This window comes from Momordica charantia (genome assembly GCF_013281855.1).
Source record: "Momordica charantia cultivar OHB3-1 chromosome 8 unlocalized genomic scaffold, Mcharantia_2.0 BLBB01000008.1, whole genome shotgun sequence".
NCBI lineage: Eukaryota > Viridiplantae > Streptophyta > Magnoliopsida > Cucurbitales > Cucurbitaceae > Momordica > Momordica charantia.
Genome location: NW_028275166.1, coordinates 3,938,423 through 4,073,573, shown reverse-complemented (window position 1 = coordinate 4,073,573; position 135,151 = coordinate 3,938,423). Strand labels below are relative to the sequence as shown.

At 34.3% G+C, this 135,151-nt stretch overlaps 23 protein-coding genes and 2 long non-coding RNA genes across 50 annotated transcripts; 10 read left to right on the top strand and 15 right to left on the bottom strand.

Moving 5' to 3' along the window:
- Positions 1-1,050: 1,050 nt before the first annotated feature.
- LOC111004934 (beta-fructofuranosidase, insoluble isoenzyme CWINV3) lies at positions 1,051-4,360 on the top strand. 2 transcript variants are annotated; one of them, XM_022276222.2, is made up of 6 exons: positions 1,051-1,273; positions 2,130-3,001; positions 3,260-3,418; positions 3,498-3,736; positions 3,832-3,922; positions 4,014-4,360. In XM_022276222.2, exons 1-6 carry the CDS (start codon positions 1,096-1,098, stop codon positions 4,203-4,205), a joined length of 1,731 nt encoding a protein of 576 aa, XP_022131914.1. In that variant the 5' UTR covers positions 1,051-1,095; the 3' UTR covers positions 4,206-4,360. The 2 variants fall into 2 exon arrangements, with proteins under 2 accessions (XP_022131914.1, XP_087983699.1); XM_088127573.1 differs by lacking the exon at positions 1,051-1,273 and adding an exon at positions 1,440-1,457.
- Positions 4,361-4,827: 467 nt separating this feature from the next.
- On the top strand, positions 4,828-7,648 carry PM-ANT (Mitochondrial substrate carrier family protein). Its single transcript, XM_022276223.2, has 2 exons — positions 4,828-5,638; positions 6,723-7,648. Exons 1-2 carry the CDS (start codon positions 5,291-5,293, stop codon positions 7,350-7,352), a joined length of 978 nt encoding a protein of 325 aa, XP_022131915.2. The 5' UTR covers positions 4,828-5,290; the 3' UTR covers positions 7,353-7,648.
- A 932-nt stretch (positions 7,649-8,580) lies between these two features.
- LOC111004965 (glutaredoxin-C6) lies at positions 8,581-9,466 on the bottom strand. Its single transcript, XM_022276292.2, has 2 exons — positions 9,057-9,466; positions 8,581-8,851 (listed from the first exon to the last, which is right to left on the bottom strand). The coding sequence occupies exons 1-2, from the start codon at positions 9,426-9,428 to the stop codon at positions 8,831-8,833; spliced, it is 393 nt and encodes a 130-aa protein (XP_022131984.2). The 5' UTR covers positions 9,429-9,466; the 3' UTR covers positions 8,581-8,830.
- A 9,147-nt stretch (positions 9,467-18,613) lies between these two features.
- On the top strand, positions 18,614-23,959 carry LOC111005120 (heat shock factor protein HSF30). 4 transcript variants are annotated; one of them, XM_022276511.2, is made up of 5 exons: positions 18,614-19,067; positions 19,301-20,399; positions 20,874-22,446; positions 22,553-23,658; positions 23,728-23,959. In XM_022276511.2, exons 1-2 carry the CDS (start codon positions 18,753-18,755, stop codon positions 20,102-20,104), a joined length of 1,119 nt encoding a protein of 372 aa, XP_022132203.1. In that variant the 5' UTR covers positions 18,614-18,752; the 3' UTR covers positions 20,105-20,399; positions 20,874-22,446; positions 22,553-23,658; positions 23,728-23,959. The 4 variants fall into 4 exon arrangements, with proteins under 4 accessions (XP_022132203.1, XP_022132202.1, XP_087984342.1 ...); XM_022276510.2 differs by having other exon boundaries at positions 19,301-20,487; XM_088128216.1 differs by having other exon boundaries at positions 19,301-22,446; positions 23,733-23,959.
- On the bottom strand, positions 20,790-23,298 carry EDA39 (calmodulin-binding family protein). Its single transcript, XM_022276509.2, has 8 exons — positions 22,958-23,298; positions 22,759-22,873; positions 22,618-22,683; positions 22,225-22,313; positions 22,049-22,136; positions 21,743-21,973; positions 21,515-21,616; positions 20,790-21,404 (listed from the first exon to the last, which is right to left on the bottom strand). The coding sequence occupies exons 1-8, from the start codon at positions 23,296-23,298 to the stop codon at positions 20,973-20,975; spliced, it is 1,464 nt and encodes a 487-aa protein (XP_022132201.1). The 3' UTR covers positions 20,790-20,972.
- A 1,101-nt stretch (positions 23,960-25,060) lies between the features above and the next one.
- Positions 25,061-29,044, bottom strand: LOC111004899 (Mitochondrial substrate carrier family protein). 2 transcript variants are annotated; one of them, XM_022276155.2, is made up of 8 exons: positions 28,851-29,044; positions 28,047-28,554; positions 27,430-27,515; positions 27,134-27,341; positions 26,698-26,830; positions 26,328-26,512; positions 25,680-25,808; positions 25,061-25,350 (listed from the first exon to the last, which is right to left on the bottom strand). In XM_022276155.2, the coding sequence occupies exons 2-8, from the start codon at positions 28,236-28,238 to the stop codon at positions 25,246-25,248; spliced, it is 1,038 nt and encodes a 345-aa protein (XP_022131847.1). In that variant the 5' UTR covers positions 28,239-28,554; positions 28,851-29,044; the 3' UTR covers positions 25,061-25,245. The 2 variants fall into 2 exon arrangements, with proteins under 2 accessions (XP_022131847.1, XP_022131848.1); XM_022276156.2 differs by having other exon boundaries at positions 28,047-28,500.
- Positions 25,285-26,169, top strand: LOC148209397 (uncharacterized). Its single transcript, XR_015793217.1, has 2 exons — positions 25,285-25,425; positions 25,625-26,169. It is a non-coding gene; the product is annotated as an uncharacterized LOC148209397 (long non-coding RNA).
- A 4,088-nt stretch (positions 29,045-33,132) lies between the features above and the next one.
- On the bottom strand, positions 33,133-33,986 carry LOC148209396 (uncharacterized). The gene has a single exon (XM_088127449.1). It carries the CDS (start codon positions 33,739-33,741, stop codon positions 33,400-33,402), a length of 342 nt encoding a protein of 113 aa, XP_087983575.1. The 5' UTR covers positions 33,742-33,986; the 3' UTR covers positions 33,133-33,399.
- A 154-nt stretch (positions 33,987-34,140) lies between these two features.
- Positions 34,141-38,748, bottom strand: LOC111004966 (eukaryotic initiation factor 4A-15). 3 transcript variants are annotated; one of them, XM_088127448.1, is made up of 6 exons: positions 38,543-38,748; positions 37,360-37,429; positions 36,698-36,804; positions 36,074-36,504; positions 35,193-35,848; positions 34,141-34,396 (listed from the first exon to the last, which is right to left on the bottom strand). In XM_088127448.1, exons 2-5 carry the CDS (start codon positions 37,425-37,427, stop codon positions 35,213-35,215), a joined length of 1,242 nt encoding a protein of 413 aa, XP_087983574.1. In that variant the 5' UTR covers positions 37,428-37,429; positions 38,543-38,748; the 3' UTR covers positions 34,141-34,396; positions 35,193-35,212. The 3 variants fall into 3 exon arrangements, with proteins under 3 accessions (XP_087983574.1, XP_022131986.1, XP_022131985.1); XM_022276294.2 differs by lacking the exon at positions 34,141-34,396 and adding an exon at positions 37,670-37,849 and having other exon boundaries at positions 34,784-35,848; XM_022276293.2 differs by lacking the exon at positions 34,141-34,396 and having other exon boundaries at positions 34,784-35,848.
- Positions 38,749-43,384: 4,636 nt separating this feature from the next.
- On the bottom strand, positions 43,385-44,323 carry LOC111005088 (uncharacterized). The gene has a single exon (XM_022276465.2). It carries the CDS (start codon positions 44,138-44,140, stop codon positions 43,583-43,585), a length of 558 nt encoding a protein of 185 aa, XP_022132157.1. The 5' UTR covers positions 44,141-44,323; the 3' UTR covers positions 43,385-43,582.
- Positions 44,324-45,015: 692 nt separating this feature from the next.
- Positions 45,016-49,593, bottom strand: LOC111005084 (U-box domain-containing protein 51). 3 transcript variants are annotated; one of them, XM_022276458.2, is made up of 9 exons: positions 49,022-49,593; positions 48,821-48,903; positions 48,344-48,465; positions 48,041-48,253; positions 47,632-47,935; positions 47,428-47,529; positions 46,779-47,207; positions 45,826-46,599; positions 45,016-45,645 (listed from the first exon to the last, which is right to left on the bottom strand). In XM_022276458.2, exons 1-9 carry the CDS (start codon positions 49,188-49,190, stop codon positions 45,589-45,591), a joined length of 2,253 nt encoding a protein of 750 aa, XP_022132150.1. In that variant the 5' UTR covers positions 49,191-49,593; the 3' UTR covers positions 45,016-45,588. The 3 variants fall into 3 exon arrangements, with proteins under 3 accessions (XP_022132150.1, XP_022132151.1, XP_022132152.1); XM_022276459.2 differs by having other exon boundaries at positions 45,016-45,624; positions 49,022-49,591; XM_022276460.2 differs by having other exon boundaries at positions 49,018-49,190.
- A 4,840-nt stretch (positions 49,594-54,433) lies between these two features.
- LOC111004709 (protein phosphatase 2C 50) lies at positions 54,434-59,203 on the top strand. Of its 4 annotated transcripts, none has more exons than XM_022275862.2 (5): positions 54,434-54,586; positions 55,152-56,476; positions 56,610-56,927; positions 57,049-57,154; positions 58,483-59,203. In XM_022275862.2, the coding sequence occupies exons 2-5, from the start codon at positions 55,571-55,573 to the stop codon at positions 58,815-58,817; spliced, it is 1,665 nt and encodes a 554-aa protein (XP_022131554.1). In that variant the 5' UTR covers positions 54,434-54,586; positions 55,152-55,570; the 3' UTR covers positions 58,818-59,203. The 4 variants fall into 4 exon arrangements, with proteins under 4 accessions (XP_022131554.1, XP_022131553.1, XP_022131555.1 ...); XM_022275861.2 differs by lacking the exon at positions 54,434-54,586 and adding an exon at positions 54,608-54,764; XM_022275863.2 differs by lacking the exon at positions 54,434-54,586 and adding an exon at positions 54,786-54,961.
- A 1,097-nt stretch (positions 59,204-60,300) lies between these two features.
- On the top strand, positions 60,301-62,310 carry LOC111004711 (protein phosphatase). 6 transcript variants are annotated; one of them, XR_002600639.2, is made up of 5 exons: positions 60,301-60,547; positions 60,653-60,737; positions 60,840-60,947; positions 61,598-61,650; positions 61,859-62,051. XR_002600639.2 is itself a non-coding variant. In XM_088128196.1 (4 exons), exons 1-3 carry the CDS (start codon positions 60,459-60,461, stop codon positions 60,921-60,923), a joined length of 258 nt encoding a protein of 85 aa, XP_087984322.1. In that variant the 5' UTR covers positions 60,301-60,458; the 3' UTR covers positions 60,924-60,947; positions 62,155-62,310. The 6 variants fall into 6 exon arrangements, 5 of the variants coding, with proteins under 5 accessions (XP_087984322.1, XP_022131559.1, XP_022131557.1 ...); XM_088128196.1 differs by lacking the exons at positions 61,598-61,650; positions 61,859-62,051 and adding an exon at positions 62,155-62,310; XM_022275867.2 differs by lacking the exon at positions 61,598-61,650.
- A 1,639-nt stretch (positions 62,311-63,949) lies between these two features.
- Positions 63,950-68,264, top strand: LOC111004842 (protein PLASTID MOVEMENT IMPAIRED 1-RELATED 1). Of its 2 annotated transcripts, none has more exons than XM_022276063.2 (3): positions 63,950-64,289; positions 64,544-66,893; positions 66,994-68,264. In XM_022276063.2, the coding sequence occupies exons 2-3, from the start codon at positions 64,621-64,623 to the stop codon at positions 68,105-68,107; spliced, it is 3,387 nt and encodes a 1,128-aa protein (XP_022131755.1). In that variant the 5' UTR covers positions 63,950-64,289; positions 64,544-64,620; the 3' UTR covers positions 68,108-68,264. The 2 variants fall into 2 exon arrangements, with proteins under 2 accessions (XP_022131755.1, XP_022131754.1); XM_022276062.2 differs by having other exon boundaries at positions 63,951-64,266.
- A 126-nt stretch (positions 68,265-68,390) lies between these two features.
- On the bottom strand, positions 68,391-69,676 carry WRKY50 (WRKY DNA-binding protein 50). The gene is made up of 3 exons (XM_022276064.2): positions 69,299-69,676; positions 68,869-69,001; positions 68,391-68,734 (listed from the first exon to the last, which is right to left on the bottom strand). The coding sequence occupies exons 1-3, from the start codon at positions 69,510-69,512 to the stop codon at positions 68,614-68,616; spliced, it is 468 nt and encodes a 155-aa protein (XP_022131756.1). The 5' UTR covers positions 69,513-69,676; the 3' UTR covers positions 68,391-68,613.
- Positions 69,677-73,871: 4,195 nt separating this feature from the next.
- LOC111004967 (17.9 kDa class II heat shock protein-like) lies at positions 73,872-74,780 on the bottom strand. The gene has a single exon (XM_022276295.2). It carries the CDS (start codon positions 74,478-74,480, stop codon positions 74,013-74,015), a length of 468 nt encoding a protein of 155 aa, XP_022131987.2. The 5' UTR covers positions 74,481-74,780; the 3' UTR covers positions 73,872-74,012.
- A 1,017-nt stretch (positions 74,781-75,797) lies between these two features.
- LOC111004773 (uncharacterized) lies at positions 75,798-78,023 on the bottom strand. The gene is made up of 2 exons (XM_022275953.2): positions 77,520-78,023; positions 75,798-76,487 (listed from the first exon to the last, which is right to left on the bottom strand). Exons 1-2 carry the CDS (start codon positions 78,021-78,023, stop codon positions 75,798-75,800), a joined length of 1,194 nt encoding a protein of 397 aa, XP_022131645.2.
- A 2,484-nt stretch (positions 78,024-80,507) lies between these two features.
- Positions 80,508-82,590, bottom strand: LOC111005030 (uncharacterized). Its single transcript, XM_022276376.2, has 2 exons — positions 81,951-82,590; positions 80,508-81,098 (listed from the first exon to the last, which is right to left on the bottom strand). The coding sequence occupies exons 1-2, from the start codon at positions 82,521-82,523 to the stop codon at positions 80,580-80,582; spliced, it is 1,092 nt and encodes a 363-aa protein (XP_022132068.1). The 5' UTR covers positions 82,524-82,590; the 3' UTR covers positions 80,508-80,579.
- An 8,705-nt stretch (positions 82,591-91,295) lies between these two features.
- LOC111004974 (uncharacterized) lies at positions 91,296-93,459 on the top strand. The gene is made up of 2 exons (XM_022276308.2): positions 91,296-91,991; positions 92,481-93,459. Exons 1-2 carry the CDS (start codon positions 91,410-91,412, stop codon positions 93,264-93,266), a joined length of 1,368 nt encoding a protein of 455 aa, XP_022132000.2. The 5' UTR covers positions 91,296-91,409; the 3' UTR covers positions 93,267-93,459.
- A 36-nt stretch (positions 93,460-93,495) lies between these two features.
- Positions 93,496-96,570, bottom strand: LOC111004973 (ribonuclease MRP protein subunit POP4). Of its 2 annotated transcripts, none has more exons than XM_088128071.1 (8): positions 96,345-96,570; positions 96,004-96,201; positions 95,767-95,847; positions 95,330-95,577; positions 94,996-95,064; positions 94,771-94,829; positions 93,960-94,061; positions 93,496-93,796 (listed from the first exon to the last, which is right to left on the bottom strand). In XM_088128071.1, the coding sequence occupies exons 2-8, from the start codon at positions 96,175-96,177 to the stop codon at positions 93,696-93,698; spliced, it is 834 nt and encodes a 277-aa protein (XP_087984197.1). In that variant the 5' UTR covers positions 96,178-96,201; positions 96,345-96,570; the 3' UTR covers positions 93,496-93,695. The 2 variants fall into 2 exon arrangements, with proteins under 2 accessions (XP_087984197.1, XP_022131995.1); XM_022276303.2 differs by having other exon boundaries at positions 95,767-95,843; positions 95,943-96,201; positions 96,345-96,568.
- A 2,106-nt stretch (positions 96,571-98,676) lies between these two features.
- On the top strand, positions 98,677-107,367 carry LOC111004818 (uncharacterized). Of its 6 annotated transcripts, none has more exons than XR_015792793.1 (9): positions 98,678-99,041; positions 99,136-99,199; positions 99,702-99,838; positions 103,937-104,019; positions 104,438-104,507; positions 105,319-105,414; positions 106,550-106,625; positions 106,746-106,811; positions 106,934-107,367. It is a non-coding gene; the product is annotated as an uncharacterized LOC111004818 (long non-coding RNA). The 6 variants fall into 6 exon arrangements; XR_002600646.2 differs by having other exon boundaries at positions 98,679-99,041; positions 106,746-107,003; positions 107,123-107,367; XR_002600652.2 differs by having other exon boundaries at positions 98,677-99,041; positions 103,937-103,991; positions 106,746-107,367.
- A 5,160-nt stretch (positions 107,368-112,527) lies between these two features.
- LOC111005012 (uncharacterized) lies at positions 112,528-113,464 on the bottom strand. Its single transcript, XM_088127441.1, has one exon. It carries the CDS (start codon positions 113,237-113,239, stop codon positions 112,679-112,681), a length of 561 nt encoding a protein of 186 aa, XP_087983567.1. The 5' UTR covers positions 113,240-113,464; the 3' UTR covers positions 112,528-112,678.
- A 687-nt stretch (positions 113,465-114,151) lies between these two features.
- LOC111004680 (uncharacterized) lies at positions 114,152-116,188 on the top strand. The gene is given in 3 exon segments (XM_022275802.2): positions 114,152-114,444; positions 114,446-114,889; positions 115,322-116,188. Coding segments are annotated over 3 exon segments (1,314 nt in total). The 5' UTR covers positions 114,152-114,306; the 3' UTR covers positions 116,054-116,188.
- Positions 116,189-116,498: 310 nt separating this feature from the next.
- On the bottom strand, positions 116,499-120,443 carry LOC111004878 (PHD finger protein ALFIN-LIKE 5). 2 transcript variants are annotated; one of them, XM_022276117.2, is made up of 6 exons: positions 120,285-120,443; positions 120,002-120,164; positions 119,859-119,891; positions 119,234-119,462; positions 117,326-117,458; positions 116,499-117,069 (listed from the first exon to the last, which is right to left on the bottom strand). In XM_022276117.2, the coding sequence occupies exons 2-6, from the start codon at positions 120,096-120,098 to the stop codon at positions 116,800-116,802; spliced, it is 762 nt and encodes a 253-aa protein (XP_022131809.1). In that variant the 5' UTR covers positions 120,099-120,164; positions 120,285-120,443; the 3' UTR covers positions 116,499-116,799. The 2 variants fall into 2 exon arrangements, with proteins under 2 accessions (XP_022131809.1, XP_087983559.1); XM_088127433.1 differs by having other exon boundaries at positions 117,386-117,458; positions 120,002-120,434.
- An 889-nt stretch (positions 120,444-121,332) lies between these two features.
- LOC111004772 (RWP-RK domain protein) lies at positions 121,333-123,701 on the bottom strand. The gene is made up of 6 exons (XM_088128203.1): positions 123,191-123,701; positions 122,776-122,893; positions 122,486-122,673; positions 121,863-121,948; positions 121,602-121,751; positions 121,333-121,527 (listed from the first exon to the last, which is right to left on the bottom strand). Exons 1-6 carry the CDS (start codon positions 123,606-123,608, stop codon positions 121,387-121,389), a joined length of 1,101 nt encoding a protein of 366 aa, XP_087984329.1. The 5' UTR covers positions 123,609-123,701; the 3' UTR covers positions 121,333-121,386.
- Positions 123,702-135,151: the final 11,450 nt, after the last annotated feature.

Below are 135,151 nucleotides of genomic sequence, written 5' to 3'. Positions count from 1 at the left end.
TTGGTTTGTGTTTGGCTCGTGCTATTGGGGCTTCAACCTAACAATTATCTCTGTCTCGTGATAATTACAAAAATCATCACTTTCCCATAGTTATTGCGAGACGTCTTAGTTGATATGTCACTCATCCAACCATATAATCTAAACTATATCTTCACCTTTTTATTTATATATGTTGGACTAAGACTTTGTCAGGATCAACTTTCCTTTTGTCTTATCACAAATGGTTAAGATCATATAACTAGTCAAGTTGAATTTCCCGATTCATTATTTATTGTTTTGAATTTTCATATTAATGTTTGTGTTAAAAAAGGTTTTTAAAGTGATGTGAAATTATTTTGAGATTTTTGTTACAAAAGAGTCACTTTGATGATATTTTTATGACAATTCACATAAGTTGGGTGAGGTGTTGTGAACAATTTTGCCTCTTCTATATATGCATTAGTTTGGCAAAAACACTTTGTTTAATTGCATTGCTTTTCACATCAAAGTAACTAACTTAGCATCTTGCTTTGTCCCATATACTTCCAATAGATTTTAAATAAGTTAAAAACTTAATTTATTATATTTTTCTTTTCCAACTAAAGAAATTTAAAAAAATAAATAAATCTTTTGTGAAACGAATTTTAAAAAATAGTAATACAAACACCAGAGTTAGAGCGAGTTACACAAATTAAAATCAACTTAAATATAGTTCAACCTATCTATGATTGCAAACTTTATTTTAATAAAATATAAAATTATATAAGTAAAAACCATATTCTATTTCTTTTTTAAAAAATTTGGCAACTCTCTTTTATTTTCTATAATTCATGCTTGGTTTACTACTCATTTTATTGGTTTGTTATCTGATTATAAAAAATATTTTTAAAATTTAAATACTAAAAAATGTAGGTCCATGATTTGCTTTAGTTTTTTTAAGAAGTAAAAAAAAAAAAAAGCTTAATTTAAAGAAACAAAAAATATTAAGAATTAAACCACATTAAAATGGACCTAACTTATGATAAATTGAAGTTATATATATATATACATAACTAATGGATGTTTGGATTCAATACATTTGAAAAAATATTTGGTCATTCTCTTTGATTTCATGAAATGCCAACAAAATGGTTGAAAATGGGCAAATTTGACTTTGTTGGTTTATGCCTTGTTTTTCTCCTAAGCAATGGAATTGGATTTGTGGTCTCTCATGGCCAAACCAATGAACTTCATATTCCACAACAAGCTCTAAGGACATCTTACCACTTTCAACCCCCAAAAAATTGGATGAATGGTAACACAAAATTTTCCTATTTCTTTGTTTTTCAATTTCCATTTCATATCATCATCTAACCCTTTATTTTGTTTTCCTTTGGCTCAAAATTTACCATTTTGATCACTAAACCATCGATGTGTATTGTCTCGTGCAGATCCAAATGGTAAACAACTCACAACCGAGCTTTCTAGAAGTCTTTAAAGTAATGATTTGAACTTTATCCTTTGTTTAAAAAATATTCCTATTCTTTCAAAAGTTTTAATAGTATCCTTGATCTTTCATAAAGGTTTCAAAAAAACATCATTTGAGCAAGCATCCGTTGATAAAATGTGAAAGAATGTTTTTTTAGTACAACAATTGTGAGGATGGGGGATCAAGCCTCCGACCTTGAGAGAGGAAGGAATTAGGTCTCTTAACCAGTGAGCTAAGTTCATGTTGATGAAATGTGAAAGAAGTTATTGGGTAGACAATAGATGAACAAACAATAAGACTTTTTAGGACAAAACTGAGACGTTAGTTGTCACGTCGTTTAGATTTTGTATTTAAAATATTAGCAGATGTTTGCTAGCTAAAAGATTATTTTTGAAACTTTTGAAGCCATAAAGTATTTTTGAAATAAATGGCAAAGTTCATAGATATTTTTTACAATTTAGTATATTATAAATGAACGGAAGAGAGAAGATTCGAACCTACAACTTATATTGAAAAATACTAATGTCTAATTATTTGAACTATGCTCACATCAGCGCCCGTAGTCGAGATCTTTGGAATGTCACTTGATAAAGGAGTTGAAATCTTGAAACCAACTACACAAATTCCCCAAATTATTTGCTGAAAATGGTATTTTTGTTTCTATTCTTGTTCTTGTTCAAAGGGCCAATGTACTACAAGGGAGTGTACCACCTGTTTCATCAGTACAACCCAAATGGAGCAGTCTTCAATCAAAAAATGGTGTGGGCTCATTCAATTTCACTCGATTTAATCAATTGGGTTCATCTCAATCCTGCTCTAGAGCCCACCCATCCCTTCGATATCAACGGTTGCTGGTCTGGCTCTGCCTCCTTCCTCCCCGGCAACAAGCCCGTAATTCTCTACACTGGAATTGATTCCAGTTTCAACCAGGTTCAGAACCTAGCAATCCCCGCCAATTTCTCAGACCCCTTTCTCGAAAAGTGGACTAAATTCCCCAATAATCCCATCATTTCTCCGCCCGATCACGTCCTGGGAGATAGATTCAGAGACCCAACAACGGCTTGGCGTGGCCCAGATGGAGGGTGGAGGGTCGCCATTGGAGGCCAGACGAGCGATGGAGGAGGAGCGGCGATGCTTTACAGAAGCGAGGACTTCATTCGTTGGAATCTGCTCAGGTTTCCTCTTTATTCTTCTCCAGATTCTGGAACTTGGGAGTGCCCTGATTTTTTCCCTGTGCTGCTTAATGGAACGAATGGGGTTGATTTTTCAAGTGGGTTTGGGATTGGTGTTAAGCATGTGATGAAGGCTAGCTTTAACTCTCATGATTATTATACATTGGGAAGTTATGCCCCTGAGGAAGAGAAGTTCACTCCTGATTCTGGTTCTGATTTTGGCTTTAGAGGAACCAACTTAGGGTTGAGATATGATTATGGGAAGTTTTATGCTTCCAAGACATTCTATGACAGCTCCCAGAAGAGGAGGATTTTGTGGGGTTGGGTTAATGAATCTGATAGCAGAGAAGATGATATCAAGAAGGGATGGTCTGGACTGCAGGTAAAACTTAAACCTTATGATCCATTTTCATGTTTTGAGATTATGGAAGTGGGGACTTTTCACACTGAAGAATGAACTGGATGAATTAGATTGAATCTTGTTGGTTAAACTATAAAATTGTCCCAAAATTTTCAAGTTTTTGTCTGTCTCTCAACTTTCAAATTTGTGCTAGATCCGACAGTCAAATGTTCATAGGCTTTTTAGACACAACACTAGAATTTAAACTAAAATCTTATTACTTAAAACTTCAAAATGCAGGCGGTTCCTCGGAAGATTTGGCTATCTAAAACTGGAAGGCAGTTGATACAGTGGCCAGTTGAGGAAATTAAGGCTTTACGCAGAAACCATTTTAGCTTGAATCATAAAGAACTTATAGGAAGATCAACAATGAAAGTTCCTGGTGGCTCGGCCTCACAGGTGAGATTATGCGCAGGTGCAACTACTGTGTATTATTGAGATTTTATAGACTTTGACTTTATGATCAATTGGTTTCAAGGTCGATGCAGAGGTTTCGTTTGAATTTCCGTACTTAGAGGAGGCCGAGAGAATGGACACAAGATGGGTTGATCCCCAATTGCTGTGTAGTGAAAGAAATGCATCAGTTAACGGGAGAGTTGGGCCCTTTGGTTTGTTGGTTTTGGCCTCCAATGACTTGTCTGAACAAACTGCAGTATTCTTTCATATTCTCAAAGCTCATAAAAGATATGTAGTGCTGATGTGCAGTGATCAAAGCAGGTCAAATCCATGCCACAAACTTTCTATTTTCAAGCATTTCGAAGGTGTTTTTCGCATCATTAACTCAATTGAATTCCTTGTTTTCGAACCGACAGGTCGTCTTTCAGAAACAGGGTAGATAAAACCACTTATGGGTCATTCGTAGACATAGATCCACGCCACGAAAAGATATCATTGAGAACGCTGGTACTACCGATTGGCGATTAGTTCATGCTATTCGTTTTGTCCATCGAGTTTGCTCTTTCTTTTGTTGATCTTTTGGCCCCAAACTTTGCAGGTAGACCATTCCGTTGTCGAGAGCTTTGCAGGGGAAGGAAAAACTTGCATCACTTCCCGAGTATATCCAACTTTGGCTGTCGATAAAGACGCCCGTTTATATGCATTCAACAATGGAACTCAAAGTGTAGTGATTTCCAGTTTGAATGTTTGGAACATGTCAAAGGCTCAAATCAATGAGAACCAGCCCTGAAGAAGAAGCTCTATGCCTCAAATTTCATTGCTTTTGTTAGTTTCTTGTTTGCAAAATAAATGAGTTTGTTGTAATCTTTTGTATCTGAAAAATTCACTCTTATTATTTTGCTTATTTGAGAGTAGGGTTCAATTGCCATTTTATTTTTCCTTCAAGTATCCATTTTCTTTTGCTATTTATTGGTTATACTGTATTCAACGGTATAAAATTACAACATAACCGAAACTTAAGTTTTGAAATAAAATTTTAGTAGATAAGACATCAATTACCTTCTTCGAAAATTAAGTCTTCCGCCACCTTCCCTCACATTTATCGTACTAAAAAAAACATCAAACTTCATCAAGTCTTCCGCCACCTTCCCTCACATTTATTGTACTAAAAAAACATCAAACTTCATCGAAGTTTATATTTTTATAAACTTTTTAGGCTAATATATGAAATGGTCCTAATCTTAAAATCAAAGTTTATATTTTTATGAAATTGTATTTAGTTTTTCTTTTCTTAAATACAAAGAAAAGGCAAAATGTAGTCAGCCACATTATCCATTTGTTTTGCAAACAAAACACGTTATTTATGAAGGCGTCTAATTGTACCCGAAGAGATGATTTGGATTTGGTGTATTTATTTTGATTTTTGAGAGGAAAACTGATGGGTTTGAGAAAAGAATTACGTAGAGATGAATACGATGATAATCGTTATGATAAGGACGATCAAAATCAGCCCTTTTTGCGTCCACCCTCAACCTGATCGGAACCAATCAGGGCCGTTGCTTCGACTGACCATCCCCTCATCAAAGTTCAGCCTTCATTTTAAATACCCTTTTTCGGGAATCGTAGTTCTTCTTGTTGTTCTTCTTCTTCTAGTTCTGCCAAACCGAAGGGGCCTGCAAGAAAACGAGGGAAAAATCTCTTTGAAGTTCCAAGATTTGAGAATAAACGAAAGATTGACCAACGAATTGAGTTCTCTTACTGGGTAGCTTTTTCTTTTTCCACTTCTCTTTGTTCCTTTGGTATCAAATATCAGAAAGAAGCCATAAAGTGGACAATCTTTCTTCCTGGGTTCGTAAAGATCGTGGGTTTTGAGGAATGCGTATAGAAGATGCTGATGATCATGAAATTGGGGATTCAAGATCAATCCCGATATCGCCGCGAGCACACCAATGGCTGACGAATTTCCATCGTGATTTGTTGGCGGGAGCCGTCATGGGCGGCCTCGTACACACAATCGTTGCCCCAATTGAGAGGGCGAAGCTTCTGTTACAGACCCAAGAGAGCAATCTGGCCATTGTTGGAGTTGGGCGAAGAAGATTCAAGGGTATGTTTGATTGTATCTTTCGCACGGTTAGGGAAGAAGGCATTCTTTCGCTGTGGAGAGGCAATGGAAGCAGTGTTATTCGTTATTATCCCTCAGTTGCCCTAAATTTTTCTCTCAAGGTACTACCATTACCAAATTCTTGTTCTGAAAATATTTTAGGAATGGAGTTTCTTGGTTCATCTTGTTTCTCTTGAAAATATTCTGTTCATTCGCTGATTGTGTTCTTCCTTTGAAACCATGTAGTTTTCTGTTCTAGTTTTCTGATTTCTTTAGATTACCTGAAGGATCTCTCTTGATTGCTTGGCAAATGTGAAGGGGAACTAATTGGTTCATTGGCAAACCATCTTTTCTTTTGTCATCAAACTTGCTTTGCTTTGTCCTTTTCTTTTTGAAAGAGTTTTATATGCAAAAAGTCTTCAAAGAGTGGGATTATTTAATGGCTGGCCTGCCCTTTTCTTTTTTCTTTGCTGATAAGATTAACAAGAAGCCTGATGCCAACGGTTATGTGTTGAGCCAAAAACAAAACCTACTTTTAGTTGAGGGGATGCTGCAATTTTCATGGCTGAAGTGGGAATAATGAATCAGTACAAACTAGAAGTTATGAACTAGAGAAACTTTGAGGATAGCAAAGACAAATGTTAATGAATTATCGAATTGTAGTCATGTCCGGTTTCTCCCCGAGTTCTGATGATGATAGGAGATGGAAAATCAGGAGGCTGATGATAGTGCATTAATGTGCTTGTTCTATGCCATAAGTTATCAGTGTTTGAAGAGAGAAAATGAGGTAGAAATGGAGAAGAGAATAGGCATATACTTCTTTCATTGTTATTTAACTGAGACATATCTTGAAGTTTTAGCTGTAACCTGCTTTGATATAAATTGTGCGGTGTGGCAAAACGAGCGAATATATAAAGATTGTGATTGAGGTGTTCTTCTGCATTCCACTTCTAAAACTGACATCTCTTGTACGTTCATTATCTATTTTATAGTACAAGCGTTTTTCGTTGGCCTTCTGTATTTTTGTGTAAGAAGCCTTTCTTATTTGTATTTCGCTCATTCGACATTCATTTTTTTCATTTTAGTTTTCTTTGGTTGATATCGATCCACCCTGTATCTAAAATATCAAGTACACCTTGGCTGTGGCTCTTTTTGTCAATTCTTGGAGTGAGTTTATGGTGTCTGAACATTGTTTTCCGTGTACAGGATTTGTATAGAGACTTGTTGAGGAATGGCTTCGGAGATGGACATTTTCTTTCTGGTCCACCGTCCAATTTTATTGCTGGGGCTGCTGCTGGTTGTTCAACACTGATTTTGATATACCCTCTCGATATCGCTCACACTCGTCTTGCTGCTGACATTGGAAGAACTGATGTCCGTCAGTTTCGAGGTATCTATCATTTCCTTGCTACCATACGCGAAAAGGATGGTATTCGAGGGATTTACAGGGGCCTTCCAGCCTCGCTACAAGGAATGGTCGTGCACCGAGGTCTTTATTTCGGTGGTTTTGACACAATGAAAGAGATTTTGGCAGCACAGTCTAAATCAGAGTTGGTGCTATGGAAGCGCTGGGGAGTGGCTCAAGTGGTCACGACCTCAGCCGGGTTGTTGTCATATCCATTCGATACGGTTAGGAGACGGATGATGATGCAATCTGGGTTAGATAAGCCAATGTACACTAGCACCCTGGAGTGCTGGAAGAAGATTTATAGGATGGAGGGGGTTAGCTCTTTCTACCGAGGGGCGGTTTCGAACATGTTTAGGAGTACTGGTGCAGCTGCGATACTAGTTTTGTACGACGAGGTGAAGAAGTTCATGAAATGGGGTGGATTGTAGAAGAAAACTGTTTGTTTGACATTGATGACAACTTTGTAGACATTAGAAATTAGCATGAACTGGAAAACAAAAAACTGCAACCAGAAAAATTCGTAGAGAGTGAGTGCAGAAATGAGCTTGATCTCGATCTCGAGCTCGATATCGTTACTGTAAAATGTTCTAAACCATTCATTCGCCTCGTTCGCTCTCGAGGCCATCACTCAAACATCAATTTTTTTTGTTATATGTCAAAAGAATAACAACATCAGCCACAGAAAACAACAATAAAAGAACAGATTCTGTTATGGAAAGAAAAATTCCCTGGTGTCCTGTTTCTTTCTTTCTGTCAACTTCTTTTTTCCTTTCCAGAGCTTCTTTAGCCTTTATTCTTCATTTCTTCATTCTTCTCCCTTTCCTTTGTAACCAGAAAAGCAGTAAAGTTACAGTTTTTACTGTGCTTAAAAAATCAAAATCATCTTACCAAAAATTTTCACTGTACAGAAGTGTAAACTGAGAGATTAAATTAATCTGGTTATGCTGAAAAGATTTGGACTGGGTTTTATATTTACTTTATTGTGCATCCTCTAAACATCGTTTTCGAACTTTTCTTTGGTCCTTCAATATTTAGGTTGTCTTTTGCAGCAATCTTCTTTTATTTAATTAATTAATTAATTATTATTTCTTTTAACCAGAATCTTAGTCAACATTTAAAAACATAAAATGGATTCCGAAAAGCTACTTTTATTCTTTGAGTTTTTAAAATATGGCTGTGAATTTTAAAAAGGGTGTTTCGGTAAATTTTGGTATTTTTATATTTTTATAATAATAGCTTCTTTTATGTTATAGTTTGTTTTATATTTTCAATTTATCCTCTATTATTATTGTTTTTAAAATTCATAATCAACTGGTATAAGTATAATATAATTTTCTTAATCTAAAATGAACCCTAGAGATATCATTTACTTAATTCATTATGACTTTGTTTGAATATTCTCAAATAGTCTATAAATTTGTAGTTTTTTCATACAAATTTTCCTCTCTTCTTTGCAAAATTGATAACACAAGTATGGTTTTTTTTCTCTCTCTCTTTTTAGTACAACAATTTGAAAATATGGGAGATCGAATCTCCGACTTCCAGAAAGGGAGTACATGTCAATTATCACACACGAATATGTTTGAATCGATTTCCTTGTTTTCTAATATTCCATTTTTTTCTCGCACAATTTTTGTAATTTATTTTAAAAAGATATTATTAGAATAGACTTCATAATTTCATATATTTCTTTTCTTTTTTTTAATAATTATTTTATTACACGATACAAAGTTTTAAAAGAAAACGCTCGATTTTCATTTTTGGAGGACACCCACACGTTCTTCAGTGGCGACGAGAGAATTAGCCAATAATTACAAAACTACCCCCACCAGCACCAGTCCACAGTCCACAGCGGCATCCATCCTCTGTCCGGCACCTGCATGACCACCAATCCTGATTTCCCCTTTCAACACTCCACGTGTCCGACCTGCACCGCGAGTATCAAAAAAATCATACTCGCAACCCAAAATTCAGGATCTTATATTATAACTTATAAGTTATAATTTATAACCGTTTCATTTTTTTTAGTATACTTTGTAAGCCTATTATGAATGAATAAACCCTAATTTGATCTGAAATTGATGAAAATTTGTAATTGCAATTGTAATTGGGGGCTAGGGCTAGGGCAATACCGAGAGAGCTCCGACTTGGATGAGCTTGGGAACGAGATGGCCGCTGAGGTGGAGGGCGACGAGGGTCTCCAAGCCGCCGAAGCAGGCGCCGCCGATGAAGAGCGCCGGCGCGGAGGAGGAAGGGACGGCGGCCATCTCGTGGTGGTGGTCGAGCTGGATGACGGTGGGATGGACGCCGATGGTGGCCAGGAGAGTCTTCATGACGTGGCACATGCTGCAGGCGGTGCGGCTGAAGATGATCACCGGATGCTCCGCTATCAGCCGCCGGATCCGCACCGCCGTGGATTCCTCCACGTCGATCGACCGGGACGAAGACGACGTCGCACAGAGAGCCAATTCCGAGGATACGGCGCCATTTGTGCAGCGCTCCATGGCCGGAGAATTTAGAGGGGAGAGAGAGAGAGAGAGAGAGCTGAATTCTAAATTTGCGAAGGGGCAAGCCAGTTCTTATAAATCATTTCTTTTGAGTCGGGGAGTGGGTCGCTTACGTCATCGATTATTTTCCAGTATCAAATTTGGGTATCTTGGACCCAATCAATCAAAAGAATATTAACCGGTGAGCATTTATTTCTGGAGTGACTACTCTAGAGTAATATAAAAAAAAAAAAAAAAAAAGGGATATACTTTTTATTTTAAAAACAATTATCAAATTTTTAACGGTGGATAACTCACACACACTTTATTATTGGTGTTTTTTTTTATGACAAAAATTATTCTATACATATATTTTAAGTGTCAATGTTTACCAATAAAATTTGAAGGGTAAATCATAAGTCTGAAGTTTATAGTTTCTGTTCAAGGCGAATTTTGGAGTGTCCCTCCTACGGATGCTTTCGTCAAATAACAAAATGAGTATGCAATTAGAAAATTCGATGTAGGTGTGGTGTTGCGCCTAATACACTCTGATGATAAGTTATAATCGAAGAAAGAAAATAGGATAGACACCTTAGGATTTTAGTAATAGATTTTTCACATTCCTCGTTAAGGTAGAGATCTTTCTCTTTTATAAGCACGGATGGCCGACCACGGTTGAAGTGGCAAGGGTGCACCGAGCTGTACAAGACCCTGACGTAGGAGGTGTACGCTCCTGGCAATGAGAGGCCTGCAACCTGCAGCATCCTCATCGCTCTCATCATATAACGACGCACTCGCTTACATACGCAGTGTACGGTGATAACTGTTTGTGGTCCCACACCTCATTGTCACTCTGAGAATCCGACACATGTCCGGCTCGAATTTACCCTCAACAGTTTTAAAACTCCCAATTTAGTTCTTATGAATTGAGTTCTTGTAATTGTTTAATTTATAGTGAAAAAAATACTTTTTAATTTCATTGTACTATTTTCAAAAATTTATTACACGTTTGTTCATCAATTGAACTATCCATATAAAAACTTGGTGCCTGATAGGGTTCTTTTAATTAAATAAATTCTTAATTTACTCGATGCCTTTTCTTTTGAGAATATACTCTTTATTTAAATATTAGTGATCACACGTGACTTTATATATCAATTATCAATTAGTAAATTATACAGTCTAGAAAATGGGAGACAGAGTAGAGAAAATATGGGGAAAAAATTCATCTCCATTTCCACTGTTTACTCCAAGTTGGTCTTCCATAGATAAAATCTGACATGTTTCAGGGATAAATTAAGGAGAAATTTTATTTACTGTATAGTTAGTGATTCGATTTTACTTTTATCTAAATTTAGAAAAAAATATATCAATATCGATACCTTATCAAAATTAAACAAAAAATTATCCATAACATTCGTGATAAATCTAAAAAAAAGTTCAAACTGATTAATGCAATCATGCTCACACTAACATAAGATTTTTATAACTATAAATATCAAATTAAAACTAAATACTCAACTGTCAAACAAACTACATACATGGATCTTGGAACGCCCTCCAAAACCTAAGCTTTTAGACTATGACCTTAAGAAATATAAAAAAGTAACATTCATTGAAAGAGACCGGTGATTGATGAGGGTAAGATGAACGCACCTACGACATTGGGTCCACGTGGAGACTGAAAAGGGGAGAAATTTTTTTTACTATGAAAATATCATATCATCATTTAACTCACTACTTGTCACATTAGTACTTAATTAAAAATTATGCAGGTAAACAGTAATTCAATAGTACATGATATTTTTTCGTGGGAAGAAATTGCATTTTAACTTCGGATGAAAGTTTACGAGAAAAATTCTAAGTACTATCATCATAGATAAAATGATAGATAATGAATATAACCAATACCTATATTTTTATAGTACTAGAAATTTTTTCAGAGAAGATAAGTTGAGGTGGCGGTAGGGGAGAGGTGGGTGGAGGTGGGGCCGGGACCCACGTAATGGGGGTGAAGAAAGCACCACTTTCCTCGTCATCGTCACAATAAGGAGACGACACGTCGCCCACACTCTGGTGTTTGCCATCTTTTTTCCCGCACGGTGACGACGGAGAGGATGGACCAGTGATAGGATTCCACGTCATTTCCAGTTCCGTGATGGGTCCACCTCAGAATTGGGTACGTGGCCGATGCCGCCGCGTACGGCGTCTGTCTGCCACACCATTAATAATTGATAACTATATGGAAATTTTTTCATTATTCTGTCTCCCTTATATTTAGTTATGTTCTCAATTATTAATATGTCAAAACAAAAAAAAAATTGCCAATAATTTAAAGTGATATTTAACCGTGATTTGATTGAATATTTTCGTACACTATGTCGTACACATTTAATTGGTAAAAAAAAAAATTTACCCACATCAATAAATTAAATTGATCTCTTTTCTTTGGATCTCCAATATGGTTAAGAAGATAAAAAGATGAGATAATATTTTCTTTCCTTTTTTCTTTTAATTTATCTAAACCTTTTGGTGTTGGGTACGTAATGACATCAATCATTAATAGATAAAGAAATAGAGACTTTGAAATATACCGAAGAAAAAAAATTTCAAGGGATTCGGGTTTTAGGTTAAAAATTAAAATTTTCATATTATCTATAACTCACTGAGGGTGTATTTAAAAGTGATTTTGAAAAGAGATATTTAAGTATAATTGATTTTCTAAAATCACCATTCAAGTGTTAAAAATCAATTTAAAGTGATTGTAGAGTGCGTTTGGTAATAATGGTAGAAATTAGTGATTTAAAAAAAAGATTTTACTGTAATTGATTTTCCAAAATCAACATATAATTGATACTTTAAAATCAATTTAGAGTGATTTTAAGTTTTCTAAAAATTAATTTTCTAATTTGTCAAACATAATAATGAAAATTAAAATGATTTTGCCAAACATGATCTTGACCATGCCAAAATTACTTCTAAACACATCCTAAGGAAAATGGGCACAACGATAACTAATTTTGGCTAAAAAAAGTATTTAAACTTATTTAAATAAATGAACATCTATCCCTTCAATAAAAAAAAAAAAGATGAACCATTTATTTTTTAGAACTAATAATATACTTGAGTTGAAAATTTTGAACTTACAAGTTTTGGAAGAAGATATATAACACTTTAACCATTAAGTTTAATTAGATTGATTTTTTTTTACTTAAGACATTGAACTTATAAGCTTAAATTGCAAAGCATCTTTGTTCATCTCATATTTTACACGAACTCTAAATTTTGAAATATCTACTTCAAATTTTTATATTTATTTGTACAAATTATATCAACACGGTCCTTGAATAAAATTTAAACTTATTTAAGAGGGTATTTTTAATGTGCATCAGTCATATCAATTATATAACTTATTTATTAGGTCTCTAAGAATAAAGTGTATCTAAAGTTTTAAATATCGATGTCGAGGTAAATGTCAGGTCTCACTTTCATGGAAATATAAAAATGTCGATGTCGATGGATATTTCTGTAAAAGTTATAGAAATTTAAGAATTGTAAAAAATATTTAAATTAACAAATAAACATTTTCATATTTCTAAATAAGTTAAAAAATAATTAATATTAATATTATGTATATATTGGTGGTATTTTGTTGATATTTTTCATATTTTGTCGATTTTTTTATAATATGATAGAAATGTCGATTTATCCCTCATGTGGATGTCGAATCTATAAAAACATGGACATGTTAATGGAAATATCGACGTGTCGACGGATGTTTAGAATCATGAGTGTATCACTGACAACTAATATATTTAATATGAAGTATATCTATCACACTTAATACAAATGATTTTTTATTATTTGAGTCCAGTATATAAAAATGATTACTTCATATTAAGTGCATCGCTAATAAATATTATTTAGATTGAAGATTTTAGTTTAAATAACATTGTAGATTTGTTATTGATATATAAACTATTTCAATTCATTTAAGGTATATAACTGTGATACAATTGATGTGCCTAGCTCATAGGAAGTATATCACTTATATAACTAATGTTAGGTATATTAATCAATCAAATATAAAATATATCACCGATATAATTGATATACTTAATATAAAGTATATCAGTCACACTAAATATATGAGTGATTACTTCATATTATTATATCATCGATAAATCTACTTTTAATTGAAGATTTTGATTTAAATAACATTGCAAGTCTCTTATTAATATATTAAGTATGTTAATGATATCATTTTAAATATATATGTTATACCAAATGTAGTAGTGTCATCGATATAATTGATGTATCTAATATGAAGTAAGTCACACTAAATATATAAGTGATATACTTCATTTTTAGGCAATATAACTTATATACTTAATATGAAGTATCACTGGTATACTTCATATTAAATATATCAGAGATTCTCATTTTAAAAAACCATCTGACATTTTAGTGTATAACTGCCATCTTTTTTTTTTTATTATTAATTTTGCTATATTTGTTGGCCAAATCATGAGTTGTTTTATATTTTATAATTTCTAAAGTTAGTTTTAATTTACAAAATTTATAATGATTTAGGAAAACCTTTTAGTTAGGGATGTTATTTTTTCATCTCCACGGGACCCGTCTAAATGGAAGAGGAAATCTCCATTTAAATCTCACGGGGGATGGATGAAAAATTTTCCTCACCACCTAAATGGGGACGGAGACGGAGAATATGTTCCCCATCCCCATCCCCATTCCTTGCCCTGCATCGTTTGTTTTAAATATTTATATATACATATACACATTAAAATAATTATATTATTCTCTTTAAATATATATGTAAAAAAATGATGTATTGTTCCCTACCCACTCATCTAATATATATATTTGAGAGAATTAGACCTTATAAATTAAACAACTAAATAGATTTTCTTTAAGAAAAAAAATATTTATTGACACATAATTTAAAACATAAAAAAAGAAATAGGGAAAATCCCTAGCGGAGAACCTGATCCCCATGAACTCCCCGCGGGGAATCCCCACCCCTGAAATTTCGCGGGGATCAGGAATTAAATGGGAGGCGAGGATGGGGTTAGGAAAACCTTCCCCATCTCGACCCCACCTATGAACTTCCGTACTTTTAGTTCATGTACTTTTATTGAAGTAACGATTAGTCTCCACATTTTCATATTGACGATAATTTTAGTTCTTAAACTTTAAATAATTTAGTCATTATAATTTAAAGTTGGTAATTATTTAGTTCTATTGTAAAAATTTTATTTAATTTCTTATATACATAATGATTTAATCTGTAAAAAGTATTTATTATCAAATTTTGGACTCAAAACCTCAGCCATTTACGTTAGCTCTTACGCAACCTGGTTCCCGTGTAGTGCACTTGTTCTGCAACTTTTTAAAATAAATGTTTAAAAAAAAATAAAAATTAAAAAAAATTTACAACCACTTTTGGAGGTAAAGTTACGTCTGGGATATGTTTTTTTAATATACTAACTTTAATTAGTTAAAATAAAACACTTTTATTTATTTTTTCTTTGTTGATGTTTAAGTATTGTAAAATAATGTAAACAGAAGAAAAAGTATTATAAAATAATTTATTTTCTTATTTAAAAAACATTTAATAGTATTTTAAAGTCTACTCGTCTCCTGATTGGCCACTTTCTTACTTTCTTTTTTTTTTTTGAGTGGCCACTTAAATCTTATTCTTATTAATAGAATTATTGATAAACCGTTTATTTTTTATTTTTAAAATCACAAAATAGTAAATTCACAAACATTTATGTCTTTTTTTTTTCTTATGATATCTCTTTATTTTAAACCTCTACATCTATAGAAAAATCAAATAATGAATATATAATAGAATTAGAAAGTAAAATGTCCTCTATTAAATAGCTAAATTTTATTTCTTTCTTCCAGCAATAAAATTGGTGAAAATTAAACGGATGATTACAAAGTCATAATCACGGTCATACCATCATGTCTAAAGGTCATTTCGTTGAACAATCATGGGTTTTGTAAAATAAAAAAACATATGATTCTATAAAATTTCATCATTCTTTAGCTCATCGTGGTAATATGTAGTTCATCTACTAGTTTACATTCTAATTAATTATTAAAATTTTACTCATAATTCTTCAATCTAGATTTCTTAATACTTCCTCCCCACAAACTGAGTGAGTTGGACGAGTAGCAACGTTGCTACTCTTGATATAAGAGTGGCATCCCATATCACTTCTTGTCCCTTATTTCATAAATTCTCTCTATGAACGTAAAAGTTTAAACAATTTAAAATATCTTAACAAATACAAAGTCTTGCACCAAGCAAGTGGTCAACATACTTCATTTTCTCTCTCTCGTAGTCCAAACATGGATCTTTCAATTTTGCCTTTCTAACATTTTTCTACATGCTACAACTTACCTTCAAGCACTTGATATACTAGTCCATTCATAATCACTGATTTAGAGTTACTTCTAACAAACACCACATTTTTCTTCTTGTTAAGCTAAGACGGTAGAGTTTTAGTTATTTATTTATATCTTTATATATACATAGTCAATATGGTTGGATTGATGCCAAATCGAGCATAGCTCAAATGGTTAAGACACCTATCTCTGACCAATAGGTCATGAGTTCGGTTGGATTGATCAGCCTATCAGTTAAAATCAACCATATAACTCGTAAAAACAGCCACATGAGAAGATTAGAAATATGAGTATTAAATTTCCACCTACAAGTCTACATCTCTATAGGTTCATAGTTTCACCATTGATATTAAAGATAAATCGATATTTTCATAGTATTGAAAAAAATTGACAAAATAAAAGAAAAAAATTCAACAAAATATAATTAACATATAAATAATATTAACAATAAGAATTTTTTATTTATTTAAAAAGATTTAAATACTCGTTTGGTTATTTAAATATTTTCTATAATTTTTTTATCTTTTAAAATTAAAAAAAATTATCGAAGTCAAATATTTACCTCGACATTTTAACCCATATCTAAATTTAAAATTTTGATTAATGTTGGAAAGCGACATGTCGTTTGGAGAGAGAGATGTTTCAACATTCATGCGACTTGGCGAAACGAAATCGGAGCGTGGGACTGGGACTCTTCAGCTTCTACAAGGGTTAACTGCGAGTTATTCCTGAAAAAATAAAAAATAAATGATAAAAAAAATAGTTGCCAAAAAAGTATTAATTAATAAATTACTTTTGAGATTTATACAACATTGACACTTAATTTTAATATTATCGGATGACTCATTATGAGTTTGCAAGTTGAACAAATATCTACTTTTTTATTTAAAAAGAAGTTACTTTTCTTATTTTTATTTTTTTATTTTTGGTTTGCTTTCATCTTCTTCATTTCCTCCATCGTTAAGATTTTGGAGGTGAAAACTGAAAAGTTAATCCTGTTTTTAATCTTTTTTTTTTCTTTTCTAAAAGTAGGTTTCTTAAGCAATTGACACACTCTCTCTCTCTCTCTCTCTCTCTCTCTCTCTCTCTCTCTCTCTCTCTCTCTCTCTCTCTCTCTCTCTCTCTCTCTCTCTCCTCTCCTCCCTCCCTCCCTCCCTCCCTCCCTCCCTCCCTCCCTGCATCTTGTTACGGGTTTGAATCATAATTTTTAAATAAACTTTCATACATATATTTTATTTTATTCTACTTAAAAATATTTTATTTTAATCCCTAGACTCAAAATGACTATTTAAATTCTTATCGGTAAATTTTATACAAATTTTAACGTTTTGAAAACATTTTAATACAAATTTATGGATACATCTCCAGAAATTTAGTGAATGGATTGACATGCTAAAATTCTAATAGAAATAAATGAGATAAAAATAAAAATGAAAAGAGACTAAAATAGTTACTCAATTTCAAAATTACAAGACTAAAATAAACAAAAGTTGAAAAAATAGGGACCAAAATTAACCTTTGATCTTCTCATTAAAAACATATGTCAATTATTGCTAAACTAAATTATGTTTGAGACTAAAATCATATTTAAATCTCTATCAACACTTTAATATTATATATATGACCTTTTTTTTTAATACAACATATGGAGTGGGAGATTGACCTCAAACCTCATAGTTGAGGATATGATATATACTGGGATATAAATAACACAATTTTGTTATAAAGGGAGAAATAAACTCAAAGTTGTAACTGATGGGCTTTTAGAGCCCAATTGCGCTCCAACCTGTAGAGGCCCACAAGAGCAACTCAAAATTAAATTTACCTACCCAGGTGAATTACATGGAACATAGTTAGAAGTTTATAATTAGAGGATGTTATTTACGAGAGTGTAAACTACGGTAACCTATTAAATTTAAGCTTTTGGATTCACAGGTAATTTTGTATTTTGTATTTTTTGATCTTTTTTCTTTAAGATTTATGTGTAATGCAAACTCAATTATTTTTTTTTTCTTTTAAAGAAACGAGTTCTCATATGACAAAATTTCCTTATTTAATACAGTATTTTATTATTCTTATTTTATAAGTTATAATTATAATCCTTATTTAGAATTCTTCTGTTTAGATTCTACCATTTTCATGATATTTGTTTTAGTTTCTAAAATTTAAAGTTTTTTAAATTTTGATTCACACATTTCTATTGTAGTTCTTGAATTAAAAATAAACAAAATAGGCGTTCATGATAATAAAAATGATAAAAATTATTGTTTTTCGAAAATTTAGAAACTAAAATAGACAATTAAACAACTATGATACTAAAATAATTAGATTTGTTTACACGAAATTTTTTTTTAATACATTTGGAAATTCGAATTAATGATCTTTTTGGTGGGGAAGATATGCCAATGATTTGAGCTAAATTCATGATTTGTGTTTCGAAATGTCTAAAGTTTGGATTGAGAAATAAAAATAAAAATATTATTAGCCAAAGCGAACATATCAACGGTAATTGACACACATCTTCATTGCGAGTTCGATCTCCCACCCCATATATTCCATATATTGTACTAAAAAGAAAAAGAAAAATATTATTTTAAAAGATACATTTACATGGTTTCCTTTTCCTCTCCATATATTTCAGAAAACTAGAAGAAACGAGAAGTTTCTAGAAGCATGTCAGATTAGATATTTGTTATTCTGACAAGTGGCAGAAGCTTCTGACAAACATCTGAAAAGTTTTGGCGCATTACTAGAACTTTCCATTCCGACGCCATTAAAGTTCAGTTTCTTCCCTCCATTACCATTACAATACAATCAAACTCTAAAACTCTCTCGTTCTTCGAATAATCTCACTCATCAAGCTTCCATTAATCTTACAATTACAAATTCCCGATCAAAACAATGGACAAACTGAAAGTTAAAGTGGAGGAGCCGATGGCCGCCGGCACGGCGGCGGGCGCGTCGTCTTCTTCTTCTTCATCGTCTTCGAGCATCACGCCGCAGCCGATCGACGGTCTCCACGATGTCGGTCCGCCTCCATTTTTGACGAAGACCTTTGAAATGGTGGAAGATCCATTTACGGACTCCATTGTTTCGTGGAGTAAAGCTCGCAACAGCTTCATCGTTTGGGATTCTCACAAATTCTCAAGTACCTTGCTTCCTCGATACTTTAAACACCGTAATTTCTCCAGCTTCGTTCGTCAGCTCAATACTTATGTAAGTTCTCATTGCACCGAATTCCAATTTTCGATTCTGTTGGTTCAATTCTGAAACCTGCTCTGTTTTGAGCTTTCCCCCCTTTCTAAAGATTCTGTGGTGGAGAATTGGAGAATACAATTAATAATCGTCGTCTTTCTCTTTATTCCTTTATATATTTCTTCTTCGTTCTGCTGAAATACTTTTAAATCTTGAAAATCTAATCTCATTGATGTTGAAATTCTTCAATGTAGGGTTTCCGGAAAGTTGATCCTGATCGTTGGGAGTTTGCGAATGAGGGATTTCTCGGAGGACAGCGGAATCTGTTGAAAACTATAAAGAGGAGGAGGCATGCATCCCAGAGCTTTCACCACCAAGGGGGAACTTGCGTGGAGCTGGGGCAATTTGGACTCAAAGGCGAACTCGAAAGGTTGAGAAGGGACAGAAGCTCGTTAATGGCGGAATTAGTGAGATTGAGGCAGCAGCACCAAAGTTCAAGAGAGCAAGTAACGGCCATGGAGGATAGGCTACAGAATGCAGAGAGAAAGCAGAAGCAGATCATGACATTCCTCAGCAAAGCCCTAAAGAATCCTTCCTTCATTCAGAAATTTATCCATAGTAATCAAAGAAGAGAGCTGAGAGGCATCGAAATCGGACGAAAGCGAAGACTAACTGCCAGCCCAAGTGTAGAGAATCTCCAGGAAGAAAATGTACTAGTTGCTGTAAGACAAGAAGAAGTAGAAACTTTGGAGCCAGATATAGAGACGCTGTTAACGGTCAACTTAGAAGACGAGTCAAGCAGTGAGGTCAAGGACCCAGTTTCTGATGGCATTCCCATGGCAGCCATGGATTTGGGTCACTATGCTCCTGAGGAATTATGGGATGAACTTTGGACCGAAGATCTTGTGGCTGGATATCCAGAGGAGGAAGCCATAATCGTTGGTGATCAATCAGAAGCTGATGTGGAAGTGGAGGATCTGATAGCTGAACCCCCTGATTGGACTGAGGACTTGCAGGAACTCGTGGATCAAATGGGTTTTCTCAGGTCGACACCATAGATACAGCAACTCAGAGAGTGAAATCAATCATTTGCTCCTCGTCCTGTGGAATGTTTTAGCAGATTGTATGGAAGGAATGGTGGAGGTTGCAGAGGAGCCCCACATTGTTCCCGTTTCGCCTATATCCTTTAAAGTTCATTGGTTTTTTAATATGTACTTCAATATTATTGGTTGAGTTAAATTGGTTTATTGGTTACTTCTTTTCCTCCATGGTTTTATTTGCAGGCCTATGCAGAAAAGGAAGCGTGCGAGAGAAGATTCAGTCATTCACTGATGTATTAACCATTGAGTCAGAGTAATTTGCACATTCTTTAACTGAGAATGAATACTTGCCATTCTTGTGAAGAAAACTAGAACCAATTTCATGTCTCAAGTTCAGTGAGGTGCTTGTCAATTTTCGTGGAAGATTTAAACTACAACCAGTAGAGTTCTGATAAAATCTATTTTGTATCTTGAAAATCTTTTGCTCGATGATTCATGGTTCATAGTTGAGCTTTAATAATGTTAACCTCAGCTATGTACGATGGAACAACACCAAGTTCAGTTATCATAGATGTTCTTTGGTAATTAATTTCGATTGGCTGATTGATATCTTTTTCTGACAAGAAGAAGAAAGGATCTGATGTTTATTTCATCGGCTATGTATGAACTATAAATAGAGTTTTTCATATTTTTGGGGAATTGGTACAAGAAAATATCTGCTCTTTATTTCATTAAAGAAAGTCAATGATTCAGCTAAGCAAGATCTATACTTTTGGAATCATTTCAGGACCACAGGTAGAAAGGACAAGGGGTGAGTTAAATTTACATGTAAATGCGACCCAAATCAGAGTGTTAGGGGCCCCAGAGGGCAGGAGTCTAAACCCTTCTATATAGCAGCTGTCACAGGCACCCTTGGACTAGGGATTCCCATATATGAGAGCCTGGGGGACATCCTGATCTTCGGGCTGGGTCGTGGTGAAGGTATCGGAACAGAGCTGCCGAAGAGACCCGCTGTGGGTCTCGGTGACAAGTTAACTTGCTCCAATGCCCGTGCTTGCAACTCTGCTGGGTACTCCTTCACACACCCTATTCTTGGACCAACTCCACTGCTCCATCTGCACAGCAGGCGCTTTGGTATGTCTATCAATGGTGCTTCTTCGCTGCTACTCGGGTTCTCTTGCTGCTCATTAGTGGTCACCAACTTGATGGGTACTGCCAATTCAACATCGTCTGCAATCGTGTCGTCTGAAGATGTCGTAGATGGAGTTTCTTCGCTCGCATCTTTATATGAGTAACTGTCGTCATCTATGGAACACCTCTGTGTAATTGTGAAGCAATTGCCATTGGAGCATTTCAGCAAACAAGTTTGTGTGAAATCCTGAAAAGGAGCAGATATAGCAATCTGCATCCATGAAAGGGAAAAATTACCTTGACATTGGTCATGTCCACTGCATGTTCTTCAAGAAAACTTATGAACTCCTTAAAATTGTTCTCTGTTGGGAGGTAATGACCACTGTATGGCCATATAGCCTAAAGAAGATTCAAATGGAAACATTAAAGCTCAATGGAAAGAAAACTCTTCAGAATTACATATTTTAATTGAAAATGAGATCATCCAAAACAACACCCAGATGCCCAAGCATTGCAATATGCCACCTTGAGAACTCCATTGATGGCAACCAATCTTCCAGCAGCTGTGATGGCCCCTCCAGACAGGAAGCTGGAGTGCTGAAAACGACCTTTCTTCTTCTGCCCTACATACAACTCTCTTGACGTGCTGAGTACAAAAATGCACTTGGAATCTTCAACTGTGTTGATGGGCATTTTGCTTTGCCTGTAAATAAGCTTCCCATCCTCCACAATCACCTGATATTCCTCCCTTTCTTTCTGCAACAGAAATGAAGAAAAAGCAATTACTTGCTGCTAGCAACGGAATCAGGTCAGTGAGAGTGGGGGACTTACTGGTCCAAGGTACTTGATGCATTGCTTGTACAGAACTGATCTAGGGCACTTCTCAAGATTTACCCTCTTCCCGTCACCAATATCCAACCTTTAGAAAGAATGTTTTGAAGGATAAATATGAAAGCTTTCTATAAGGTACATGGGGAGAATTGCCTGCAGTTGGAGAGGGAAATTACCAGTAGAAAAAAGGTTGAGTGCTTTTGCTGTCAAACCAAACATCATAGTAAAAATGCAAGTTGTGTCCATAGCGGTGGCGGGGATCGATCTGCTCGAAAGGGAAATGAAATCAAATGTCAAAATGCTGCTTCCCAAGCTCCTAAGCTTTGATTCCTTAGAAGTAGAATGTTGAGTTACAACAAAGATGAACATCATCGAGTTTGTTCAATGGTGATCTAAAGGTTTGTTTCTGAACATTGAATTCATATCTTATCATGATGTACAGTAAACGAAATTTTCAAAGCTCATCCGACATGATTGGTATGTAATAAGATTTCTTTCTTGCAGGTAACTCAGATGGCACTTTCAGTTTCGGATGACAATGTTAAAGAGTTCAAATCATATGAACTTACTGCTTCAAGCCAGTGTTGCAGAGCTAGTTTTTGAGCATTCTCATCCTTTGACAAACCTTTTCCAACCTAAAAAATTGAGAACATTATATCAGTTTCCTAATTCCCGCCTACCCAGAAGGATGCCACACACCAATAATTTACCTTAGCAGCTCTTGTCCTCGCCCGGGACCAACGCGATGCAGCTGTTTCCGTCTTTTCGACATCGAAAAATGACACAGAGCTCACCTTGAGAGCTGCAAAGTCTAAAGCTTTCCACCTTCATGGTTCAACGAACAGTGAGAAACAAAGCATATTCAACTTCTCTAAACCAAAACAAGAGAAATAGTATTATTTCAGAGACCATAGTTCCTCAACCACAACTGCACAATCTGCCAAGTTCCTTCTGGTACGGTAGCTCTTGTAGACCTTTTGTAGCTTAGTTGCTGCAGAATCAAGCTCACTCACCGGCCTAGTGGAAGAAATAACGACCGGTTTGGGAAGTAAAATTCTGGGTTTTCTCAGATTTTCTGGCCGTCGAACTTTCCTCTCTGATGAGGAGAAGTCTTTCGAGTCAACGGCCATATTATTGAAGGAATCAGACACTTGATTTAGTTGCAGATTCTGAAATTTTGGTGGGTTTTCTGCTCTGATTCTGCTACCATCTCCTTCTTCCGTTTTCAAGCTAGATTTCTGGACATTCATCTCTCAGCTCTGCAAATCTGAAGGCAAAGAAAAAACCAAAAAAAAAAAAAAACTGCTCATTTCTGAGAAAAACAAAAAACCCAGATGGAATTTCAAAAAAAGATTGAGTTTCAGAACCTGAAATTGAAATCAAGACCAAGAACGTTGTTCTGTTGTGTCTTTGTGCTGGAATGGAAGAAGAAGGAGGCACTTCTACAGGAATTTATCGTTTTGTAATGGACATGTTGGTATGTTAATTTAATGGCGCTTTCATTTTCTGGGCCAACAGTCGTTGTCAAACTGGAGATCGCAGTCGAAAAAAGAACAGCCAGAAATTGTCATGCATTAATCTAATCTGGACGACGTTGGCTTTGGAAAAAGGTAAATTATCCCAAGTTGATTACTTGTTTATTATAATGAAATAGTGGATTAAATAATAATATTGGACAGAAAAGCCAGCCATGGAAGCTCTGCAATCCATGGTGTCGTCTGCAAGTCGCTGGCAGCCATTATTGAAGTTGAAGGTGATTTATAAATTCTAGCTACCTCCTTCGTAAGGCAGTTGAGAGTCCATAAAATCACTTTCTGTTCATCACTTACCCAAATATTTATATCAATTTATACTTGGGCTGCCTTTATTGAACAAGTTTTTGTGCTTTCAAAAAAAGAATATGCTTATTTATTTTTTGTTTCTCTGCTCTATTACTCTATTTTAATCTAAAATTTAAAGATTAAATTGCAAATTTAGTTTGCAAATTTAGTTTTGGATATGCTTCAACTTTAAGATGTGTCAAACTATGTCCTGAAGTTTTCTAGTTAATTTTAATTTAATTTTTTTCCTTTTGAAACTAGATATTCTATGATATATTTTTAAAATATATATATGGTAACAAACTAAACTAATTTTGAAACTAATTATTCAAATAAAAATGATTAGTTCATTTTTCTACCGTATTAATATTGTTATTTGAAATTGAGAAAAATATAACAATTTTTTTTTCTATTTTTAAGTTTATAAATATTTCTTTATTTTATAATCTACATTTAAAAAATATCTTTAAAACCCAATTCAGATTTTGAAAATTTAAAAATATAGTTTTAAAATTTTGTTTTCATAGCCTTGTCGTTTTTATTTTTTAAGAAAGGTAAATAATATATTAACGAAATTGTGAAATTTTCAAAAAATAAAAATAAAAATAATTATTAAAATAAAGACATTGTTTAATAGCTATTCTGTTTTACGTTCATTTGTTTTTTAACCAAAAGAATGATAGATAGCTAATTATCGATAGTGCTTTAACTGCATCGACCTAGTGCCAACATCGAAACAGTGTTTTATCTCCATTGTTGCATCTCCAAACTAGATATTAATTTTTAAAATTCTATTTTTATTTCTAAAATTTAACTAAAAATTAAAATGTCTTCGGAAGAAAGATGAAAAGAGAAAGCAAACATTATTCAAATTAAGAACAAAATATTTGGGCTCTGATTTAGAATGTAACTAGAGTTCATTAATTAAGAAAGTAATTTTTAGTAAGCTTTTTAAAAAATTATTTGAGTGGTTTTGACAGCACAGACATATTTGAAACATGTAATTTAACTACAAAAATAGACAAAAGTTAAAATATATAGAATAAAATTGATAAATTCAAACTACAAGAACTAAAATAGACGGGCATTCAAACCTCTATATATATATATATATATATATATATATATATAACCAGCAATAAGTTTACTTTGAGGATTTAGTAAATCTTCAATTTGACTAAGACAACACAAATATAGAAAATTGGGAGCATATATGTTGTAGGTTCAAGGAGTAAATCAAACTTGTACTTCTTGAAGCACAGAGCATGAAAGGCAGCTAATATATGTTTATCTAAGATTAGCAATTTCTTTACTAGCAAAGACCAATTACAAAGGTGTTTCAGAGAGAGCGTCGACGTCATAGGAGAAGGGGTTGATTTATGCAGCAGAAGATATCGATGCAGCCTTCTGCCGAGGCGGGATGTGGAGCCATAACTTCATGCTATCATATGCTGCAAATCCAATGGCCACAGAAGGAACAATCTGCCAATTTTCACAAAATGGAAGAGTTACATGACAGAGTTATAGCATTCTTCTCATTTTTCTTCACAGTAACAGGTATGCTTATTTATCCCCTCATTTTCATAGTTTTCTCAGCATTTTTATTTTCACTATTTGTACTCTATTGATCTTTGTATAATCTATTATTCTTGTTCTCTTCTTTTTTAGGTGTATTACATTGTTGGATCCTGTGTTTCTACTGTTGTTTATTGATTTTTTTTTGGGGGGGGGGGGGGGGGGGGGGGGGTTATTGCAGTTGCAGAGCAGTCCCTAGAAATAACACTCCAAAACGTTTTAATCTCAACTGTTACCTTAATATAATTAATGCTGAGTCCTGCAAACAACTGTCTCCATCCTTGGTTGCGAACTATCATCGTAAGACCTTCTATTGAGTTCCTAAATCTGACATCACCGTTAAGTGAAGATGGCATATCTCCAACCTGCACATAGCAAATAATTAAATACGTTACAATAATGCCGAAGAAGAAATCCCTTGTTGGGAATTACAACTAATAGCTAGTTTTTTTCCTTTTTGAGAATATAGCATTATAATTGTAGGGGTGGGGATTCAAGACCTATATAAGAGGTTACTAACATCTTGACCGTTGAATTGTATTCAGGTTGACAAAATCAGAAATGTTTAGAATTATATTTTAAAGTGTCTAATCATGCTCTACTCTCACTGTTATATATGTTTGTCAGACTAATTTTGCCCCTACTGTTCATCTCTTCCTAGATCTAGGGATGCAAGTTGAAACCTCAGAAATAGCTGGTCAGTTCAATTTTCTAAAGTATAAAACCGGGATAGATCATATCAATTCGATTAGGATGGTTATGCCAGAACTCAAAAGATTGGATTGTTTCGGTTCGGTTTTCAATAGATTCAGTTTCAACCTTAGACAGGAGATTAGGAGTTTAAGACCCTAACAAAGATGTTTGAAAATGATCAAGAAAAATACCTGCATTTGTCTTCTAACAACATCCAATGGATACGTGACCGTCTGCCCCAATAATCCAGCCAGAGCTCCACAAGAAAGCCGCATCACAATGGATCTCTGATGCTCCTCAGGAACATGACTTTTAAGTTCTTCATAAATGTAAAACTTCAAACCAGCGTAAGGAAGGATTCCAGTCAGAGTTGGACCTGTTGAAACATTAAATCTTTTTTAATCATTCTGCCGATATAGAAATAGACGAGTTAACTTAATTTTGGATACATCTTAGAGAGCAACACAATCAATGAGGTCAGAGAAAACTAATATAGTAATATAGTATCATTCCAAGATATACCAAAAAGGATGATAAAAAGAGAATGCAATTGATACACACCTACACCACGATATAGTGCACGTACTCCGCCTTCTCTATAAACACGCATAAGCACATCCTTAATGCCACTGTACGCAGGTTGAGTATGATAGTTTCTCAAGCCATGGCTCTTCACTGTTCTCGTGTCAGTAGTCTATACAGACAGGAAACAAACAATCAGATGGGTAAAAGAGATCAAAAAACAACAGTTCAACTTCAGGGGGATTAGAACAGAATGAAATGGATGAACAACAAATTGTTGCTAACTTGAATATGTTAAAGGTGAAAATGATACAAAACCAACTCCAAATAGAAGAATATCAGTCTGTAAGATGATCATAAATCTAAAAACATACCTTGTACTTATGTATATAGATGACTATGATTATAATTGAGAACACAGAAGGCCAAAAGAATCACATTTTCTAAACAAATGGAAGTAGAGAATAATATATACCTGATAAGCCAGTTTTGTTCGTGCCAGGTCTAAAGGATATGTGCATAAAACAGCTGTTCCCCCAGCTACCGAACCAGCTAAAAGATCAATATGAGGCCCAGTTCCTAAGCCTGGATAGTTATTCAAGATCCAACACCGATATTGCTCATATGTCATGAAATGTAGGGCTGCATAAGGAATAATCCGAACAACACTAGCTCCATTTCCCCTAAACCATGAGAGAGTAGAGAACTTATTTTCAAAGGACAGAAGTTCAGACAAAGAAAAGGAGAAACTTTACTAAATTCTTAACTTACTTATAGAATCCACGCACACCTTCATTGTTCAGCACCCTCTTCATAGACTGAAGGACTCCAAGAGAATGGAATCCTTCGGTTCTAGTCTGTCAATGTTCACAACACAGAGAGTTCAGAATAGATGTTCAGTGGATAATAGAACAATAATATTCGCATCAATGTCGTAGTTATCTTTAACCATTAGACTAACATATTTCCATCCTAGGTCAAAATTATGCTTATTAGTGAAGAGCAGCCAATACCTATTGATAAAGCATCATAGTCAGCTCACCTGCTCCTAGTTTCCTGAATTAGTAAGCTTATTTACTTATAAAACGTAATTGTCCTTCCTTGGACCAAGAAATTCTATACTACCCCAAGGAGTGCCTCGTGGTTAAGTCTCAGTATATTTAGAGGTACCATCCAAGTCCTAGGTTTAAGTGCTTGGTTGAAAACTTAACAACTTAAAACAGGATAGGCAAAGCCCTACAAGTATTAGAGGGGGTGAACAGGATACCAAGACTAATACTAATGACACTTAATCCTAGGTCTCGAAGGGTTTCATGCATACAGATAAAAAATTTGACAACAGTACAGTTAAACAAGACAATTTCTAAAGAAACTATCTAGGAAATCACCTGCAAAAGTATTTTAATCCGCTCCAAGGGTGCAACAGTAGTCTTAGCAAAGGCACCAGCAGCACCACCAGCAATCAGCTCTTTGACGTAAATAGGTAGACTGTCAATATAGGACACTTCTCTTTTTGCAGACGAACCATCAACAAACCCCGCAACATTTGTGGACAAGGTAGACCCTTGAGATGAATTCATCTTGGATAACTTAGAAACCTTAAAACTGCTAGAACAAAACACAACTTAAAAGCGATCGACACCCCAAATTGATAATTATCCGCTCTGCAGCTTGAAGAATTCTTTATCCCATCTATCTCTCTGAACACAGTGTGAGAAGGCCTTTCTCTCAACAGATAGACAAGGCGGCCTGAGAATACCCAGAAAGGATTCGGGCAAATTCACAAGCCGATCTTCTTCTTGATTGACGACAAGATACATCCACAGTACAATGAAGCTGAGCCTGCAGACCAAATATATCCCAAACCCCTTCAATTATAACAATGCCCCCATCAATCTACCAAAGAGATACCGATCCCCCATCAGAATTCAATCACCATAATCGTAAAGAATTACTCAGAACACAAGAAACCCAATACAAATCCCACCGAAAACAAGAATCCCTTTTCAGAATTTCAATGAACAGAAAACCCCCAGTCCCCAAAGTCGCTGAAATTATTAAATAGTACCAAATCGAAACTTGAAAAACACCGAAACCCCAAGAAACATCCCCATAAAAGCCCCCGAAAGGAGAGAATCCAGAAAGGGAAAACAAACAACAAGAAGTTGAAAGAGAGAAAGAAAAGAACGTACTCGTGATTTGACTGATTGGTGACAGAGCGGAGAAGGGGCAGTAAATTCCAAAGTTTGTTAAGGGAAGCTCAGTGTAGAACCGCAGGGAAAGCAAAATCTTTCCTCGCGGCGGGTCCGCCGGATCCCCGTCTACTCCGTCGCCTCTCTGGATCTCTCTCTGAGCCTCTGAGGATTGATGTTTCGTTTGATTTTCTGAGGCGCTTCCGATGGAGATTTTAAAATATGGGTTTTATCTTAGAACCGTGATGAGTTGGGAAATCGAGTACAATCAGACTTTCGGTGGGCCCACCAGTTGTGCTCGTCCACGTGGCGCATATCTCCACCATTGACCGAATCAGACGGAGCTGATTATGGTTTTTTTTCCTTTTTTAATTTAATAAATTATGGTTGTGTGTTGTTGTGGCCGGTTTTATATTAATTTACTGGATATTATATTATTAATCCCTTTTCGAAATATTTTATCCCAAAAAAAAAATCTCCTTTTCGAAATATGAAGGATTCTTGGTCATCCTTTTTTCTTAGAATAATTTGAAATTTGATGTAATTTTGAGAAGGAAAAGTAAATTTCAAAGAGATTCTTTGACAGAGTTTTGGTTGTTTTTATTATACTCTATCCCCATAAATAGCAATTTTTTGAATTTGCTTACAAAAAATAAATTTTTAAAAATTCATTAATTTATTTTATGAGGTTCAGGATTAACCAAGAAAATTCCATAGTCTTCGTACAAACGTTCGTCATTCTTATCTCAAGAATTAAATTCATAGAAATTTAATTGAGAATTTATTAATAGTTACATAAATCTGCTTAATTTAATTTATTTTTTTAGTCGGGGTTCAAATCTTCATCCTATATTTGGCGTACTCAAAGATTACATAAATTTATATTTTTAAAATCATATCTTTCAAACCAAAAAAAAAAATCTTTTTGTTTATGAATTTAATTTCTGAAAATCAACTTTAAATAATAAATAAAGGTTATTATACTTAAATTGATCCTTCCTCACCAAGTAAATTTCTAAAATCCTCTCTCTCGCTCTCTCTCTCTCTCTCGGTTCTCACGTGAAGGTGAAGATAAACCTAAACTTTTTCCTATCAATTTTAACTAACTTGTTTATAACATCTTTTTGGTAAATTATGAAATAATAATTTTAGATCAACAAAATAATTTACGTGACCCCCAAAAAAAAAAAGTCTTCAACTTGGGTACATTTTATTAATATTTAATATAATGTCTTTCCTTTAAAATTAAAATAATATAATATAATGTCTTCGTTATTTTTTATTTTTTAAGTTTTGTTGGTGGATGACAATTAAGGGCACCAAACATTTCTGTTAGTAAATTGGAAGGACACTTTGACAAATTAAATTTCAAGTTCTTTAAAAAAATAATAATAATAACCTTTCATATGTACAATTATACCTACCAACACAAATTTATATGAAACATCTCTGCTTTAGCACTTAGTATTACAATCCCCGAACAAGCACCAGTTTGAGTGGATAGCAAATTGCTTTGTTACCTATTCCATCAGGAATTGCAGATTTTTTAGTACATCATATTCATACATTTACGAGGTATTGATACTTCTGAAGGGTGTTCTATTTTCTCGTAGATTGCATTTCGTTTCCCTTGTGATGAACTCGAAGAGGGGTACATATCAAGTATCTGCTTGGGATCATGTCTTCTATTTTAGATGTATAATTCAACCTCTCACCCCATTTGTTGTATTAAAAAAATATGTATATTTAATATACAATCGCACACGATAACAAAAAATTAAGTAACACATCGACGAAATTCTTTTTTTCCCATTTTAAAATGGCTTTAGCCACATTTTCAACGCTAATTTATACCATATAGAAGTATAGATTAAAAACAAAAAAAAAAAAGTATAGAACTAAAAAAGAAGAATAAGGAAAAAAAAAAAAAGAGATTGAAAGGCTTAAAAAAGAGAACTGAAAAAAAAAGGAGAAAAAAGAGAAGACTTCCTCTACGCAGAAGAACAAATTTATGAGACAATTTGGGATATCTATTTTGGTTCTGGGTTGGGCAGAGTTTCAGGATCAATGGCGGAACCTTGCCTAGAAATGGTAATCGACATTGAACTTTGAGCTCGCGGATGATAAGCTGAAATTTTCTTCCCTTTTTCTTCGTAAATGACACCATCTTCTTCATCTGGAACTTTGCATTTTTCCCCCAAAATTATTGTCTTCGTCCAAATCGAATCCTCCCCTTTGATCCTCTCTTTCCGCCGCTGCCGCCCTTCGTCCAGATGGTTCCTCACCACCGATAAACTTCTCGGAACTTTGATGCTCATGCTTCTCATGTTGCTGATTTTTCTCTCCGACGCCGATTTCGCGATCTGGCTCGGCGGGCTCGAATTCGCCGCCGTTTGCATCTTCGGCGGCAGGGGAAGATCTTTGTTCAGCTGTTCGTTTTGGTCGCCGTCGTTTTCGCCGTCCGCCGTTGGGTCTGTCAAGGGGGAACCGTTCTCGTCTGCTTTGTTTTCGCCGGCGGCCGGAGATGTGGATTGGTCGTCCGACCCCGATCTTCTCCTGGACCGGACGCCGCAGAGTGTGGTGATCATGGCGATGGCCGCCGCCATTCCGGCAGCCAGAAGGGAGAAGGAAATCGCCGGATGAATTAACGGGTTCTCATCCGTCGGAAAACTTCTCACCATGACTGAAACATCAAAAAACCAGAGGGAAGAGAAACCCACCAGAAAAAGCTCTGTTTTTTCTCATCTGTTCATCGGAAATCCTCTGTTTTCGAGTGCTCTGTTTTTCTTGTCTCTCTTTTTCGCCACCCAAAAAGAAAAGGAAAAAAAAATGGCAGTTCTTGACGATTCTGCAACGAAATGGGATCAGGGAGGAGGAAGAAGAAGATGAGTTTTTGGCATTCTTGGTTGTGTTTTTCCCATGAAAGAGCCCGAAACAGAATGCTTGAATATAGGAGAAAATGAGAGGAGAAACAGAGGAGAAGGAGCTTGAGCTTTTGCCATGGAGGATTCCTCCATTTGTAGTAAATTTTTTATTTTTTCTTTTGAATTTCCTTTCTGGTTATGCTAAAAATAACCACTGTTTTACTCTAAATTGATGACAGCCCAATGAGAAGTGGTCAACCTTGTGCTCAAAAGCATGGGGAATTATGGCTGGATCTCTCATAAATGTGCTCAAAGTTTTATCTCTTTGCACCACATCCAATTTCACAATCATAATCAAATTTCTTGGTTTCAATAGGGGATGTTTTGGTTTCGAAGAATTTGTTTTTTGTTTTGGTTCATTTTGTTTCCGGTAGTTTAAAATGGTGGTTCAATTTGATTATTGTACTTTATCTTACATCGTTAGTTGCAATATATCTATATAAATTCTATGCACAACAAAAATTTTGAAATTTTTCAAGATTTTTATAGAGACAGTGTCATAAACAAACATTTTTAAAGTATAAAAATGAAAATAGACATTTTGAAATTACAAAGGCTAACATGAATAAAAACAAAGAATATACTGACAAAAATAGGATTAAAACCCAATTGTAATATGTGCTTGCATTTTGTAAATAAATTGAATTAAGGGCAATATTTGTAGTAAATTTTATGTGTATGTCATAAGGTGAGTTTCACAAATGTAAATTTATATTGATAACTTTATGTTTATATTAATTTGTTCTGTCAAAAAAAAAAGAAAAGAAAAGAAAAAAGATGTGTAATTTGAAAGATCAGTAAATTTGTGGCATGAGATAAAGTTAAAAAATGATATAAAAATGGAGTAAAAAATAAAACGAAATTTGAAATTGAAATTTCCCTTTCTTGTCTTACGGAAATAATAATACTAGTAACATGTAAAAAATGTAAACTGTAAAAGACTTGTCTGGGAATTTCAGGAATTTAATTTTCAAATAATTTCCTATTTTATTCTCTAAACTGTTTCTAAAATTTGAGGCAACAACTCATAAATATTGTTACACTTACACATTAATATCACTATTTCCTTGAAGGAAATTAAATTGCTCAACAATTTGTTTTTTCTATAATTTTGCTTGAATATGAATACATTTTGTTCTAATCTGTGAGTCTGCTCTTCATTTCAAAAAACAAAATGAAAAAATGAGTGGCTGAGAAAACTAGTGGATATAAAAACAAACATTTCACAATTGGAATGCTCAATAAATTGGGAACAAAATAATTCCATCATCTTCTTAGCAAGCTGCAAATAATGAAATGTGATTTGGTTCCAAACTATTGACCTATTCAATGAATGAATGAAGTGAAAAACAAAAACAAAAACAAAAAATACTGCTTTTATTTGCAAACTTTGACTGATTGACTAGTTTACATTTCAACATTCAAAGCTCCCAAACCAACCAAACAAACAGAGAGATTAATGACAACAATCATCAACTGAACAGAAATTTCTTACATATTACAGATATTTTCTCAGCAGAGATCACAAAACTCAAGAACAGAAGAAGTAAAGATTCAATGGGAATTCCCCACATACAGAGGAAAATTCAACAAGAAAAGTTGATCCATAAGAACTCACCAGTCAGTCACCACCAACCATAAAGCATTTGGGTGTACTTATCCTTGAGCCATCTGAAGCTCTTTCTGAAGGAGCCCTTCATCTTCCCTTCCACAGAGTACATCTTGTAGCTGGCGACCCTCTTCTTCCTCTGAAACTCGGGGTCTGCGAACCGCCATGATTTGGAAGAGGAAGAAGAAGATCTAGAAGTGCTTTTCCCTTTCTTCAGATTCACTTCCTTCCCTGAAACATGGCTGGAAGCACTGTGGGTTGTGAGGTCATAAGGGGGAGGGGGTGGCCTTGGGGGCCCATAATAGCTCTCAATCTGCATCGACGATGCTCGATAAGAAGGTCTTCTGTCATCATCCATGGAGTTTTGGGGGATCTGGAAGTCGTAGGAGGAAGAAGAAGAAGAAGAATGGGAGTGATGAAAACGTGTGTGCAATAAGGGAGAGAAGAGGGCTGATGGGTTGGCTTTTGGATTTCAACTTGGGAGAGTTGAATTTTATAATGTTATTGGAAGTTGGAAGGACCTGACTTTTGGAATTTATGCCTAAGTTGTATTCTTTTGTTGAATAGTTTAGGCTTTCTTTTCTCTCAACCGAAAAGGGGGAGGGAGAAAAAAAAATAAGAAGAAGAAAGGAAACTACTTTGAGATTCTTCGACCAATGCAACAAAAATGAGTTTCATGATATATGATTATTTGAAAATATCTAAGAATTACATGGTCGGCTAGAAATCATCTAATCTTGTTAGTAGATCTCATAGATACGTGAATAAGAGAAATAAAATGTATATTTGACTCACAATTTGAACATAGGTTACACAAACTCAAGTCTCAAAAACTTGTATCGAATGTTGGTTCAATTCAACGCCCTTGAGAGGTGAACTTCCAAGAGGCTTTGAGAGGTAAAAAAAAAAGAAAGAGAAAAATGTTCAGACTTACCTTCTTTCTTTTCCATTATTCCCAGCTCAGAGTCGAGATTAGAAAATCCATTAATTTGTTGAAGACATGATCAATGACCCTGACCCAGAAGCAACCAGACGAATTTAACAATTAACATCAGAAATAAACAAGTAACAGATCTGCGTTTCTCACAGAGGGAATCCTCTGTTATATGGAAATCAAAGCCAAGCACAGCACAGAGTCTTCAATTTTATATCAACACAAAATAATTTGTTTATCTTATCTCTCAACGCATGATTGTGGTAACTTTGTGGCATATTTTTATTAGTTTATTCAAAAGTACATGGACCCACCGATGTGTTTAATCCAATATAAACATCACATGTGGACTTTCCAGCTTATATTTTTCTGAGGAATCTAGGATTTCCTTTATGATTACCAACTAAGCCTGTCGATAAACTGTACAGTATTAAAGAATCCACCCCACCACAATAATTCAAAAGCATGGCCGAACAAGTCACAATTTATAATGCATCATTAAATCCTCGGTCATTTTGCATAATTACATTCCTCTCAGACAAACACAAGACAAAAGGTTCAAATCAAGAGTCCAAAACAAGGTAACGGCAGCCAGTTGTGCAATGCCCGCTTTGGACTCGAAAATACAGAAACAAACTTGTGACAAAACTTGCAACATTGATATTCTTTTTCCACTCTCAGAAGGCAGCGCCATAAACAATGGCCAGGACCCAAATGCCGCAAAATGGGGGCAAAGTTCACCCATACTAAAATCCATCGATCCCGAATCAAAGGTCCACTCCATGAAACTGCTGAATAAGGGGCCCCCCTAAAAGGCAACTACCTAGAGAAAAACAAAGGAAACAAAACAGAGGCAAAATTAAAGCCATTTTTACCTGGCTCGATTGGAACTGCATCAAATGAGGTCGGCAACATTTGCTGGCAGCTCCTCGACCACGACATTGTAGAACTTCTGGATGTCGAACAGCATCCTTTCATCCTCTGTGGTCACGAAATTGATGGCAACACCCTTCCTTCCAAATCGTCCACTACGACCAATTCGATGGAGGTAGTTCTCTGGCTGAGTAGGGAGATCGTAATTTATCACAAGAGAAACTTGTTGGACATCAATTCCTCTGGCTAAGAGATCAGTAGTAATGAGGACACGAGATGAACCAGACCGAAACTCCCGCATTATGATATCTCTAGAGTTTTGGTCCATGTCTCCATGTGTGGCAGAAACAGTGTGGTCACGGCTGCGCATCTTATCTGTAAGCCAATCTACCTTGCGCCTGGTATTCACAAATATGACACTCTGGGTAATTGCCAAAGTTTCATAAAGGTCACAAAGAGTCTCGAGTTTCCACTCCTCTTTATCAACGTTGACATAGAATTGCTTGATACCCTCAAGGGTGAGCTCATCCCGTTTCACCAAAATCCGCACAGGTTTGTTCATAAATTTCCTCGTTATCTCAAGAGCCTCAGGAGGCATTGTAGCAGAGAAAACCCCAACCTGAATCTTTGGCGGAAGAAGCTGAAAAATATCGTAGATCTGTGCATATTGAAACCAAAGCAATTAGGGTAGAAAAATAATAATAGAATAAAGCAAGGCAAACCACAATTTACGTGTCTAGCAGAAATTTACTACTAGAATAGTGGTCATAAATAAAAAAAAAATTTGACCCTCTTGAAATTTTGTATACTACATGCAGATGGAAGATCATGCCTAATATCAAGCAATTGGAAAAAAGATAGGTCGAATGAGAAATAAAAGGACCTGGTCCTTGAACCCTCGTGAAAGCATTTCATCAGCTTCATCCAGCACAAACATCTTAATGTGATCAGGGCGAAGTGACTGCCTCCGCAGCATATCAAACACACGACCAGGGGTACCAACAACGACATGAACACCACTTGAGAGAATGCGCTGATCTTCACGGACACTGGTTCCACCAACGCAAGCATGAACCTTGACACCAAGATAATCACCTAATGCACGCATAACCTTCTCAATCTGTTGTGCCAACTCTCGGGTGGGCGCAAGAACCAGTGACTGGCAATCAACTAGCCCATAATCCAGCTGCTGCAAAATTCCAGAGCAGAAAGTGGCTGTTTTTCCAGTTCCAGATTGTGCCTGTTGGATCACATCAAGTCCCTTACAGAAGGGAACAATACCCCTTTGCTGAATTGCAGAAGGCTTCTCAAAACCTATAAGTTGGACCCAGAACTACATAAGACTATTGTCACACAGGCTCACAGATTTCAAGTTCACATTTAGAAAAATTAAGCAAAAGGGGCAAAATATTGGAGCATGCGAAGGAAACAAATAATTTTGCATGAGGCTTCATACGCAGAACAACAGAAAAGGGATGGAGGAAGAAAAAGAAGAGAGAATGTATACCATAAGCGTATATTCCTCTTAAGAGGTTCTCCTGCAAGCCCATGGAATCAAAACTGTCATAGACTTCATCATATGAGGTGAAAAAATCTTGGCCATCTCCTCCAAGTCTACAGCAAATATTCATTGTACCAGTCAAGTTTTGAAGAGGAAAAAGAAATGCAACAGATTAGTCTGAATACAGTCAAGATATAGGGGGAAGGGAGAAAAAGTGAACTGAAGTGTGAAAAAAAGAAGTGAATACTATATATATGTGTGTATATATTTTATGAGAAAGGCAACTTTCATTGATAGTAAATGAAAGAATACAAGAGGGAAAGCCCAAACCAAAAGGAGCCAAGAAGCAACTAAAATAACAGAAAGCAAAAAGAGAAGAAAATTAAAGAAATGGCTCCAATTCAAAAGAATGAGAGATAAAGGATAATCACTAAAGTCTTTGGTGATGGAAGCCCAAAGGGAGGCGTTGAACTTACCCAAGTCCCAAACCTCCTCCCAAGAATTTTCCTTATCACTAAAGACTCTCCTAATTTTCTCCCATGAATTTTTCTTATCACCAAGACTCTCCTAATTTTCTCCCAGGAACTTTCTTATCACTACAGTTAATATATACAATACAAGACTCATTTTACAACCCATTGGGAAAGGTAAGGAGAGAGAGATCTCACAAGTCATTCATCTTGGTATCATATTGACGTGCATCAAATTGTGTTCCTTCAGGTGCCATACCAGCCATATCTGGAAACAAATACAGATTTCTAATCAGATCATCATTGCTTCCTTACCCAAGAGGTAAAAACTATACGTAGATCCATCCACATACTGATACATCAAAATCCAAACATTAAAATAATGTTGTGAAACTATATTTATCAAATAATTTTTCTGTCCTGGAAAACCAATTGATCAAAGTAGACAGCCTGGGGTTTAGATCAGGTTTCAATGAATTAGTAAACATCAGGATATTGAATTTGTTACCTCCTGAGCTACAACGAGGTAAGAAAAAAACGGAAGGACATATAGTAAGTGTTGCTGGATTCTTGTTGACATAGCATGCAAGAAGTGAAGTTTTCAACTAAGTGCTACAGTACACCATCTAACACTATGAAGGTCAAAAAGCCACGATCATCCTCTCCCTCCTACAGAACCTCCCCTCCACTTCTTCAAAAGAAAGAATATACAAGGAAATGCTTAAAATTCTCATTCAGTCAACTGACTAATACGTGGTCACCTTAAATCATAAATGGGCAACCAATTCCAAGTACATATTTCCAATGTTATTCCTCAGGTGAAAGTACACACACTTTTTCGTCATATCAAAGGAGCAGAACCTCATAGTGCGCACGAAGATTAAAGAGGCAGCAAAAAGAAAGCTTTGAATAAGATACAGTTCAAATATGACTGATCCAAGAGCGAAATCATTAAACTAGATCCATAAATCTTTCCAAATTGTACAGTGATTTGCTAAGCGCCTAAGCCATCTGAAAGAACTCTCGAGTTAAACATCAATAAATCTAATTGCATGGCATTCAGAGAACGTGTCAGTGCACGAGATAAATACAACCAATACAGATCAAAACACTCATACTAAAAGGGATCCCAAATTCTAAAAAACAATGAAGAATGCCGCAGACACTTTCTCCATCACACAATCTACAGCCCCTAGATCACAAAGATCGCTTCCATTCGAACTCTCCGACTCCGTTAATAAGTAAAACTTTCCCGAATCTTCTGACCCAACAGTCAATCGAACAGGCAGAAATCAGAGGATCCATGACAAATAAATTCAAGCAAATAACACACGAGTATGTAAAAAGTGACAGAGAAATCAAGGAGATGAGCATAGAGCACCTGAAAGTGAAAGCGAGAGCGAAGATTGACGAGTAATGAGTGAGAAGAAAAGAAATTCCCAACTCCTCGGATCTCTGGGCGAATGGGTATCGGAGGAGTTCGAAGAAGGTCACGTCACGCAAGAGGATAGTAATGGAAGATTGAAGTTGCCAGAAAATTTTGGTTTTTCCCGGAAAATTTCTCTGTCATCGCGTGGATTCCGTTCCACTGCCCTGTATGCATTCTATTGTTTGTTTCGTGGCCCGCCTCCTCTGGCCCAGTTACTACAATTGGGCTACTTTTTAGAGCATTTTTAGGGCTTCAAAAAGTTCAAAACTTTAATTGTAAGAAAATTTTTCAAATATTTTTTTTTTTGGTAGATGTAAAATTAGGTGCATTTTAGTTGATACATTAGTCCATGGTTCAAACTCGTTAGGTTACATTTGATGTTGATTAAATTTTAATTTGATTAATTTTTGTAGTTCTGTAGTTGAGCATATATATTGTTATAGGTAAAATCATTTGTTAAGTTCACTTGATAAATAAGGTTAGAAAAAAAATATATGATGCGGGTTAAACTATCTAGATCATGTCGGTCAAGTCACACCGATCGAGTCAACCAGATCCGATTCGAGGAGGCTGCCTCTATTAAAATAGAATTCTCATGTGCAAGGGATATTTTAAATAACTCTACTCTTTACTGTAACATGCTTGATGTTAAGAAAAGATCTTTTACAGGAAGGTTGGCTAGAGATTTTTTTGTAAGACATCATAGTTGATCTTAGCTCATATTTGAAATAGTGTAAACTTCGTTATTAGAGATTTTTCCCGTACAAGAATTTGATAGCTCATTCGTCATTGTTGCATCAAATTTATTCTCTAAATAATTTGCGACCAGGTATGTTCATTATATGGACTAAAACTTAATAATTTTTACCTTATTAAGTTTTTTTATTATATATAATATTTTCTAAGTACCTTTCAATATCGCGTACAATAATTTTTTATCTCAAATTTGATTTTTAGTGTTTACGGTCAAAATTAGACTAAAAATGTATCAATTCAATATAAGAACGTGTAGTTAAAAAACATATTATATCATAAATATCGATTTCAACTCATAACTGCTTAGAAAAAGTAGAGATGATTAGATTATCCAAATAATTAAAAAATTAAAATTTTATTGTTGAAACATAAATAAGTCCTAAACACAAAATCTTTCATGGAATGTATTTGGTGGTAGCCGAAAGTGAATTAAAAGATAAGGTGAATGGATAGGTGCATATTGCATAGCCTACAAATAATAGAGAAGAGGAACAATATAATATATGATACAATATGCATATATATCATATATTATTGGGTATCAATTCCTTCAAATCTCTTTTTTGCTTGGAATGGATAGCCATTTCCCATAACTCTTCTACTTCCCAAAAAGGAAAAATCTAGAAATTGCAAGTTAGGTTGAGTTATATATATTGGTTTTGTAGTTTGAGTTTAATTTTAATTTGGGTCTCTATAATTTTTGTAAAATCTTTCTTATTTGGTTGATGTGTTAAAATTGAGTAAATAATATCTTGAAAAAATGTGGATTTTTTTTTTTTTGAGTTCAACGTGTGGGGTAGAGGTAGGAATAGGGATGTTAGTCTCGACCTTTTAGTTAATGATATATGTCTTAATTAGTTGATATTGAACTGATGAAACTTTGAGTGGGTGTAAAAAGTGGCTTAAAGACCACAAAATCGAATTAAGTTCATATCATCGTGACTAAATTAATATTTAACCCTAGCTAACTTATCATGAAGCTATTTTTCAAGACAAATTTTCAATCTATGAAAATAAAAATTGTATAAAAATGTATTTGAATGACTATTTTTTTCAAAATAGAAAAAAGGAAATTGTTTCGTTTGACTATTTTTTTCAATACAATATAGAAATTTGTATTGTTGTTACTCTTTCTAAAATCACGAATTTGTGAACAGTGTATACAATGTGTATTATTTAATTGTTATAAAAAAATGTGTATTATTTAATCGGTTCTATTAAACTTTTAAAATTATTTTAAAGACAATGAAACAAATTATATATTTTTAGGAAGAAATAATGTACTTTGGTCTAAATAAAAGCAAAATTAATCCATGATGTAAGAGAAATTTAAATTGATGCGAAAAGATTTAAACTCTAAGAGGGATACTAAGGATGACAAAAATTCATTAATTATAAAGAACTAATTTGTAGCAATTATTGGGAACATAGTCAAATATTCTTCACTTAATATATATATAATCAATATTAAAGCATATATACTTATGGAATAATTTGTGTAAAAGCATATAATACTTGTTGGCTTGCTTTATAAATGTGCAGTTTAGGCCAAGTGCCATCTGGATATGAAGAAATATTTGTTCGTTCTTAAAAGGAAAAAAGATAAGAGGAAATGTGTTCGTATTTTTTTTTTTACAAAGTGTTCGTATCTGATTGGATAATGATCTCTAGAATATTTTGATTCTCTAATTCTCATTTTCATTTCCATTTAGAGAAAAATGGTTTTTTCTCAACGAGTAAAGACATTATTTATCTCAAAATTAGAGATTCAAACCTCTGTCACCCCTTAAAAAAATGACTCTGCTCAATTCAGTAACCTTTTAATTTCTTTTATTTTTCTCTTTAACAAAGAGAATATTTCTCGAACCATGTTTTGCTCAGTTAGATGATGCATGACAAGAAATAGCAACAAAAGAAAAAAGAGATCAAATAAAACCAAAAAATACATTAAAAAATAATTGATTGTATATAATGGATAAATTACGGTATATAATTTTCATTTATTCAAACATGGTATAAATTTGCAAGTATTTCATATTAAGTTTGGATTTCAGTCTTTAAGACTCTTGGCAATAAATAAAACATATTATTCATTTCCAAATCGAGAGATTGCGAAGAAATAATAATTATTTGAAGAAGCTTTATTTTAAAAAAATTGCGAATTTCAGTTTAATTTATAAGCATAGTTCAGGAGTATTGACACTCATCTCCAACTATAAAGGTTGTGAGTTTGAATCCCCCCACAAATTTATATTGCTAAGTAGAATTTTTTCGTACATGCAGAAAAATCCAACGTACTTATCCCAATGGAGTCGGAGAATCCTTAGTTTGATCAAGTACGGGATCAAACCAGAGATTTTAATCGAGATTAGGCATGGACACGAAGGGAATGGGGAAGAGTATCCCCGTCCTACCCCACCCCAAAATATTTTATCAAATTTAAAAACCTCTTAAATTTATTTCCCTTTTTGTTCCTAACTCGCGGGGAACCATCCCCATTGGGAGAATCTCCACCCCCGACCCCATCCAACCCTGTTGCCATCCCTTATCGAGAATTAGGCAGAAGGATCAAATATGAGAAGATGAAAAAGGATATGCATGGCATGGGTGCTTTTGATTTTGTGCTTTATTCCGTACGTGATGCGACCAGCCATATCTATTTATATATCTCTCTCTCTTTGTGAGTATATATAATGCCCTTTGAAGTTGCGTTTTTTATTTCCTTCATATATCAATAAATCCATCTCATGATCATCTAGATCTTTCAAGTGAGATGAAGAAATTAAATTAGATCATGAATATTGAATAATGGAGCTACGGATATAATTATTTTCTCAGGGTTTGAACAATATATTATATGTTAAGGAGGTGACAGAAGAGAGAGAGCACACATGGTTGTTTTTCTAGCATGCATATTGCAGCTTGAAGCTCTGTGTGCTCTCTCTCTCTCCGTCACCTCTCTCTCTCTCTCCAGTCTTATTTTCTGTTTGTTTGATTTCTGTGGTGATTTTGTGAGTTATATTGAGCTTATTCCATAATTTGCTTCTTGATCTTGCCGTGTAGGGGGACGAGTTTCACATCGGTTAGAAGTCGGAGATTGAGTGCATGCATGGTGGAACTGATACGAATAATGTCGTTCTAGGTATGGCGACTAGGAAGGAGAGGATTGAGTTTGTGGTATAAAAGTGAAATGTGTCATTATTGGGACGAGACTTTTTGAGTGAAGTTATGCATGTACCATGTACAGCGGTAGAGTAAGGAAATTTTTTAAAGGATGAGCAAAATTTTGCTTCTAATATTTTAGAGTTGGACAAACTCTAGGAGGTCCAAAAAATAATCTTAGGTGCACATCTTCGTCTCATATCCCGTCATTTGTTTCATGGGAATCCAAGATTCTCATGAGACGAGCATCTAAATTTCTGTGTTTATTTTGGTCGTTGTAGATGAGAAGCATCTAAATTTCTGTGTTTATTTTGGTCGTTGTACCTTTAGTTTTTGTTCATTTTGATCTTTATAGTTTTAAAATTTTCATTTTGGTTTCTATAATTTCAATTTTGGTTTATTTTAATTTCTATATTTTAAAAATGTTTATTTTTGTTCTGGTAGTTTTAAAGGACGGTCATTTTGGTCCAGTGGTCAGCATGACATTATATTAAAGAATTTCAGTTACGAGAGAATTTATGAATAAGAATTAAAATGGTCAACATTTTAAAAAATACACTAATCAAAACGAACATTTTAAAAATATAATAATTAAAATGAATTAAAGTAAAACTTTTTAAAATTACACGAACAAAGTTGAAAGTTCTATCTTAAACCAAAATAGTATTTAACCGAAAAGAAAGTAACAGAAGAGTTAGTTTCTAATGCAAACTTGTGAGAGCAAAATGGAAGGTTTAAAAAGTTCACTAAAATCAAATAATCATAAAAGTTCAAAGATTTACATACACCATGTGATTAGTAATTCACATAAAACAACCATTCAAACAATTCCCTAACATATATATAGAAATTTACATAACCCATTAATTAAACAAATAACCCAAAAAAAAAACAATCTTTTAATCTTTAATTATGGACAAACGAAAATCATATTACTAAATCTGATCAATGAGCATAAAAATCCAAACTTCGAAGAAAATTACAAGGTAGTTCCTAAATTCTAGTTGCCAAACAAATTTTATAAACCCCATTAGAGTTGTTGGAGCCAAACTTTGAAAATTACAGAGCTTCACTTCACCAGCAAGAAAACATGAATTGGAAGACAAACAGAGCACAAAGCCACGTCGCCGGAAGAGACAGAGAAGACGATTTCGAGGCGTAGAAGTAGTAATTATAAGCATTGGAATTCGTATTTCCATGAGGCGCCGCCGTCTTCGGCGGCACAGGTACCGGAATCAGCACCGGCGGCGGTGGAGGCAAGTTAAAGTAGTAATTGAAAGCAGGAGGCGGTGGAGGATGAGATAAAGCCGCCAGCGGTGGCGACGGCGGCGGCGGCGGCGGCGGAGACGGTGACGGGGTTGGCCGAGGTGGGGACGGGGATGGGGGTGCGTTGAGTGGGACGTAGGCCAGCGGCGGCGAGTGGGGCGGAGGTGACTTGAGAGCCGCCGTGGGCGGCGGCGGCGGCGAGCATATGACAGGGCAAGTTGAACACTCGCTGATACAGAGTAGACTGACCGGAGGGACCACCTCGACCAGACGGTGGTCTTCAGACGCCGCCGCAGCTCCGGCGAGGTCAATGATCAGAAGAATCGAGAGGCAAGAGAAATGGAAAATTCTTCTGAAATGTTCCATGGCTGAAGTTAGTTTCAGTTGCAGAAAGGAGGAAGCTTTGCAGAAGTGGGAGTTGAAGTGGCGAAGAACAACTTATGAGATTTTGCTTTTGCACTTTTACAGTTGGATTTTGTGTGCAATTGGTTACTTATAAACTTGTACTTTGATTCCATTTAATCTTGATTAATGGGTTTTTGGCTTTGTATTAAAGTTTTTTTTACTCCAATTTAGTCCTATATATTAAGGTATTTAAGTAAATAACATAAAACAAATATATTTTTTCAAATGCAGGAGAAAATTTTGAAATTTTATGAAAGTAGCATAATTCAATTTAAATTTAAAGCCGTAACGTAAAAAACACTAAGAAAAGTCAAGCTCATGTTCTATTTAAATAAATGGAAAGTTAATTAAAAATTGAAGGTTAAATTGACTTCTTTCAAGAGGCATGCATAAAAAATAATTTTTTTTTCTTTAAACATAATACAAACTGTTAATAGATTTCATAGTATAAGATGGAAAATCCCTAAGAAAACTTGTTTCTCACTCTATATCTCCATTTCCTTATACCTTTCTCAAAACATAATCAACCTTTATATTGATTCCTTCACTCTAATCCTTCTGTTCTTGTTTGCTTTATACTTTTCTTCCCAACCTGGCCTCCTCAATTCCTTCAAGGTTGCCTCTAACAAGAAGCAATGCATTACAAACAACTCCATGAATTAAAACTAATATAATTCTATGTCAAGCTGCAAACATAACAACTTAAGAATTAAGACATGATTAATTTGATGGTCTGAACTCAAAATTCCAGACATAAGGCAAGAATATGTAACAATCTCAGTCTCACCCTCCCAAATATTCACAAAATTCTCAACAGAATCAGATCATTTAAGCCATAAACCAACCCAACAGATATTTATAGTATTGACTGAACATGTAACAGAGCAAATGCATACAAGATCAGATGAGTCCTTCATTGTTAGTATAAACTATAAGTTTGTGTTACGTTCCAGCTGATAATGCCACAACTTGTGATGAATACAAGTTAAACGGATTATTTTGATCTGCACGACTTGGGATTAAAGAAAAGCTATTACGAATTTACGATGGTGTTCTTTTTTCTGGAATGATGTAACCCACGATAACTTGGAGTCGGTTGATTTACTCATGGAGTGATGAGTTGAGCCGTTGATAGGATCAGATCATCTCACAACTCTCTGCCTGGTTGCACAGATCAATCAGAATCTTCGGATACATGTTTGAAGGATCATACGTCTTCCTAGCACCGGTAAGATCTTGACAAGCTAAATTTCTTCAACATAGTTAATCCTTGGGCTTCTTGCCAGTTCGAATGAAGAACTCCATTACCACAGCCCCTCTGTAATCAGTGTCATTAAATTCAGGCAACTTTCCTCCTATGGGTTAGCTGGTCTTTCATATACCGTCACAATCGTATAACACAGGCCCCTCTAACTTCCTTCATCAGTGAAACTCAATCTTGAATCCTGGTTTAGGGAATAAAAACACTGAACATCATTGTTAACAGGCCTAAAGTATTATTATCTTTGACATGTAAAAAGATAAAGTTGGTGAAGATATGTTCATTCAAATAATTATGATTAAAAGAAATGCTAAGTTATGATTTGAATTCTCTGACTTATAAAATTAAAACCATATTTTCACTTAAATATAAGCGAGTTTTGGACCTCAGTTGATGACTGTGGCCTCGAACTGGAACTTGATGCGGCAGAGCGTGGAAAGTGACCAAGATTCCTACTGTCACGTTTATCAGAACTCCTCCCAATATCTCTTAACCTGTTAAGCTCTGGAACTATAACTGTTCCAAGATCTGGCCTGTCTCTCTTCCTCAATTCAGCGCACGTCAATGCCAGTTTTGCAAAATTTATAGCCTCCTCCAATGGACAATCTGAAATTGTAGGGTCCATCATCTCATCAAACTTCTCTTTCTCAATGGCCCTCTGAACATGGTGAGCCAGACCCATTGGAGGCTTGGCAGTAATAATTTGAAGTAGCAATATTCCAAACGAGTAGACATCTGACTTTGTCGTTAACTTTCCTGTTTGTTGGTACTCAGGATCAATGTAACAAAACGTGCCAGCTGCTGAGGTCAAGTGATATTGGGTGACTTGATCAGCTACAGAAGGTGGGACTAGTCGAGCTAGGCCAACATCACTGATTTTGCTCACATAATTGCGGTCCAAGAGAATGTTAGCTGGCTTAAGGTCCCTATGCACAAGTGGGTCTGGCTTTGCTTGGTGAAGAAAAAGAAGTGCAGTTGCAATTTCGGCAGCTACTTTGAAGCGTCGTCTCCAAGATAATGGAGGAGTATTCCCTCTCCGGAAAAGTCTATCTTCTAAGCTCCCATTATGCATGTACTCATATACCAAGCAACCATACTCGGGGCATGCTCCAAGAAGGAGGACCATGTTTGGATGTCTAATGCAGCACAGAACCTCCACCTACAAAATGATTTAGAAAGGAAAATTTGAATGAATCCATGAGATAAATTTATGCCACAAAATTACATCTGAGCACTTCCTCAAATTCTTGTCCGTGTTAATTGAGTTTGAAATTATAGTTGTTCCATAAACAATATAAGTTACATCATTTTTGGCACAGAGAAGAACCATATGTATACCTCTTGTTGGAATTGTTTCCGCCCTTGAGCAGCGTCAGGTCTTAAAACTTTAATGGCAACAGCTGTATGATCAAGTTTGCCTCCATAAACAGGACCGTATCCACCTTCTCCAATCTTCAATTTTTCAGAGAACTTTTCAGTAGCTTCCTCAATCTCCTCTATGGTGTATTTTCTATAACGGACGTCATTCTGAGCTAGAGCACTCAGTGCTCGTTTTTTCTCTTCTGCCTCACGTCTGGCCTTCATTTCAGCCTGTTTTCTTCTCTGGGCTTCTCTTTCAGCAAGCTTTTGTGCTGCCTCTGCTGCTTCAATGGCAGCTTTACACTTAGCTTTCTCCATCTCAGCAATAGCAAGAGCAGCCTCTTCAGCTAGCCTGACTTCCTCAAACTTACGTGCCTCATCTTGCTTCCACTGACTAAGTTCTCTAGCCTGAATTTCAAGACAGCACTTTATATGCATTTTTTCCTTCGACTCGGAACAAAGCGCAACTCCAAAATTTCATTTGAGATTTACTTAATTAAATCACTCTATTTATTATTTAACTAGCAAAGCATTTAGTTAGATATAAACCATCCAAATGTTGAGAACCCAAGCTAATGACTGATATTTGAGCAACCACCATCAGTAAAGAGATTTGTCTTATATTTACCTTATTCTTGGCTGAGATTGCCTCTTTGCAAGCTGAGCTATACATATCCATGGTTTGCTTTAATTCCAGCTTCAATCTTTTCATCTCAGCCTCCAGCTCTCGCTGTAAGAAAGGAGTCAATATAGATGTTAATCAATGGAACTGCAACTACATAACTATCATAAGCATAGAATTTTCAAATGCCAATGAGCAATGTACACTTACAGTAGATTGTGTGGAAGCCGAGTCGGTTGACGCACTTGAGCTTATACTGAAATCCAAATTTTGACCACTCACATCCATTGAACCAAAAGGCATCTGTGCAGTCAACATATTGTCATCGGAGATCGAATCACGGCTAAATGAAGTCCTAGACCCTCGGTTTGGAACTTCTATAGTTTCCATTGATATATTAGTAGGAGAAGTTTTTGGCCTCTCACGGGTCAACGCTTTTGCTGGTTTTCCATTCTTTTCTATGAGAATTCTCTCTGAACCCGTACTTTTCCGTCCTTCCCTTGCTGGTTGCCCTCTATATTTACCAAATAAAAATTCAGAAGATATAAAACTATATAACTTTCTAAAAACAGAAGTTATGCGAGTAGTAATTGGAAGTTAGTTCTCAGAACTATATTACTTGGCTCCATTTTCTAGTTCGTAGCTGCTGTCTGGTTGAACATTTGGCTGAATTGCAAGGGGCGACGGTTGTCTTGGTGGCATGGCAGTATTAGCCACTGGCCGAAGAGCTGCCCTGGCTGATATTATCTTCCCTTTTGATATTACATACACAGAACAAAACTCCGGGGCAGTTTTTATTACGCTGGTTGGAACATCAGGACCTTTAAATTTCCTGAGACACCCCACTCGTTAGAAATTCAAGTTACTCTTCACAAATAAGAGAGATAGACAGAGGGAGGGAGAGTAAAAAAAAGAGAGAAACCTTGCTAGAGCACTCCTTGTCGAAGAACCGACAACAAAATTATTGATGCAATTCTTGTGGACATAGTCGACAAGTGCTCTGGGAACGTCAGTATCGTCAAGAACAACCTCCCTCAACTGAACCTGAATTTCATAAGCAAACATCCTGAGTTATAATTTCTCAACGTTACTCAACCACTTAGAGAACTTTTTTACACCATAAACCATCTAGCCAATGCAACCCCAGGAACCAATTCCCATACTTCATTTTTGTTATCATTCACAAACAATGCTATTTTCATATTTTCCTTTGTGGAAATTACAAGCATTTTAAGGCCATGATTCAATCATTTCGAATACTATTTTCCTAAAAACGTTTCCAACGGCAATCTATAAACTAACAAACCCAAGAAGTTCCAGTCAGACATATTCACAAACACCTAAAGGGCATAATACAAATGCCATTAATATGCAGCATATGATTGAATAGATGAAGTACCCCTTTACGAGCACAATATCCACGGTAGGGAACGAACAGCTGCTGCGCATCAGTTTCGCCATTTTCAGAATCGCCCGCGCTCTCTAAGAAAAAAAAAACCCACAGAGAAGCCGGAAAAACCCCCCGAAAACAATCAGAAATTACACGAACTCGGAAACCATGCTAATAAGAATGACATAAAAAAAGATAGAGGGTACCTACGATGTTGATTAGATTTATGTCTGACATGGATGAGAATAATGAGCGGGTTGCTTATCACCAGATGATCAATGGCCCATCGGACGGCGTGCTGACTGTTCTTATCCTTGTCAATGGCCACCGCCGTGGTGTTTAACGGAATCCCATCTTCAGGTGGATACGACGGAGACATTCTGCAAACAAGCTCAAGGTTCCTGCTGCCGCAACCACTTGATTTAGCCGAAAATTTTCCTTTGTAGAGTGCAGTGGGGGCGATGGTGGAGAGGCGTGAAGGTATTCTTTGGAGAAGATAACAGACATAACAGACATTTTAAGAATGGCGATTCTGGGCCATCCGCTTGATTTAGGCAAATTTGACCAGGCCATGACCAACGGGAGATTTGGGTCTGAAACTGAATGGTAGCGCCCTCGATCGCCATTGCCGTGTGGATTACGACCATGGTAATCTTTGTTTTCCCCTCAATTTTTGGAACTCTTCGCTGGCCCTTGGCGGCAGCCTGCGGTGTGGGTTGGATTTTATCGTTTCAATGCCTTCGAAAATCGAAATGCCCTCTCCTTGATTTACTCTGCTCTTCCTCTGTTTTGGATTTTGCATAATCTTAAGATAAAGTTTTTTTTTATTGAAAAAATAATAATAAACCTGGTTTGTTTCTATACTTCAAAAAATAATAATAATAAATCTGGAAATAAAAGAAAAATAATATACTTCAAAAGGTTTAAATTTATTGTTTTTTTGTTTGTAATAAAATAGGATAAGGACATTTAAACCTCCAAAATTGCATTAAGTAGATGTCATTTATCGTTGAGCAATGACATTTTAAAAGATTTTCTTAAATTTTTCATAATTGTAAATTTTGTATTTTACGTCTGATAAACTCATGTGTTAACCTTATTAATTCATGATTACATTACCGATGACTTTAACATGTTACATAAAATAACATAGTCCCTATGTATTAAACGAATTAAATTAACAATGAGGATCTATTAGATAAAAATTTAAATTTTGGTGATTTATTAGAAACTTTAAAAAGAAAATCAATCATATAAACATAATTTTGAAAGTTTATGAATCAAACTTGCAATTTAACCTAAAATTTAGTTACCAAATATCATTTTGGTATTTATGACTATAACTAATGCATTGGGTATGTAAAAATAAGTTACAGTATTCTATTTTACTATACCATGGGTTAGGGCTTGATGAAAAGAGAGTAAAAAAATGTGAAATTTAACTTAACCATTTGGATTAAATGACAACTTTCAAAATTATAGGCGTCAAAATTAAAAACTAATTAAAATTATAGAGACTAGATTAAAAGTTTTGAATTAAATTAAAACATATCCAACTCATTCAGGCCAAATCGGTAATTCAACCTAAGTAGTCGGTTTTTTGTTCTTTAATCGAAACTTTTATAGCACATAATATCCTCTAATTTATTCTCATTTACTATGTAATAAGCACCAACTTCTTTTTATTTATTTTTTTCTGTGAAAAAAAAAAGAGAAAAACTTCTTTATTTTTCAATTTTTATTTTTTTGATATGAGTGATTTGTTTTATCGCGTTCAAATTATAACATTTTAGTCACATACAAATCGTCAATCAAAATATATTCAAATAGATAATAAATGTAATACTGTGAAATAAACTTTCAGCAAATTTTATTTGGTTTTTGAGTCCAAGAAAAACCATCATTTCTAATCACTAATATTTAAAATTAATTTCAATTTAGTAATTGAAGTTTTAAAAATCTCTAAAGTTTGAATTTAATTTTTAATTGATCTCAAAATTTTGAATTTGGTTTCTAATTGGTCTTGGAGTTAAGTCTACCATTAGTCAACCTAACGATATCTTTTATTATTCTTTTTTTTATAAGTAGCAAGTTTAGTCAATATGTTCACACGATCTATTGCAAGAAATGGATAATGTGGAGATGGATTTGAATAAAAACTCTTTAAAACATCGATTTGTGCTGCCCACTCTAAAGGTTTTTAATTACCGCATTATCATTTGTTACATCAATTAATGGTTGATCCAATTTAATGAACCAATTAGAAGTTAAATTCTAACTTCAGACATCCAACTCAAACTTCACATACCAATTATAAACTAAAATCAAATATGTCACTTTTGAAACTTAAGAATTAAATAAAAACTAAATTTAAATCTCAAAAATAAAAGTGACAGTTTTTTAAACGCAACGACGAACTGTAAACTAAGTCTAAACTTATGGATCAAAAATATATTTTACCCAATACTATTTCGACAATTTATGATTTTATCTCTCGTACTTGTATTTGAATGGTAAATATCGACAATTTATGACATTTGATAACTAATTTTGGTTGTGATTTTCCATTTAATTTTACAAAATATATGTTTATTTTGTTTTATCATGTACTTTGTACAACTTTGCAAAATTTATGCTAATTTTAAAAAACCAAAAAATCGTATTTCAAAAAAAAGTTTATTTATGTTTTTTTATTTAGCTAATAAATCGTATTTTTAATAAATTTAAAAATATATATTAAAGGATCGGTGGAAAAACAAACATTATTTTTTAAAATAAACTAAAAACGAGATGATTATTCTATTTTGACGTTAATATTCTCAATAGTTGTTATTTTTGAACCGACCAAATTATATTTAAGTAGAGTAGTTGAGTCTTTTTTTTCATTGTTACATTTCGTGGCTAATTGTCCACTGTGATTTGATGAGATTATATTTTTTTGAGAAAATATTTTTATATTAATTGTTTTGATTGCATTTGAACTTTGAAGGAAAAAAAATACCTTTTTTTTCAAAATTTATATTTAATTTATTTAAAAGAAAAAATAACTTGAATTTTCTTTCCCAGACACAGAGAAAATCTGAGTCTCATTTCCTACTCCATGAAATTTATGTCAAACCACTTTTGTAAAATAAAACTTAATAAATTATTGGAGATTCCTATAATTATGGTTTATTACTAAATTAATCGATTGAGTTGACTGATGGACTAAACACAATCTTTTGTAAAACCAAACAAGATTTTCTCATGTCTACTCATATATTTAATTGAAATTTTGGGTATAATTAAATTATTAAGAAAGTCAAATTATAGTTGCTTTTGAACTTTTCATTAGTCATAAAATAGTTCAAAAAAAAATTATCCGTTCATCGTGGATTGAAAAACAACAAGATAGATGCAACAAACAATATCTTATTTTTTCATTTTTAAATATGATATCATCTTTAATTAAAAATTAATAAATGTGACGATGGGAGGTAAGTATAGTAAAAATCGAATATTAAAATTTAATAAATGTTACGGGAACTAGAAAACATAGCAAATATATAATTTACGTTGACGTTAACAACTCCGCTTAAAAAGTCAAATATTTAATCGTTGTTTGAAAATCAAATCTGAATATACTTTTTAAATTTATTTTTAAATAAATACAACAATTTCTTTTTTTGCGCGGAAGAATTGTTTGACACGATAATTTTTAGGAAATACGTTCCAAATTCAAAAAGCAATATTTCACTTTTTTTCGCTCGAACTTGTTTTCCCACCTGGAAAATTTCACTATTTTATTAGTTTATACTGAACAAATAAAGAATTAAAAAAAAAACTAATTCTACGTAAATCAATAAATCATAACTATTTTTTTATTTTATTTCATATCATGGAATGTTTTAAATAACTTCTTCATTTTTTTTTAATATTTCAAAATCACCTCTGTAAATGGAAGTAGGTAACCCAACAGGTAAAATTGAAAGTTAAAACATGGTTTAAAGTAGAATTGAGAATTACATGGAGATCACTTTGTTGTTCATAATTGGATGATGATAGAAGTATGGAGTTTTATTTATTGAAAAATAATAATGTAATGATAATTAAAATTTTGATATACGAATTTAAGGTGTTTTCCATTCATCTAATGTATTCGGACTCTAAATTATTTGTCCAATAAAATAATCGCAGTTAAATGATGAATTCAACTCAATCAAATCGTCTAAAATATTTTCATTCGTTCATATCGTCAAATTGTCTGTTGTAATAAATAAAAACAAAAATAATAATTTAACGTCAACAGTATGTATGTTAGGTACCAAAATAATGAAATTTAAGCAACGAAAATTAATAGACTTGGGTTGGATTGGAAAAATGTTTTTTTTTTTCCATTCAAACAATATTTATATAACTTTTTACTCAGCTTAAAAAAAATTATGATGTTTTATTCTCGTCACTGTTAAAATTTTGACACATGATGTTTAATGAAAGAAATCACAAAAAATAGATATTTTTCTTTGATGTTTAATGAAAGGGCCGTTAAATTTTTAGGGATTATATAAGCACCTAAATATTTTTCTTTCAATCCCGTCCCTAGAAAAACATTTTCAAACCTATCTCCATCTCCATTTAAGGCAGCAGGACATGTCAATGTCTTGTGAAAAAAACTACCACTCCATATGAATTTATCATATTAAAAAAAAATCTAAGAAAATTATTGGTCAGTTTCACAAGAAATATAACTAAAGAAACACACGCCAATAAATATAAAATTCAACTAATAAACTAGGGTTGATATTGTTTATTTAAACAAATTGATATTTTTTACATCACGTTTGAGAAGAAAATGTTTCGTAGTCTTGCTTTATAAACAGAGAATAATATCGACCACTTAAACTATGTTCGACAAGGTAAATTTGCTAGAGTTCAACGGGTAGGAAGATTTAAATATATTTGCTCGGCAACCAAATTGATTCCATGAGCAAAGTGCCATCCTATACGGTGTTCGATAAATTGCACACATCTGATTGTTGAAACATATTATGATATTTTCACATGTATATAAGTTCGACATTGAACATTTCTATAGTATTGTAAGAAAAAAAAAGACAAAATATAAAAAACATCAACAAAATATTATTAATATAGATAAATATTGTCATAACAGTAATTAGTATCTACTCCTTCCATTAGGACTAGAAGTTCAAACCCCTACCCGAATTTATCGTAGCGAAAAAAATATAGGTAAAATATCAATATTAATTATTTTAAATTTATTTAGAAAAAGGTAAAATGCTCCGGGGTTAGTTTAAATATTTTTAACCACTTTATTTTTATTTTTAGATTATTATATATTTTCTGGTTGGAATCTTCACATGTTATATTATTAAAAAAGAATAAATATTTACCCATTTTCCAACATATCATATTTATTGGTCGGAGACTCGGAATTAATTTTTAGTAATAAATGTACGAGTAAGTGGAAGAAAAAAAAACGTATAAATTTTATTTATAAATTTGTTTCATTTTTGTTCATCCTTGCGACTGATTGGAAGGCGAACAACATTGTAATTAACAAAAGAACCTTTTTGATTGGATTGGAGGATTAGGAACATCATGGATTGGTGGGCTTCCCACGGTTCGACACGTGTCCTATTCTCTAATCTTCCTCTCTACAAAAAAGAGAGAAAATTATATTTCTTTTTGATTTTTTTCCCTCGTATTTGCGTACTTCTCTGCAGCATTCGCATTTTTTTTTTCTGGGTCGTGCAATTGCTGTTAGTTTAAGTGGTAAGCAACCCTCAATTTCTTGCTTCTTGATTCCCCTGGTTTTCTTTTTTCTCTCTCCCCCCCGCTTTTTTATGCTTGTTGGGCTTTGTGGATTTGTGATGTTGAAGCGGAAAAGGAAGGCCTTCGGAGGAGAGAGAGAGAGGGGGAGGGGAAGACTCTACAGTTGACGAGAGATTGGGTAGTGAACTCTATATTCCCTTTTTGTTCCTTTACTTTTTTTTCTTCTTTTTACTTTGTTTCTTTTGATTATTATAACTATTTGAAAGAGAGAGCGTGAGAGGGATAGTGAGATAGAGAGAGCGAGCTGAATTGCAGACGAGAGGTTGCGAAGGATTGCCTCTGATTTGGGGAAACTCTGCCAATTTTGTTGAAAGGGTTACTATCTTTTCTAGGGTTTTCTGCTGATTCTTGGGACTTCGTCTTTCTGGGTTATTTCTCGTGATTTCTGTTTTTTTGATACCTTTTTCTATGGCTTTCTTGTGCTTACAGGTAAGGAGTTTGGTCTGATTTTTTGATTTTTAATTTATTTCTCTATGTGTGTGTGTCTCTCTCGTTTTCTTTCCAGGTTTTTCTGTGCATTTAAAGTTTCTTCTGGTTGATTCCTGCTCGCTGTATTTTTTGTTATTTTGGGTTGGATGGAAGGGAGTTCCGGACAGGGAAGTTGAATGGGCCTATCAGATTCGGAGTTAAAATTTATCCTCAAAATTGGTGTTCTGATCCACTGTAGTTGACCAGATCTGAATGCTCATTTCATTTCCCCAACTTTTTTGGCCTTCCACGTGTTGCTTCCCCTGACTTGGCTTCCTACTTTCTGTCTTATCAAGTTTCTTACGGATGGAAAATGGTTTGTTCAACCCCAACATTCACATTCCTAGATCATTCTTAATGACCGAAAAAGGCGGTGGATTAGTTGAAATATGACAGGTCTTGTAATTTTAGAGGGGTTAGGGGATAGCTTTTCCCATTGCTTAGGTAGAGAATTTGATGGAGGAAATGTCCCCAGCGGTTGTGGTGCCATTTAGGGTGGGTAATTCAGTCTGTGATAACACCAACATGGCGACTCCCATGGATATCACAAGACTTAAGCTAATGGCTGATACTGCTGGTTTGTTATCTGAATCTGTGACTAAGGCTTCTACCGACCCGACTGAAGTAGGTTCTTCGGATGATTGTAAGAGTTCTAATGGGGAGGAAGATGTCGGTATTACTACAATTTCAGTTGCTAATGATGACAAGTGTGAAGGAGTTCAGTTGTCGGTCGTGTTAACTCAAAATAATAGAAATTGGGTCGCAGCAGATGAGACGGTATCCCATGGAAGTGAGGAAGATGATTCTTTATCTTTAGAGGGTGATCACATTTACGATAGTTCTTGTTCGTATTCGATTGCTAGTGAGAATAGCAGCATTTGTGGAGATGATTTTTTAGGTTCTGAGGTGTCTTCTTTTGAAACGTTCAGTTCCATCAGCAATGCGAAGGACATTAGCAGTGTTGAGATTGCAGCTGAAGCCAATCTTGGAGAGTCTAATGTTGAAAGTCTTGAGACTCAGATTGTGGGTTCTTCTGCTGTAGCAGTTAGCCTCGAAGAAGATGTTGGAGATGGATTGAGCATTGAAGCATGTAACATGGTTCTCCAGCTGCCTCTTGAGAAGAGGGCGAGTGAACCAGTCGGTCGAAGCGTTTTTGAGGTAGATTGTGTCCCCCTTTGGGGATTTACATCAGTCTGTGGAAGAAGACCCGAAATGGAAGATGCAGTGGCAACTGTACCAAGATTTTCAGAAATTCCTATCCAAATGCTTGTTGGCAACCGAGTTCTTGATGGCTCAAGCAAGCCTATAGCTCACCAAACTGTTCATTTTTTTGGAGTATATGATGGCCATGGTGGCTCTCAGGTATGCCTATAAATTTCATTGGTCAAGTGAATCTGTTTCTGTCTAATTCCCTCCCACCATATTCCATCATGTACGAGTCTTATTATCAGCCGTAATCTCTTTGTTGGTTTAACTCTAATCTCTTAATATATAGGTTGCAAATTTTTGTCGTGAACGTATGCATTTGGCTCTATCCGAGGAGATAGAACTTGCTAAGAAAGATGTAGCTGCTGGTAATATAAAGGATAATTGCCAAGAGCTATGGAGAAAAGCATTCACTAAATGCTTTCTAAAAGTTGATGCTGAAATTGGAGGGAGACCTGGTGCTGAGCCTGTTGCCCCAGAAACTGTAGGCTCCACTGCTGTTGTTGCAATTCTCTGTGCTTCCCACATCATTGTTGCAAACTGTGGAGATTCTAGAGCAGTTCTTTGTCGTGGAAAGGAGCCTGTGGCATTGTCTGTGGATCATAAAGTATGTTTCTGTTTCAGTTACGAACTTTTAGTATTATTGTGCCGTTCAATGTTTATTTTTCCTTTGGTTCTGTCCTGGTCCTCTAATCTTCATTGGTTTGAATCTCTTTGTTGGTTCTCAGCCCAATAGAGAAGATGAATATGAAAGGATTGAGGCTGCTGGAGGAAAGGTCATACAGTGGAATGGGCACCGCGTTTTTGGTGTTCTTGCAATGTCAAGATCTATTGGTACGTCTTACCCTACTCGAATCTTCAAGTCATGTTTTCTAGTCACTGCGAATGATACGATATCTTGACACAATCTTTTGCTGCTTCGCCAAAGTAATTTCATAGTTACTGTAAAATAAACATACCCATGGAACATGTGAAGAAGAGTACGGTTTCAAGTCAAAGCATCTTTCCTATCAGACTTTTTATTGTTGGTCAAGATTCTAACTTTGACATTCCACTTGCGAAAAACGTGCATAAGTGGATGCCAGTATGGAGTTCCATTTCTTTATTAAAGGGTGGAATATTTTGTGTGGTGCTGCTGTTACAGTTTTTACTCTTGTTAACCAGATAATTTTGATTGCCAGTGGGTGAGGTTATTACAAAATTTGTGATCTTTTTGATGATCCTTGTGCTCGGTTTCATTGCTTCTGAAGCCTTGCATCAGGGCCACTACCCTAACCAAGCTTATGTCACATTGTCACCCCTCACTTCCTTCGGATTCTATGGTTCGGATTCATTCGTGATATAGGTCAGAGTCGAACGACCTTACTTGAACAAGATTTGTTCTATAGGTTGTACTACTGTACCTTTAAGTTCTAAAGATATAGGTAGGCAGAGAGTTCTATAGGTTGTACTACTGTACCTTTAAGTTCTAAAGATATAGGTAGGCAGAGAGTTCACCGATTAGTTTTCTTTAGTTAGAGACTTTCTATTATTTGAGATCTCGAACCATATCTTATGCTAGAATTTTGAATCTCTCTTGAAGTTCATTCTATTCATTATCTATGATCTGTCTGTACTAAAATTGCCTAGACCAAATGAAAAATCCCAATTCATTAGGCCTTTCTATACCATCAAAAGCTCCAAAGAGTGCCCTATTCTAAGAACCAAACTCATGTAGTTGTGTGGTTCATTTTCATCCCTCCCCACTCCCCACTCTAGCAGTGTGGTGTTATCAGTTGGCCAGATAAAAATATCAAAACAATTTGAACTGCTGTTTTATTCTATGTGAAGTTCATAAATAAATAGTCGAATTAAGTGCATAATGTGGACACTAATTTATTTTATGGTGGCAATCATTTTCCATTGGTATGGAGGTCAATCTCCATCACTTCAGTTACTTGAGGTCGAGTGGGGGAAACTTGGGGGGTGCTGTTTGAGTTTGACTTGAAACACCCTGCAAAAGGGAGATACTGTAAATTCTGAAGTAAAAGGGCGTATGATTGCTTTTGTTGTTTCTTTTAAAATGAATATAACTGTAGAAGCCATGAGGTTGGGTTCATAATTGTACTGTGCTTGTTGAAACCATGATTTTGAAGTGCATCTCCCATCCATCTGGTTTGCAGGTGATAGATATTTGAAACCGTGGATCATTCCGGATCCAGAAGTGATGTTCCTGCCTCGGGCGAAAGATGACGAATGCCTCATTCTAGCTAGTGATGGTTTGTGGGATGTAATGACGAATGAAGAGGTATGCGACCTGGCTCGGAGACGAATCCTACTCTGGCACAAGAAGAACGGTGTCACTCCGCCATCCGAAAGGGGGGCGGGAATCGATCCTGCAGCACAAGCAGCCGCTGAATACCTCTCGAACCGAGCTCTCCAGAAGGGCAGCAAAGACAACATCACAGTCATTGTGATCGATTTGAAAGCTCAAAGGAAGTTCAAGACGAAAACATGACGACGACGACAACTATGACACGCCATGCCACACAGTGTCATTCTTCCTTTTTAGCTGTACCATATTCTTGTTATGATTTATGAGACAAGGCACACGATATTAATGTTGGCCCGACTATTTTTATCCGGGGCATTATGATATTAATGATATGAATGTGAAGGAAATATGCAGCATTCCAGAATCTCGACGGGGTCGGAGCCATTTGTTTGTTATAAGCTCCGGGTCCTGATAGAGTTCTGGCAATGTAAATGGCTGCTGCAGCAATGTGATAGGATAGGTGAAACAAACTGGGAGACAGTTCCAATGCTTATGCAGTATTTGCTTTGTATCATTTCGTACTCTTAGTCTTGCTGCTTATTATAAAGAATTAGCAGAATTTGAGCTTATTCTTCTCCTCTTCTCTACTGTTGTATATATAAAACAACTCATGTTTGCCTATATGATCAACTTTTGATGTCTTTCCTTTTCTACTATTCTCTTTTTAATTTTCTCAATAATTATATAAAATATTTTAACTTCTTAGTCTCCATATTTGGATTAAAGCTCCACTAGATATTACTCCATTGGAGTGAATAATATGTAACGATGGAGATTCGAGCTTTCCACCTTTTGGTAGATGATACATTTTTTTGATACGATAGAACATTAAAGAATATTAACTTGAATTGGGTAGGTTGGTGCGAAAAACTATTTCCTACCCATTTTGGCTACTCTTCAATTCAAATCCTTGAATGTTGATATCTCCTTCATGAATTGCTGAAGTATTAGTAGCTTCGTCCTCTTATGCCTTGTAAAGATGATTCCTTCTGTCTCCTTATTTCTACATTTTCTTCTTATTTCATCTATTATTAGTTAAGTCTCATTATCAAATCTATCTTCTCCATTGAATTCTAGTTGTTGCTTCTGCAAGTTCAATAGACCTTTTTAAGCTACAAAGCTCTTTCAGTAATCAACAAAACTTCTCCATCCTTAGTCACAAATTATTATCTCAAAACACGTCTTTCCATCAAGTAGTGCCACATTTGAGTTCAACTTATAGTTTGATAAATCTGGAGGCACAAACCACCAATAGATTGTTGTGCTAGAATCGTAATTCTTCGATGGTTAACTCTCCATTATTAACCTGTTGAGCTTTGCTCAACTAGACAAATCACAAAATAGTTCAAATTTATATAGTCCAAAATTGTTAGGTTATATGTGCTTCACATTTTAGTTAATAGTGTAGTATGATTATTTTTTAAATTTATGGCTTATTTAAGATTTATAATTTATAAAAATGTATTTAGAGTGGGTGTAGATCCCTTGAATTATGTTTATATTCAGTTTTTTTTCGTTCTTTTTTAGTTTGGGTTTGAGTTTTTATTTTAACTTTTTAAAATGTGTTTATTTATTTATTTATTTTTATGTGGGGGTTTAAAATGCGTTTGATTAGCTTAATACATTATTGAAAATTTACATAATTAATCTAAATTTTCGATCAAAGAAGAAAAATGAGGGTAGAAATGGGTAAGGTATAACAATAAAGCGCGAGGACAAAAGGCGGTTTCACTTTGTTCACCAGCCGAGAAATTGCCGTGAACCGCCGCTTCGTTCAGGCCGCTGTTGCTTCGCCGACGGCCATTTGATGGAGTGGTGATATCAATGGGGATCAACAGAGAGAGTAAAAGCTCCGCTTCTGCAACATCGCCGTGCGCTGATCTCAGGGCTGCGTACCACAATTGTTTCAATCGGTTCGTTCCCATTTTTCCTTCCCTAAACCCTTCTTGAACCCTAATTCGTTCGGAGTTCGGACCTCGACGTCATTCACGCGCTTGTTTTTTGGTTTTGATCTGCAGATGGTACTCGGAGAAGTTTGTGAGAGGCCAATGGGATGAAGAACCATGCGTCTCCGAGTGGCAGAAGTACAGAGCTTGCCTGTCTGTATGGCTTTGACTTTCTTTTGTCCTTTGATTCGATAACTATTAGGTTTTGTAAGTGTCACATTTGTCTTTGTCGCGATCTGATTCATCCTCCAATTGATAGGAGCATTTGGAAGACAAGAAGTTGAAGCGTTTCTTGGAAGATGAATCGCTTGTTCATTCCTCCGTGAAAGCTGATGCGAGTTGAGATAGATAGTCTTCCTTGTTGATGGTAACGCTCGAATTCATTGGTTCCCGCAATTGCAGACCTTTTTCTACTTTGATTCAGGCCTTTACGAACTTGGAAACCATGTTTAATTGTTATCCTCCATTCTTAGAATCAATATGCATATGCTTTGAAGTTTTTAGTTTCCATCTCTCCCTTTTGACCACTATTAGAACAGATGGGAGTATTTTGCTACTCGACCTCTATCTTATCTGAAGAACATCTGAACTTTTAGTTACTTGGTATAAATTCAACTAAATCATCTTATTAAGAAATGTCTCCTTGTTTGATAGAAAAAAGTTACCGTGTTCTATGATGGAATACTTATCTCTTTCAGAATTCATTTCCTTAGCAGTAATCCTGCAGCCCACTTAAAAAAAAGTAGCCTCTGGACTGAGATTACAGAACCAAAGAGTTTGTACTCTTCTTTCTTTCTGGGATTAGTTTCTGTAGTAGTATAGTAGTAGTTATGTTCTCTGCGCGCAGAACTGCCATCCCTGTTCAAGCAAATTGAAGATTATTGGCTGTAGATATGTGGTGTACGATGCCTCTTTTGACGAGACTCCTATTGGATAATTTGAAAACAACATCAGAATGTGCCATAGATAGTGGAGCATTATTCTCTTAGTGAGCTGCCTTCATTTCCACTGTTTCAGAGTCAAAATGCGAAGTGAACTTGAGGATTATTGGTGGTGCAATCGTATCCAAGGTGCACTGTTTCTGTTGTCTGATTTGAAAACCATCCATGTTTTGATTGCGTTATTGTGAAACTTTTCTTGTCAATTAAATGCAAAATCTTTCCTTTTCTATAGTATCTCCTCTTTCTGACAATCACTTTATGCTCTTTCCCAGTTCATTGTCTACTTTTACATATATTCATAAACTGATACTGCACATTCTCTCTCTGAGTATTTCAGGGTTCAGAGTCTTCTCCCTGTGACAGTAACTTGGAAATATAATCCATTTGATGATTCAATCAGTGTATCTGAATTATACTTTAGGATAAATTTATAGTCATGACCTCGAATTCGCGTAGTCCTGTCGTATTATATGCTTGACTTCGTAGTTGGGACGCTTGAGTTTTTTAAACAATTGTTTTGCATACTTACATCTCTTCAGCTTCAGCATTGTTATACATGCATATCTGTCATTTTTGTTGGGAAGCTTTGAACTCATGGTGAAACTTTGAATAATAATTTTTTTAAACTTTCAGGCCCTCTAAATCCGTCCCATTTGACAGACTTTTTGAAAAGATAGTCTTCTTAGTCATTACTTGCCGTAAATGCTCTCACGATGTTTCATCACTATAGCTACACCTCCCTTTTAGCCAATTGGAAGAGCTTCATGTAATCCCTCGTGGACTTTTGTAATTTCATACATCAATAAAATTGTTTCTTACACAAAAAAAAAAAAAAAAACTTTCAGGCTTTTTTTTTTTCCTCAATCGATTTCTTTTTAAATATTTTTCACGAATCATTTTCATGTATATATAAGTTCGATAGCCTTGACCCTTCATGAATGGTTATGAATTAAGGTTAATAAAATTGGCCTTCCATTCATGTTTCATGAAAGTAAACTTCATTTATTTAATTCTCTCTCTGATTCAATGTTTCATGAAATGGAATTTCAATATCTTTGTTAGTTTAGTTTAGTTTTAGTTTTTTTTTTTGGGTAATATGTAGTTTTAATCAAATGAAGTATTTTTAATGGTTGCGTGAAGTAAAGTGTATTTTAACATTCATATAAAAGAAAGTGTATTTTAACTTTAATGTTAACATATGGATTAACATGCAGTCTCAGTCTATTTATTTTGGTTTTATTAGTACTTTTTTCATTATAGTACTTTTTAGAGATGCAATAATTAGGTTTTAACATTAAAAATTTAATTACGATCTGACTATATCAATTTGTATACAATTAAGTTACATTTGACTCTGGATTGTATGAGATCTGTTTGCTTTATTTATTTTACCTAGTTTTATTTTGAGATTTTAGTGAGTTTGTTTGACGAAAACTAAAATTTTGTGGAAGCCAAAATGTACGTTTCAGTTTCAGTGATGGGTAATATTTCCATTCATCGCAAGAAATGAATTATCTATTTGATATTTCTAATTTAACTCTCAAACTTCCACATATTCTATTTTAGCTGTCCAATTTGTATATAAAATTATTTATAGTCATTGACATTCTTTTTTTTTGGTTAATTATTTAATGAAAGCTTTGGTTTTTTTTTTTTTTGAAAATCTAATATATTGCTATATTTGATTTCAAATACTTAATTAGGAAAATAATCTCCTAAAAAATAATCAAGTAAATAAAGAAAAGACATTAAATTTTGTTCAAATATAAAGTTGAGTGATTAAAACAAAATATTTAAGACCCATTTGACAACTGTTTTCTATTTTTGTTTATATTCATGTTTGTTGTTTCTAGTTTCTATTGAAAAACTTAAGCTTTTGAAAATCAAAGTTGGATTAAAAAAGAGGAATCATTGACCCCTAAAAAATTTGTTTTTATTTTTAAAATATTAATAAAATGTGGATGTCATTGGATATTTCTAAAAAAAAAAATTATAAAAACAAAAAATTCCTAACAAATATATAAACCAATAAGTATTTCACATTTTTTTAAATACGTTAAAAATGATTAATATTAATATTATGTTTATATTAGTGATGTTATGTTGTTAATTTTTATATTTTATTAATTTTTTATGATACTATTATATGGATTCCCTTGTTAATATTGACCCGATAGAAAAAAAGTTTAATTCCCTGCCTCTGACACGTGTAAAATTAAAAGAAAAAAAACCAAAAAGAAGAGGAAAAAGGCAGACATTTATGTAAAACTCCAAACTTTACGAGGGGGGTAGGCGGGGTTGTTGGGTAGGTTTCCTCCAATAATCAAGAGACACGTGGCGAATTCTTCTCTCTCAGCCATCCGATCCCATGATCGGCACCCCCTTCTCCCAATACAACGGACCAGGTATTAGATTGTACAAAATTCGGGTGAATTCACTCACACAGTAATGAAACCCGAATCGACGATCCATTTTTTCTTTTTAAAATTATTACCTTTCCAAGTCCGCGGCTTCTCCAGGCGCGGTGGCACAGAAGACAAAATATTAATGTCTCTCACGCTTTTCCTCTGAAAAAACTATCCAGGAAGATTTCTAATAGAAGAAGATATTCGATTCCCAGATTATTTCGGCCTCAGTTGATGAATATTAATCTTCCTCCGGGTCATTAATTTTCTACTCTTATCATTTTTTCGGGTTACAGTGTACATCTTTTGTGGCGGAGAAGCTGCCCAACTATTGAATTCGGTACTGTGTCATTCTCTTTCTTGGTAACTCGATTGCTTAACTTTAATCCTTAACTGATCCGATGTTTTGATGGGGTCTGTTGGGATTGGGATTTTTCGTTTATGTTGTTTTGCTAGTTGTTTTCTGTTCGTCTTTCTACTGAATTTTGAGATTTGATTGTTGTTTCTAGTAAGAGGAATGATGTTTTATAATTTTGTTTTGAAATGGGGTTGCTTATTGTTGATGATGGTGATGCTGAGTTCCTTTGTGTTCTCTTTCTTTGCTGTTTGTGATTCAGCTATTTATGGGGGGTTTTCGTTTTCTATGATGAAATTGTTGAAATACGTAGCGGATTGTGGGTTTGTTTAGTGCAAAATGAAGTCTGGAAATTGTGATGGCATAGGGGAGTCTGATGGGGGTCGGTTGCTGGAGGAAATTGAGGCTATAAGTAAAGCTCTGTACTTGCACAAGGGCCATACGAACTCGGTTTTTTGCCCACCTGATGGACGGTTAGAATCCCACTTGACTGAATCAAAATCAAGATTCAACCAGGGAACTTCGAGGGAAGAAGAATCATTGGTCAATGAAAGAAGGTCGTCATCTACATGGAACTGGAAGAAATCTTTGAAAGCTCTTACTCATATTCGGCAGCGCAAGTTCAACTGTGTGTTTTATCTCAAGGTTCATTCCATAGAAGGTTTGTCTCCGAGTTTCAATGGTTATAGTTTAAGTGTGCATTGGAAAAGGAAGGATGAGATTTTGGAGACTCAGCCGTCTAAGGTTTTGCAAGGCATGGCTGAATTTGACGAGACTTTGATTCACAAATGTTTGATATATGGTGGGAAAAGTTTGGCTAACGGCTCGGCAAAATATGACCCGAAGCTTTTCTTGATCTATGTTTCCATGTTTGGGGCACCTAGGCTCGATTTTGGGGAGCATTGGGTTGACCTCACAAGGATTTTACCTCTTACCTTAGAGGAGCTAGAGGGGGAGAAGTGTTCTGGGAACTGGTCGACTAGCTTTCGACTTGGGGTCAATGCGAGAGGTGCTACCCTAAACGTCAGTTTTAGTTTTTTGGTAACTAAGGATGATCCAATGAAATTGAGCGGTCCCGAAAACGTTGTCCAACTCCTGAAGTTATTGCAAAATAGGTCAAGTTTTTCTACCTATGGTGCCCGCCTTACTTCAACTAATTTAGATGGGCTTCCAAGTCCAGAAGGAAATGTTTCTCATAGTAAAAAATATGGATCTATTACCTCAACTCAGTTAGTTGATACAAGAAATTTTGATGAACTAAATCCAAGGTTGGAGCTATCTAAGTCGATAAACCTTTTGTATCGTAAGATGGATGAGACAGAGCAGCATAAGCCAGAGCATTCAGGTTCCGAGTTTGCCAAGCAACTTGAATTAAAATCTACTGAGGAACACAAGTCTGATGAAGAAATTGGTGGAGGTGGTTATGACTGTGGTGAGTTTTCCATTATTGAATGTGGGATAGAATTAGCTGGGACAGAAGAGCTTAGTATGGATAAAAGTACTGTTCGGACTATTGAGAGCTCCAAAATGGAAACTGTTTCTTTGGATGAGATCATCGAAGATGAGAAAGTTGCCATCAAAATTAAGCTGAGCAACATATTGAAGGATGCAGTCTGCGATATTCATGTTGATGACTCTATATTGGATGGCTTCAAATATGAAGAGAATCACCTACAAGTGGAGGAAGTTACTCCTGAAGAGCTCAGTTCAGATTTTGATCTCAAGTCAACCTCACGGTCAGTGGAGACTAATTCTTCGTTAGCTGTTGGTGAACTCCTCAAACAAGATATCGATATGGATGCCAAGGAGAATTGTGCTAGAAGATCTCTTAGCTTAGATGATGACTCCTATGAATCTGTGGCTAGTGATTTTCTAAAGCAGCTGGGGTTGGAGCACGGTTCCTCAAGGTTTTCAGATCCTGATATATCGTCTCCTAGAGAGCGCTTATTGAGAGAATTTGAGGAGGAATCTCTTGTATTTGGTAATTCGTTATTGGATTTTACAGATACTGAAGAGTTGCAGGATTATAGTAATTCGTTATTGGATTTTATGGAGTCTTGTTCTGGGAATCAAGATGAGGATTTTGATTTTTCTCCAATTATTTATATTCCTGAAGAAGCACAGGAAGGACATCAGTCCTTGAGGAACAGAAGGAATGTCAAAATTCTCGAAGACTTAGAGACCGAAGTTTTAATGCAAGAATGGGGCTTAGACGAGAGAGATTTCGAGCATTCTCCACATTATAGTTCAAGTGGATTTGGGAGTCCTATTGAGTTGCCCCAAGAAGAAGAGCCACCTAAGTTACCTTCACTTGGAGAAGGCTTTGGTGCATTTCTTAAGATAAACAGTGGCGGATTTTTGCGGTCCATGAGTCGTTCGCTCTCTCCAAACACTAGCACTGGACAGAGCTTAGTCGTTCAATGTTCTGATCCAGTTGTTCTACCTGATGAAATGGGTCATAATATCATGGAGATTTCGCAAAATTTAGCGTTGGCTGGAACCGAAAACCTTTCGACACTGGCAAAAAAGTTAATGCCTTTGGACGATATTACCGGAAAGACTCTCCAACAAATGATATCAGAATGTCCTCCCAGTGAAACAATGCTAGAGAGGTCAGCCATTGCAATATTGATTTGATTTCTAAAACTTTTAAATTGCAACTCAGAAGGTTTTCATTATGCCAAATTCTTGACTCATCTACTTCTGTCACAGGGAGCCTATGCTTGAGAATAACTTATCGTGTAGTTCGGTTTCATGTTGTGGAAGGAAAGACGATGAAGGATTGCCATCTTTTCTGGATTTTGAGACAAACCGAGACCTCATGGTGCCAGATGATCTAGCTTTTCTAGCACTGGACAAGAGCGAAACACTCTTAATAGAAGGTTTGAGAATACAATCCGGCATGACAGATGATGAGATGCCATCACAAATCAATGCCCGCCCTTTTCACTGTGTGCCAGCCTGTGGACAGAGACGTTCCAGTTTGGACGGTTCTTGTAGTTTGGAAGTACTAAAGGAACTACAGTTTATGGAGCGGCCTGATACAGCGAGTGATGTTGTTGGGTTGATGGATCTTTCTATAACATTGGAAGATTGGTTAAGGCTTGATGCTGGTCTCATTAATGGCGATGATCAAAATGGTCAGCACATTATGAAGATTCTTGTGGCCCATGGTGCTAACTATGCAGATATAGTTGGAAGACTATCAAAAGATATCGACTCCGAGATATCCATCAAGGAGCCGGGATTGTTTGGGAACAAGCTCGTGGTGGCTCTCATGGTGCAACTTAGAGATCGATTACGAAACTATGAACCTGTTGGTGGCCCGATGATGTGCATAATGGAGGTTGAGAGGTTTTTTATCGACACAATGCATGGCACGGCCTCTGAAGCAAACGATGTCAACAAGGAGAATGAGCCATTGGAAGCACAAGAAGAGAGTCATAAAACGACCCGGGAGAAAGCAGATAAAGGGAACATTGTTCACGCATTTAAAATCTCTGCTATTCATCTTCTGGGTGTAAATTCTGAGCTTAATAAAACTCAGTACTGGGGAACCACCGCACAGCAGCAATCCGGATCCCGTTGGTTGCTTTCAAGTGGAATGGGTGGGAACTTCAAGCTTCCATTATCCAAGTCGAAAGCGATCGTTAGATTTTCGTCGCGTGGTGACAAAGTTCTGATTGGCGATATCTTGTGGAGCATTTCCTCTGATATACATGGCGAGGGAATGATTTCCGCTTCGACAGCTTCGGGTTCACATAAAAGAAACCCCAATATCGTGATCCCGAACCAAAGTATTGCTTCACATATATGTTTCAGTTGATCGATCTCTTGGATCGCTTGGCCTTATACTATGGATTATTTTTTTTTTCTTTTCTTTCACTTGTAAAGGAATTGGTCAAAACAAAAGCTCTCAGTTATCTTCACATCACAAGATCACTTCGTTATATATTGGATGAATCAAGAGCCTTTTCTGTAAATGTATGAATTTTGTGATTAACATATTTCGTGGTACCATGTTCTTTAATGACAGAAAAAGGAAGAGCTTTTCAATGGAAAGTTGAGATGGGACAAACTAATGCAAATTCGACGATTCCTACATGGTGTTTTGATCTGTAACGGTATGGTTTGGATTGTCGTATCTTTAATATATGTAATAGTAATGTTTGGTATGGGGCCTCTACTGCAAATATGATATCAGACAAACAACAGATCGCTAGAACTATTACCTGACGTTGATGTTCATATACTAGTTATAATTCCCCACAAGAAACCCAAAAATGTAGGCTTATTTAACATTGGGAGAGATTTGGTGTAAAAATAAACAAATCAAGAACTTTCATGGGTATGAACACCCTCGTACGTCGTAATCACATATCTCGGATCCTCTCGGTCTCTCTCGACTCTCTTCTTCACCGGGCAGCCTTCGATTGAGCATTTGTAATAGTTCCTGCATTAAGAACTTTCAGATTAACAACACACAAAACATTTCTTGTTCATGTTTGTACATTGTTTGAAACAAAGAACCATGTTTTAGATAGAATTGTGTTCCGTTCAACTAGAACATTACTGGTTTTTTCTTACCTCGGATTTGGGCTGTTCTTCACCATCTTCTTCCCATACTTCCTCCACTTGAACCCATCATCTAGAATCTCAATTTCTGATTTTGTCTTGAATGCAAATCTCTCTCTAACTTCCCTCTCTCTCCCACGGTCTCCTACCAACACCATTAAAAATCATATTCATGTGAAACTTTTTTTTAAATAGATTTTTTGGAATCGATGCAATGTTGTTTACACTAGTGAATTTCTATAATTGAGACTCATTGCTCGGGCTGAGTAACACTATGATCAGTGCAGGACTTGAACACACAAGACCTTATAGTTGATGATACCACAAGGCCCCATGTCTTTGCCACTGCACCATCCCTCGGGAAACCATATTCATGAAACCGAAAAAACATTCGCAAACTTACAAAAATTCTTAAATGCAATAGGGAGTTATATGTGCTTACTGCTGCTAGGCTCTCCTTGGTGGATGGTATTGATCCCAACAATCTCATCGACTTCTTCGCCCGCTTTATAAACCGGGTACATGACCGACTCAGCCAGAGACGAAGAGTTTTCATTGAGCCACCCATCGAACATCCAGTCCGGAAACTCGAACCCGGGCTGCTCGGCAAGATCGCTCTCAGACGTAGCGAGGTGCTGGTTACTATTGTAAGACATTTGGGAACCGAGAGAATAAAGAAGCAAACAAAAGTAGGATACTTTTTGAAACTGAGATCAGAATTAGAGATAAAAGAATTGTGGCATAGATATAGAAATAGCCAAAATATGAAGTGAGCTAGCTAAGCTTAGGCAGGCAGCTTCCCACTGACTTTCCTCCAAACTTAGGAAGCTTCAACGCTAATGCTTAATATAATGAAAGGAGAAGACCAGCAAAGTGTAGAAATTAGAATACAAGGTCTGTGGGGTATCCCAAAGGGATGACTCTGAGTAGACTTTTGAATTCATATATGCACTCATTTGAGCCTCCACATTATCTTCCTCCAAAATCGACCCCTTCGACGGGCGGTGAAGGTCGTCAAACGTAAAGATTCCCGACAATAGATGCACAATAGTCCACGATTGAACATACAATCAAATCAATATCTTGAAACCCGCAGATCATGACCTATTTTTCATCTTGCAAGCTGTTAGATCACCACTGCGATAAAATTAAATCTTTTATAGATATCTTTAACACAAGACGATATATGACGTTCTGTGTAGCATTCTTCATAAACGAGATGAGCGGAGGGTTATCTGGAATCGTTCAACCTTGTTTTAGAATGTGAATTTGAGAACATTCGAGAATGACAAGTGAAATGTGCATAATATGGCTCTTTTTGAGTTTTTGGGAGCGCAATGGTTTGAAATTTGATTGCGTTTCAAAGCTGATAAGGGAAAAATGTATCCCTCTTGATAGAGTTTTGAAATAGTGAGTAGTTTTTATGCACTCATTTATTTTCAAAGTCCCACAAAGTTTGGAAGTTCTCAACACGTTTTTTTTGTTAAAATTGGGAAAATCAAACTCAAATTCAAAGCCATTGAAGATGAAAACTAGCAATTTATGGGCCAACACGCCATTCTCCATCTGTTCACAACTCCAATGCATGTATGAAATAAGAATTCTTAAGCCTTTTTTTTAAAGTACAATAATTGGGTCGGAAATTCGAACTCATAACCTCTAGATCAGAAACATTTGCTAATTACCATTGAGCTATGTTAAACTATTTTTAATTTAGACCATAAAATTTCAGAAAGGGAAATATATGCTTTTTGGTCTAAATTGAGGAATTTTTAATGGGTAGCTTTATTTTATGAAATATTTGAAAATATTTATTTTTGAAAAGGTTTATATTAATTAACTACCATATATTTTTATTTTAAGGGAAAATATACTCGAGATTTGGAGTATGTGTTTATTTGGTTTAAGTTTATCATCAGGGACATTTTTTGTCACTTATGTTTGTAAAATGATTTTAAATGGTCTTTAGATGCTTTGACCGTTAGTTAACTAACGTTAAGATAATGTGATGGTTAAATTGTTGGCTGACTATTGTTGATTTGACAAAATATATTAATTTAATAATCTTTTTATTTTGTTTAGACTTTTCATTTCCTTCCCTCTTCTCTCTCTCCTTCTCCTCTTCCCTTTCTGTTCTCATCTCCCCACTATCGCTCGTTTGTCACCCCTCTCATTTTTTTCCTGATTATTTTTTAGATCCGACGAAGAAGATTCCTCATTCAAATTCGACAAGGAACATCAGTTCTTCATTTAGATATCCGAGTTCCTCGTTCAGATCTAATGAGGAACATGTACGTCCCTCTTTCTATATTAGAAATAAGTTCCTTAACGATATCGACTGACGAGGAGAAGGACTGATAGGTGGCAACGTGAGGTTCGCTAGAGAAGGAGAGAGGAAGGAGAAGAGCGAAGGCGATTGAAAGTACAGTACTGACAACTTAACTGCCACATCATCTTAACGTTAATCAACTAACTATCAAATTATTAGGGACCATTTAGAACCATCCTATAAACTTCATGAACAAAAAGTGTTCATTTTAAAACTTTAGGACACCTACCCTAAACCTTAGGACCAAAATTGTATTTTACACTTTATTTTACGTGATTGTCATCATTAATTAATATAAAATAATGATTAAGTTAAATATTGACTACCATATTAGCATTAGCTCAGGTTAAAACATGATCTCTACTTAATCTCAATTGTGCTAAATTTGCAACGACCCCAAATTGCAACAAACAATTTCACAAGACAATCTACACTACTAGAATTTAAACAAGTTATGAATTTATAAATAGATTGGACCTCCTCAATACAATATCATACATTTTGAATAGAATTCAACACAAAATTCACGGAGTGTAAACCCAAAACATTTTCAAAAAAATCTTCCTTAGCGACCAACCGTGCGAAAGTAGATGCATCTGCCTAGGTTGTGATATGCATCCACAAATGGGAATTTATTAGTTATTGATATATACTTTGTAATGTCAAATCTTTTAATATTTTGACCAAAAGTTTTACCCCTTATTTTCCAAGAAACACCATATATCACAATATTGAACCAAATGTTCATGTCCCTTTCAAATTTAAGTGATTGGTCATATTATATCTTGTGGATGACTACTGTTTCTCAGTCTAAGTCCATATAACAGCTGCCATTGTCCAAGGGGGTGAGGGATTAATTGAAGAAGGAAGGGGTACTTTGGACTTTTAGCTTAAATTTTCTTAATACTTAAGTCCATTAAAATTGGAATACTTAATTTGCTATGTTAAACCAATCATATATCACAACATTGCATGAGATTTTTACTAGGTAAAATGGCAATTCTAACCAAATTGTTATTATACTTCCCCCAACACAAAGAATATTGTTTTGTTTTTTTCTTTAATTATTTTTTGAAGGATGAGAAAGTTTCATCATCTTGACCAAGGTTTAGAGTAAAGATCATCATTTTTTTTCATTTGATGTATATATTCCAACTCCAATGATAAAAATTGGAGTAAAGAATTTTGAATAACAACTCTATGATATATAAACAATTAAGTTGTGTTATTAGTTGAGAATATCATAAACAATTAAGTTGTTTTATTAGTTGAGAGGGAGACTGCGAAATGAAAATCAATCTGGATAAATTATATAAGATTTGATAATATTGTTTTTACTCACTTTTGTTCACTCATTTTTAAATACTTTTTATTACAAACACTAATATTTAAAATACCCACAATTCGTCTCTATAAATGTTGAGGTAGATTTTGAGACTATCTCTCAAGAGACTATTTTAATATTATTAATAAAATCGACACCACTCGTATTTTTTCAGATGGATGTTAAGGATTCATATTGAAAATATAAAAAACTTAATAAAGATTTATAATATATACGAGTTATAGGTCAATTGATTTGGAGAGCTAAACCATAAATATTGATATGACTCTGCAGGATGTTTAAAAATAGTTTCAAGCAAAATTATGGTTTGATTTCAAATTCTATAGAGAGGAAAAAAAAGTCATGGTCAATAGAGGAGAGGAGAGGAGGCCCCACCGTTAAAACTTCCGTCCAATCGCGTCAAGACACATTTCAGTTTTTATTTGTTTGAAAAAGTCAAAAGAAAAAAGAAGACATTCTTACCCCGCGGAATTGACGACGGAAACTAAACGGTGGACCGCCGTACCGTACGTCACCTTGCTGACGTCTTCTCCACGTGGACCTCCGACGGCTGCTCCACCACAGTCAAAACCACTGGCCAAGGCCTCCTTATTTTGTCGGAATAACGTGGTAATAATTTTATATTATGTTTTCTATTATAAAAAAGGTCTAACTCATGTCATCTTAATTGAAAATATATACTAATTACTATTAAATTAAGTTTATTTTAACAATTTTATATTATTAGATATATAGTTTGTAAACTCACAATATCTTAATTAAAAATATATACTAATTACTATTAAATTAAACCCATTTTAACAATATTATTAGATACACGGTCGGATTTTATTTTATTTTTAAAATAATCTCATAGGAGATCATAAATTTAATGGAAATGAAAATAGTGTAAAAAACTTTTTGAGACTATAAATTTTCGTGTCTTGGTGGTAAACAGACCATGACCAAGACCAAGACCAAGACCAGCGCCACCTGGTCCTCGTCACCAACGCCAAATGGGAAATTGAAGAATCATCATTACTGAGAACACAAGACTAACCCACCATTTGTTTTTTCTTTTCTAATTTTTACACTCAAATAAGAAAAAAAGAGTAACAAAAATAATATAAAATAAGAAATCCTATATTGTAATTAATGTCAATTGTTTTTTCAATTGATTTTTTTAAACACAATAAGCTCGCTTGTTTTTTCAACTGATGTTAACAATTAAACGTCTGTTGAAAGAATATTCACAAGAGAATAAATTTGAGTTCTTCGGCCATTAACTAAAACAGTGTTTTTGAAGAACGTATTATTTCCAGTTAAAAGAGGATTTAGGAAGAAGCATAGGATGGATGGAAATTGAGATTGAAAGATCAAATTTCACACAACAGATTTTTTTTTTCTTTTTTTTGGTTGAATTCTCACAGAACAGAGACTTTATTTGTTCTAACATTACAATTTTCCCACATCACAGAAATCTTCCAAAAGCCATGGATTAAATTAAGCTATCTGAACCTCAATCGTCTTCGGCTTCTTCGGCTCCGGCGGCGGCAGCTTCTGCACAGTCACCGTGAGAACGCCGTCGTGGCACACCGCCGTCACGGCGTTCGTATCCGCATTCTCCGGCAACATAAATTTCCTCATGAATTTTCCGATCCTCCGCTCCATTCTCAAATACTTCGCCGATTCTTTCTCCTCCTCTCTCTTCCTCTCGCCGGTGATCAGAAGCACGTTCTCGTCCTCCACCTGAACCCTAATTTCCCCTGATTTCGCTCCCGGCATGTCGATCGCGAAAACGTACGAATTCGGGTATTCGATTACGTCCACCGGAGTGGCGGCCATGGCCGTCGCGTCCCGCACGTAGGCACGGGTCGGGCCGGTGATGGGCTTGCCGGCGCCGCCGTCGGCCATATCCACCATTTGTTGCAGGGTGGAGAACAGAGGAGAATCCAGAATTCTGAAATCCATCGGCGTCGCTCGCGGGAAAACGATCTCTCTTTGTTCTTGAAATTACAGAGAAAGCTCCGGTGAATTGAAATTAGAAGATGGATGTGGAATTCCGGGAGAGATGGTATTAATATGCGTGGAGGGCGGTGGAATCGGCGGTCGCCGGAAAGTTCAAGAAGGTTCTGAAAGAAGAAAGTAAAGGGTTTCGATGGTTCTAGATGCTAAGTGGGTCCCCTTCTCTTCTATTGGGTCTCGAATGTTTTAGAATATGAAAGCTTTTTTTTTTTTTTTAGAAAGTCCAATTCCTTTTATTTCAGCGGTGTGAATTAAAATTTAAAACTAAACTAGCATATATTTGGAATATATTTTTCAAATATAGAATTATAAATGTGACTGTCGCACAGGAGATTGAATAATGGACTACAGCTTTTGAATTCAAAATAATAATAATAAAAGAAAGTATTTACAAACAAAGCTTAATATTTTAAACATCGGTACTAAAAAAAAAATTTAACTTCGATGATGAATAAAAAATTATAATAACGAATAAGTTTTTTCTTTTTATAACAAATTAACAAAAAAAAAGGTTATTACCCTTTAAAAAAAGTTTTAACTCCTTATTATTTACATTATTATGAGTAAATTAATGAAAATATTTTCAAATAATTTCTTCACTTTTTTTTTATAATACAATAAAAATATCAATTCACCCCTGATCGAATTCATGGACATAAAATTTTAAAATTAATTATTAATTCCTAAGGTTAAGTGGCACTATAGGATTTGAACTCATTCTCCTATTAGTTACTTTAGTCTCTTTTGACTAATGGACCACATATGATAGTTATAAATTTAATAATTTTTAAACAAAAGAGAAATTTAATAGTAACATTGATGATAATTAAATAATAAATTTTTTAGAATAATTAAATAATCAAATTTACTTGAGATAGTAAATAGTGAAAAATTAAATAAATTTTTGATAACATTTTCTATATGGTAAAATTTGTGTTAAATGAATTTGTATACTTTGATAAATACTTGAAAAATATTTTCATAGATGGTTGAATATCTATTTTACAAATTAATCATTGAAAAAAAAATTGGATGGACAAATGTATTAAAAATATTTCATGTATTTCTTAATTTCATAAGAAAATTGATTTTAGTAAAATAATTAGTTTATAAATTATATTTATTTAAAAGAAAATTAAAATTCAATCAACAAAACAAAACATAAATTTAATAAAGTCAGTTTAACGAAATATATTCAACACCAACCAAACAAAAGTTTAACAAACCCATACTCAATAGCAGTTTAATAAACTAAATTAGAATTCATTTGGGAGGAGGGAATTGAATTACAGAAGCAGGATGGCCTTTCCGAGCAAACCCAAATCTCAAGGCAGCAACAACAAATACCAAAATGACGACAACCGTCATACATAACATGGTCCTAAAACCCGTAGCAGTTTTCTCGTCTTCCGGTAACATCGTCAAAAACGCCACTGATAAGGAATAAGCCGCCACCAGCGCCACCGTGGAGATATACTTGGCATAAGCCACCAGCCCAACGGCGGCGACGCTGTTGGAGACGGTATTGCTCATGTGCAGAGTCAGCTCGACGAGCGAGAACGCAAACGCAGACGTGGCGCTGACTATGAAAAGGGTGTAAAGATCTGGGCTTTTGGACGCCATCACCGACTTTCCGGCTCTCTGACCGGAGTTTCCGTCGTCCTGCCAGACGCCGCCGGGAGGGTTGACGGCGGCTTGGAAGGCCATGGTGGCGATGAGGGATGCGACCACCATTAAGGCGTCCTTCTTTCTGGCCCAGAGCTCCGGCGAGGTGGCGGAGGCGGTGAGTGCCGATGAGCTGGTGGCGCCGTATCCACGTAGGAAATTGGTCGTCTTCAGGAGATTTGGATACGCGTTGGGCATTGGGTAATTAATCAGCATGTCCAGTGGTGTGAACCCCTTCGAGTTTAGGGCATTCGTCTCAATTTTAAATGTCACCAAGTATTCCACTATCTGCAAAAGAATTAAACTTTAATTTGCCCAACATGGATATTCAATTAATGTATTATATTGGAATTGTACTTCATCAGGTTCAAATCTCCACTCTATCTATGTTTATAGTTTTAACAAAAAACTTGAATAATCACGACTCATCATTTGGTAATGTTTTTGTTTATTAGTTTCTATTTCTTAACTTTTAATGAAGAAAAATGAATAGTATGATCTCAATCTTTTTATGAATTCAAATATGATAAAATAATTTTTTTATTTGTATTTGGAACAAATTTAAAATGAAAAAAAAAACTTGGTTGTTTTTAAAAATTATATATATATATATATATATATGAGAATGTTCCTAAAGAAGGAGAAACAAAAACCTTTTTTTTTTTGGAAAAAAAGTATAATTTCATTAGACGTATGTGAGAAATATATTAAAAACCTACAAAAAGAGGAGGCTTAAAAAGAACGTTACCAAACGCTTATATTTTTTAAAAGAAACAAGAAACATGATTAGTTGTAAAATATTTAGATTTCTTAACAAAACTGAAAATAACAAACAAGAAACCAGAAGGTTATCAAATGGGTCCAAATTAACCTCAATTTTTAGAAAGTCTATTTTAGTTTCTAAATTTTTAAGACAAAATGATAAAAAAATAAAACTTTGTATTTCGCCATTTGTTTGGAAAGTACAGCTATCCTTACAATACAAAGGTCTGTTAATATTTTGAATAAAAAGTTAATGTAAAAGAATTTGGAACAATTTTATAAGTAGGACTTAATTTGGTAACGTTTTTGTTTACAATTTTTTATAAATGTTATTTGTTTTTAATTTTTTTTAAGAAACATTGTTTGTATAGAAAGTTTTGACAACAAACAAAAACAAAAATCTTATTTCTGATTTTTTTTCAATTTGTTCCAAAATATAAATAAAAATATTACTCTATCGTTTTAAATCCAGGAGTGTACAGTTCTACCATTTTACTTTTCTTTATAAAAAAAAATAGAAAGAATAACGTTATCGGATCTTTAATTCACGATTACTACCTCGTGCTGATTATGGACGGCGAGATGGAGGAGTGTGAAGCCATGATCATCCTTAGCGTTGATAAAAGTGGTGACGTCTCGTCGGGCTCCGATGTTTTCGACGAGCAGTTTCAAGGCGGCGAGGTGGCCGTTCATGGCGGCGAAGTGAAGAGGGTTTCTGCCGTCGTCATCGCAGAGGAAGCACAGATCCGGGTCAACCCGGAGCAAGCGGGTTATTATATTCACATGCCCGTTCGCCGCCGCCATGTGAAGCGGGGACAACCCCTTCTTGTCGGAGTGGTGGGCCAGCGCCGGCTCCATTGCCACCATCCTCTCAACCAAATCCAAGTGCCCGTAAAAGGCCGCCACCTGAAGCGGCGGCTCCCGGAGGCCGCTCTCGTAGGGGGCCTCGACCCAGCTGCCGCCGTAGAGTAGGGACGGGTATCGGCCGGCGATTTCTAGTAAGGTGCGTACGTCACCGTTATGTGCTGCTTCGTAAAGCCGCTTGCTATTAGGGTTTCTCATCTTTTTTTTTCTCTCTCTCTCTCTAAGTTTATAGTGAAAGCTTTTTTATTTGATGGCTATTTATATAATGATTAAATGATCAATGTGGGTGTGAATGTGTGCTTTGGATTTTGGATTTTGTTTTTGTTGTTTGTGTTTTGAATTAACTTTAGCAATTACCTTTCTAAAGTAAAGATCCGGCATTTCGATTGAATCCTTGTGTTGTAATAATTTTATCTAACTAGTTTGGTTGAGTTTAATTGCTACCATTTCTTAAAGTCATGGTGTATATAATAACAACAATTACTACAAGTATGTTTAAGGTTTAAATTATAGCCACTCTTAAGGTATGTTTTTTTTGTGCGTTATAACTAGTTTGTATGAAGTTTGTTAAGTCTAGATTTGAAGAGTAGGTCATAGGAAAAGGTCGGAATGACGAAAAAAGACAGCAACATGCTTTTGAAAATGTCTTTCTCCATATCTTGTTTGTGTTTTTGGATAATATTTATTTTAGAGGATTTAGTAGATAATGAGAACTTAATTTCAAAACTCACTCCCCTTGATTAAAATATGTTACTATTTTGAGGATCATACATTCAAAGGATAAAAGACTTAACAAAAGTTTATAATATATAATATTGGTACTTCTCTTATCGTCAATTGATTATGAGATAAAACCTTATGAATATGAATATACTACATATATACCCTCATGGCACCCACTTGTAGAGTAGGTAGCTCGTACCGCTCCTCTAGTTCAAGTAGTTTAAGAGAATACCTAAGTTTTTTTAGGTTAAAAACTACCAGACCGGCACGAGTCCTTTTATTAGCACCAAAAAGGAAGTTACATGTTTTTTGGTATATTCTTTTTTTTTCTTTTTTCTTTTTAACTATACTTGCATAGTCTCATAATCCTCTCTCTCATTCTGATGTGATGTCAATTTCTTTCGTTACCTCCTTTTATTCAGGCGTCACATGATGATTTGATGGTAATTAAGTAGTGAGTTCAAGAATCTAGAGTTTACTTGTAACTTATAATCACATTCTTATAGTGTTTCAAATAACTCTTATACATTATTCTTTCTATCAAGAGTGTTCACAACCTGAAATTAAAGATTCATTTGGTAACATGATCTCTTATTTCTTGTTTTCTCTTTCCTCTTTTTTAATCCAGAAAAACACAATTTTATTTGGTAACTCTATCTTGTTCTTCATTTTTTTATTGAATAAAGAAGAAAACTTGATTTGATTGAAAATAGGACAAAAAAAAAATGGTGTTTTTTATTTTGTTTCTAAAATGTTCTATACAATTCTAGGAACATGTTTTAAAAATTAAAGATAAAGAACATAAAATAATTATATAATGGTTGAAGTGAACACTTTTTTTTTAAATGAAATTAAATCAATCCCCAATTAGGTTTACGTTAATGGGTGTTCCCTAATCCCTAGGCCGGCCGGCCGCAGCCGGCGGATGAGCTGTTATAATTCCAAAGAAACCTCCGCCATCTTTTTCTTAAGAATAATATTTTTGCCTACATTTAAAATTTTATAACTCAATATAATTTTATTTCTCACTTTTCTCTCAAAAAATTTAACATTTCTCAAAGTTTTCTATCCCTAAAATTTGTACATCTATAACTTGTCTTTATTTGTTTTTATTTATTTATTTCTCTAAAAAATATTTCTCTATTTAAGTTTTCTCTCACACTACATTTTTTTTCTCTCTCAAATTTTTTTCTTCTTTCTCTCTAACATTTTTTTCTCTAAATAACTAATATTATTTCGCTCTTACCCACTAACTTTTCTCTCTCTAAAATCTTTTTTTATCGCTTTAAAATCTTCCAAAAATAGTTATCAAATTACGTATCAGTTTTTGTTTTGAAAATAGAAGATAGAAAAACGAAAAACGAAAATAGAAATGATTATGCAACAAAGTCTAAATAATATAGAAAAATGACCTATCGTGACTCATGAGTTTTTTTTTCCTTTTATGTTATTTTTTGGTTGCTTTTGTGTTTAAATAAATTTTAAAAGACAACACCCTCATCAATGGATCCGTGGCGCAATGGTAGCGCATCTGACTCCATATCAGAAGGTTGCATGTTTGATTCACGTTGGATTCAATATTTTCACATAGATAAGTCCCTCTTTGATAAAATTTCACTTTAATTTCACTTTCTGTTTTATTTTAAAATGCGGTACCTTTATGAATCAAATAACTTTTGAAAAGATAACTTTTCAGACCACCTATTAGCTTGATACATATTGATATCTCCCCAAAAAAAAAAAGAAAGAAAAACAAAGCTTGGTATATATATTATATATTATATATTTATTTTTGTGCTTAACGTTTAAATAATTTATTAAATTAACATAAAGAATTTAAAAAAGAAAAACAAAGCTTGGTATATATATTATATATTATATATTTATTTTTGTGCTTAACGTTTAAATAATTTATTAAATTAACATAAAGAATTTAAAAAAGAAAAACAAAGCTTGGTATATATATTATATATTATATATTTATTTTTGTGCTTAACGTTTAAATAATTTATTAAATTAACATAAAGAATTTTATGTCACACACAGAATTGCAACCCCAAAAGCCACAGCCATGGCAACAATGGAAAAGAACATGGCAAAGGAAAGAAAACCCAAGAAAAGGGAACTGTTGGAGGGATGATCAATGATCAGCAAGAAAAGTTCAACGATGGAGAACACAAAACAGAATGTGATCGAAAATATAAAGCACCGGAATCGAACCGTGTGTGGGGTCGATTTTCCGGCGCCGTCCCATATGCCGCCGGGAGGGTTCACCGCCGCCTGGAAAGCCATCGTCGCCATCACCGACGCCACCACCATTAGTGCCTCTCGCTGTCTCATCAGCCGCCCGTTTCTGCAGCAGCTCCGCCCGCTGCAGCTGCTGCATTGGCTGCCGGCGGGCGGCGGCGCTGCAACGGCGCCGAGTAACACAGCTATGGCCAAATCGTTCACGTCTCTGTTGCTTTGCAATAAGACGTCCAACGGCGTCCATCCGTTTGAGTTCGTTGCGTTTAGTTCCGTTCCGTTTGTGTTCACCAGAAATCGTATTGTCTGCATCATTTAATTTTGTTTAAAGGAATTTAGATTTTAAAAATATTTTTTGAAAAAGACTTGGAGGTGAAAATAACATTTTTAAATTATAGGCCTAATTTTGAAAAATAGAAAAATAAAATAAAATATTTATGAGGGCTTTTGGTTTTTAGTACTCCTCCGTTAAACTAGTGGGTGATATATTGGATATTTAGGTTAAAATTGCTATCTATGTTCTAATTTTCTCATTAATAAAAATGGAAGAAATTGTTTTCAAATTGTGACTAAAACATCTCCAGATAAAAGAGAGAAATTATTTCCTTTTTCTTTCTCCTTCTCTCTTTTTACCATCAAAGTCTAAACAAGAAATTCATAAGAAAGTGTACCTAACTAAATAGGAAAATTTTAAGTTTTATTGGGTCCTTAAACTTTTAAGTTTTTTTTTTATATATGTATTTCTCTTTATTTTAGCTCCTAAATTAGAAAAAGAAAAAAAAACAATTTTGATACAACTTTTTAAAATATTTATTTTAGTTTTCAAACTTTGAAATTTAATCATGTTGGTTCTTAATACTATGTTGTCACTGGACACCTATTATCCAATGTTCACCTCTAATGTACATGTCAACGTCAGTACACATTATTGAATAGTCACCTATTTGTTAGAAATAAAATAAAGACAATAATCAAAATTCATTAGTACTAAAAAATTCAAAGAGTAAAGTAGATTAAAATGATACAAATTTAAAATCTCATAAATCAAAAAGAAAAGATTTTGAAATTGAAGAATTGTAATTTAAACCTAAAATTTAAGAAACTTTAATGACCAAATTAAAATCCTAACTCACAAATTATGAAGTAAATTATCAATACCTCGATCTGCTTGTAAGAGACGGCTAAATGGAGAATAGAGCATCCAGAATCATCCTTCGCATTAAGGAAATCTTTATCATCTATAGCATGAACCAGCACCTTCAAAGCTTCCAACTGGTTGTTCTTGACGCACAAATGCAAAGCATTTCCGCCGTGGTCCACAGCGGTTCGGGCAGCTTCCGGCCTGGCACCGACCAGCTCTTCCAGGGCGTCCACACGGCCATTTGCAGCGGCAAGTTGCAAAGGGTTCCAGCCCTGTGCATTGCCAAGCAAGCACATATCAGCCTCGACTCGCAGCAAAAGCCTAACGATTTCGAGATGGCCCTTGGCCGCGGCTAAGTGAAGGGGAGATGATCCGTTTGAATCGCGCTCTCGGGCGAGCCGAGGCTTTTGTTGTATAATCTGATCAATGAAATCGGTGTGGCCAAGAAGGGCTGCAACATGAAGCGGAGGATCGACCGTGCCATCGAAGACTCGGTCGAGAAGTAGAGGTTCTTGTTGGAGCAATTCTAACAGCTTTTCTACACTGCCTTCCATTGCTGCTTCTTGAAGCCTACTTTCTAAGGTTGCCATTTCTTTTTGGTGTTGAACCTTTGTTTCCACTCCCCTTTTGGATGGTGTAGATTTATAGTTGATTCAAAGGAAATTTTGATTTTTCATCCTTTGTACTTGATGTGAGTAAATTTTGAACTTGAAGAAGTAGTAAAAATAAATTCTGGTGAGTACGCGTAATTGAATTATTGTTTTATAAGATTAGATCACTATATTTTATATATATATACATTATTTAGTTCGATTTTATGATTTAAGATTAGATCACTATACTATATATATATTAGTTCGATTTCATGATTTATTGATGGGTTTGGGTTGAACTATTTATTAATTGATTTTTGGGTACTTTTCAAGATTTTCTTTAGAATGGTATTATTAATTTTAATTGTTACCACCTATTCAAGTTGAAAATCTAATTTTGGTAAAATTAAAACCGACTTGCCGTGTAAATTTTTTTTTATTTTTCTATTTTAACTTCTTTTTTCAAATGTCAAGAAAAAAAAAACTTCTGTTTCCTTTTTCAAATTAAATATACATTTTGGTGTGTTATTAAAATTATAACATTAATTTTATTTTAGTTAGAAAGAAATGGTCGTATAGGAAAATAAAAACAAGAGAAAAATACTTTAGGTGACCTCTCACATGGCAACTTAATTACATATAGGTCGGAACGTATCAGGTCATCACAACAACGTTTCAAGATATAGTTTTTTATTATGGATGTCCAGTATAACATTAGACAACTTCAAAATCGACTTAGACCCTGCTCCTAGTCGAATCAACGTAAGTGGGTACAAGGTTCGACCTTCATAAATGTTAAATTGATGAATAAAATATATAGGCTTCGACCCTCCTAAAAATTAAGCCGACGAAGTATATGAGACTGCACCAAACGACTTATCAACTGTTGTTTAGGCAATTACGCTGTGAATCATGCAATGGTTTTAATTGACGGATAAGTGAGATATTCACTAGTCTTCACCTATAAATGGAAAGATGTGTCCCGATCCATATACAAATATGCAATTCTGATTCTTTGTCTTTAGATCGATAGATCCGACGATGAAGATCGACTTAAGCATTGTAGCAATTCTTTTCTATTTGTGCATGTTCCGTGTTAATTGGGTCAACCTTCCTTGTCCGACCTATTGGAGGCGATCAGAATACTACACACAGGTTATGATAGTTTAGAATAAATTAAGTTAAAATAAAAATAAACTTCAAAAGTAAAACTTCAAAAAGAAACATTTTCATGAATAATGATGAAGCAATCTTTGCAAAGAAGGAATTTTGTGGAGACCAAATGATCTATGACTTTTATAAAAAAGTTGATTCTGTACGAAGTTTGCGTGTCTTTTGGGGCTGTCTTAATTTCTCCTTAAATAAGAAAAATATTTTTTCTTCGAAATAAAATTAATTTTAATTGAATATATATTGTTTAGTGGGAATTTTTAGATTTTCAAAATATTATGTTGTATAAAGTTTGAATAAAAGCTTATTAACGTTGTTTTTTTAATTAATCATTAAACATAAATCTTTACTCATTTTTTATAGCTTAAAAACTTAACTTACTGTAAGCATATTTCAACGGTAATTGATATGTATGTCCAACAAAGAAGTCCTGAATTTTTCCACACATATAGACTTCAAACAACTATTTGTATATATCATGTCATCATATAAACAACTAGCATATAATAAATATGCATTTTCAAATATAACAAAAAAAATTAAAATTTTACATCCATATAAATGAATTAAATTTACCCAACCTATCCATTTAAGTTTTTGGGTTCAGTGGTTGTTTATTCATCCTCAAGAGAACTCAAACTCAAAAATAATATAAAACAAACTAAGTGCTATATTTTGAGGAAAAGATTAAAAAATTGTGACATTTTTAAAACTACATATTAAACTTATTTTATATGTATTCTATAATATGTAGTGTAATGTCTCATAAAAAAAATCGAAAGTTTATAGATTAGAATTATTTAAATTTTGATTTGAGTGTAGTTCAACTGATTAAGACATATATATTTTCGACCAAAAGATCGTGAGTTTGAATACCCACCCCACGTGTTGTTATACTAAAAAAAGAATTAAGTTTTTATTGACCAAAGTTTAATTACGTTCTTCTGATTGTAAAGAATACTTTATTTAACTTTTATATTGAGTATTCATTATTTTATTTTAAATTGAATTTATATTAGTTCTAAATAAAATTCTAAAGCTCTTACTCTAAAATTTCTTTATCTCTACTCTGGAAACTGAATTAAGACTTCATAATATTTCGTATTAAAAAATAATAATAAAAGAGCTCTAGGTTAATAGAGGACAAATAAGTATTCTTTGGAAAGAAGTCATCTTTTATTTTCAAAAATAAAAATAAAAAGAAAAAGAAAACAAGAAAGAAAGAAAATAAATTTTAAAAAGGGAAACAAGTCATCTTTTAAAGACTAAGACTAAAGAGTCTTGGGTTTGCTTTTATAGTGTCCTTTAAAAAAAAGTTATATTTCTTAAAAAAAATTTGATAACACTTTTTGAATTTATTCTTTATTTTTCACTGAAACAATGAACTATTCCTAGATATCTTTATGTCTCAAATAATTAATTTATAATTTGAATTATGCTTTAACGAAATTTGAGCATATCTCCTATTTTTTAAGAAAATATATATATTAGTCGATTTTTTAAAGATATGTATTAATCAACTAAGTTAATTTCAAATTAGCCCCACATAATTCCCATAATGCATTATAAATATCACATTTAAGTAAAGTACCATGAGTTCAAGTGATTTATAAGAAACCAAAACACATAAAACGTACAAAGAAAAGATACATATTATATATATATATATATATTTATTTATTTAAAAGAAAAAGCTCATAAATGAAAATTGAGTGCTTGAAAAAGCACTTTTATAGAGATAAAGTTACCCCGACTTTTCTCACATATATATTTTTTTCTTTTTTCAAAATATTGCTATAGCTAGTTGCTTTTTTTTTTTTAATGATTCAATAAACAATCACATGCATTAAAAAGAAGTTATTACTTTTCATAATTGACTGGACTTCATTTTATTTTTGGAATTTAATTGACTTCATATCTTAAAAGTAGGTAAAAATATATTATTAGTCCATAACATTTTAAAATATTTTGGTCTTCCTATCTTTTATTAAATAATGTAACAACGGGTTATAGATTTAAAATCTTTAATGTAAATTTTATTTTTAAAAATCCTCCTATTGTGCTTCGATTTTCAACTCATTCACCAGGCTGCGATTATAATAAAATTTTGGTTAAAAAACACATTTTGTCTCTATACTTTTACAAAAATAACAATTTAGTCCCTGAACTTAGTTTGTAATGATTAAGTCCATGTACTTTCACTAAAGTAATAATTTAGTCATTCAACTTTAACTTGTAATGATTTAGTCACTGTAGTATAAAATTTATAACAATTTAGGTAAAAAATTTATTAAAATTAAGTGTCAAATTTTATCATATAACAATTTAATCTTTCTAATTTATAAACATGTTTGGTCCCTCCATAGTTTATCGATCTATATATATAATAAACTTAACAAAAAAATTTCACAATAAACATTAAATCGTTACCAACTTTAAATTACAATTACTAAATTGTTACATGTTAAAGTTGAAGGACTAATTGTTATCAATTTAAAAGTATAGAGACTAAATCGTTACAAATTAAAGTTCAGGAACTAAATTATTACTTTAACGAAAATAAAAGGACAAAAAGTGTTTTTTAACCTAAAATTTTTAACATTCAGATCACTTATATTTAAACTAAAAATATAATGGTTTAAATTTCATTTTGGTTCATAAATGTTTAGAATTATTTATTTATTTTATTTTAGTCCATAAACTTTAAAAAATGTATGTTTTAATTCTTAAAAGAAAAACCCTATACTTTAAAAATGCTTACGTTAATATTTGGACTTTCAAATTATATATATTTTAGTTACATATTGCTATTACTCCATCATGGGATATGTCCATCCAATACGATTCTTACCTATATATATAACTCCAATATATGTGTCCATGCCAATATTATACACATTTGGAATCAAGTTTTTCTTTTGTTAATTAACAGCAAAATAATGGACCAAAATATTTCTCCTATAGTTAAGGAATTAAAGTAAATTTTTTTTTGAAAGTTTAGAAATTAAAAATGAAATATTATTTAAAGTTCACTAAGATAAAATTTAAACAAATTATATTTTTTGTGCATAGCATATATCGAGACAGAAAGTAGAGGAATTTTAGTTCCCAATAATGATGACTGAATCTTCGGATGAAGTTAACAACGACAACTCGACCAAACGTAGTCGTTTGATTCCCCCAACTCATTTACTCTATCAACTTGTAAAAAGAAAAAAGGAAAAAATTAGAAATTTTTTAAATATATAATATTAAAAATTAAATTAAGTAGCAATGTTGTCTAACTCTTGTTACAACGATGTAACGTCTAACCTATCTATCAAAAGTCGATGATTAGATCTCTCACTTTGTTTTAGTATTTAATATATGGGGATGAAATTCAAAGTCATGAATTTTTAGTTGTACATTGATAATATATATATGTCTGAACCAGTTGAGCTAGTTCAAATTTGCAACATATTAAGATAAAATTGATAATAATTTATAAAATGAAATCTTAAAACTTCAGGCACAAGGATATAAATTTAACAAAAATAATTGAAGTGGAAGGAAAAATGACAATTTGGAGATTTTTAAATTATGATTCGCCCAATTTTTTTTTGTGTTTTTTTTGTTAGGGTTACATTACAAAGACTTCGCTATAAACGAGTAGAATGTAAAATAGAGATCTTAGCGTTGCCCTTACATATCACTCTCCTACTTTTTATGGGTCGGTCCGGGTTGAGTCGTTTTAGGTATGATAGGTAATAACAATATCTTGGTGTGTTAAGTATAATTGATTTTCCAAAATCACCTGATTTTAAACTTTCCTAAAATCAATTTTTTAATTTGTCAAACATCGATGGAAATGGAAGTGATATTGATAATGGTAAAAGTGATTTTGGTCCTTCTAAAGTCACTCACAAACACATCCTTACCCACCACCTACACTTTGTTGGCAAAAACCATTGCATTGAAATTAAGATAAATTAAGGTTTTGAATGTCCACGTCGATAAAATTGTCGAGATTTCAATTTTATGAAAATGTCGATATTGATGGATACTTTTGAAAAAGTTATAAAAATAAAAAATTTCGTAAAAAATATTTTAATTAACAAATAAGCATTCTTTTGTTTAAATTAATTGGTGGAAAAAAAGATCCATCGACAAAAATAATTATTTATTATTATAAATTTGCATTTATAGCGTTTATGTTAGCATGTTTTTTTTAATTAATCGATGAATTAATATAAATTAAATATAAAGACAAAAGTTACGCTTACGCTATTTTTAGAAGTATGAATTTTAAATTTATTAATAGAAATATGCACAAATTTAATTAGACATAAAAGTTAAAATTTCTTATTTTAAATGAAAAAGAAGTATATTATTATATGGTACTATAAAAAACGAAGACATGCCAACTTTAAGGTTCGATTACAAAGACAACATGGCATGGAGGAAGCCAGCGGATCAAAGATCATTAAGTTATTCTTAAAATGCAATATTACACACGTATTAAAACAATTAATATTTTAACTAAAAATATAGTGCATATAACATGGCCAGAACGTAAAATAAATTTTACATGATGACTTCAATGGGATGAAATTAAAAATATTAAATTACAAAGTTTAATTCATCAACCTTTAACTTGCGTCTAATAAATTTTTGTAAAAGTATTTAATAAATAATTACACTTTCATATTTGTTCAATAGGTCCTTTAAAAATATCTAAAAATTTTCTAAATTTTGTATTCTGTATCTAATAGGTTTTTTTTTTTTAATATGGCTAACAACTTTTAGGTTGAAGATATATGCGAATGACTGCTGGGCTATATTCGGTTTGATATATCTAATAGATTAATTGAACTTTCTATTTTATATCTAATAATCAAGTCAACATTTTTTTTTAATTTACGAACTTATTAGATATAAAATTAAAAATTCAGAGTCTTATTATACACTAAAAATTCAATTTTATATCTAATAGATCAATTTATTTTTAAAACGTTGAATATGTCAAAGATTTATTAAATACAAATGGAAATTTCATACACTTAATCGATATAAACTTGAAATATAAAGATTAATTTTGCATTTTAACAATTAAAAATGATGACTCGATCGAATTAGTCTGTCTCTTTGATTCCCCAGCTCATGACAACCATTTGTAAAAAGAATAAAATAACATAGAAAAATTTTAAAATATATATTTTAGAGAAAAAGAAATTGAAAATAGAAACTTTTAGCGATAGCTCCCTTGCAAGTGGATGTACCATCTGGTCCGCATGCCACGTCAATAAGCAGTTACACCATCGTTTTGCAAAGTGATTTTATTTATTATTATTATTATTATTTTGATTGGCAGACTTGTTTTTACAAACTGTTTTTATGATGTGATTTAAATTGTGATATTCTGAAAATAATATTTTTCTCTTTTCGACATTTTTATATTTTAAATTTAGAATAAAAACCAGAAATACATTATTAAAAATAAAAAATTTTACTATTAATTTCATATTACAAACTCATTTTATTTTTGTTAAAATTATAATATGTATCACATGATATATTATAAATTATGTGTATGTTTTCAGCTCACTAAATACCCGTATTTAAAAAAAAAAAAACTCACTCAACGCACTCTTAAGTTTTAACACTTTCCTTATTCAAAATTAAATGTTATAAAAATGTAATCTTGCTTACCAAAAGAGAAGTGTGTAGTAGTTTGTATTACAAAGAGAGAAGAGACTACTCTAAAGTTCAAAGAGAGTATAATTCTCGGCTTCAATGCTGAGTCCGTAGATCTTTGAATTTTGTTTATTTTAGTCCATGTTATTTTAAAACGTCTTTTTTTTGTTTCTATATATATGTTCAACTTTTGTTCATTTTAGACTACATAACTTCAAAATATTTATTTTAGTCCTGTACTTTTAAAAACTGTCTGTTAATTTTCTTTTCTATCTCGTTCATTTCGTTTACAATTTCAGCATGACACTTCATTCATTATACCTTTTAAAATGTAGCAATGAATTTATACTAAAAGCTTCTTAATCTTTGGCAACTAAGGACAACTAGAGGTCTTCTTGTTGGTTGTTAGGTTACGTTATGGCACTTTTAGGCACCATTAGCTCACAAGCTCCTTTGGATTTGCATTGATTTCTTCATGAGTTTGCATTTTGTATAAAAAAATTGTGTTAAAATTTTACGAACAGGGACTAACATAATTACTTCTTAAAAGTAGAAGGACCAAAATAAAAATTACAGGGAGTACTCTAAACCATAATTTTATTTTCTTTTTATATTATCAAGAAGTAGAATGAGAGATTCGAACTCATGACCTCTAAATAAAAACACATGTCAATTACTGCTAAATAATCTTTTTCATATTGATATTGGTGCCTAAGTTGTTGGCAAAAAAAAAGAAACACAAAAACTTAGCATATTCTTAAAATTAGTTATGTTCATGCAACATTGATTGGTTGAATGTTGAATTTTGAATGATTGAGAAGTGACAAAGTTTGGAAATTGTTCACTCATCTTCTTCGCTTTCACAATGCCCCAAATTGGGACCCATTTTGAGTTCCCACAGCAACAATTTGTCAAGTTGACCATAAAGTTGCAGATAAGATGACACATTTGGTAAGGCAACTTGTTAAGAAACAGCGGCGGGGGCGGCCAAAGGGTTTGTTTCTTAAAATATATTATTAATTAATTAAGGAAGATGGCAGGAAGCATCTGCACCTAGCACCCATAATTTCTTTCGCAACTTGATTTTTGTCCCAACTCCAAGTCTTCTTCTACATGCCACGTCAGTCGTCAATCAACAATGATTTGTAAACCACGAAAGGCAGAAAAAGAGAGGAAGGGCGTGTTTGGTATGTTATCCAGATTCTTCTTAGATTCAATGTTTGATTGATTTTTATTAGATTATGTCATCCAGTGAAAATTCTGAAAACTAAAACGGTTATGTTTTCAATATTTTTATATTTTTATTGAATAAATTAATTAAGAGGAAGTAGGATTAGACACCAAATATTGTAGGGTCTGTCCGATGAGATTAGTCAAACACTTATCGATATAAAAAATAAAAATATTTTGAATTTTGTTTTTTTTTAAAAAAAAATTGCAATATGAACTATTGGATTTGGTAAAAAAAAAAAAAAAAAAAACTTACTCCTTGCTCACAACATTAAATGTGTGACAAGAGAGTGAAATAGAAAAAAAGAGACATTTTTTAAAAACAATAAATTATCAATTTTTAAATAGCACTGGAGAAAAAATTTAATATCTAAGTACTTTTGGTGAAAAAAATATATTATCCCCACCCATCCCATGAGACCCCATTGGATGGGTAGGTACATTCTACAGGTCAATTAATTATAAAGCCAAGTGGATTCTATCTTTTGCCAGTTAATTCAAAGTATCTTCACCAAAAGGCTAAGCGGCTTGGACATTGACCCAAATTTGAAAGCAGTGTCCAAATTTGATTAATCAAATGGACATTATATATTACATAGTTTTAATAATGGGTTTCTTGTCCCTTGTTGGAAAACGAAAACTCTTTCCATGTTAGGCAACTTCAACGAAATCTTCACCAATCAAATCATCACCCATTTTTTAATTCAATAAAAATTGTTTTTTGGAGTCATTATATATACGCCCAATTATCCACAGGCCACTCACACATCCTTCAATCACTCCACAGAAAATAAAAACAGAGAAAAGAAAATGGCTGAAATTGGGAGAATCGGCAGGCTTCAAGAAGCCGCCATGGAAGGCAACGTGGCAACATTGCTGGAACTGCTCCGAGAAGATCGATTACTGCTGGACAGAGTCAACGATTTCGGTGAATCTCCTCTGCACGTGGCTGCTCTCGTTGGGCACGTGGGGTTTGTGGACGAGCTTCTGAAGCGGCGGCGTCATCTGGCCGGAGAGCGGGATTCTCGGGGGTCGTCGGCGCTGCACTTGGCGGCGGCCAAAGGGTTTGTGGAAATAGTGAAGCGTTTGGTGGCGGTGGATGCTAATTTGTGCTTGTTGAGCGATGGAGATGGGCGGAACCCGGTTCATGTTGCGGCCATGAGAGGCCGGGTTGAGGTGTTGGCCGAGCTCGTCGGAGCCAGGCCGGAGGCTGCTCGGAGTGGCGTGCACGGCGGCGGAACGGTGTTGCATTTGTGTGTGAAGTACAACCAGTTGGAGGCTCTGAAGATGTTGGTGGAAAAGGTGGGAGCTGGGAATGACAGTTTCGTTAATGCCAAGGATGATTATGGATTCACTGTCCTCCATTTGGCCGTCTCCAATAAACAGCTTCAGGTAATTAATGCACGTGATTCACGTGTCCCCTATTGTTTTTAGCACAATAATAATACACTGAATAAAATTTAGGAAAAATTGTGTCCTTCGGATAAAGGTTTCATTTTCACCTTCAATTTAAAATCTTCCACTTTTATCCTTCCTTTTCTGTCGTGAGATAATAGAATGGTTGGGTTCAAGTCCATATTAATTATGGAAGGGAGTGATCCATAATATGTAAAAGATAATAGTTATCTTCGTTGATACGAGATCTTTTTGGTGAAACTAAAAATAAAGTCGTGAGGATACGGACAATATTGTTGTTTTTAATGAATGGTATTAGAGCCATAGTTTAAAACTAGACCTATAAAGGTTCCTATGGGTGAAATTAAAAGATAAAAAAATACTAGATAACATCCGCTTAATATTAATTTATAAGAAGTAATATCTATTTTCTTCCATTTATTCTGATTTCTGATAAATGGCAAATTGCTCTCTCTCTCGTGGCAGACAGTGGAATATTTAGTCAACAGAATCGGAATCAAAGTGAATGCTTTAACCGCAAACGGTTTAACAGCTCTGGACATTCTGACTCAAAGCCACAGAGATTTAAAGGACATGGACATCGCCGCCGCCCTCACATCCGCCGGAGCCACCACCACCATATCAAAACCATCATCATCATCATCTTCTTCTTCCTCTCACAGCCACGCCAAACCCCATCTCTTAAGCCGCCTCATAGCATTCATTTTCGACAACAGAAACGACGAATCCTGGCTTATGAGGAAGCAGGAGGCCATAATGGTGGTGGCGACGCTGATCGCCACCATGGGTTTCCAGGCCGGAGTGAACCCACCCGGCGGCGTCTGGCAGGAAGACAATCCGGCAATGAACCAGACCGCCGGAACGTCAATTCTCGCCGCCAAACACCTGCAGTCGTACAACAGGTTTCTGGGGTTCAACACGGCGGGGTTCACGGCGTCGATGCTGGTGATTCTGATGCTCGTCACCGGGATGCCGTCGAAGCATATGATTTTCACGAGGATTCTTATAGTCGCCATGTGGATCGCGGTGATCTCCATGGCTTATACTTATGGATACTCCATTAAATTCTTCACTCCCGAAGCCTCCGATTCCATCATCTATAGAATCTCCATTTTCGTGTCTTTGGTGGCTACTGCTTCGCTGGGTCTCTTCTTTCTTGGCAAGATCTTCTTCATTCTTTCTCATCTCGAGGGGAAGGGCAATGCCGTCAATTCTCGTAGACCCACCGTAAATGAAATTGAAGTCCCGTAATTTAATCCACGGATCTTAGAGGTGGATCATCCAACTTTCAATTTTGAGGTAATGAGCTTTTTTGTTTTTTGTTTAATAACTGGGACTGGAGGATTCAACCTTCCAACTCAGAATAAGGTATTTGATTGATTAGCATTATTGGTAGTGAAATTGTAATAATATTACATTCCATTGCATCGTGTTTTGACTAGAACTGGCAAAACTTCTATTTGACACCTCATTATTTAAAAAAAAATGGAAATATTTCGTCTCGATCTAATCTTGTTCATAGAGATTTCTAGGAAGAAGTTTAAAGTTGCAATTTCAACAGTCTAAGCATACAAAAATTGCCTTTCAATGGCCTCGATTTCAGAGAATTACCTGTACAATCTTTATATATTATTGTAAAGGCTGTTTGCAGTGTAAATAATTTGCTGGATTCAATTGTCATCAAGGTTGACCTGAAATTCTTGAACTGAGTTTATCTCCCAGCAATGTAATTTTCCAACAATCCCATTGGAAAATAAACACAGAAGACTTCTTTGGCACAACTGCAAATCAAAACCAGAAAACAAACAAATCCATGGTCATTTGTTGGGAAAAACCAAGCCAAATTCAAAGAGCTTGATTGATTCAAAGAGCCAAATTCACCCGAACAACTCGGGTTTGATTGCAGAAAATTCAACAGCGCAAAGGCCCAAATGGAAGAGTTACCTCGAAACTTATCATCTTTTGTCACAATCCCAAATGTTTCTGCAGTTTCTCGAATCATGATGCCGCTTATTCCAGTAAAAGCAGGTATTTTACACTCGACAACTGCAACGATATTAATGGACAAAATTCAATACCTAATACGAAAGAGGGACACTGTATATACCTTGTACTCTTGTTCCAATACAATTTAAAATTACGATTACAATGTTGACTACCTTAAGACAACTCTAAGAATGTGCATATAGGTCATTGTAAAAGTCATTCTCACATGCTACCAGGGTAAAAGAAACCAACCATGCCACTTGGATATTTCAACCAGTTCTTTAATAAGTGAATTGATCATTGATAGATATGAGGAACTTAATGTTTTCTTTTATGAGTTCAACAAATGTAGGAGTAGGGGTGGGGGATCAAATGTTCAATGTTAAAGAACGTGATATGTACTTTATCCACTTAACTATGTTCAGATTCGTATTTATGTGAAAAGAAAACTTAATGTTAATAGAAGATGGATATGGCATGTACACAAATATGGAGAGGGGAAGAAATCCTTCAACCCCTAGTCTACAATGATATAGTTTTCACACCAATATTACAATTTTCACGGTGCTATTCTATTGGTCTACAAAATTTTTATTTTTCTCAGGTTGTGCTTCTTTCATTAACCTCTGTGCTGGTGGGCCTTGTTCTTCGTTCAGCTTTCTTTTTGTGTTTCATTCATATTAATGAAAGTTAGTTTATTCAATTAAGAAAGGTCTAGATGCTTATGATATCAATGTAAATAACTGATAGAAGAAAATAATAGTTTTACCTAGGATAATGGAACCGTGAAGATCTGCAGTGAGAAGATTTTGAGCCAACGCATCTTGCCTGCAAGATTCAGAACTTCAATCAGACAACCAAACAGACAACACATGATAAATAAAGACAGGCATTAATTTGTAAAACATGAGCCAAAAATAAGCGTGAAAATGTAACACAAGTGAAATTTGAGAAATAAATTACAGGATATGAACAAATTGGTAAAAAATCTAACCCAACATGGCGCAAGCGTTTTGTCATGTAGCTCTTCCACATATCATGCATTGGCAAAAAGATCTCAAACCTGCAATAAAAATACACAATAAATTCATTCTCAAACGATGACAGTGAATAAACCAAAGAAAACTCATTTTAATGGATGTTTATCAAGAACAACCTTGGAACTCCACATAAAGTACAGTGAACATGTCTTTGATCAATGACCTTTCAATTTTCTTTTCTTATGGTTAAGGCAACAACTAAATTCTAAATCTAATTCTAATTTCAGGAGAAACAGACACTTTCATCACCCTATGACTCTCTTTACCAAGAAGATAAATGGAACTCACTTATGGAAATCAGAATGCAAATCAAACGTCCCACAGTTTTTATGTTGCTTCATAGACATACGCCTTTTGGATCGCTTTGAATAGTTCCGCAAAGCCCTCATTCGAGAGCCAATCATTCCAGGACGTTTTGGAACAAAGTTATCAAGAATGATCCATGAATCAACTTTCAATTCTCTTGATCGCTTAACGTAACCCCCATTTCTTAGCTCGTGACAAATCTTGCTAACCACTCCTCTGTTACTTGAAACCTGCAAAAGGTGAGGTTCAAATTAACCAAGAAGTACATATACATTTTTTTAATAATAGGGTATCCGAGACCTTGTTACTTAACATAATCCCATGACCCAGATCACTGTTTTTCAGAAGCCTTACGTTACCAATCAATGCCAGCTCCGGATACAATAAGAGTTTATTGAGTTTCAGTGAGAACAACTTACATCCATATTTGTAGCCAGCAAATTTTCATTCACAGCAGCTGAAAGGGTGAAATATATTGGATCATTTTCTTCTACATCTGCATGTGAAAGGAAGCAATTAACCATAAACAAACTAAAAACATAATGACTTCGCCACCAACCGAAAGTATATAAATATATAGGTATAATGAAGGAACCTATATTTAGGGTTTTTTCTTTACGGGGCAAAGGAATTAAATAACCAGATGTATTTCCTGCGACAACAACTGAAGAAGAATCGGTTAAATCAGCTTTTCCTCCACTATTTGATTCCTTAGTAGAACTAATCTTCTTCTGCTGTTGAAGAAGCTCCGCTTTCGCAGCAGCGCACCTTCGCTCCAATGCCTCCAAAGCACGATTCCTTAGATCTTGAGAGGCTACATTGTCCGCCATAGAAATTTTGATGATCGATTAAGCCTTCGTGAAACAGTATACGATTACTTTACACATCAAACTTGAAACAAAAAAAAGGTATTGAAAGCAAAGAAAGGCACGCGATTCAGGACGCAACAGAAAAAAAGTGATAAAAATTGAATCTAGTTCAGTTCCACGGATATTACTTTGAGAAAGAATTGTGAAGACGGATTGAGGGTTTTGTCGATCCCTTCCACTCCTCTGCGCCAAAATAAAACTAGGTTCATTTAGAGACGGAGAGCAGAGACAAATTTCGGCGGTGAGTCTGATACAGAACAGAGACGGAGCGAGTACCGTGTGGAGAAGAAAACCTCGAGCCGGTCGGTTCGGGTTTCACGGTTCAGTGATCAGTGGTCGCCGACTCGACGGCGTGAGACGAAGAAGTGTGATTGTTTTTGTCGACAAGGCCTTTAGCATATGGTCAATGAGTGGATCAGGCTTAGAGTTAGTTCAAAGTAATTCACACATATCTCCCATTCAAAAGTTATAAGTTGGACTGGATTATATGTTATTTTTTTAATATATTTATACATTGAACCGATTTGACTTGATTCAAGTTTTATCATTCCTGCTATCGAAGCAAACTATTTTCTTTTTTTAAGGAGAAAATATATTTTTGGACAAATTGCATAAACCACTGTAACAATTTCACCCATAAACTTTTATTTGTAAAAATCAAACCCTTAAGCTATTATAAATGAAAAAATTAGACATCTAAACTTTTAACGGTAAAAATTAAACCCTTAAACTTACCAATTGTACCAATAAACTTTATATATTAAAAATCACACCCTCAAAATACCTTCCATTAAACCCAACAAACAAAATCTGGAAGAAGATAAAGGAAAATTAATACATTTTGTCTGGGAAATAACAAATAAGAAGCTAAAAGCAACAATTCACATTGAAATGCTTCAACGAGTGGCCAAATTGGGAAATTTTTGTTCCAACCCATATGTCTTCATCGTCTTCCCAATCGCCAGGGTGTGGGCAACCTTATTTTACTCCATTTTGATAAGGAAAATTAATTAATTACTCTTATAGTCTAATCGATTTTTGTTTGATTTCTAATGTTGATTCCGACTGGTGAGGCGTCCCGCCGATGGCAAATCATACTGCAGAGAATCTACAATCGGCAAACTTTGGAGCTGAACGGCGACGAGGGCGAGATACCGTCATGGGACCTCTGCAACCCTTAAACCTCCCACTGTAAAAATCTTCCTTTTAAGGTAGAAGAGAAGCCTCCCGATGGAGGTTGTTTAATTTGAGGGTGAATTTTAAAATAGATTCAATATTCTTTTTAATCCGAGAGTTCAATTTTTACCCATTAAAAGTTAATGAGGGATCAATTTTCTCATTTGATAAAATTTAAGGGGTTTAATTTTAATTATTAAAGGTTTATAGGTATAATTTTTTCATGTTTAAAAGTCTGAGAGTTTAATTTTTATCATTAAAATTTATGGGTAAAATTGTAACAAGAAGTAACGTGGTTTTTGCAATTTATCCTATATTCTTTTTTATGAAATTTGCCATATATATCTATTTGGTCATTTTTAAATTGGGCATTTTTAAATCTGGCTTTAGAGAATAACTCCCTTTATGATCTGTAGCTTAAATTTTGAGAAATTTGACAGATTTCAAATGAATTCTCATATCTCACGATTTTTTAATCGGATTTCAAATCCTATTTTTATGTAAAAAAATTTACAGATCAAAATGGTTGGATTTTGCAATATTTTACACCATTTCAAACTAGATTACATATTTAACATTTTTCATATTTTAATTTATAATTAATAAATTTAGATTGAAAACCTAAATAAGCAAAAATTTATTTTATTTTATTTTAATTTGTATCCAACATCCAAACAAATAAATTTAATTTAATTAATTTCAAATCATCAGTCATCCCAAACAATATAAATCATTTAAAATCATTTATTAAATTTCAAATAACAAAATTTAAATTCATTTATTTAACTTTTTTGACGCCAAATAAAAGGTTTGTGGATGTGAGAGTAAGATAATCCACGGTAAAATTATAATAAAAAAACAAATGGTTTTATTTTAAAAATTAAAAGAAAGTTTGTTGATTTGATGGTATTAAATATTCATTGAATAATGATGTATGCATAGATTCCATATTTTATGGGTGATAAATCAACATTTTCATCGTATTAAAAAAATCAACAAAATATCATTTATATATATATATAATTCTAATACCGATTATTTCTAATTTATTTTGAAAATGGAAAGAGGTTTATTTGTTAATTTAAATATTTTACGATTTTTTAAATTTTTATAGAACTATTAATTCCATCCACATTTTTGGTCTGACATTTTAATCGAGATTGGTTAATTCATTTATTTTTTTCAGTTCCATTTTTATTTTTATTTTTGTTTTTATTTTTTATTTTGTTTGTTTGTTTGACAAGTAGTTCCATTAACTTTATGAAACTGAAAACTGGAATTTAGGGAAGCAATTAGAACTAATTAATAGGGTGTTAATGCGATCTGTCCAACGGTAACTTGCTGGTTGATCCGTCCCTATATCTTCTTTTCCCTCGCTCACAAGTCACAAACCCCGCCCTTTTCTTCTTCATTTGCCTCCTCAGTGTTCGTCGAAACCAATCCAAACCCTACAGAACGCGTTGAATGTTGATCCAACCCCTCACTCACAGTCTCTTCTCGAGCCTTATTCATCCACTCACATTCGCGCATTGAGTTGAATCACAGCGGCCCTTTGAGTGTTCGTTTGTTGCTACGATTGGAGTGACCAACGAAACCAAACCCGAGATCGATCATTATAAGGCACTCTGTTCTGGGTTCGAAATTCTAGGGTTCGCCCACATATTCCGATTGTTTGTTCTTTCGCTCTTGTGCCATTTTATATCTTATTTCCTCTAATCAACTCCGCGATTTTTTGCTCTACAGAGGGGAGTGCGTCTCAAACCTCGTTTGCGAACTCCCTATATGCATCATCCGACATGAAGGACTGGTGAGTTTAAATTCCATCTTACTCTGGTTTTAATTCATCTTCTAAAAACAAAACAAAATAAAAGTCATCCCTGAAAGTTCATCTTATAAAGAAAAAACCCATTTGCACATACTTGAGTATCCCAAGGGGCAGATTACGCCGAGGGGGAAACTGGGCTGCCGCAAAATGAAGAGAAAAGGGGATTTAGGGTTTTATAAATTTATTTATACATCTTGGTTCGGTTCGATCTTTTCGATTTCTTTTATCAAACCCAAACCAAAAATTTTCAGTTCCCTGAAATCGAAAACCAGTCTGTTTGGACTGGATGCGGTTCGTCGGTTTTTTTTATCTCCTCTTTTCTGAGTTAGTCATTTCTGCATTGGTTGCCCAGAAACAGTGGGAAAATAACTGCAGCAATTTTCGCGGATACCCCATTTTCTTCATCTTTGATTTTTGCGTGTCTTTATGTTTTTTCTCTGTTATGTTGCCACTCAACACTAACCTTTCTATTATTCAATTGCAGAAGAAAGGAAATCACACATGCAAACTTGAAGCTCTCGACAAGAAGAACAACAATGAAGAGTATATCAGAGAGGGAGAAGAAGAACAATCAGCAAGTAGCTAATCTGTGATTCTGTATGGTTTTCAAGTTCATTTAAGGTTGTTTTCTTTTGACTGCTCTATCTCATCTCAATGAATTGGAAACCTAACTGCATAACAGCCACATTTTCTTCATTTTGCTCAATCTGTTCACTGCCATAACCCAAACATCTAGAAGAATTTATGTCATCCATAGCTTATGGTATTGAGTTTCTGTATTGTTAGCGTTCTTTTTATCTCTTACTCTGTGTATGTTTTGAAGTTGTGGATGTTTTGAAGTTTGATCAGTTAATAATCATTCAAGGTTATGTTCATCAAATATCCAAATGCATGTTTTTAGTATTCTTTTTGAATACACGGAGGTTGTTCCTAAGAAGATATATGAATTCTTTGGATGTTTTCTCTTTTCTTCTTGATGGTTTGGATAGATATCTTAATTGTTTTATTTGTAAAATTCTCACCGTGGACTTGTTATGCATATTCATTTTGCATTTTCCTGTTGAAGCCTTGTTTGTAATTTATTATGATTTATAGAACGGGTGTGCTCCAGTGAAGAGGAGTAGCACCTGGTCAAAGGTAATTTGCTTATAATTAGATATAGATGAATGTCTTTTGAGGGAGGTAGGTATTACTTTGTTCGAGTGGAGGATTGTTTGGTTTTTGACCAAAATCCTACTTTGGGTAAGGAAGGGGTTCATGATATAAGTTAGGGATAACATCTCCATTACAATGAGACCTTTTGGGTGATACCAAAAGAAAAACCATGAGGACTTATGCCCAAAGTGGACAATATCATATAATAAGGAGATGTGGGGGTGGTTCCTTGTCCTTAACAAATGGTATCAGGGTCTTGCCCTTCACTTAGCAATATGGGTAGAATCCTCGAGTGCCTGGTTTTACTATTCTAGGATTGTTGGTTTAGCTATTTGAGGATTGTTTGGTTTGTGACCAAAGTATTACAATGGCTAGGGAAGAGTGAAGTCCATGGTATACAAGTTAGGGACAACATCTCCATTACAATGAGATCTCTTGGGTGATACCAAAAAAAACCACAAGGGTTTATGCCCAAAGTGTACAATATCATATAATGTGGAGATGTGGAGGGTGGTCCCTTGTCCATAACAAGTGGTATCAGAGTCATGCACTCACTTAGTAATGTGGGTAGAACGGGTGTTTTACAAATGACGAGCCTTTCGAAATCCGTGGTTGAGCTATCTGACAGGGATATTCTCTCGTAAATAGGGGTGGTACTTGTTTAAAGGTAATATGCTCATAATTAGACACGAATAGACAATTATTTGAGGGGAGGGGAGGCGGTACTTTGTTCGAGGGGAGAATTGTTTTGTTTTTTACTCAAGTCTTACATTGGCTAGGGAAGAGGAAAGTCCATGGTATATAAGTTAGGGACAACATCTCCATTACAATGAGACATTTTGGGTGATACCAAAAGAAAAACCACGAGGGCTTAGGCCCAAAGTGGATAACATCATATAATATCATCTAACATGGAGATGTGGAGGGTGGTTCCTTATCTCTTACAAATGGTATCAGGGCATTGCCCTTCACTTAGCAATGTGGGTAGAATTCTTGGATGCCTCTAGCGTTCGTTAGCAGAAGAGGATAGGATTTATTACAACATTTATGTAGAAATGCCTTACAAAGTGGCGAGCCTCTGGACATTCGTGGTTGAGCTATCTGACAACGATATGCTCCCGTCTATGAAGCACAGACACTCTATTTTAGGCGTAGTGTCCATGTTGGACACAGTACAAACATGTTGTGTCCGACACGCCTATTTATGTGTCCTTTTTCTTTCTTTTTTAAAATTTCGAACACGCCTTGGACACCTAGGACACATATTGAACTTGATCCTCGTTACTAGTTGCATGAACTGTCATTAGTTGCATGAAACTGCCAGATGGCAGTTTATCTCTTTTGAAAACACTTTCTAAGTTGCATGATGTTGCTAGATAAGAGGAAGGTTCATGGTACATAAGTTACCTCTTTTGAAGACACGCTCGTTACCAGAAGCAGATAGGAATCATTACACGGATGGATGACACTTTGAGGAGGGGAGAGGTGGTACTTTGTTCAAGGGGAGAGTTGTTGGATTTGTGACCAAAGTTCCACATTGGCTAGATAAGAGGAAGGTTCATGATACATAAGTTAGGAACAACATCTGCATTATAATGAAGCTTTTTGGGTGATTCCAAAAGCAAGACCACGAGGGCTTGTGCCCAAAGTTGTCAGTATCATATAATGTGGAGATGTAGAGGGTGGTCCCTTGTTCCTAACAAGTGGTATCAGAGCCATGCCCCTCACTTAGCAATGTGGGTAGAATCCTCAGGTGTTTTACAAAGTAGCGAGCCTTTTGAAATCTGTGGTTAAGCTATTTAATAGGAATATGCTCCCAAGAATAGACCGGAGATGATAAAAAGACACAAATGGACTACTCTTTGAGAGGAGGCATGATGATACTTTGTTGGATGGGAGAATTGTTTGGTTTTTTACCAAAGTCTTATATTTGCTAGGGGAGAGGAAAGTCCATGGTATATAATTTAGGGACAACATCTCCATTACAATGAGACCTTTTGGGTGATACCAAAAGAAAAATCATTAGGGTTTATGCCCAAAGTGGACAATATCATATAATATGGATATGTGAAGGGTGATTCTTTGTCCCTAATAAATGATATCAGGCCTTGCCTCTCACTTAGCAATGTGGGTACAATCCTCGGGTGCCTTACAAAGTGGCGAGCATTTAGAAATCAGTGGTTGAGCTATCCGATGACATATGAATTACAATGAGACCTTTTGGGTGATTCTAAAAGCAAAACCACGAGGGCTTATGCCCAAAGTTTACTATATCATAGAACGTGGAGATGTGGAGGGTGGTTCCTTGTCCTTAATAAGTGGTATCAGAGCCATGCCCCTCACTTAGCAATACGGGTAGAATCTTCGGGTGTTTTAAGTAGTGGCCAAGCTCTCGTAATCCGTGGTTAAGCTTACCAATAGTAATATGCTCCCAGTAATAGGAATGACACTTGGTTAAGGTAATGTGTTCATAAAAAGACACGAATGGACGACTCTTTGAGGGAGGCGCGGTGGTACTTTGTACGATGGGAGGATTGTTTGGGTTTTGACCAAAGTCCTACATTTTCTAGAGGAGAGGAAAGTCCATGATATATAAGTTAGGGACAACATCTCCATTACAATGAGACCTTTTGGGTGATACCAAAAGAAAAACCATGAGGGTTTATGTCCAAAGTGGACAATATCATATAATATGGAGACGTGGAGGGTGATTCCTTGTCCCTAACAAATGGTATTAGGCTTTGCCCCTCATATAGCAATGTAGGTACAATCCCTAGTTGCCTTGCAAAGTGGCGAGCCTTTGGAAATTTGTGGTTGAGCTATCCAATGCGATATGTTCCTGTGAAAATGAGTGGTGCATGGTTAAAGGTGATGTGCTCATAATAAGACGCAGATGAATCACGCTTTGAAGGGATGCTGAGGGGTACTTTGTTTGAGGAGAGGATCGTTGGATTTGTGACCAAAGTCCCACATTGGCTAAATAAGAAGAAGGTTCATGGTATATAAGTTAGGAACAACATTTGCATTACAATGAAGCCTTTTGGGTGATTCCAAAAGTAAAACCACTAAGGCTTATGCCCAAAGTGGACAATATCATATAATGTGGAGATGTTGAGGTTGGTATCTTGTCCTTATCAGAGTCGTGCTCGGGTGACTTACGAAGTGGTGAGTCTCTGGAAATTCGTGGTCGCACTATCTGACAGGTGGTATGCGTAAGTGTAGAGGAGTGACGCCTAGTTAAAGGTGATGTGCTCATAATAAGACATGGATGAATGAGTTTTTGAGGGGGAGGCTTCATGGTACTTTGTTTGAAGAGAGGATTGTTAGGTTTGCGACCAAAGTCTCACTTTGGCAAGGTAAGAGGAAGATCTATGCTATGCAAGTTAGGGACAACATCTCCATTACAATGAGGCCTTTTTGGTGATACCAAAAGCAAAACCACAAGGACTTAGGGTTATATTATATGCTTAGTACAACATCAAAGATACTGAGTCAAGTTCAATTGCAACTGTTTATCCGTCAATAAGGTGAAAAGATGATGTTATGAGCTTTCTCTTTTTGCAGGTTGTTGGAATTTTCAGGATGGTAATTTTTCCACTTCTTTGTCAGCTGCTGCCAAGTATGGATGAAAACCTCTACCTCAACAAGTATACATTTTCTTTTAGTATATTTCCATTTCCATGTTCTTCATCTTCCCTATATTGATACGAGCCGATGCAATTTTTCCCTAAAATTTACAGTATTTTTTATTGTTTTATTTCTTGTTATTTTAATACTGCATTTTGGTTTCACCCTCATCTAAGTGGGATTGATCTAAGGGCTTAATATGTGCTTCGTCCAACTTTGATAATGTTTTTTATGATTATATTCTCATTTTTAGTTTTCTGTTCTAAAATGTAAGTTTGTTTACAATATGGATGTTCAGGAATCAAACTTATTAAGGACAACATGAAACACTAAAGATTATGTTATGGCTGAATTTCTTAAAGTTTAAGAAGTAATGTTACTCTGCCACAAAGATCTACTTCCTTCAGTTATTATGGATAACTTCTTTTGGGCTTTTAGGTAACTCAGATCAAGTATTTTCAGAACTCGGCACCAAAAGAACCTTGTTTTTATCCCCTTTGCCAACTTGGTAAGCTCTCAACCTTCTAATTGATTAGGCATGCATGGATGTTCTATGTAATTATGTCGAGAACCATTATGTTTATGCATAGAGTACTGGTAGCACCAAGTTTTAATGTAAAATTAAGTTTAATACCTAAAGCTTGCATGGCGACCTTAGCTAAATAAGTGCTTTTGATTAGTTTTCTCCCTCCCTCCTATGTCTCTTTCTTTCCCTTTCCCTCTCCATCTCTTCCTTTCCTCTCTCCTCCGTTCTCGATCCTCTTTAACTCTCTCCCTCCCTCTTCTTTCCTCCTTCCATTCCTATTATCAGATTGTTGTGTTTCAATGTTATTTGGTTATGAGCCTTTGATGTTGTTAGAATTATCTTGTGGTTGGTTAGGATTATTATTTACCGTTTGCTTATTTATCTTCTTGTTGTTTTTCGTTGTCGTTGTGGTTATTTTTGTTTCACTGGTGGTGGTTGTTTTAAGAAATGTTTTTTTTTTCTTCCATAATATCACATTTTTCTCTATGTATATATAAGATGCTATTTAGTGATTCTTGAGGACAGTAAAAATATTGCTTAATCTATTGTTGGACATATAGTAACAAAGAATATTTAGGTTCTAGTTGATAAGTTATTCGAAAGAAGAGCTTCAATATATTAGGGGATGGACATCAGTTCTTTGCTACTCCATCTAATGTTGAGACTCAAATACCCCACGTTACTTGGTAGTACATATTTGTTGATTTCTTAGTCCAATTTCATAAACTTACCTCAAATTACCTCATAATTACTTTTTCTAGTCAATTGATATAAAAGTGTTACTTATGTGCAGATTATTATTGATTCATTCCTTGGTCAACTTTTGGCTTCCGGCTTGATTGATCAAAATAATGCGAAGGAAACCTAATTCATGCAAAGTAATTTGAAGGTAACTTGATTGATGCTTAAAGTCGTTATTCTAGCATGACATTTTTATCTTTGGCATGGACGTCTCCACCTCCGTTATTTTTTCTCTCGTCTATCTTTCTCCCTCCCTCCCTTTGTTGCCAAGGTGGCAACCTAAGTTTTGTGCATATGGATGGTAGAATAGCCATGGATGAGCCTAATAAGAATTTACATCTTTAATTCATGTCAAGAAAGTTTTGTTGTCCATCTACCAGCATTTTGTATGATATCACCTTACTAATTAAGAATTAACTTCCTTAATTCATGTCTTGAAAGTTTTTGTTGTCCATCTACCAGCATTTTGTAAGTTATCACCTTACTAATTTGGTATTAGATGGCGAAAAGAGGGCAAGAGAACAAATCCATAAAAAGGTCGAGAGCAACTTCTCTCGCACGACTCCCTACCACATACAAAAAATTACCTGCCCCCCCCCCCCCCCCCCCCCCCTCCCAAACAACAACGAGAAAACAACTGCTTACACATTTCTACATGCATTTTTCTTCCTAGCTGAATTTGTAGTATGGAGAACCACATTGCAGGTTGCATGTCAAGGACGACAATTCTATGAGGTGTTTAGTGGGTAGTTATCAACATCTTTTCTGTCACATTTCAAAATTTCGTTGAACCCTTTTTTCTATTGAGAAACAAAGCATTGTCTTTCTCCATTGTTGAAGAGTTCTATTCTGTCAACCCTTAGGAGTATATCTTATGTTTCTCCCTTCATTGATCTGGGAATGTGGGGCATCACATGGTATGTTTAGATTAAGTGAATTTTATTGTCCTCAGAAATAAGGATTTCATTGCATTTAAAAAAATGGATTGTTTACCGGAAGTTTTTGTTAATCATTGCATTATATTGATCAAAAGTGTTTGTTTAATGAAGTCATGACAAAAGTAAAACCCAGCTTGCTCTTTTTCGGTAATTAAAAGTGGTGACTGTTCAGTAACTTTTTTCTAGCCTCGTGAAAATAGCTTCTAAAACTCAGTGGAACATGTATTTTCTTTCTAGCTTAATTATTTTTTCTTTCATGTTGCAAAAGTTCATCAAATTGTCTTTTCAATTGGGAACAAAGCACTTTTTGAGTCCACTATTGAAGAGTTCCATTATATTTTGCAGTACGACAGGTAGGTGCCTATCTAATGTTGCTTTATTCTATAGTTGCCAATAGGCAGGCATCACAAGTTTCCTAATGGTAAGTTTACATTAAGTGAATCTTATTTTCTTCTTGTTCATATTTTGCTCCTGTATACTGTCTTCAATGTCTTCAATCTCCTAATATTATGGGGTGGTTTCCATTCCTTTCTATTCCTAGTATTAGGTGCATACCTTATGTTGCTTTACTCGGCAGTTGCCAATGGACATCACAAGTTTCCTAATGGTAAGTTTACATGGAGTGAATCTTATTTTCTTCATGTTCATATTTTGAGTTCCTGTGTGCATTCTTCAATGTTTTCGATCTCCTAGTATTATGGGGTGGTTTCTATTCCTTTCTATTCCTAGTATTAGGTGCATATCTTATGTTGCTTTACCCTACAGTTGCCAATGGGCAGACATCACACGTTTCCTAATGGTAAGTTTACATGAAGTGAATCTTATTTTCTTCTTGTTTATATGGAGCTCCTGTGTACTGTTTTAAATGTCTTCAATTTCCTAATATTATGGGGTGATTTCTACTCCTTTCTCAAACAGAGCCCAGGAGTTTGATGGCAAAACATACATTTCTCTCTAAATTTTGTCCCCCTCTAAAACTTATTTTCCTTTAAAGGTTTTGTACATATTGCTTTATGGCAACACCCATAACATATATTCAACTGTTCTACTTTTTGTATTTAGAGAATTTGTCATTTTTTTTTTTGCAGAATATATTTGTTATTCACTCACTGGAATCTGAAATATTATGATATGAATAAATTTCTTTAAAGTTGAAAAAGTGATATTACTCAGATCAAGGGGGCCAAAACCTTGTTTTGATCCCCTTGCAGGCTTGGTTGACTCTCAAACTCAGGCATGCATGAACATTTTACATAATTTATGTTTAGAAATATTATGTTTAGCATGGGGAATACTAGTAGCACCTAGTTTTACTTTCCAATAAACTTTCATGTTTTTTTTTTTGTAACTACACTACCTATACAAATCACAACTAATCTCATAGGTTTGCTGGGCCTTGTTCCTGAGGTTTTTTTTATTCTCTCTCCTTTTATTTATTTGTTTATTATTATTATTATTATTTTGCTGGAGTTTCTCCATGAATGAATTGTTAAACTTAGATGTAAAATTAAGTTCTCGCTTCATAACATCGTATGCCCTAGTTATATTTTCATGGGAAGTGTTCTTAGCATGTTAGATCAGTAGAAGGGTCGGCCAGCTCCTTTCCAACAAATTGTTTCCACTTATTATTGAATTGAAGAATGTCTCTTATAATTTTTTGTTAGATATCCTATGAATGATTAAATTTTACCTAACCCATATGCATAAGCTTTTAGATTGATTGGTGATTTAATCATGTTTAATATGATATTAGAGTATGAGGTCTTGTGTTTGAACTCTTGTATTGTCATTTCCTCCCTATTTAATATTTATTTTCACTTGTGCAAATTTTCAAGCCCACAAGTGAAGGGGAGTGTTAGATATCATATAATCGATTAAATTTACCCTAACTCATAAGCTTAAGCTTTTGAGTTTATTGGTGATTTAATCACGTTTAATATTTTCCAATGAAGTTTCATGTTTTTTTTCCCTGTAACTACACTACCTACACAAATCACAACTAATCTCTTAGAGTGCCAAGCCTTGTTCTGAGTTTTTTTCTCTCTCCCTTTTTCCTTTTATTTTTTTGCTGGAGTTTCTCCTTGTTCTATTTCTTATCATTTTTTTTCATGCTTTAATTGATTTCACACAATAAAACTAAGACTGCCAGATGTTCACGATAGCAAGGACAATTATGTTCTCAAACCCTAAACTCCAAGTCCATCAGAAATAGACTGGACTTTGCAAGCATCAAATTATTTTTATGCAATATTTGTTCAACTGTTCAAGTTTCTGGTTATTGTGGTAATGGATTTCTGTCCAAAAATTCTCATTCTAAACCTTTATTTTTATTTGGTGGGCGCACTTGCCCTTTGTGTATTATCTGTCCCCTACCTCATTTTCTCTCCCCCTCTTTCTCATTATTCTTCCTTAATCCTCCCTTCTCTCGCCCACTCTCTCTTTCTTCCTCCCTCCTTTCCTTTCTTTTCTCCCTCTCTTGTTTCCCCATTCTTTTTCCCTGTGCCCTATCTCCCTTCTTTTTCCCTCTCCCTCTCCTCCTTTTCCTCTCTCCTTTCCTCATTCTCTCTCCATCCCTTCTTATTATTATTGGAGTATTGTGTGTTTCAATGTTACTTGTTTGGAGGATTTGTTTTGGTTAGAATTATCTTGGAGTTGGTTAGGATTATTATTTACGATTTGCTTATTTATACAAAGCTTTTATTTTTGCTTGTGGATGAGAAATACATGGAGTTTTCTCCATTTATTGTTCTAGTATATCTCCTCTCTCTTTCTTTCTCCATGTGGCTGGTTTATTGACGGCTTAGATAGCGGGTTCTCTTGATCAAGGTGTCTTGTCAAGCTATTGAATCCTCTTTTGTTCAAGATGTCCATTCTTATAGGGAGTATTGGATTTTCTGCTGCATTTTCTCTTTCAATACATTACTATTGATTGTTTTTGTGGTGGTTGTTTGTTGTTTATTGTTTTGGTCATTGTTATTGGTTATGACCTTTGGTTGTTGTTGTTCCGGTGTTGTTTTGAGCAATGTTTTTTTTCATAATATTACATTGTTATTTCTCTAAATGTTTTGTATAAGGTGTTAGATATTGAGTAAGAAGTAGATGTAGCTCTATTTTGTCTGATAACCTTGCTTGGGTTTTACTGAATATGTGCTTTTCTCATCAATGCTGTCCGTTGTTGCATAGTTTGATTGGTTTTGAAAATTATGTGATTTATAGGTCAAGGTGTTTTCCAACAAAGCTATTGAATCCTGTTTCATTCAAGTTTTAGTCATTCTTGGAATATTGTTTGTTGAATCTCTGTTGGACCTTCAATTTAGCTAACTTTTTTCTCTGCATTTTCTAACTCGTAAAATAGATTGTATTGGTTGATTTAAAGGTTTGAAAATATATTAACATTGACGTTGAGAACTTTCTTTCCCTCTTTTTTGCGTGTACATTTCAGTTGCATCATTTTCTCTATCAACACATTACTATTGATTGTTCTTGTGGCAGTTGTTTGTTGTTTGTTATGTTGGTCGTTGTTTCTGACCGTTGGTTGTTGTTTAACATTACATTTGTATATGTATTATACAATATGTTATGTTTTCTGATTCATTAGACTCTTCTTAGGGAAGGTAGAATTGTATTTATTGAATTAGAGTATTGTGTTTTGTGTATTTACATTTGAGTTTTGTTTGTCCAAAAGGGACACCTTTTGTCTTTTTGTAGTTTATATGGGCTTTGATGATATAATTTAGAAAGCATGTGATATGCTTTTATTTTTCATATCTTGATTTGTGTCTATATTATATAAGATGTTAGGGCAGGAGAGCTTCTCAGTCCTCTCCAAAAAGACTGAGTTTCTTGTATTGCCTTAAGACCGACCTCATTTGTCTAATTTATTATTTTAATTGCACATTTATTATTGGTTGTATTTGTTTAATTAGATAGATTTAGTATCGTCTTGCTTCTATATAGCTGTGATTGTTTCTACTCCTCCGTGGATTGTTTTTGTTTTTCTAGTCATGTGTGAAAGGGATGAGAATTCGAAGCCATGATATATATCTTAACAAATTGAACAGAACAGACATGTAGATTGTTTTTGTTATTCTCGTAGCAATCGTTCGTTTTGAAACTTTTATTACTTTAACGGAACTGTCCTTTTATATTCATTACATATAAATTGGTGTGTGTGGGTAGGGGTTGGACTTTGGTTCTTTCTGTCTCAACCATATTACTTATTGGGATTAAATACATTGATAGTCTATTTAGGAATCATAATTACATAAAAAGATTTAAATATATAAAATTTAAACTTTTGTACTAAAATAGTACTAATTAAGATGGTACCCATAACACAAATTACTAGTATATCATTCTAAGCATCCACCCAATATTAAATAATTTTATAAATCTAGAAATGGTAAATTGGAAAGTTGCAATTTAAATTTTCGAAACCCTTTTCTTCTTCACCGTCCGTTTTTCTTCCTCCGGTCGTTCGTTCTTCCTCCGATCGTCTGTCTCTATCTACCTTCCTCTTCGGCTGGTTCCATTTTTCTCCATCACCCGTTTCCGTTTATCCCGTTCGAAAGTAGATTTTCGTCCTTCCTTTTATGTATAGATATTATTAGAGAAAAATGTATTATCTTTTATCAAAGGTATTTATATAACCTTTAAAAACAATTCTTTTTTTTTTTATCGGAGATTTTAGTAACCTCTGAAATAGATATATATTTAAAAATTCTTATCGAAAGGAAAATACAGTCTCATCGAAGGTTATTAAAAACCATCGAAAAAAATATAAAATAGTAACCTCCGAGACACCTAGTCATTAAAAAGACTTTAGTTCTTTTAAAACCCCATAAAAGAAACAACCTGTTACTTTCATATAGATAAACAATTCTATATATGAGCATTCTTTCATGCACGTATAGTTGATGAGTTTGGTTTTATTCCTTGTAATTGTTATTTTATTTGAATGAATTTATCTCTTGAACAATGAATTTTAAATGCTATTAAATTCTACCTGATGTTTTTTGTGGAAGATTTACAAATGTCAATTAATAACCTTTTTTTTTGCAGGTTTAAAAATGATTGAGAATGTGATTATGATCGTTGGAATTTGATAAAACCTTTCAAAAGAAAGGTAGAAAGGTATTTGAAACTAACAAATTATCGCCAACTAATTTAACAATTATCGAAGACTTGAAACTTTTGGAAGGTTAACTTACCATTTGAAAAATAAATTTCGACGACTTTTGAAGGTTGAATTAACCTCCCATCTCTATTGTAGTTTTTATAATAGAAATGAGACCAAGTGGTTTCTTTAATTTTTTTTTTTCTTCTACAAAATATCAAATTCAAATAAGCTACTAATTTATTTAATTTTGAATTTAGATCTTCATCTTCATACAATTATTCTTCGTAATTTTTTATTTATAAATTATATATTTTGTGTCGGGGATAAATTTGTTAAATAAAATTATGTATTCCTAGAGAAAAAATCAATTGGTCAATTTTACTATAATCTAATATTTTCGTCATTCCTGCGATTGGCCGTACTAATGTTCAGTTCGCAATGGCCCAAACTTATCCACCAAGTTTTATGTATATACGTAGAGATCAGAGATCAAAAACTTTTTTTTTTTTCTTTTAAGGAAACTTGCTAAGAAACAGCAACTTAAATTGAACTGTGGGCGCCAAAGGATTTTTGGAAAGGAAATATTTAGCTCCTTATTGCATTTTGTCCTCACTGCCATCGAAAATTGACAGCTTATTAATTTTACCTTCTGGTAATATATAGTTATATAGTAAAGTGATGTACGATTTGATTTGTGTCATTCATCTCCTATCTTTTTTTTTTGTCAAATTTTAAAAGTTTGTCATTTTAGTCTCTATTACAAAGTTTTAACACATTATTATATACAATATAGACTGAATAGATGGCATATGGAATTATTAAGGAATAAAATGCAGGGAATTGGAGCCAAAATAAATGGAGAAAAAAAAAAAAGAAGTATTAAAAATGGGGTCGCAGAAAACATGAAAGCCCAATTTTCTTTTCTTGCTGACCCTTTTTAAAGTGATTTATTGAGTCTTTTAATAGATTAAAATAGAAGCAAATTTCGTGATTCGTTTAAGTATCTATGGTTGGAGTGCTTAAGTTAAGTGATCATTATTTGACATCCAGATACTTAGCGAGAGAATCGAGTCATTTAATGAGTTCATAATAATCTTTATAAAGCCAAGGACAAAGCTTCTATAACATCTTTTCTTCATCTTGCCGATTTATAAAAAATACAAATTAAGGAAATGGGTGACCTATAATATATAAGGGAGGATAATTAACCAAAAGAGAAAATGTTGTATTAGAAAAAGAACAATTATCTTTACAAGGCCTTTAAAATTTTAAATTTTACATTTATATCACCAAAATCTTAAAAGAGAACGTGGCGTAATTAAACTTTTAATCATAATTTTCTGCCCTTTTTGTTTTCACCGGGAAACTTTCTTCTTCTTCGTCTGAAAGTAGAATGAAATTAAGAGTACGAGAAGACTGACAAGAAGATTAACCCCGAGGACAGAGAGGACCTGCGTCAAGAGCGGCGGCGGCGTCAAAGCTCTAACCGACGACCCATAAGCCAAAGCGATGCCGGTGATTGCGGTGCCCATGGTGAAGTAGAGAAAGTACCTGGAAGCCGAGAGTTGGGCCTTTTTCGTGAAATCGTTGAGCAACATCAGAAGTTGCGTCAGCGCAGCCGCCAGGCACAGCGTTGCGCCGACGATGAAAGTGACGTACAGAGATTCGTTTTTGGCGGCCATGATGGACTTGCCGGCCTCGTATCTGGGGTCGCCGTCGTCTTGCCAGACGCCGCCGGGAGGGTTGATTCCGGCTTGGAAAGCGGCCGCCGCCACGAACGTTGCGACTACCATTAGCGACTCTCGTTCGCCCTGAGCCCAGCGGTTCCCTGATGACGCCGCAGAGTTCCGATCATCGTCTCCAGTTTCAATTTCGTTGCCTGCTGCTACTGCTTCTTCCTCCGGCCTACTTGACATGCCTGCCAGATCAACAATAATTTCTGATGATCAGAGCAGATAATTTATTGTTGTTAAGGACATTTGTGTATGTTGTTTCTCCCTTGGCTTCTATTCGTGATTTGATTTTTGTGGATGCTTTGCATTCACTCGTCCACAAAATATATGGATTAATTCATTATTAGTTTTTTTTTTTCTCACGTTTAAAAGACAACGAGTGGTTTATAATATTTGTACATTTGGACAAGGTCACATTAGATGGATAAGTCAAAAGAGTCACATTGTTGTTCCGCTAAAATAACGATTGAGTTACTTTACTTTCAAATTGATAATATCTCTCTTCGACCTATCAAAAATTCGGATGCTAGTTTGAACGTTTTAGAGCTCTAATACCATATTAATACTATAGATATGTCTATTATAAATTTTTATTGGGTCTTTTTTCATTTTAACGTGAGATATAATACATGAGTCCCGTTGATAGATATGATACATGTCAATTTCACTCAAGTAAGGAGTGATTTATAATAGCTGAACATCCCATCTAAATGAGATCTGGTTAGGATGGATGAGTCAAAAGAGTTATTATTTTTTGTCCATACTTCTACTAAAGTAACAATTTAATTCATATATTTTCAAATGGATAACATGTCCTTCTCAAGATCATGAATTTTTTGGTCCATAAAAAATTCTGATACTAGTTTGAACCTTTTAGAACTCGAATACTATATTAATACTCATAATTAAGTCTATTGTCTGTTATAAATTTTTATTAGGTGGTTCTCTTTTTTAATCGAAATCTTTAACAATCCAACTGTGACCCGAATGATGAGCCCTCTCGATAGATAGGAGGCATGTCAATTCTGGAGCCAAAGGGTTCTTGCGCAAATTAATCCAAAGTAATGACAGATATTTGGCATGAGTTGGCCATGTTGCAAGTTTGAATAATCAAACACATCGTTTTAATGGATTTGTCTCTTCTTTTTTTCGATTCATTATATTGGCAAAAATATCCAAAAACGACTCGTTACTGCAATTATACCATTACCAGAGGCTGTGAAAAGGGTGAGAGATAGCGCCAGCCATCAATGGCGGGAATCGAAAGAAGTAGCAGGCTTCAAGAGGCCGCCATGGAAGGAAACGTAACAATTTTGTTAGAATTGCTCCAACAAGATCCTCTGTTACTGGACCGAGTCAACGATTTCACTGAGACTCCTCTGCACGTGGGCTGCTCTTCTCGGGCACGTGAGTTTTGTGGACGAGCTTCTGAACCGGCGGCCTCAGCTGGCCGGAGAGTTGGATTCCGGCGGATCTTCGGCTCTCCACCTGGCGGCGGCCAAAGGGTTTGTGGAAATAGTGAAGCGTTTGCTTCAAGTTGACGCCGACATGTGTCTGGTCTGCGACGGAGATGGGCGGAACCCGGTTCATGTTGCGGCCATGAGAGGCCGGGTTGCGGTATTGGCCGAGCTGGTCCGAGCCAGACCGGCTGCCGCTCGAACCGCCGTGGACGGCGGCGGAACGGTGTTGCATTTGTGTGTCAAATATAACCAACTGGAGGCTCTCAGGATTTTGGTTGAAACCGTGGCAGCTGCCGATGACAGTTTCGTTAATGCTAAGGATGATTATGGCTTCACTGTCCTCCATTTAGCGGTCTCCATCAAACAGCTCCAGGTAATAATCGTTCAATTTTATATAATTAATTGCCGTTGATTCAAATCCAATGAGTAATTAATTGCAAAATTGTAAAATTGAAGCAAAATTGTCCCAAGCGGAAGTCTGACGTTGGTTTGAGTAAAGGAAGTAATCTATGTATATTGTATATTTTTATTTATCTTTTCTATCTGAGATCTTTTACCAATTAGAGGTTTCAACTTAGCTCTAGTTTAGTAATGAAAATTCTTGTTGTCTTGGATTTTATGGATCTGTTTGGTATGAGACTCGTTTTTGGAAACGGTTTACAAATTCTATGATATAAACAGTGAAAATAAAATTTAAAAAAAAACTTTTTTATGTTTTGAGATTACCAAAAAGCACCCTAAACAAATTGTTGATATCATAAAAACAAAAGAAATTAAAGCAAAATTCAACACTTTTGCTTTACAGACAGTGCGATATCTAATCAACGACACTGGAATCGAAGTAAACGCTGTAAACTCAAATGGGTTAACAGCTCTGGACATTCTGACTCAAAGCCACAGAGATTTAAAGGACATGGACATCGCCGCCGCCCTCACATCCGCCGGAGCCAACAGAAGCAAAAATGGAGAGTCGGAAAATCAAATCAAACCGAAACAGAGTAGCAGTCACGAGAACGAAAGCTGGCTTACGAGAAAGCGAGAGGCGTTGATGGTGGTGGCATCGCTGATCGCAACGATGGCTTTCCAGGCCGGAGTGAGCCCGCCGGGCGGCGTGTGGCAAGACGACAAGGCGTCGGGGAAGGAAAATCACACGGCCGGAACGTCGATAATGGCCGGAAAAGACCCATTGAATTACAACCGGTATGTTTCGTGGAACACGACGGGATTCACGGCTTCGCTGATTGTGATTATTCTGCTGTCCACTGGATTGCCGTATAGGAATCCCATTTTTCTGTGGGTTCTGATTCTGAAGATGTGGGTGGCGGTGAGTTCCATGGGGATTACTTATGGAATCTCCCTAAGATTTTTCACTCCTGGAGTGTCGCAGCGATTTATTTATGTGGCGTTTGCAGTTTTTGCTGCGGTGTGTCTTCTCCTGTTGGGAAAGATTGTCCAGCTCATTACTCGTCAGTTGATGAAGCTTAACTACTCGTGTTTATGTAGACGAAGAACCCCAGCTCCAGCTCCAGATCCTTGATGAATTTTCTGGGTCTGGGATAATTAATCTAGTGTTCAACGGGGTCCCTAAACTACTTTAGTTTGTAATCATTTAGTTCATATACTTTCAAATTATTCATAATTTAGTAGTTGAACTTTAGTACGTAACAATTTAGTAATTTATTATCGAGGTGACTCAAACATCTAGCCTCTTGATCGATATATGCCTTAACCAACATAATCATTGCGGTCCCAAGACAGTAAACTAATCTAAAACATATATTTGAGTCAGGATGTTAAGCCTAATTCTTAATCCTGAGACTCCTAATTCCCTAATCCTGGGTGGGTTTTTACACTCTTTTAAGTTAAGAGATGAGAGATGGAATGAGAGGGTGGCTAACCTTCAACTGATGAACCCGCCAAGACAACCAAACCTCTCCTAATTGCACGTTTGATCGTAAAACTGCATCCCATCGGCCCGATCCTGAAGCAGAATACAAACTTTGACAAGAACATATTATGCCACACACAAAATACATGGAGTTCATACAATACACAAACAGAAAGGAGTCTGTCCACAAATAACATAGAATGTGATTTCCAACCTAACCAAAGTGGTCCTAATTTAAAGTTTAAACTAATCCTAATACACAATTAGCGGTCAACCTAAGGAGAACAGCATTTGACAATCTCTTAGTTCTTTTTCCACTTTTCCCCTTTCCTTTAGTTTGGGGAGGGAGGGAGAGTTGCTGCTAATAAATACCACATTCTCTGAGTAAGCAAACATCAGGGTCGCATTCTCTTGTTGCTGCAAGATGGACATTTATACTGCTTAATATGCTCTGCCCTAGCCGGGGTGATCTTGACGCACTTCCCATGGAACCATTTCTCGCATATGTCGCAGCAAATCCAGAACTCATCTGATGCATAGTTCTCTCCACAAGCTCCGCAAAGTGTTTCTCCATGTTCTTCCTCGTCTTCCTCTTCCAAACCTTCCTCGTCCTCATCCTTAGATTGGACTGCCTTCGCATTTTTTACTTGAGGTTCAGAACTCCGCTGCATAATGAAAATATATGCCAAATAATAAGCTTAGTAAGTAGCCTCATCACATATTAAGCAAAAATAACCAGTAACCAAATAATGCTGTAGTATAGTATGCAGGTCGACTGGTTTCTACAGGCTACATCTCAGACAAACCATTAGAGCAATTAAAAATCAGCACCAGTTGCTCTGTGTTCATAACAATTTTAAGCCGAAGTGGCTAGAAAAACAAAATAAAGGGAGAATGCAGGATAAAAAAATTCTTTCAAACCTTTGGATTTGATTTAGATTTATTACTGCTATGATTTGAAACTGATGATTTATCCTTAACTTGTTTTTTGGCTGTCCCTGTCACCACTTCAAATATTGTTGGAAGATCATTTATCATATTAAATAGACGCTTCCTGCAACAAAAGCAACAGAAATGTGAATTCTCTGTCATGGACTCTTTTCTTATGAAGAAACCACAACAAAGCAACGTGCGTTTATTCTTATCACCCCTACATTGACTGTTCAATCTGGAGCAAAACAAAGAAGTAAAACGTATGCATTTAAGACAGGATATTGTAACCATTGATGTTATAAATTAGATCACTGTTAAACTCCCCTAAGCTGACCAATACAAACATAAAAATTCAGAAGAGAGAAAAAAAAAACCTGCATTTATTGTTCACTCTATAACATAATTTTTAATTTTGTTCTTCTCATTCTAGGAAAATGCACCCAGGAAAGCCCTTAAAGGATATGGAAAACCAAGCTTAGAAAAGGGAAAAGAATACAAAAGGCCATTCAAAAATACAGCCAAGCAAAAGGAGTCAACAAAATTATCCATATAAAAAAGAGCTTCAATCCAAGATGATAAGGCCTAGCAACTTAGCGGGCAATTCAAAAATCCTTGGACATCAACTCTCAAATAAAATTATTAAATCCAGCCAGGTATAATTTATATTTCTACAAAACTAAACTTATGTCAAACATGTGTAATGAAATATCCAGAACAATGAAATAGAATCAGTATCCATAGTATACATAACTTTGAAAAACATGCCAAGAGAACATATCCTTTCGATAACCCCACATGTATATCAGGGATATAAAAGCTACAGCATGCCATAGGCAACGTGACACATCATTTTATATAAAATCAGGACACGAGCATGGAAAGGGCATGCAGTATACATTTTATAAAAAAAAAAATGTTAGAACATCTCATACATTCAATGTTTTTCATTTTAAAAACATGCTTCAGTTTATGATATTTTTATTTAGAAGAAGATATAGTAGTGATGAGTTTTTTAAAAAATAAAATAAGGGATGAAATAAAATTTACGATGCTTCAGGAAGTTAATTTATTATGTATATCGTATTTTTAATGATGCAATGCCTCGTAGAAAAAGAATCTAGAGCCAAATAAACATGTTTCCAAGTGACTCAACATTGAATAGAAAATTATATAAAAAATTCAATCGGCTATATTTACATGCTTAAATGCTTTTAAAGAAAGCATTGGTGTTTTCTACTATCCAAATTTGTTATGTTTCTCCCATATTTCATTTTATGTTTGATTAATTTTCAGACAATAAAAAATAAATAATTTAACATTTGAAATGAAGGGCTCGATATTGTCCATCAAAAGTGTTCAACAAGTGTTAATGTGTCTCATCAGACAAGTACCCAACACATGTCCAATATGTTCCACAAGTGCCAAAGCCAAACACATATCGAGCAAGAATAAGACACAGAAACAGTACCCAAACTTGTTTGTGCTTCCTAGTATAAAACTTATGATGCGAGAAAATAATAAGTAAACAGTTAGAAAAAAACCTATGAGAAAGAGATTAGCCATACAAATTTCATCCAAAACAATAGCCAGAATATAACATACCACAACAAACTCCCATTTCTAAATTTTTGACCATAGAAAGCATATATAGGGCTGCGTTCTACCTATCACCAATACCCAATAAAATAAGAAATCCAGGGGCAAAGAAAAACAGTTTCCTTAGAACACATGAATTGAGAGAGCATTGAACGAAATATTAGATTAAGTCTACTCAAAGACAACTAAAAGACAGAGAGAGAGTTGAAGCTCATACCCTGGCCTTCGCTACAACCAGTGAAAAACATACCATGAATTATAAATAAAAAGCTGCAAAGTCCAGGTCAGAGGAACACATACCTATCTGTCTTATCAAATCCAAACCTAGCTCCAAAATAAAATGCCACAGAAAGCAGCCAAACATCACTATGCACTGCAACCAAGGATAGCCAATCCTTTTCTTGCATCCCGTCTCTGGCAAAATTAATACCCAGTGCAGGTTCTGGAAGCTCCGGAGGCACCTCTTCCGCAGGTAAATTGACTTCCCACTGCTCACTAGGAAATCCGTAAAGGCAGAGATTTTCTTTCTCTGTAACCGTAAAATTTTAGAAAACTTCAGTTACAAATCAAACAAGAGTTCCATTGGAAATAGGCAACAGCTTATAACGTCCTTATTGTTTCTTTCTTAACTGCTATATATGTATCAAAAGATCTTGTTATGAAGTATATCAAGACTTCCTACACATGCACACCTTATAGACTATCAAAAAATGAAAATAAAAAATAAGCCGACGCAAATTCTCGACCAAGTCGGACGCATCAATATCAAAATCGATCGATTATATTAGCACTTTAGTCGAAATTTGCAGCAGTCAAATCTCGGTTCCTAGTGAGAACTACTTCTCCTATGCATCACTTCCAACATTTCTTCTCCACAATGCACTCTAGAATCCAAAAACATTAAGAAGCAGCGATAAAACCTAACCCGGATCACATTGCTGGTAGAACTCTTCGACATCTGCAACAAGGAAAGCAGAACTCGTAAAAATCTAATGAAATTGAAGTAAAAGGGAAATTCAGAACACGAAAAGGCTGCAAAGCGCGAGGCAATTTGAAGTAAAAGTTTACCAGTAGTGAGAGCCTTAATCAAACCAGCTCTACGGCCCTTGAAATCCCTAAAGACCTCTTCCACGGTACGTGGATTGTACTGAGCACCCCCGTCCATAGGCTACAACTCTCACCTTCAAAGTAGAAGTTGAAGCGCAACAGGTGCGATACAGAGAGCAGTGAACTGCGCGGATGAGGGAGGGAAATTTAGAAAGAGAAGAATGAACTACAGATCGAGAAGCGTAGCGGGGAAGAATGGAGAAGAGAAAGCAAAGGGAGGGAAAAAAACAGCCAAATATTTGACCTCTGAGACGACAGTGGAAGGAGGAGAGAGAGAGAGAGAGAGAGAGAGAGAGGTCGGACTTGAATCGGTAAGGAAAATAAAATTAAATGAATTCGATAAAATGGGGAAAAGTCCGGAGAGAGAATTTGGGCCGAGAGAGAGAGGAAAATGGGAGCCCTAAAACCAAAGAAGCGGTAAATGGTGATTGAACTGGAGGGATGAGATGAGGTCCCAGAAATATGATCTGAAGCTGAGCTGGTGGGTGGACCCCGCCAGTTTGCCGCCATTTTCATTTTACCAGAGAATGTGAGGTTTTGAGTATTGGGCCGCAGCCCAAGACTATTGGGCCTTGTATAGGCCCTTCAGTACAATCGTATTCATTGTTATCCTTCTTCGATTCTCATGTCCTATTAAGTCTAATATCTATTTTCTTCTTGCGAATTAATAAGCAAAATATTAACATTTAATAGTTACAATTACAAAAATCAATTCCCGTTTCATCAATTTTGTTTCTCCCGTATTTAGTTTGAACGGAGAAACACTAAAACTATTACATGTTTTATATTTTTTGAAATACGATAAGATAAGATATGTCTCTACGACCTCTTCTGTCTTTCTCAAAACTTAAACAAAGATGCTTTAATAAAGTTTCTTTACCTCTCATGCTTTGTCGTTGTTTGATACTCTACTCTTGGCATGACTGGCGAGGATGCAAGAGCACAAAGGAGGAAAAATGCATGCCTTACACACATGATCGTACGTTTTAAAGACTTTAAGATAAATCTTGTTTGCAAGAGATGTGGACATATAATCAAAGACTTTCTAGTTTCATTCATAATCCAAAAACATTGCAGTTAACGTGTTAAGAAATACAGTACTGTTAGCAAATTGTGCCATCTACTTGCCCTTATATGGAGTAATTAAGCCAACAAACTCGAATCTTGTAGGCATCTAAATATTGGCAGAAGATAAGAAATTATTGAAATAATTAACAAAACCGCGGCAGTGGAATGAATATATGCGAGTCAAAAAGTAAATCATACTTCAAATACACAACTCAAGAGTGTAGTTCCAAAAACTTACAAAATAATTCCAAAAAAAAAAAAGAAAAAAGAAAAGGGATTTATATTCTAATTCCAGCACAAAAATCAGCGAGCTCTTTTTGAACCCTTTCGATTTCAGCCTCTGCTCGGGCCCTCGTATCTCCATAGCTTGAATTCATCGTCGCTCTCAGCGCCGCTATTCGCCTCTCGTAACTCCGTATCTGCACCGTACCATTATAAATAATTAAACACACAAATTTTCAATTTCTGAAATAACATAAATAAATAACGCCACCTTTCTGTAAGGCCACCGGCTGAGACCGCTCCGGCGGCAAATCTTCTTCAACACAGTGTTGCAAACGTTGAGTTTCTTCGAAGCCTCCGATATGGGCAGATGAAGATATTGCCACACATCGTTCACCGTCATTCTTCCCGTTCTCGCCCTCTGTGTTGTTGTTAATATTATAATAACAAAAAATAATAATAAAATCTGTGGCGCCTTAAATTTTTAGAATTTGAAAGATTTTTGTAGATAATTAAGAAAGTGAAAACAAACCTGTGCGGCAAGAGAGGGTCGCCTCGGAGGCCGCTCCGGCGGCTCGTTTTGGAACTCCGGAGGAGGCTGATCCATGTCCTCATCTTCTACACAAAATTGAAGGTTTGAGGGATTTCAGTAGTTTATACTAACCACAATTATATGAAATATTCAGTAATTGTTCAAAAAGTGAAAAAGTTTGTATTTTATGACCCTCGATTCAACTTTTTCTTTTACCATTTCATTAGTTAATTTTCTTACTTCTCTTGAACATATATATAATTTTTTAATCAACTCAAAAAAATATTTAAACTTTTAATTAAATTAAAAAAACTATTTTTTAATTTTAAACTAAATTTTAAAAAAATGTTTTCAACAACCCTATAACAAAACAAATAAATACTTAGGTTAAATTAATGGTCTTTTATTTAATTTTTAAAAACGAAAAATAAAAAGAAATAGATATGAAATAGACCTAAACTTTTATCAAAATTATTTAGAAAGTCAACTTTCGTGGAAAATACTTGACTTTTATCTTTACTGTTCCGGAACAAGTATTTTTCAGTTTTTGGTGATGGAAGTGAAAAGATGGAAAATTAAATTAAATTATTTGAGATAAGAACAAAAGATCAGAAGCAACGGACCAGAATTGTCGGGAGACAGTTGAAAGAATCCATCGGTGTTGAGATTTTCAAACCAGTCAATTCCGACACAGAGGGCATCGTAGAAGTTGGACATTGGATCTGGAATCATATTGTAATCCTCCAAAATCTGCTTCAGACAGTACTGTAGAAGAAACTGCTTAATCTCCTCTGAGCTTTTGTCGCAAAAACTTTAGAGACAGGGAGACATAATTAGGGAAATAATTAATTGGGCTTAGTTCCAAGATCATAAAAAATTAAAGAAAAAATTACTTCAAAATTTAATCTCTTACTCGAACATTTGGTACTGAGGACCTATATTATCCACATTAACAATGGGTTTATGCTCCAAAATTGCATGGCAGATTATCCCAAGTCGACCATGAATCTCCAGTTTTCTGCTGTTGATGCCTGCCACACAAATATACATTTACAATAAACCCAAATAAAACAAAATACAAAAAAAAAAAAAAAAAAATTCCTTCATGTAATTAGCAATCTCCATTAGAATGCCCCTAAAAGAAAAATAGAGGATTTGGGGGAAAATTGAATCCATCACAACGCTATTTTCGTTTCAATTTTTGCCTCTAATCAATGTAGTTAGTTTCAATTATAAAAAAAAATGGTAATTTTGCCACTAAACTTCACTAAATCAACATAACTACTATTTAGGTGAAATTAAAAACAGAAATAGATAAAATGAAGAACCATTGGTATGGAGAAATTCTCTAAGAACTTGGCAACAACTGCACAGAAACGGCACCGGAGTGACGGGCCAGATCGCGAGCAATCTCGACTCGACTTCGCTCGGAATCTGCATATCATCTTCATCTTCAAAATTGCTCGGTCCTTCACCATGGACGTTAGAGGGCCCCGCTTCCGAATCAAGACCTCCGAAACTGAAATGGGTCAATAACTCCACCATACCCATATTCTCACGCGCCGCCGCGGCCGGTTGCTGATACTGTTGGGGCCTCGCCGCCCCCATTGGCGGCTCCGCTGTGGACTGCAAATCGTCCAACGTCGGGTTCTGATCGTTAGCGAAGTTGAGAATATTTGCGTTGATGGAACTGTCGTATGGATCGTTCTCTTCGAAGGGGTTCATGATGTCCCTCGGATCTGCCATGTGCCTGATGGTAATTGGTCGGTATTTTCTAGCTTTGGGCGCGGCCGGCGCCGACGAGAGCGCCGCCGCGGAGAGGAGATACGAGAGCGCGAAGTAAATTGTGATTGTTTTATGATGATGTTGTTGGCGTCGGGAATTTAACGGAAGTAGAAGAAGAGGCGCGAGGGCGAGAGCGTAGTTTGTTACCGTTTTGACGGTTACCGTTGGCGCTGGGATTGGCGGTTCTTCAATTTTGAACCTTTTTTTTTGGTCCTAAGTTGTAACTATTTGGTTTTGTTGATTTTTTTATTTATTATTTTTATGATTTTGTATATTGAATTGATTTAATTTTGTTTCCAAATTTATTTTTGGTTTTTTAATTTGTATGGGCTTTTATGAACTGTTTTTTAAAGATTAAAAGAAGAAGAAAGAAACGATAGTGTTGCATGGGCTCCCATTCTTTGGAAGACACATAATGTGAACTATATGAATATTTTGTTTGTTATGATCTATTTGGTAATGTAATTTGTGGTTAAACTAATTCCAAAAAAAAAAAAAGACAAAAAGAACTTTAGACAAGAATGTTAATTTGATCATTATTGTGTTGGGTTCAAACATCATCACATTTGCATCAAAACACTCTAGAACAGTATTTGATCATTATTGTGTTTGATTAACCACCACTAAAAATTTGGTGAAATTTGGGAGATAAATATAGAAAATGAAATTTTTTTTGTTAAAAAAAATGAAGAGTTATAAAAATGTAGGGATGATATCAAGAGTAAATAAAATAAATGCTTACTAGCAGACATCTAAAACTGGATCAAGTTTAACTATTTATTTCGTCATTTTTTTCAACCACTTTATTTGAGAGTCTGAATTAAATCCGTCCTTAGACAAATTTTTCATCAACATTGTGTAAGTCAGTTGAACAATTGGCCCTAAATTTTAATGTCCACGCATTGATTCAACCTCTCAAATAACTTTTCTTACATAAAAATTTATAAAAGGATATAGGAAAAAGATTTATATTATATGACTGAAGTGAATCGGCAAAACAAAAGATGAATCATTAAATTAAAAAATGTCGTTTAACCTTGTAATTTCAAATATAGTTAAAACTGTTAATAAACTATTTGGAATATGTGATGAAATAATTATTGGAGTAGCCATATTTACAATTTCTGATTTCTGATAATATATACATATAATTTTCTATGCATTATCGACGATATATGTTCTCTTCCAAAATATATATATCTTTATCTTTATATATATATATATATGTTAATATACTTAGTTGGGCCGGTCTATATAATTTCCGCATGGTCCTTTCTTGGCGATCTATTGGACCGGGCTACGCTCAAAGCCATAATATGGCTTTCACCTCTCTCTTGATCCCGTGGGATGGGGATCTCTGAAGCCCAAAAGTGGACCCTTTTTTTACCTTAAAGCCAATATACATATCATATTTATTATATATATAAAAATTAAATTGGCACCGTAACTTAGTGAATAGAATACTTACTAGATTTCAAGTTGTAGGTTTTATCCTCACTCTATATTTGTTGTTGCTGCTTTTTTTTTTTTCTCTTTTTGTTTGTTTGGATTAACTTATCCACTGGAGCTAAAAGAAAAATATTTATTTTCATGCGAAATTTTCTATATGAAATATTTCTGTTATATAAAGAATTTTGTTTAGACATTCTTTTTCATATCTAAGTTGGTTTTTGAAAAATCTCCAAAAAGTGGTTGGTTTGAAAATAATTACAAGTTTCCAATGACTAGTTTATTTTTACTTGTATACTTGGTTTTCAAATCTGCCACACTCACACAAATGATCTTGGACTGCGACTGTCGATCTAGATAAGACATAAGACTATTGTTTAAAAATTGACAACTTTTTTTTTTTTGTTTTAAATATCTCTTCTCTCTTCTTTTATGCATTTATCCATTTTACTTGTTAAAAACATAATAGTAATCAGTACAAGATATCTATTGACTTTTTTTTTTCAAAATATCTATTGACATGTTAGTATCTAAATAATTATATATATTTTATTTTATCTAAAGTTAAAGGTTTGATTCCCATTATATATTTGATGAATAATACTTAGGTATTGATTTGATGTGTAACTCTTGTATCTTACTAATTACTATTTTTTTTTATAGTTAAAATAGATGAATGCAAAAAAAAAAAGCAATGAAGCATTTTTTTTTCCTAAGAAGCGAGTTGTCAAATTATTTTTTTTTCCTAAGAAGCGAAGAGTTGTCAAATTTTTAGTAGTGACTAGTAAAAATAAAGAAGATTGTTGCTATCTAAGCCTTATAATTCCTAGGGGAAATATTTTAATTAATATTAAACAAAAAAAATGAAAAGTACAATAAATAAATGACATAAACAGATATGTATTTATAGAAAATCATCTTTTTATTTTTTTTCAAGAAAGTCACATTGAAAAAAAAAATAAAAAATTCACTTTTGATTAATCTAATGATTGTGTAATTTTAACTTTTCAAAAAAAAAAAGATTGTATAAGTTTTAAGTCTGTAATATATGATGCCAAAAAAAAAAAGTCTGTAATATATGTCCTTTTTTTTTTTTTTTGCTATTTTTGTAATTTACTCCAGAAAAAACGTGGAAAGTTATATTAAAACTGCCATCGATTCAACGGTGCGAATGGGGAAAATCCCGACAAATTTGATGACAACAACGGCGGCCGACTAGGTCCGAGTCCGAAATCGGTAATTGGCCAATGGCCGCTACCGACTCGAACATGTAAAGTACAAAGACGCTGACAAGAAAACGACGCTGTTTTCTCTCCCACCCCTTTTCCTTTCTCAGGGTGAAGCACCAAACCTGGATCTTCTTAGATGCACACCAAGTGTTCGACAAAATGCGTAGCCGACTTGAACTGCCCCAAAACGCCGACCCACACCTACTTCCACATTAATGACTGATGGGTCAGCCTTATAAGTTACCAAAATTCAAGGGAGAAGGAAGGAAAATGTAAAGGAAGCTGGATCGGGGGAAGGGAGCTGTATTTAATAGGGGTGATCCAAATGGGCATGGCGTGGAGGGAATTGAGGAAGATGGGAAGGGGCACGTGAAGACAGCGACGTGAAGAAAAAGCAAGGGGGCGCCAGCGCACGTGGGGGCGGGCACAACGCACAAGCGCCATGCGCGGAGTTTGAGGGGTGGGGGATTGGGGAAAAGACAGGAACATATGGGGGGGAAAAAGAGAATTAAGGTGGGGGCCGAGGGAGGGCCTGAAAGGCGATGCCATATCGGCAATGGAAGGAGAGATCAAAAGCAGAGGAGGGGGTGGGTTTTTTTTGCTTTTGATTTTGATTTTGATTTTTGAACAGAGATTTCAAATCCCGAAGTGGAAGTAGTATCGTTTTGTATTGGGATCTGCGGCGTACCCCGGCAGAGGAAGAGGCCACCCACGGCCCATCTCTTTTGCAGAGGATCTGTTATCGTTCTTTTGGCAGAGCCACTGGGCGGGGCTTTTGGAATAATCCTAATTTTATGATAAAAGCCAACAACGGGAGCATGATTGGAGTTTGAATGAGGTTGAGGGAGATGGAGAGAAAAAGGAAAAAAAGACAATTTTGTCCGGGATAAAATTTAAGTACTTGTTCTTAAATAGGTATATTCCAAATAAAATTGTGTATAAACTAATTATATAAAAAAGAAATAACAATATTTAGGTGTTGGTGGATCAATTTTGACGTGTAGGAGAAGAAAAGGGAGATACTTTTGATTTTGCTCCATTTTCTCCCTACTTGAAAAATTCACTCATCTTCCCCTTATTTTATCATTAAAATCTAAATCCTAATATAGGTAGGTAACATAGTCACATCCAAATTAGAAAACACAATCTCATCCCCTTATGAAAAAAAAACATATCACATATTCAACACAATAACATTTAGAACAATTTGCGAATCTTGACTTAACTATAAAGTCCTGAAGATTAAATTTGAAAAAGAATATGAAGCCGAAGAATCAAAGCACCCCTCTTAAAGACAATAATAGAAAAATTTTATGCATCGAACTATATTCAGATTGATATTGCGTCGTTGTCCAAGGGAAGGAGGGTATGGACCACAGGTGAGGGGTTGTTTTGTTGGTGGTGTTATCTAATCCCAAGGAGTGGGGGGTGATGGCCTGTGGGGATGTGAATATGCCTTCCTCGTTTTCTTCTCTGTTGGCCTTTTGTTTTGTCTCTTCGCATATAATCTTCGTCTCTATCATGCTCTCTGACAGTTTTTAGGTTAAAAGAATATGAATTACGGAAACCCAGGACTCAGCCTGAACCCCAACTATCTTTTGTCTTTACACCTCTTTCCTTTTTTTTTTTAATTGTAATTCAATATTTTTGTATCTTTAAAAATCAAAATTATACCCTTTTCTTAGTGGTATTTTTGGTACATTATGAAATTTGGGGATAGGCTATTCTAGAATCAGCTGTACCTACCCGGTGAAAAATGACTCTTCAATCGATATTCGAGTTACTTCATATTTCAACAACCTTTTAATTTCGAAAATTGAAAGATACTGGAATAATTTTTAAGATTAAAAAGCGTTTTTAGTCCTATACTTTTATTAAAGTAATAATTTAGTTCATGTACTTTTAAATTGGTAACAATTAAGTCTTTGAAGTCAAACCGAACATAGCTCAAACGGTTAAAGTACTTATCTCTAACCAAAAGGTCATGAGTTCGTTGCAAATTTTAAATTGTTACTTTGAGACTAAATGTGTTTTTTAACCTAATTTTAAATATTAAATTTCCAGATTTTGTATTCGAAAAATGCTAAGATGTCGAAACAACAAGAAAACTAATTCAAAAGAACCATTTAGGGTGGAACTTTAAGAGTTTTTGAAAAAATTAGGCTGCATTTTTTTTAGATATTTTGAAAGTTATAGCATCTTTAAATGTCGGTAATTGGATGTCACTAAACTAAAAAAAAGATCATATTTTTATATATGTCTATCTTTATTATATTCAATAAATTAAGTGAATTCTACTATTATTTTTTAACAGATAAAAAGTAAATCGCTTTGAAAATAAATTAGAATTGAAATTATGAAATAAAATTATTTTGGTTAAAATATTCTATTTTGTCTCTTGTAATTTGATTAAAATAACATTTTGCTTTTCATACTCTTATATCTGTGTAACATATTAAGTTTTATACCTTGTAAATATTAAGTTTTTTAGCTAAAATTATTATTAGAATTTTGATTCAACTCAGGTATGAAATATGAGCAGATGAGTGAAACACACCAAACTCCTTCAATCCAAGATCAAAGATTTGTTCAATTATCTTCTATTAATATACCTCAAAATTGCAATAAAAGTTTTCAACATCAGGATTATGCTTTTTGAAGTACATAGACCAAATCTTAAAAAATAATAATAATAAATTAATAAATATTTAGCAAAATAATACAGAGATTAAATGACATGAATTAAATTGTACCAGTAGATCCTGAGCAAATAGACGTTGAATCATAAGTTTTTAAAAAATTTTGTTTTTGTTTTTGTTTTTTTTTTTTCTAATTTTAGAAAGAAGAGTCAGCAAGTTTAAATAATTCTCAATAATACTGAAGGGGAAAAAAAATTAGTAACGTGCACCTTCAAATTTCTCTCCTTCCGTCGCTACATGCCAAACAACTTTTTAAGGGAGATGTTTATTTTAGAAGTCAAACAATTAAGAGCTGATTGAGATGTTTGGAGGAGGAGAATGTTTTTCTTTAGAAATAATGTAATAAATAGTACATATTCACTCCCTCTCTGTGTATATATATTAGTATGTATTTGTGCTAAACTCATGTTACCACATAAATATAGATATATTAAATACATATTATAATATTTATATTTATATTAATAAAATATAAGTAGAAGAAAATTTGTCCTACCTTATAAGAGAATCTTCTACGAACTTGAATTCAAAATAAAAATAATTCAGTCAAAGCGAACTTAGCTCAGCGGGTAATTAACATATATTTCTAATCAAGAGGTTGTGAATTCGATCCTCACCCCATATATGTTATCCTAAAAACAATAAAAATAAGTCAAATAACATGATTTAAAATTAAAAAAATAAATTCATTGGTAATTAAAATGATGAAAATGTTAAATATATTTATATGAATAAGATAAAATAGATATATTTTTCAAATATAGCAAAATTTTACAAAAATAGCATAGAATATGGATCCAATTCACTAATTTGGACTCTTTTTTTATTGATCCAATGCTAAAGTTTGTTGGACCTTGATCAAATATTCGGATTCCATTTCAAAATCAATGAATAACAAGAGGAGTAGTGAGCGATTTGATCTTTTTTATGTGAGATTTTTAGTAGAGATTCAAACACGTGTTTCACAGTAAGAGCGACACGTGCTTTTGATTTCACCTCTAATAATTGTAATTTTCTTTTGAAATTCATATTAAAATCTTATTTTTTGGCTGCATCATGGAAAGTGAATGTGATAAAATGGATTGGACACGATAGGCAACTGAAGTTTTAGGTGGAGATGGGATGAAGCAATGAGTGGGGGCATCAAATAGTCTCATTAACTGGAAGATGCTATTGAGTGACAAAGATAATGAAACGACGTAGCTCAATGGCCCCTCCTTTCACACTCATCAGGAGACATTTTTATTCACAATTTTCATGTACCTTAAATTTCGTCACCATCAAATATTCATTTCCGAATCAGTTTATAATTATATATATTTTTTAAATGTTCATTCAACAAATATGTTGCTATTGCAACAGACAAGCCGGACCATGAAAACGACGCCATTTTACCATTTTTGTTTTCTTCTTTTGATCCATTTGGAAGATCTCGCTGTTCTAATATCACTCTCCAAATTGGCAAAAAGTATATATTAATTGCATATTACATTATTCATTACACACGTCTTTTTTTTAACGATATTTATGTTTGTCTTTTATTCTTCATTTCTTGCTTATTTCCATTTTCTTTTACTTTTAAAAACTGATAAATTAATTTAATGGTAATTTCGGGTTTATTTGAACAACAGGTTTAAAAGTAGTTTCTTTCCCTTAAATAAAACTACTCCCTCCTTTTCTTTTGGAATGAATAGCTATTTGATCTAAATTATCAAGTTTGAATCCCCAAAGCTTGGATTGATCACATCGACGTATACCAGATCTACAAAACAGAGTTAGTACTATGACAGTACACTCTAGTTTAATAAACAATCCGATCTATTGTTCTAGAGAGAATAATTTTGTAAACCTTTTATGAGAGGTGGGATACATACTCTATTTATAGGGGCGAGCTTCCGACAGAGTTGTCTATGCTCTCTCAGTTGCTTTTTAACCTCGGCCCATACTTATAGGTCGATTGGAATGTAGAAGATGTGGTAGTTCAGACACAATGCACCGAACTGATGAAACTTAACTTCGTAGAATCATCTTCAACATTTAGACGATTATCGACTCCAGACGTTGACACATGATAGTAGATAAATAATCTCCCATATAATTAGGTCAATCGTACCTAAATTAAAATTTACTAGGAGTGTTTTACAAAATTTAATATTTCCAATGAAATAGCGTGGAATAAACCAAAATATCAAGTAATTAGATAAGATTACAATAATTGTGCCATAGGTTTAGTTTAAACACTTGAAAAATATTTTTTTTTCTTGAATTCTTTAATAAAAATAGTTTTAAATAATATACTTAGTTAATCGATTCTTATCAGAAATTTTTCCAGCAATGCCCGCCATGGTGGCGGCACGTGTCGAGGTGTGCGTCATCTGTGAAAGCAAACAAGGAAGTGAATGCTTCACGTGTAAATTTGAACGCCCTGGGGTCCAAATCCCGCTGCTTCCGCTCGGACCATAACTACAGCTACTTGGGCCCACGACATAACAGCATGATGCAATATCCACCGTTGATTTCGAGTGCCACCAAGAAAATTAAATTTTTGGATTTTTTTTTTGACATCAAATTTTGGACTTAGATGAGTGGTCAACATAAATTACATAATGCACCATTGCTTTGCTACTTTTAAATATTATTTTAAATTAGGCCATGTTATTTTATTATTTTGTACGTAGGATAATATGATAGTGTCTCCGTATTATTATAATTAATTTAAATGTTTAAATTTATGGATTTTCCACTAATAGTACCTTTAGACTAAAGTATTTTATTCTATGTAGGGATGATAATATTGTGATATTACTCGAAGTTAATAATATAAGTAAAATTTTCCAAACATAACGTGTAAATCAAAAATAAAAAATAAAAAATAAAAAAGATTACAAAAAGAGAGACAAATGTGACCCTAGTATTAGATTATTATTTTTTATTTGGAAAAAAGATAACTATTTTTTTCTTCATCGTATTATTAATTATTTTTCTAAGTTTAATAATTTTGAGGGGAAGATTGGTAATATGTAATTTATCTATTATGTTATGCTAGCTTAAATGATATTAGTAGCCAACATGAACTTAGTTCAATGATAAATAGCATCTACTTCTTTTTTTGAGGTCGGAGATTCAAACTCTCGTACCTCCAATTTGTTGTACTACAAAAAAGATACATATATATATAATAACAAGTATACTGTTTCTAACCTTCTATTCATATAAACGACTCGTGCTCCACTACGTATGAATTTCTAAAGTAAGATCTAATAACCATTAAGTGGACTTTATTTATTGACAGTATAAAAATAGGAAATCAGCCTTCATATCCAAGTAGGTGTATTTTGATTACTCATTTAAAAACACTTTAGATTCTACTAATTTAAAACTTTGGAGCTCGCTTTTCTCTTTTTCAAGTCATACACCCACTTCGAAATGTCACCCCTATAATTCTTTGGACACGTTCAATTTCCACACGAAAACACACTCATCAACGGTATTTCTATAATTATCATACATAGTACATCACTTGTCCAACAAAGTTCCATCATAGAACACACATTTTACTTGACCAACCACCACTCACCACTTTGTTTCAACATTAAATGGAATAAAATCCCTCAGCAACCCCTTAGTAGACAATTTCCCAAACAACGAACAATAGTATCTCAAAAGAGATACCATTAAAAATTTTCCAAAGTCCACTTTGAACACAACACAAAAATCAAGCAATTTAAGAGGAAAGAAAGAGGAGATTTAAAGGAAAAATAATGGAATTGAGGGGTCGGCCCTACGTGTTGGTTCAAAATGAATAGCTTTCATAGAGGTTGAAACTTTGAAAGTACACCAAAAACCATTTGTTTAAAGCCTCTCTAGTGGAAGCCACCTACGATTTGCGCCATAATTTAACCTAAAATAGAAACAGAAGCCGACCGAAATGCAAAGAGTTGGCCTCCAGAGGATGCGCCCATCATACCCAATGTCCTCTCATGGATCAACCACAATTCTATACCATGTGATCTTGACAAGTATAATGGAGGCAAATCATATCTCCCTTTCTCTCTCTTTTTAAATCTATGTTTCTATGTTTATGTTCAATTATAAAATTTGTCTCTCCCGTTTAATAATAGTGTTGGTTTGGTGTTTTCCTTTCCTTTCTTCTTTTGAAACAATGGCATGTTTGTGTCTCGTTTTGCTTTTAGTTTCGCTCAAAAGTTTTCGTACTAATTGAGATAGTTGTCCACATTATATTCTATATATAAATTTCCTGACAAAAGGTGGGAATTTGGACGCACTCCCAACAAAAAAAAATTCTTATATAAGGTTTTCGGAAAGGTTTAAACTAAAAGAGGGTGTTGACGTGTAAGAAAATGTCCCTTCCTATATCGAATGATAGGCCAAGACGCCTTTACTAATACTCTAATAATTTGTCTATCTTTTCCTTTTTTATTATTTGAAAATGGATAACTTTCTCATTTGTTGCTTTTGAAATATGGTAGAGGCAGTCAATGGTTCTTAGTCAACTATTTCTCGTCGAACATTATAAAGCTTTAAGAGAGAATATGGAATAATTAAGGAGATCTTTGCTCCATTTGAAATTTTACTTCAACTTTCTTTCTTCTGAGAAAGTCACTCACAGCAAGTTAGTACAAGTCTCTGATTTGATCCTAAATTGATGATCTAGAAATTTCTTCTTGAGTTTAGAAAATAATAATTAAATTAAAATAAGCAGTCATCATCCAATAGTTGGTAGTTCTAGCTACTAAGTGAAGAACTCATTCGTACTTTTCAATGAAATTTTATTGACTATGTCACCCTATTTTTTCTAACACCCAAGTTAATTGTCAAATCAATAGACAAGTTTTTTTTTTTTTTAAAAAGACAAATTTGTTCCATAGACATATTCAGTCTTTCATTTAGTTACTGTTACTAATGGTTGCATCACTACGTGGAAACCACAATCTAAAATTTTGGAGGCTAAAAATGTGAGTTAATTGGACTACATCAAAATCAAGATATTTTTTTGTCGAAGTGAGCATAGCTCAACGATAATTAGTATATTTTTATAAATAGATAAATAAATTGATTGTTGTCAAACTACTTATTTTATTTTGTAATTTTATTTTGTAATCTATTTTTACGAAATCATTTTTAATATCTTTATTCATCAAAGGATAAAAAATAATTTTTCTGTAAAACGGAACACAATTAATCCAATAGGAAATCAATTTATTTCTGTAAAAAAAAAGGAATAAAATTATTTTAAATTTTAAAAGTTAAAATTCACTCGACATTTTCTTATCTCAAAGAAAAAAAAGGAACCCAAAAAAAAAAAAAGGATTCACCCCAACATTTCACTCACCATACGTTCCTTCCTATTTGTCATGTCAATCTTCTCTCCACCCAACAGCCTTTTCTTTTAGCCTTTTATTCCAATCAAAACTTTAATATTGAAAGGAAAGAAAAATTAATCAAAACTTTAATATTGAAAGGAAAGAAAAATTACTGATGTGAATAAAGCCTACCCTATAAAATAACCCCTAAGAAATAAAATTACAACCAAAAAAATTGTTTTTGTTTTCTCTTACAAAAGATAATAATTGTTTTTAAGTGTAATAGCTAGCATTTATAGATCTACTTTTTTAACAAATCATTGAGAATTGTACTTGGTTTTGCACTTATTTTATTAATACAAAATTATATTAATCTTTAATTAGTTATCATCAATCCCATTTCCATGGGCAGTGGAAGACATTAACAGTTGCTTATGTACCTAACAAATTATTATAACTATAAAGCCTATCTAAATTTGTTTTATTAAATACATAGTTTATTATTTTATTATATATGGGAATGTCATTTATATTCATACATAAATTAAGTTAAATTAACTTGTGTTATATCATCCACTCCCTATGCGCACTTTTGGGAATATTTATAGCTCAATTGACTATATCTATTCATGTAAAGTGGTTTCTACATATGAATGGTCCAAATTTATATAAGCCATCCATATAAAAATTTGATTTCCAACTGGATTTTAATAGAGATGTTTATCAAAATAAATAATATTTATATGTAAGTAACTTTTTTTTTAATAACATGTGGGTATGAATTCAATAATAATTAGAATATA

What these genes read in the sequence shown, in the direction of transcription:
- LOC111004899 (XM_022276155.2), bottom strand. Translation starts at nt 28,238, where the DNA reads ATGAATTCATCTCAAGGGTCTACCTTGTCCACAAATGTTGCGGGGTTT. An exon ending in GAACAAAACTGGCTTATCAG is followed by an intron (nt 26,831 to 27,133) that starts GTATATATTATT and finishes CTGTCTGTATAG; the next exon opens with ACTACTGACACGAGAACAGT. An exon ending in TTGTTAGAAGACAAATGCAG is followed by an intron (nt 25,809 to 26,327) that starts GTATTTTTCTTG and finishes TGCTATGTGCAG; the next exon opens with GTTGGAGATATGCCATCTTC.
- LOC111005084 (XM_022276458.2), bottom strand. Translation starts at nt 49,190, where the DNA reads ATGTCTCCGTCGTATCCACCTGAAGATGGGATTCCGTTAAACACCACG. An exon ending in GATATTGTGCTCGTAAAGGG is followed by an intron (nt 48,466 to 48,820) that starts GTACTTCATCTA and finishes TATGAAATTCAG; the next exon opens with GTTCAGTTGAGGGAGGTTGT. An exon ending in GGCCACAGTCATCAACTGAG is followed by an intron (nt 45,646 to 45,825) that starts GTCCAAAACTCG and finishes AATGATGTTCAG; the next exon opens with TGTTTTTATTCCCTAAACCA.
- LOC111005012 (XM_088127441.1), bottom strand. Translation starts at nt 113,239, where the DNA reads ATGTCAAGTAGGCCGGAGGAAGAAGCAGTAGCAGCAGGCAACGAAATT.
- LOC111004709 (XM_022275862.2), top strand. Translation starts at nt 55,571, where the DNA reads ATGGAGGAAATGTCCCCAGCGGTTGTGGTGCCATTTAGGGTGGGTAAT. An exon ending in ATGGCCATGGTGGCTCTCAG is followed by an intron (nt 56,477 to 56,609) that starts GTATGCCTATAA and finishes CTTAATATATAG; the next exon opens with GTTGCAAATTTTTGTCGTGA. An exon ending in TGCAATGTCAAGATCTATTG is followed by an intron (nt 57,155 to 58,482) that starts GTACGTCTTACC and finishes TCTGGTTTGCAG; the next exon opens with GTGATAGATATTTGAAACCG.
- PM-ANT (XM_022276223.2), top strand. Translation starts at nt 5,291, where the DNA reads ATGCGTATAGAAGATGCTGATGATCATGAAATTGGGGATTCAAGATCA. An exon ending in CCCTAAATTTTTCTCTCAAG is followed by an intron (nt 5,639 to 6,722) that starts GTACTACCATTA and finishes TTCCGTGTACAG; the next exon opens with GATTTGTATAGAGACTTGTT.
- LOC111004966 (XM_088127448.1), bottom strand. Translation starts at nt 37,427, where the DNA reads ATGGCTGGTATGGCACCTGAAGGAACACAATTTGATGCACGTCAATAT. An exon ending in AAGAGGAATATACGCTTATG is followed by an intron (nt 36,505 to 36,697) that starts GTATACATTCTC and finishes TCCAACTTATAG; the next exon opens with GTTTTGAGAAGCCTTCTGCA. An exon ending in CACGAGGGTTCAAGGACCAG is followed by an intron (nt 35,849 to 36,073) that starts GTCCTTTTATTT and finishes CAATATGCACAG; the next exon opens with ATCTACGATATTTTTCAGCT.
- LOC111005088 (XM_022276465.2), bottom strand. Translation starts at nt 44,140, where the DNA reads ATGGAACATTTCAGAAGAATTTTCCATTTCTCTTGCCTCTCGATTCTT.
- EDA39 (XM_022276509.2), bottom strand. Translation starts at nt 23,298, where the DNA reads ATGAATGTCCAGAAATCTAGCTTGAAAACGGAAGAAGGAGATGGTAGC. An exon ending in GTTGTGGTTGAGGAACTATG is followed by an intron (nt 22,874 to 22,957) that starts GTCTCTGAAATA and finishes TGAACCATGAAG; the next exon opens with GTGGAAAGCTTTAGACTTTG. An exon ending in TGCAACACTGGCTTGAAGCA is followed by an intron (nt 22,314 to 22,617) that starts GTAAGTTCATAT and finishes CCTTTCGAGCAG; the next exon opens with ATCGATCCCCGCCACCGCTA.
- LOC111005030 (XM_022276376.2), bottom strand. Translation starts at nt 82,523, where the DNA reads ATGGCAACCTTAGAAAGTAGGCTTCAAGAAGCAGCAATGGAAGGCAGT. An exon ending in TCTCTTACAAGCAGATCGAG is followed by an intron (nt 81,099 to 81,950) that starts GTATTGATAATT and finishes TAAATGATGCAG; the next exon opens with ACAATACGATTTCTGGTGAA.
- LOC111004974 (XM_022276308.2), top strand. Translation starts at nt 91,410, where the DNA reads ATGGCTGAAATTGGGAGAATCGGCAGGCTTCAAGAAGCCGCCATGGAA. An exon ending in TCTCCAATAAACAGCTTCAG is followed by an intron (nt 91,992 to 92,480) that starts GTAATTAATGCA and finishes CTCTCGTGGCAG; the next exon opens with ACAGTGGAATATTTAGTCAA.
- LOC111004973 (XM_022276303.2), bottom strand. Translation starts at nt 96,177, where the DNA reads ATGGCGGACAATGTAGCCTCTCAAGATCTAAGGAATCGTGCTTTGGAG. An exon ending in AGAAAAAACCCTAAATATAG is followed by an intron (nt 95,844 to 95,942) that starts GTTCCTTCATTA and finishes TTTCACATGCAG; the next exon opens with ATGTAGAAGAAAATGATCCA. An exon ending in TGCTGGCTACAAATATGGAT is followed by an intron (nt 95,578 to 95,766) that starts GTAAGTTGTTCT and finishes CACCTTTTGCAG; the next exon opens with GTTTCAAGTAACAGAGGAGT.
- LOC111005120 (XM_022276511.2), top strand. Translation starts at nt 18,753, where the DNA reads ATGGACAAACTGAAAGTTAAAGTGGAGGAGCCGATGGCCGCCGGCACG. An exon ending in TTCGTCAGCTCAATACTTAT is followed by an intron (nt 19,068 to 19,300) that starts GTAAGTTCTCAT and finishes TCTTCAATGTAG; the next exon opens with GGTTTCCGGAAAGTTGATCC.
- LOC111004967 (XM_022276295.2), bottom strand. Translation starts at nt 74,480, where the DNA reads ATGGATTTCAGAATTCTGGATTCTCCTCTGTTCTCCACCCTGCAACAA.
- LOC111004878 (XM_022276117.2), bottom strand. Translation starts at nt 120,098, where the DNA reads ATGGACGGGGGTGCTCAGTACAATCCACGTACCGTGGAAGAGGTCTTT. An exon ending in CTACCAGCAATGTGATCCGG is followed by an intron (nt 119,463 to 119,858) that starts GTTAGGTTTTAT and finishes TTACGGTTACAG; the next exon opens with AGAAAGAAAATCTCTGCCTT. An exon ending in GGATTTGATAAGACAGATAG is followed by an intron (nt 117,459 to 119,233) that starts GTATGTGTTCCT and finishes CTTTTGTTGCAG; the next exon opens with GAAGCGTCTATTTAATATGA.
- LOC111004711 (XM_088128196.1), top strand. Translation starts at nt 60,459, where the DNA reads ATGGGGATCAACAGAGAGAGTAAAAGCTCCGCTTCTGCAACATCGCCG. An exon ending in TACCACAATTGTTTCAATCG is followed by an intron (nt 60,548 to 60,652) that starts GTTCGTTCCCAT and finishes TTTGATCTGCAG; the next exon opens with ATGGTACTCGGAGAAGTTTG. An exon ending in AGTACAGAGCTTGCCTGTCT is followed by an intron (nt 60,738 to 60,839) that starts GTATGGCTTTGA and finishes TCCAATTGATAG; the next exon opens with GAGCATTTGGAAGACAAGAA.
- LOC111004965 (XM_022276292.2), bottom strand. Translation starts at nt 9,428, where the DNA reads ATGGAGCGCTGCACAAATGGCGCCGTATCCTCGGAATTGGCTCTCTGT. An exon ending in TCCAAGTCGGAGCTCTCTCG is followed by an intron (nt 8,852 to 9,056) that starts GTATTGCCCTAG and finishes CTCGCGGTGCAG; the next exon opens with GTCGGACACGTGGAGTGTTG.
- LOC111004934 (XM_022276222.2), top strand. Translation starts at nt 1,096, where the DNA reads ATGCCAACAAAATGGTTGAAAATGGGCAAATTTGACTTTGTTGGTTTA. An exon ending in CCCAAAAAATTGGATGAATG is followed by an intron (nt 1,274 to 2,129) that starts GTAACACAAAAT and finishes TCTTGTTCAAAG; the next exon opens with GGCCAATGTACTACAAGGGA. An exon ending in ATGTGCAGTGATCAAAGCAG is followed by an intron (nt 3,737 to 3,831) that starts GTCAAATCCATG and finishes TCGAACCGACAG; the next exon opens with GTCGTCTTTCAGAAACAGGG.
- LOC111004773 (XM_022275953.2), bottom strand. Translation starts at nt 78,023, where the DNA reads ATGAGAAACCCTAATAGCAAGCGGCTTTACGAAGCAGCACATAACGGT. An exon ending in CCGTCCATAATCAGCACGAG is followed by an intron (nt 76,488 to 77,519) that starts GTAGTAATCGTG and finishes ATTCTTTTGCAG; the next exon opens with ATAGTGGAATACTTGGTGAC.
- LOC111004772 (XM_088128203.1), bottom strand. Translation starts at nt 123,608, where the DNA reads ATGGCAGATCCGAGGGACATCATGAACCCCTTCGAAGAGAACGATCCA. An exon ending in AGAATTTCTCCATACCAATG is followed by an intron (nt 122,894 to 123,190) that starts GTTCTTCATTTT and finishes TTTGTGTGGCAG; the next exon opens with GCATCAACAGCAGAAAACTG. An exon ending in GACCCTCTCTTGCCGCACAG is followed by an intron (nt 121,752 to 121,862) that starts GTTTGTTTTCAC and finishes ACAACAACACAG; the next exon opens with AGGGCGAGAACGGGAAGAAT.
- WRKY50 (XM_022276064.2), bottom strand. Translation starts at nt 69,512, where the DNA reads ATGTCTTACAATAGTAACCAGCACCTCGCTACGTCTGAGAGCGATCTT. An exon ending in CCAAGGAGAGCCTAGCAGCA is followed by an intron (nt 69,002 to 69,298) that starts GTAAGCACATAT and finishes TGGTGTTGGTAG; the next exon opens with GAGACCGTGGGAGAGAGAGG. An exon ending in AAGAACAGCCCAAATCCGAG is followed by an intron (nt 68,735 to 68,868) that starts GTAAGAAAAAAC and finishes TTCTTAATGCAG; the next exon opens with GAACTATTACAAATGCTCAA.
- LOC111004842 (XM_022276063.2), top strand. Translation starts at nt 64,621, where the DNA reads ATGAAGTCTGGAAATTGTGATGGCATAGGGGAGTCTGATGGGGGTCGG. An exon ending in AGTGAAACAATGCTAGAGAG is followed by an intron (nt 66,894 to 66,993) that starts GTCAGCCATTGC and finishes CTTCTGTCACAG; the next exon opens with GGAGCCTATGCTTGAGAATA.
- LOC148209396 (XM_088127449.1), bottom strand. Translation starts at nt 33,741, where the DNA reads ATGGATGATGACAGAAGACCTTCTTATCGAGCATCGTCGATGCAGATT.